The sequence below is a fragment of the Dromiciops gliroides genome, chromosome 1 (assembly GCF_019393635.1).
Source record: "Dromiciops gliroides isolate mDroGli1 chromosome 1, mDroGli1.pri, whole genome shotgun sequence".
Classification (NCBI taxonomy): Eukaryota; Metazoa; Chordata; class Mammalia; order Microbiotheria; family Microbiotheriidae; genus Dromiciops; species Dromiciops gliroides.
The window spans coordinates 485,045,447-485,189,625 of NC_057861.1; the positions used below are offsets into that span (position 1 = coordinate 485,045,447).

Below are 144,179 nucleotides of genomic sequence, written 5' to 3' on the forward strand. Positions count from 1 at the left end.
TTAAATAATGATATGCAGTTATTATTACATATATAGTTATTATTAATGTATGAAATCAGTTATTATTATAAGAAGCAAGATAGGCTGTTGTTTGGGCATTCAAGTGGCACAGTTGATAGAGTGTCAGGCCCAGAATCAGGAAGAGTTCAGATCTGGCCTCAGACACTTATTATCTGTGTGACCCTAGGCAAGGTCATTCAACCCTGTTAGCCCCAGTTTCCTCATCTGTAAAATGAGCTGGAGAAGGAAATGGCAAAGCACTCCAATTATCTCCCAAACAGGGTCACAAGGAGTCATCAAATCTCTATGCTGGGGCATCTAGATGGCGTAGTGGATAGAGCACTGGCCCTGGAGTCAGGAGTACCTGAGTTCAAATCTGGCCTCAGACACTTAACACTTACTAGCTGTGTGGCTCTGGGCAAGTCACTTAACCCCAATTGCATCACTACAAAAAAAAAAATCTCTATGCTACCATTTACTACCTTTCTAACCTTAGTCAATTCACATAATCTTCCTTTCCCCAATTTCTTTACCTATAAAATGAAGGGGTGGCCTCCCATTTCTAGAATTTTGATCAATTATTATGTAAATTAATGTCTTCCTTCGGAGGACTAGTCTCACTAAGTATGGAGAGGCTTGCCATCCCTGTAGATGGTATTTGGCGTGAATTCTTTGGCTGTGGCAACTCATGAAAGAAAGAAAAACACAAAATAGACCTCAGTCTTGTGCACCCCCTTCTGTTTCTGCAATGACAGTGGTAGAGTGATGGAAAAGAATGCGGATGTTGTTAGACATTCAGCTTTTAGACCATATATGAATATGAAATTAGCTGCTGGTTCTCTACATGTGATATCCAAGTCAACACATGATTAGGGAATAGAATCGCATCAGTACTGGCGTCCTCATGAAGCCAGGGGGAAAAGGAAGTTGTAGCTATACAGGATAGCTCACAGGTTTTCCTTGGAAAGGCAAAGAAAAGAGTTAGAGAAATTGGCTTTTGTCCTTGATCCAGAGGTGGGAAGGGAACAACTATTTGTTAAGCACCTGCTATGTGCTAGACATAGTGCTAAGCACTTTACAAATATTATCTCAGTTGAGCCTCATGACCTATCTGTGAGATAGTTGCTATTATTATCATCTCCATTTTTAAGATGAGAAAACTGAGGCAAACATGCTTGTCACTTGCCCAGAGTCACACAGTTAGTAAGTGGCTGAGGCCAGATTTGAACTCAAGAAGATAAGATGAATCTTCCTGACTTCAGCTTGGGTCCTCTATCCATTGCACCACCTAGCTAGATACCTGGCTTAGGATCTATTTCCACAACTCAACTTCTCACTTATTTTCTCCTATTTATATTTGGTCTATAGTATATTCTGATGCCAATATCACTTCCTTTTCTGCCTAGATTGACGTTTATTCAAATTACTGAGCTTTCCTACTCTGGTTCCTGGATTTTCTCACATAACTGTGGTGTTTTTTTTAAAATGTAGATGCTATTCACCTTCCCTGTTTTAACCTTTCCTGTTCTATTTGAATAAGTTTTATGTTTCCAGAGTTATATTCCAACAATTGGTCTCATCTCACCAAGTTTTCTTGATTTTTCTTCCTGTAGGATTTCTAATTCACTTTGCTGTTAATCACATTTTGTGCATTTATATAGCTTCCTGAAGTCATCTGCTTTGTTATTGGCTCCCTCATTAGACTTTATTTCAGTCTGAACTTCTGGGTATACTGCTATTTTTGCTGTTCTGTAGATATTCTCTTTGGGGTAGCTGGGTAGCATAGTGGAAAGAGTGCCTGGCCTGGAGTCAGGGAGACCTGAGTTCAAAGCCAGTTCACACTTCTAGCTGTGTCAGCCTGGGCAAGTCACTTAAGCCTGTTTACCTCAGTTTCCTCATCTGTAAAATGAGCTGGAGAAGGAAATGGTAAACCACTCCAGTATCTTTGCCAAGAAAACCCCAAACGGGGGCAGGAAGAGTCAGTCATGGTTGAAACCAAGGAAACAAAAACAAAATGGTATTTTCTACTTAGCTAGCTTAGTGAATTTATAAAAGTTGTTTTTCCCCCTTCCTCTTCCTTTTTAGTAACCATCATGAAATACACAAATGTAATAATCTCCTTTGGCCTTTAGACTTCACATTGACACTTTGCTTTACACTTTACACATCGATTAAAAAAAAAACCACTTTGTGTTCCAAATTCTTTTCCTCCCTCCCTCACCACCCCTCCTTAAGAACTCAAGCAATTCAGGGTTATACATGTGCAGTCATGCAAAACATTTCCACATTAGAACTAACAAAAAAAATTATGTTTCAATCTGTATTCAGATACCATTAGTTCTTTCTCTATAGATGGATTGCATTTTTCATGTCCTTCTGATAGCATCCTGCTCATCATTTCTTATGGCACAATAGTGTTCCATCCTAGTCTCATCCCACAATATGTTCAGCCATTCCCCAACTGATGGGCATGACCCAAATTTTGAATTCAACTTTTTAAAAAAAGGTCTTTTAGGGTACCAGCCTAATAGTGGTATTGCTAAGTTGAAGAGTATGCATGCTTTTATAGCCCTTTGGCCATGGTTTCAAATTGTTCTACATAATGTTTGAATCAGTTTACAACTTTACCAAGAGTGTATTAATGTCTCATTTTCCCCATATCCCCCACAACATTTGTCATTTTCCTCTGCTGTTCTATTATCCAATCCAATAGGTGTGAGGTAGAACCCAGAATTGTTTTGACCTGAATCCCTCCAATCAATAGTGAATTAGAGGATTTTTTCTATGGCTATAGGTGGCTTTGATTATTTCATCTGAAAACTTCAAGTCTTTTGATCATCTATCAATTGGGGAATGGCTCTCTTTGCTTTACGTTTTTCTAGAGTACTGATCATATAATATTTTGTATGATAGTTATTTTTGTTTGTCTTCTCTCTAGATTGGGTGCTCCATGACCACAGCCTCTCCTACTTCCTAGTCCAATTATTTTTCACAGTAGGCACTTAGTTGTTACTTCAACATTTTTTAAAAAGCTGTTTTGATCACATTATGGGAAGAATTCCTCAACTTCTCTTAAAACAACTGAAACAGAAGGGTTTGTCATGCCAGAAGGTTCCCGATGCTGGCATATTAGAATGTGACAGAAACCTTAAGGAGACAGCATGGTGTGGTGTAAGGAACACCAGCTCTGGAGTCAAACTGGTCCATTTCCAGCTCTTTGTCCTACTAGCTATGTGACTTGGATCAAGTCCCTGACCCCAATATCCACATTTGTAAAACGAGAGGGTTGGAACACTCGAAAGTTCCTTTCCACCCTAAAAAAAATTCTGTGACCCATATTTCACATTTGAGAGAATAGACAAATGTAAGACGTAGCACAGCCTGACACCGATCAATGTGATGCCCCCTTTCTGTGTTCTGACTTTGTTCCAGTCCCAATAGCTTTTGCTCTGGAGAGTTGGGGCTGGTCCCGGGCTGCCAGCTCCTTCCCCGCCCCCGGCCCAGGAATTGGGTGTGTCTCCAGCACCGCCGTCACCCAGCTGCTACTGTCTATTCCGAAGCAGTCAAAGCAGAGTGCCTCCTTCCAAGCCAGCCGCTCTTTCTTGCTCTTCCTTTACCCTCCGGGCCCCACCATGCCCCGTTTCGCTTTGCCCCCGCTCCTGCTGCTTTCGCTACTCCTGTGTCTCTGGTCCCACCGCTTGACAGGGGCAAGCGACAGCGGCAACACTAGTGAGTGCGGTCAGTGCGTCCCGGAGAGCTGCGAGCCCGTGCGATGCAAGGCTCCCGAGCTCTCCGTGCGGGACGACTGCGGATGCTGCGAGCAGTGCCTGGGCGCCGAGGGCGAGCTGTGCGGAGGCAGAGCTGGTGCGGGGCGGAGGCGCCAAGCCCGCTGCGGCCCGGGACTAGTCTGCGTGAGCCAGTCCCGGGAGGTGCTGGGGGCTGCCGCGTCCCAGGAACCGCTGCCCGAGGAGTTGGAGGGCACGGGGCTGTGTGTGTGCAAGGAGGACGGAGCCGTGTGCGGGTCGGACGGGCGTTCCTACCAGAGCGTGTGCGCCCTGCACCTGCACAGCTGGATCTCGGTGAGGGCCGGCCACGAGCGGGTCCACAAGGCGCACGATGGCGAGTGCAAGTTGGGTGAGTCCCGTATAGGAGCCAGCTGGGGGATCCTGGGCCAGAAGGGATGGAGCAAAGAGCCCGGCTGGGGAGAACCATACTCCGCGTGCCGCAACTCTTAACTGTATCCGTGACTTACAAAGGAAGGGGGTGGGAGCATGTCGGGGGTGAAGAGAAAAAAAGGCAGGTGGCGGGTTCTGTTGCAAAGTCCGGAGGCGGTCCCTTCGCCAGGTCTCCTGGACGCAACAGCCCTTTCAGATCAATAGTCCCGAAGACATAGGGATGGAGAAAAATGCAGGAACACGAAACTCATAGAAGGCTTTTCCCCAATGCGTTTAAGTCAGGGATCCCCATCATCTCCTTCCTCTCCTCCCCACGCTTGAGGGTCTTTTGACAAACTTACCAGTGGGATGGAAATGCCCAATTTTCACGGTTTCGATAAATTTCATTGACGTTTTTATTTTTATTTTTGAGATGATAAGAGCACTCACTACTCCTGTGTTTGGATTCTGTAGGGACTGAACCGGGCAATAATCCCGAATGACCTATTGGCTTCTTGCTAGGGAAGAATTTTTCATTCTCAGTTCTGGGTCCTTGCTATTCGCACCTCCCTCTCACCCCCCCCCCCCCATCCCTGGGTTGAACCATGCCAGCATTAAATTGATTCCTTTTCTTGGGAAGCAATGACTTCTGTAACGAACTGCTGTCCTTCAACACTGCCTACCCCTGTCTTGGGCTGAGAAAACCTAATACACTTGAAAGGGTCTGTTTGTTTTAAAAATTAAGATTTTCTCAGTAAATGAAACAAGTAGATGTACATGATATAAAAATAAGTTCAAAAATGTGCACATTTAGTCCCTTTTGATCCTGTGTATTACTCTGGTTAGATTGATGGATTAGGGAGATGTGTTGGATAAACAAAGAATGCTTGGGTAAATTGAAAAGGATTAAAGAAATCAAAAGAACCCGAGATGAGACAAAAGAGATACTTAGGGAACCTAAGAATGAAATCCTGTAGTTCTGTCGCTTTGTCTGTTAGGGGGATGCCTTCTTCCCACTCAGGGGCCGGCCCAGCTGTGAGCTCAGACCGACGGGGTTCGATCTTTGGAGAGGCTGACCCCAAAGAAAAGGGATCAGACTTTTCTCTCACTCTCCGGTTTATTATGCCCAGACCCCAGAATGAAACTACAGGGAAAATCTCTGAAGCAAAGTTTCGAAATGACCCCTGTTTAAGTTTCTCTCTAGAAAATTAACGGAGACTCTTAAAACAAAAAGGACTCAATATACAAAGTAGATCAGATATAGGACAGCTATTTCCTCCACTCTTACCCATTACAGCTAAAACGGGCAGGCTAAGTTTAGGTAGTCGTAGTAAATACTCAAGATGTTAAAGAAACAACTTTTTAAGTGATCTTTTTGTTTCATTTCTCTTGTGCATCTTATAAACAGCATTTCTCTTTTTGTTAAAAATTAATAAAGTATTTTATTATTTTTTCCATTACATGTAAAGATAGTTCTCATCTTTTGTTTATACAAGCTTTACAATTTCAGATTTTTCTCCCTCCCTCCCCTCCCTTCTCCCTCTCCTAGACAGCATGTAATCTGATGTAGGTTATATATATATATACACATAATAACATTAATCCTATTTCTGCATTAGTCATGTTATAAGAGAAAAAATCAGAGCACTTTTGAAAAACCTCAAAATAGTAAAAAACAACAGCACCAAAAACAAAAGAAATAGTATGGTTCATTCAGCATCTATACTCCGCAGTTCTTTTTTTTTTTTTCTTGTATTTGGAGATCCTCTTCCATCATGAGTTCCCTGGAACTCTTCTGTACCATTACATTGGTGAGAAGAATATAGTCCATCACAGTAGATCAACACTCAATGTTGATGATACTGTGTACAATGTTCTTCTGGTTCTGCTCATCTCACTCATCATCAGCTCATGCAAGACCCTCCAGGTTTCTCTGAACTCCTCCTGCTCATCATTTCTTACAGCACAATAGTATTCCATCGTATTCATATACCACAACTTGTCCAGCCATTCCCCAATTGATGGGCACCCCCTCAACTTCCAATTCCTTGCCACCGCATAAAGAGCAGCTATAAATATTTTTGTACATGTGGGTCCCTTTCCCCCTTCCATGATTTCTTTGGGGAAAAGACCCAAAAGTGGTATTGCTGGGTCAAAGGGTATGCACAGCTTTATCGCCCTTTGGGCATAATTCCAAATTGCTCTCCAGAATGGTTGGATCAGTTCACAGCTCCACCAACAATGCATTAGTGTTCCAATTTTCCTACAGCTTCTCCAACATTTATTATTTTCCTTTTTTGTCATTTTAGCCAATCTGATAGGTGTCAGGTGGTACCTCAGGGTTGTTTTAATTTGCATCTCTCTAATCATTAGAGATTTAGAGCATTTTTTCATATGGGAATAGATAGCTTTGGTTTCTTCATCAGAAAACTGCCTGTTCATATCCTTTGACCATTTCTCAATTGGGGAATGACTTGGATTCTTATAAATTTGATTTAGTTCCCTATATATTTTAGAGATAAGGCCTTTATCAGAAGTACTGGCCACAAAAATTGTTTCCCAGCTTTTTGCCTCCCTTCTAATTTTGGATGCATTGCTTCTTAAACAGCATTTCTCAACAAAATTAATCCAAAAGAACTTATTTCAATGAAGAAACAACTAATATTTTTCAGGATTCTGCTCATTAGATTAAAACAACAGCAAAAATGTTGACCTTTTCTTTAAGACCTAGAGTTGGAGCATACTAGTAACTTAAGACAAACAATTCCTTATCAAAGCAGCATGGTTTTAGTCTCAAAAGTGTAAATAATGAATAAACCTCATAATGAATGAAGTAGTGAGGTGTAATGGTTAGAGCGCTGGACTTGTAGTCAGGAACATCTGGGTAAAAATCATGTGTCAGGGGGCAGCTAGGTGGCGCAGTGGATAAAGTACTGGCCTTGGATTCAGGAGGACCTGAGTTCAAATCCAGCCTCAGACACTTGACATATACTAGCTGTGTGACCCTGGGCAAGTCACTTAACCCTCATTGCTCTGGAAAAAAAATATATGTATATATGTATATATCTATATCTATATCAATATCATGTCAGACAGTTATCTTTTGGTCATTGGGCCTCAGTTTCCTCATCTGCAAAATGAAGGGGTTGGACTTGTGACCCTTAGGGTTCTTTCTAAAGAAATTTATAATCTTATGATAAGAATAGTTTCAATCAAGTAGTTTGAGACTAATTGACCCTTCTCATGCTTAGCACTGAATTGAATTCCAAATCTGTTAGGAAAAGCTGGTATTCTCTGAAGAGGTAGTGTAATATATTGGAAGATTCAACAAAATACTCACCTTGGCAGCTAAACCCTTCATAGTTTGACTCCAGCCTACCTTTCCAGACTACTTTCACATTGAGTACTCACTCACCCCACAGACCTCCGTGGTATTAGATAGAGTGCCTACCCTGGAGTCATGAGGACCTGAGTTCAAATGTGAACTCAGAAACTAGCTAGCTATGTGACCCTGGGCAAATTGCTTAATCCTGTTTGCCTCAGTTTCTTCATCTGTAAAATGAGCAGGAGAAGGGAATAGCACACTACTCTAGTATCTTTGCCAAGAAAACTCCAGATGGGGTAACAGAGAGTCAGACGCAACTAAACACCAACAACAAAATTCCATCTTCCCTTTTATCCCTTTGCATAGATACCCCACCCACACCCCCAAGAGAATCCACTCTTTCCTCATCTCTGGAATTCTTAAGCTTTCTTCAAGCTCGAATACCCTCTGTTATTGGACACCTTTCTTCATCCTCCTAGTTTTTAGTATGTTCTTTTTTCTCAGATTTTGTATTTACACATACTCATAGGTTCTTTTTCCCATAGTAGGATATAAGCTTCTTTTAAATTTTTTTTAAATTAAAAAATTTTTAAAAATAAAAGAGATTTATTAGGAGAGGAATATATGGCCAGGGAACAGATCTCCTTGGTGACTGTCCCACTGGAGTAAGAGAAGACCTCCTCTTGGTTGAGCATATAAGCTTTTTGAGGGTGGGCATTATTCCTTTGATTCACAATTCTAGCACAAGGCCTGAAACAGAGCTGGCAAGCTTAATACATGTGAACTGATTTGTTGTAATAGAGTTAGGAAAGTAATAATTTCTAATCATACTCATTAGCTGAGTAAAGCAAATAATTATTCCGGGCTTCTTTTTTCCTAGTCTGACATAGTGACTAAAGTAATTGACTTGGAGTCAAGAAGATCTGACATTAAATTCTACCTTTGCTGCTTACTAGCTGTGTGAGCACAGACAAGTGACTGAACCTCTCTGAGCGTCAGTTTCCCTTTCCTGTGTAACAGGATTGACAATAGCATCTATGTGACAGATTGATTATATTGAGAATCAGATGAGATAATGTATGTAAAAGCTTTGTAAACCTTTTAGCTCTTATATAAATGTGAACTGTTATTAGTATCTGTAAGAGGTAGGTGATAATAACACTTCCTTTCCTCACAGGGCTGTTGTAAAGAAAGTGTTCTATAAAGCCATTAAATGCTCCCTAAATGTCAGTTATTATGGGAGTGCAATTCTACATATCATGAAACTGAGGATATCGAAGAGGCTATTTTTAAACATAATATTAGTAATATCAGGATCAAGTGTCACCCAGAGGTTTGATATTTTCCATTTAGAAAAATGCCTATTTCTCTCTAGAATTTGTCATAATTTCTCTTTTTCACTGAGGCATATTTTGTTGCACCCCTGTGACAGTTTTCTGATAGAAGCAAGATAAAAAATGCAGCCAGAGGGGTCATTTTATAGACCAGTAAGTACCTAATTCTATGCTGACCCAGAGCAACCATTTACTCAGCCATAAACAGCAGGAACCGTGTTTTAACAGCCCCCTTTGGGAGGAGGGTTGAGTGAAGACCTAAGCCTGAGGAGCAGCTGTTCTCCTTCCAATATCTTGAATAAAACTGTCCCTTCTCATTTGCATATTAAAAATTTTGAAATGAGGACAGCAGTTTTTCTATAGGGGAAAAGATTTAAGGAGACATTGATTTTGCTGCTGCTTTTCTGAGTAAGCACCATTACACAGGGCTATTTCGTTCATGATAGACTGACACATCAACAATCTAGTTACAGGCTTATGGAGTGATCGATATCCTTTCTGTATTTAAAAACTTCTTGAAATGTATAATAAAGCATCAAACACTGAATCACTGTCCTCTTTAGCTGATCTACATTTGAAATGAAACAGTTGGATTACTTTACAAAAGCCTAGGTTTCTGTGGAACACTTTTTGAAAAGAGCTATATAATCTTAACTGCTTATTTTACAATACTAGTGATGATAAACATTATTTCTATGGTACTTTAAGATTTACAAACTATTTTACATATATCATCTCTTTAGTTCCTCACCACAGTCCTAGAACATAGTAAAAAATGATGCTGATTTGGAGCCAGACCCAGAGTTGGCTCACCTCCTTACTATCTGTGTATCACTGGGCATCTTACTGGACTTTAGTTTGTTTGTTTTTTTGCGAGGGGCAGTGAAGGTTAAGTGACTTGTCCAGGGTCACACAACTAGTAAGTGTCAAATGTCTGAGGCTGGATTTGAATTTAGGTCCTACTGGATCCAGGGCTGGTGCTTTATCCACTGCACCTAGCTGCCCCCAGACTTGAGGGTTTTTTTATCTGTAAAATAAGGAAGCTGGACTATATGAAATATAAAATCCCTTTCTGTTCAACAACGTTTTACAGGAAGGTGCCACCAACTATAAGGTGAATTTGCTGCCCCTGCAAGAATTTGGAAAATCACCTATACTAGGAGATCCTTAAGGTTCCTTTTACTGCTAAAATTCTGTAATTCTAAGTGCATTAAAATCAGAGAAGGAAGAAGTTAAAGGCTGAAATAGTCAAAGAGGGCTTCATAGAAGAATAAAATTTGAGTTAGACCTTGAATGATGAATGAAAAAAGAGTGTTTCAGGCAATTTTTCGCCAAGAAACTATGATAATGATGATGATAATCCCTCTTATTTATATGTTGCTTTAAATGTCTTAAAACAGCCCTGTAAGTCAGATAGTACAAATAGAATCCTTATTTATTAGTAGAGAAACTGAGGCTCATAGAAATTAAGTGATTTGTCAATTTTCAAACATCTAACAAATGTCAGAACCAGTATTCAAATGAAGTCTCCCAATTCCAGTTTTAGTACTCTTCCTGCTGCACATTTTGCCTCCCTGAACTTAACCTCCTTCCCCAAGTAAGAGCAATGGGAAGGCATTGGTGTGTTAAATTTTCTTAATTATAAATATTAATATATTTAAGTGTTTTGGTATCAGGTCATTATCTGGAAAAGATCAAAGAACCCTAGATGTTCTTTGTGAATATAGGGAGATAGGTAGGGTTGGCTTTCGAGATAACTGGAGTTGATGAGGAGTGACAAATGAAGAAGCAAAGATGTCAGAGGTTCTCATGATTAAATAAGAATATGAAGAAAAAGAGTTAGTTACAGTTTTCCCTTCCACGTGGGGATTTTCCCCATCATGGTTTATATCTATATCTATATCTATATCTATATCTATATCTATATCTATATCTATATCTATATATCTCATGGGTCAGCATAAGAAATTACATGGGACCTATATCTGATTGCTTACCACCTCACAGAGCGGGGAAGGTAAGGAGGGAGGGAATAAGAGAGGGATAGAATTTGGAACTCAAAACTTTAAATAAATAAATAACCCCTCCCCAAAAAAGAAATTACATGGGAATTTTTGGGGAGCTTTGTGGAAACCTCAGACAACACAGAAAAGGTTTAGAAACTCAGAAATTCATAAAATATATTTATAGTAGTATATAATATCAACCCAAATTTTACAGTAAGTATCTTCTTGTAAACACCCCATAAAAGAAAAAGAAAAAAAAACAGATGTCTTCTCTGATAGAAAGGGAGGGTCAAAACATTTTATACAGATTTTCTAGATTGCAGGGGTGCTGTACCCCTAAGCCCCTGAAATGTGGAAAGGATAACTGTGTAGACTTTGGAGCTAGACCTGAGCTGAAAAAGCTGAGATGACTAGAAATCTAATTAGGCATTATAACTCAGAAGAAACAGAATTGAAGACTAGATGAATGGTGACAATTGTAAATATTCTATTTATCTAATCCCTTCACTGAAAGGAAAACAGGTATGAATGCTCAATAGATTCAGAATCCTAGATCCTGTAAACTAGTAGGTAGTAGGTCAGGCATAAAGAAGCATATCCTGAATAGGAAAGGAAATACCTATTGAAAAGTGTACAATAGATGTACAGTAGTGAGATAATATGCCCCAGTGGACTCTCTGGAAGGTGGTAGTAAAAGTGCACTAGTTCTCTGATATATATCTGGAAGAGACCTCAGGGGCCATCTAGTTGAACCCCTTCATTATGCTGTCAAAAGACAAGATAAAACGTTGAATGAAAGCTAGTAACAGTCAGAGCATTGTTGTGGTGAAACTAATTGAGGAAATTTACTCTGAATCTGATGAGGAAATGAGGTGCAGGAAAGTTCAGTGACTGTGTCAAGGTCATATAGGTAATAAGTGATCTGAACCCCAGTCCTTTAATTCTAAAGTTAGTGTTCTTTTCACTGAAGCATGCTCAATATTCAGATCTTTAAGAGCCAGAACAGATTTAAGGCAAAGCATAATTCTTGACTAGTTTCACTGCAGGAACACTTGAACTCTAACTAGCTTTCATTCAGTTTTTTTTATGTTGTCTTTTAATAATTAATGCAAATTAAAGAAGATAATGTTGATTTGAATCTCACCTTTTGTGGTAAATGTAATACTCATACACTTAATTAAACATTTATCTATGTTTTAATGGAGAGGTGTTTTTTTTAAATTTCAATCTCTAACAATCTAATTGTAATTTTAATGCTTGAAAAAATGAATAATTATTAAGTGTATTAAGGTATGCTATTTGGTTTCATTTGATTTTTTTTTTCTTACAGCCCACAAAGGAGTACTACGTGATTCAGCATTTAGAATAATGTTTTTTTATATTACTGGCAATGTCATTTTGAAGTAAATTTCTGCTACTTCCTAGTGTTAAATTTTATATCTTTTGCTTTGTATACTTGGAGGTAAAAGACATGGGCATGAGTCCTAAGACTGCTCCTTATATGCTCAGTAATATTGAACAAGTTACTTGAGAAAGGTCAAATTCACTCTCCTAAACCTGTGTCCAGTTCACCTAGTTATTCTTGCAGAGCAAATAGGACAAGAAGAGTTGGTTGAAGTTAGAGGCAGCCGGTGGCTTAGTGGATCAAGTTCTATGTCTGAAATCAAGAAAACCTGAATTTATATCTAGACTCAGACACTAGCTATGTGATGCTGGGCCAGTCACTTAAATTCTGTTTATCTCAGATTTTTCAATTGCAAGATGGTAATAATAATAATAACAATTGTTGGATTGTTGTGAGCATCAAATGAGGTAATGGTTGTAAAGGCACTTAGCACTGTGCCTGGTACACAGAAGGCACTATGTAAATGCTTTTCCTCTCCCTTCCCCCCCCATTGAGGTGAGAGGTCTTTTAGTGCACCTGAAAGAAGAGACACTTTGGTGTTTTGTATATGACCTGCTGGGGTAGGAATGCTGACTAGATATTGTGGTCTCTATGGTTACTAAAGAGTTTGAGGCTTTCTGTCCCTCAGATTTGCTTCTCTATGGGTAGCACTAAGTCATTTTAAAGAATGTGAGTTTTTGTAGTACTATCAACTATAACTTAGCTCTGAGCCCCCACCATGTTGTATTTCTTTTTTTTTTTTTTTGCAGGGCAATGAGGATTAAGTGACTTGCCCAGGGTCAAGTGTCTGAGGCCAGACTTGAACTCAGGTCCTCCAGAAGCCAAGGCCAGTACTTTATCCACTGTGCCACCTAGGTGCCCCACCATGTTGTATTTCAATAAATGCTAGGAATGTAACTTTGATATAATGGTAGTGTGATAGGTAAAACTAGATGTGTATAGTCACCTTACCTGTCCCTGATAATAAGATTTTCATAGTAGCAAGTTTCCATAGAAACAGACACATGCTGAAATAATGCATATAATGTTTTTACTCAGCAGAAAATCAATCAGAAAATAAACAAACCTAGTAAACAATAGACAATACATAATAGTCAATAGTAAAATAGTAAAAATAGTGAAAATAGTAAACATCTGCTATGTGGCTAGATCTTGTAATGACCTCCATAAACACAGTATAGCTTCAAACCTAGTCTTCTAGGACCTATACTGGTTGAGTAGTTCCTTAAACATACAAAGAAGTGTAACAACACAGTTCTTAAAGAAGACTTGATTCTCACTTCCCATAGTATGGATCATCAGGTACACAGAAGATCTGAAGTTAGAATCTTAGTTCACTTATGGTATGAAAGCTGGAATGTGGAGTAACAAAACAGTTGCATTTGAAAACATGCATAGCATTCTGTAGTCTTCCACATCTCTACTGAAAAGAGAATATTTTGTTTCACCATCTGTTCTCTGGGACCGATACTGGTCATTACAGTTATTCTGAGTTCATCAGAATCAACATGTTCAAAATTTTTTCCCCACCAAGATAATAACCGATAATTGCTTAAATGTTAAACAAGAAATTATCTGGAAAATTTAATCATGTGGAAAAACTCCAGTGACGCAAAATATATAAAATATTTGTGGTATATGAAAGCATTCGTGCATGTGTGCTTTCATATAGTTTGTATGAGGTTATATTCGTGAACAAAACAATAGCCTTAAAAGACATTTAAAGCTCATTTGCATTTACCTGCTGCAATATCTCCGTTTATAGTTTTTCTCACAATCTATACATCATAAATTGTGAGGTCCCTGGGGGAGTAGGAGGAGGGCACCTTTTAATGGAAGGAAAACAGAGGTCTTCCTATCATTCTTTTCCAAATCCCTCATTATAAAGAGGAAATTGGAATTTTCTTTTCAGGAATAACTAATGAATTCACCCTGAGGGGCCTCAGGTTCCAGATTCAGCTCAGAATGAATATCCTCAGACTACAATATTGCTAATTATACCTTTACTAAGACCATCAAAGGATACAGACATTATTGACTTAAGAGTGCAGGACAAAAAATTGGACTTAATAACAATTGAAATTGGATATGACTCCCCTTGCCTCTCTTTGTCCCTCATGGAGGCTTGTCCAATGTTTTGATATTATTGTTGTTTGTCCTTCATTCTCACAACTTGCAGTAAATTAAATTTAAGTGAAGCAGGGTTGTGCAAACTCACCAGCCTCATTCTCTGCTCTACAGCCATCTGGGTCCAGTGGCAAGATATAGATCTGGACTAATGGCCCAGGATGCAGCGGGAGACCTTGGTCTTTTTAAGCTAAGATCTTTCCCAAGTCTCAGTTTGTCTGAAGCAACTCCCATTCAGTGAATAAGATTAGGTAGGAAGTGAGGCAAAAAATGGTCTCTTTTACCTAGTCAAGAGGAAAAACAAACAAATAAGTAAATAAATGGTGGGGGGTAGAGCAGGGAGACTCCAGATTTCTGGGCAAAATAAAAAAATTGCTATTTACACACACTCTGGGCCATCGAGAGGCCAAACAACGGCCAAATGAAGCTTGGGCTGGGGCCTATTGTTGTCTAATCAATGAAAGCTAGAGTTATTAGGTCTTGTTAACAATAATAATAAATGATAAGGGTCTCTGCGGAGGTGGGCAACCACTCATCGAGAGCTGAGGATGAGTTAGAGCAGCTAGTGCTTTGCTGAGATAGTACATTTTTAATGTATGGGGATGAGTAAGCCAAGGTATTTTATCTTTTTAAGAAGTCCATTCCTTCTTTCAACTACCCCTGCCTCCTTAGCTTGGGTTTCTTTTGTGACCAGGACCCATGTGGATTCAAAGGATAAAGCTTGCTGCACTCTCGTTTTAATGTCTTCTAAAGCAGCACTTTGCTCAGGTCTTTAATCAAATTGGTTATATTTCTTTTCAATAAATGAGGGATAAGGGGCAGCTCCAACCCTATTGTTGCTGGGTTTCCTTCTTATTGCTGGGCAGAGATTGTTTTGTTTTTCTTTTGTTCTGGAAGAGAACAAATGACATCAGGAGGGTGATGTCTTGACTTGCAAGTGAATTGGATTTAAGTGAGACAGGGTTGTGCAAAGTCATCAGTCTCACTCTCCAGGGTCATCTGGGTCCAGTGGTAAGATATAGATCAGGACAACTGGAGATGGCCCCAGATGTAGTGGAAGAGTTTGGCTTTTTTAAGCTAAGGTTTTTCTCAGGTCTCAGTTTGTCTGAGGCAACACCCATTCAGTGATTAAGGCTAGGTAAGAAATGTGACAAAAAATGGTCCATTTTACCCAGTTAAAAAAAATGAATTTGAAAGGGGAAGACCCTCAGGGTTTCTGGACAAAACAGAAACAATTGCTATTTACAATCACTCTGAGCCATTAGGACCCAACAATGACCAAGTGAGGCTTGGACTGGAACCTATTGTTGACCAGTCTGTGAGAGCCAGAGTGATTTGGGTTTAAGGTCCTGGTCCTTAAATGAAATCTAGCCAATAAACCCTCAGCTATCTTGCTAGGTTGCAGCAATCAAAATTTATATTCCTTTGGGCAGAGTACCTGCAGGTAAGGGTATGATTCCCTGTGTGGACAGAGGGATAGGATTGACAGGAGAGAGGGAGAGAAGGAGGAGATAATGGAGGAAAGAAGGAGGGAAGGAGTGAAAGGAGGGAAAGAAGAAAGGAGAAAAGGAAGGAGGAAAGGAAGAAAGGGGGGAAATGAAGGAAATAATGGAGGAAGGAGCATTGCCCAACTGGAACCAGCCATTGGGGCAGGTTACTACTCATGGATTGTTGGTTTAGTGAAATCCTTAGACCTTCATCATTAGAAGGTTGGCTACTAGGTAATGACTTTTTTTGGCCAAGGAACTCATGAAATAGTCAACTAAGAAATGGATGATTTGTTAACCTACATTTGTAGACTGAGTAGCCATATTGATATAACCAAAGTTTTATAGTTTTTCGTCGGCTTTCTATAGGCAAAGACAGGTCATGTGGTCTAGTGGACAGAACCAGCCTTGGAGTCAAAAAGACTTGGCTTCAAGTTCTTATTCTGATCTATAATGGATATGCCACCTCAAGTAAATCACTTAACCTCTCTGTGTTCAGGGATCTCTTTAAGATTAGAGAATTGCAGACCTGCTTCCTTAGGGGAAGTTCTTCACCAGATGTTCCTAATGAAGTGGGTCCAGAACTTACACTTTATAGACAAGTGTGTGCTGCTGGTCCATTTGCAGAAAATTTTTTACAGACCCAGGGAAATATTTTGGGCTTTTCAAAATCAGCTGATTTGTCAGCATATGTTGAGGGGGCTATTAGCAATACTATTTGAAGAGTGTACTTTGGTGACTTTGAAAGGCTAAGAAAAGTAGTGTTACTTGTTCCTTATTGATTAGGAATTTGTTTATCTGTCTAACTCAAGTCAAAGCTAATAGTCCTTATTACTTTGACTCCTAATTATTTCTTTGATTTTTTTAGGACTGTTTGTAGATAGCTATGCTAATGGTCTTAGGCTAGAGGAATTTAAATGTAACTTTGCAGAGTAATATAATATATTATAAAAAGTAATTGGCTTTATATACCACCACCATCACCACCACTACTATCATTACCATTACCACTACCACTACTACTATCACCACCTTACTATTACTATTACTATTATCACTACCACTACTATTTACTACATTTATATAGCATCTACAATTTGCTAGGCACTGTGCTAAGTGCTTATTAATTATTATGTCATTTGACTTTCACAGCAACTCTGGGAGGTGGGTGTTATTGTTAGTTCCATTTTACAGATGAGGGGGGCAGCTAGGTGGTACAGTAGATAGAGCACCGGCCCTGGAGTCAGGGGAACCTGAGTTCAAATCTAGCCTCAGACACTTGACACTTACTAGCTGTGTGACCTTGGGCAAGTCACTTAACCCTCATTGCTCAACCAAAAAACAAACAACAACCATTTTACAGATGAGAAAACTGAAGTAAATAGAGGCTAAGTGACTTACCCACGGTCACACAGTATAAATCAAAGCAAATGCTCTCTTTCTTTTTTCTTCTGTTTTTGTTTTTTGAGGGGCAGTGGGGGTTAAGTGACTTGCTCAGGGTCACACAACTAGTGTCAGGTGTCTGAGGCTGGATTTGAACTCAGGTCCTTCTAAATTCAGGCCCGGTGCTCTATCCACTGAGCCACCTAGCTGCCCACAAATGTTCTCTTGAGAGAATTTAGGTCTCTCTTTTTCCAAAGGGGAAGACTGGAGAATGCAAAGGCCAGTGTTTGAGATTTGAATCCTTTCCTTTACCCAAAAGGGAGGGAAACCAGAGAAAGACAAATGCCTAAGAAATTAAAAGAAAAGTTTTATTAAGCAGGGAAGAAAAAAATTTAACATGATCATGGGTACTATCCAGCCTATTGCTGAATAGGACACCAGGTAACAGATTGCATGGGGTTTTTGTACAGTTTAAACAAAGGCAGGTAAGGAATTTGGAGGGAAAGGTGGGCTTAGAAAGGAATGACAGTGGGTCCCATTCCCAAGCAGAGGAAGAGTGAGGAATTCCAGGGGTAAAGGATGTGGCCTTTGATACACAAATCAGACAACATCCTTGGTGATAAGCAGTTCAGTTCAAGGCCTTATAAGATGTCTTGATAAGAAGATCTCTCAAAAAAAGGATTATTCCAAAGATAATGGAGTCACTGAAGATAAGGTTGTCTCCAAAAAGGCCATAAACAGGATATATCCATAGTTGAATATCCTGCAGTAAGATAAGTCTTTGGCTTCAGTCACTGATTCCTCCATGTCCAGCTAGGTTTACTCTTGGTTCTGAAAAGGATTGTTGGTGTATTAGCCAATGCAGCCAGTCCTCTTACAGTTGTTATGGTTACCTGGATAACTGGGAGATTCAAGCAAATCAAGGTATCCATTTTCACACACAGCAAGACATGTCTGAGGCCAGGATTTGAACTCAGGTCTTCCTGATTCCAGGCCCAGTGCTCTATCCAATGAATGAATGAATGAACCAAAAGTTATTCTTTTTAGCTTTATTGTGTTCTAATACTACTGCAAGGGGGAAGCAAGCAGCTCACAAGCCTAGTGCAGACTGACTGGTGCTTGTCTTGACTGTCAAGGACTCACAAAGAGACCAGTTTGGGATGAAAGCAACAAATTATGTCAGTTGGAGGTGGGGGTAGGAGGGCTTCATCCTTGACACATTCAGGTCCTCCTACATGTTCTGGGTCCAGTGTCTGGAAAATACAGCAATTCAAAAAGACAAGTTCAGGGGACCCCTTAACAACCCTTAACATACCCCAAATTTTCCATGTGGCAAAGCATGTGAAGGGTGGTGTGGCAGCTTAATTTAGTCATGGTAGTTTGCTTTTAACACAGCCGTGTTAAAGTGAAAATAGGGACTTTTTCAGAATTTTCATAAATTCTGTAGAAACCCGGGAAGAAAGGTAGCATTGAAACGACCTGCTTGATTTAAAGCTGAAATATAATATTATATTATTAGCTTCTCCCCCCAAAATACTGTCAAATGATACGGCTTTAAAAAAATGTAAGAACTGGTCATTGTGTATTATATTATGTTCTTACATTAACATTCACATATTTTATTATCATATGTAATTAGGTTAATATATTCTATTAACATTATATTGTTATAAATAGAATATTTCCCTCTCTATTTATAGGTTGATGTTTCCGGTTTGGACTAGATTCATAAAAACAGATGCCTGTTTCTTAGCCTTTGAGACCTTCCTGAAGAGGAAAGAGTCTGGAAAGGGGCCTGTAGAAATGATTTGTGGCATCCTGATACCTAACTTCCTGATCGTGACTGTTGGTATCAGATAGCCCCCTCTGTAGTCCAAAGATAACAAGTCATTTTGCATGTGAATAGTAGCAAAGTGAGTGACCTTTAAATATGTAGTGGTTTTTTTTTTAAGGCAATACAGCTTCTATAGAGATTTCTCCAACCCATTGAGATGATAATGGAAGTCAAAAAGGGAACACTAAAAGTACCTTTTTTTGATTGTTGAATATTTTTAGTAAAAATGTTCCTGCAAAGCAGGATTACATCCAATTCTCCTTTTAGTTGTTTCTTTATCCATATTTTCCTGCAATCTGACTTGGGTCCCCACAACTCTCCCAGAATTGTCTTTACAAAAGGTTGCCAATCTCAACTTCCTAATTGCTATTCCATTACCTTTTCCTTCCATCTTCATTTTTCTTGTACCCTCTCTTAGATACTTGGGACCATTTACCATTTTCTTTTTTGCTTTTGTTTTTTAAATGTTTTGTTGATTCATTTTGTTTCTAAAGAATAATAATTTTGGGGGGCAGCTAGGTGGTGCAGTGGATAAAGCACAGGCCCTGCATTCAGGAGGACCTGAGTTCAAATCCAAACTAGCTGTGTGACCCTGGGCAAGTCACTTAACCCTCATTGCCCTCCCCCAAGAATAATAATATCCAGACACCCTCTCACTATAAAAACATCATCATCATCATCATCATTACCATCACCACCACCATCATCATCATCATCAACAACAACAACAACAACAACAAAACAGGCAAAATCAGCCAGTACAGTGACTGAGTCTGCCAGTGAATATGGTATTTTGCACCCCTAGGCCCCTACCCTTCTACTTCGAGGTCCCTTCTTTTAGAATTGATCGCTGGGGCAGCTAGGTGGTGCAGTGGATAAAGTACTGGCCCTGGATTCAGGAGGACCTGAGTTCAAATCCAGCCTCAGACACTTGACACTAGCTGTGTGATCCTGGGCAAGTCACTTAACCCCATTTGCCTCACCAAAAAAAAAACCAAACTGATCGCTTCCCTTGATTTCTGAAATAATCCATATTCCTAACATTCCTCTGTCTTCTCCAACTATTCCATCTCAATTTTTATTAGTAACTTTTCATTTTCTCTTGCTATCAAACTGTGGATATTCCTTTTGTTCTCTTTGAGCTACATTCTTTTTCCCTCCAATGGCATTTCTGTTACCATGGCTTCAACTTTTGTCTTTATGCTTGTGAAAAACTTGTTTTATTGCTTTGTATTATTTTTTTTTCCATTTTTTTGGAAAATTATGTTTTGGGAAGTGGCACAGTCCTTGTAAAAGAAGAAAATCTATATTCAAAGCAGGCTAATCCCATGTTCACCATAAGACAATAGATATCTGGAAGTTGGATATGGGTGGGGGAGCAGTGAGGGAAGGAGGTAAGTGGGTCAGAGGACTAAGGGAGGTTCATTGTTTTGGAAGGAGAAAACTCCTTCCGAAGACAATGATGAGCATTTATTCTGTTCATGTCCAGACACAGGAGGTGACTTTGATGTTGGTCTGTTTAGGTTTTGGCTGTGTTACACAGAAGGGGAAAATAGAAGTCAGAAGGGAAGGGAGAAATTACTTTAGTAGAAATACGGGAGAAGCTGAGAAAGCAGTGGTTGTTAAGTCTCTGCCCAAGGCTATGAAGAACAGGGTCTTTCAACTCTCAGTGAAACTAGAGCTGAGCTGAGGACAAGCTTGACAGCTCCCAAATCCAGTAGGTGAGAGCAGAGGAACTGGAGGGAATGGTTAGATCATCTTTTTAATTAGACTAAATGGAAACAGCTGGCAGCCCATTAATTTTTGATGCCAAGCTACCTTGAACCTCAAAAGGAAACTGGTGGAGTTTTTTTTGCAGGAAGAACTTTTGACTGCAAATTAAAAGATTCGGAAGGAATTCTACTTAAACTTGGTGGGAAACCAAGTAGTGAGACTAAGAAATACTGAGAATAGTTAAAACAAACTCTTCGGGGCAGCTAGGTGGTGCAGTGGATAAAGCACGGGCCCTGGATTCAGGAGGAGCTGAGTTCAAATTTGACCTCAGACACTGGACACTTATGAGCTTTGTGATCCTGGGCAAGTCACTAAACCCCATTGCCCCACAAAACAAAAACCCCAAGATCTTGTCCTAGCCTCATTTTAATAAATATGACCAGTAAATATTTATATCTAATGATTTTAATGAATCTTAAGTCATCAATGCCAATAGTCTATTCAGCAAACTACAGTGAGAAAAGCACCATCTAGCCACATTTGAGTAGCTAAGTATGGTAGGAAAAAACATTAGACTAGAATCAAAAGCACCTGGGTCCTCCTGGTTCTGCCCTCAACTAGCTGTGAGATCTAGGGCAATTCAGTTGACTTCTTTGGGCTCCAATTATGTCATTTAGAAAATTATAAAACTTTAGATTAAAAAAAGTCTGAGGTCCCCTTCAGTCTGAATTTAGGTGACTTCTTGATGCTCTCTGAGCCTCCTACAGAACTTATAGTTTGTACCCCACAATCTAGCACAATTACTTGTCTTATAGTGATTGCTATTCATGTGCAATATACCTGTTGTCTATACTACTGATTTTGATGATTCACAAAATCATAGAATTTCATACTTGGAAAAGACCTCAGAGGCCATCAGTTGAAGCCTATAAAATATTCCCTATAGACAGCCATCCGGATTTTGCTTAAGGACCTCTAGTGAGGGATACTCTATTAGTGCTCAACATATTTTATTTTTAATTTGAAAAACATGAAATAAAATTAGGATTTACACATACATAGTAGAACAGAAAAAGAAGATTGTACATGAAACTCCCCCTCCCTCCCTCTTTCCCTTCCTTCCTTCCCTCCTTCCTTCTCTCCTCTCTCCCTCCTCCTCCCCCTCCCACTCACCTTTTCTCCTTCCTTCCCTCCATCCCTCTCTCCTTCCTTCTGTCCCTTACTCCATTTTTTGTTCCTTCCTTCTCCCTCTCTCGATCCTTCCTTCCTTCTTCCTTCCTTTCCTAGAGTAGTTAGGTGGCTCAGGGGATAGAAGGCTGGCCCTGAAGTTGGGAGGACCTGAGTCAAACTTCACCTCACACACTCACTAGCTGTGTGACCCTGGGCAAGTCACTTAACCCCAATTGCCTTTAACATCCAGGGCCATCTCCAGTCATCCTGATATATGTCTTGCCACTGGACCCAGATGGCTCTGGAGGAGAGAGTGAAGTTGGTGACCTTGCACAGCCCTCCCTCACTTAAATCATCACATCACCTCCCGATGTCATGGTCCCATTCAAGAATGAAGGACAAACAATACCCCTCTCCTCCCACCTCCCCTATTCCCCTTCAATTGAAAGAGAGAGAGAGAGAGAGAGCAAACAAAGCTCTCGTAACAATTATGACAATTATGTAACAATTATATAATAATTCTAACAATATCCTCATTGGCCTAGTCTGAAACCATATGTGCATATTTAGTCCATCCCGTGTTGGTGATGGGTAGCATTCTTCATCATAGGTTCTCTGGAATCATATTTGGTCATTGTACTAATCAGAGATCTTTTCCTTCCCTGGTTGTTGATTTTTTTTTTTTTTAATGAGGCAATTGGGGTTAAGTGACTTGCCCAGGGTCACACAGCTAGCAAGTATCAAATGTCTGAGGCCAGATTTGAACTCAGGTCCTCCTGAATCCAGGGCCGGTGCTCTATCCACTGTACCACCTAGCTGCCCCCCTGGTTGTTGATTCTTACAATGCTGTTATTATCATGTAAATTGTTCTGTTCACTTCATCAGCTCATAGAAGTCTTCCTAGGTCCTAAGACAAAAAATATCTAACATTTTAACTATTCTTTCCAGCTTTGTGTCATCTATAAATTTAATATGTGTTTCTTTAAACAACACAGGATCAAGTACAGACCTCTGAGGCACTTCACTACAATCCTCCCTTCAAGCTGATGTTAGGCTATACTCATTGGGTCCCTTCTGCTACTTCTCAATGCAACTATATTAGACTTTAGTGATTACTACTTCCATTTCTAGATTTTTACTTAACATTCCTTTTAATAGCCTGTTTTAGAAATTTTTCACCAGGAATCAAAATTCAGTGGGTCTTTTGTTTCAGACTGCATTTTGTTCCATTAAAAAAAAAAAGACAATACGTGCCCTTCTCCAGTTCTCCATTCTGTATAATCTTTCAAAGGTCACTCACATTGTACCCCTCAGTAATCTGATAGCTTTTTTTTTTTTTGGACAGGCAATGGGGGTTAAGTGACTTGCCCAGGGTCACACAGCTAGTAAGTGTTAAGTGTCTGAGGCTGGATTTGAACTCAGGTACTCCTGACTCCAGGGCCAGCGCTCTATCCACTGCGCCCCCAATCTGATAGCTTTTTCATCTGTGCCCAGTAACTTGAACTCATCAAAGGCAGCTTTCTATATTTTATATTTCTATATCAAAGTCCTCTTTCTATATTCTTTTTTATTTTTGGTGTCAACTTCTTACCAAACATTTTTGTTCTATTCATTCTGGTCTAAAAGTAATTTTCCTCACCAGGAAAAAAAGAAGGAAAAAAGCCTCCTCTCTGTCATCTATTTTCTTTATCTCATCCACCCCGAAAAGTGTTCCTTTCCTTTGCTGATTCTCTTCTTTCCTCCCAGTATTAAAAAATTCCTATTTATTGTTCCAGTGTGACAATAAGTTATCAGATAGATTGGAGAGAGGAAGAATGGAGACATAAAAGGGTATTCATTTATATATTATCTATCTTTGGTCTCATATCTCTGTTCCTAAAAGGTAGGTACCATATTAACTTAAACCCAGTGGTCATTTAATAAATATGTGGGAGATGATGATGATCAAGATGGTGGATGATTATATAGCTACAATTATCATACAGTTCATGTAACAAAGTAATAGCTTAAAGAGTTAATAAGCTGAGTAAATACAATATTTTGGAGGAACACACTGGTCACCCTTATAAGTCTGACCTCCCCTATAGGTCTGGTCTCCTGTGCGATTCCAGCTTTTCTGAAAAACAGACATAAGACCTTACTGATTTCTCTTAATTATGAAGAAGACCACTATGTCAGCACAAAGTTTAGATTATATAATGTTTTTAAAGAAACATAATCTTATGAACTCTAATTATTGACAGTAGCATTGACAGGGAATAGAAATGAGAATATTTCATTTTTCCAGGGCTTAATATGAGAATCATTAATAATGAATACTTTTTTCACTTTTATTTATTTTATTTTTAATTTATGGACTAAAACAAGTATTTCCTTAATGCAGTAAAATAAAAAGATGATTGAACATGAAACTGCAAATCTATTACTTACAACTTGCCATTCCTTTTGAATGTATAATAAAGTTATCATGTAAATTTCTTTTTCCCCTCCTTCCTCCCCCTCCCTAAAGATGACTACTGTCAGACACAAATATATATACAGATATTTGTGTGTATATGTGTACATATATCCATATGTGTATGTGTGTATATATGTATATATTTATACACACACACACACACACACACACACACACATATATATATATAGTCCTAGTCATACTTCTACTAATCAGTTTTTTCTCAGGATGCAGTTAGGATCTTTCTTCGTAAGTTCTTTATAATTAATTTGGGTATTTATTATAGTCAAAATGACTCAAAGACATTTTTAAAACAGTATTGCTGTTATGATATACAATGTTCGCTTGATTCTGCACATTTCACTCTTCATTATTTCGTGCAAGTCTGTCCATATTTTTCCAAGATCTTTGAGTTAATTTCTTATAGCACAGTAATATTCCATCACAATCAGATACCACAATTTGTTCATCCATCCCCCAGTTGATGGGCATCCCTACGATTTCTAATTCTTTGAATACTTTTATTGTTAGCTCTGGATTATTCCTCTATTAATTTCACAGTATAAAGGTAAATTTGAGACAAAGACTGATTTGGAATAATCACATTCTGAATTAGTAGACTCTAAATCAATGAAGTTTTATAACAGTTTGAAACCACACATAGGAAATCTGGGTTTATTCCTCTAATATCTCTTTGCTGAGATGTTTCAGAAGCAGTGGTCAGAGTCTGAGATGTAAAATTAACCCCAGTGGATATGGGGAAAATAGGAGTATTTAATTTTATAACATATTTGAGACAGCTAGGTCTTAATCCCTCTTGGCTTGATTATAAGAGGAGATATTAAAACTGCATGCCTTGTTCTTATTAACTGAATAGGAATAAGAGACTCTTCTAGTTAGAAGGGACCAGATGGCATATAGTCCAAGCTGTACCTGAGTAAGATTCTTTAATACATTATCTATGAGAAGTGGTCATCTAGCCTCTGCTTGAAGACTTCCATGAATGGAAATTATGATGTATTGAAAGAATTCTAGCTTTGAAGTCCAGAGAAACCCACATTCAAATCCCAACATTTACTGTTTGTATGACCCTGTACAAGTCTTTTAACTTCTGTGAACCTCAGTTTTCTCATCTGTAAAATGGGAGTGGCAATACAATGAGAGGAAGCAGGGTGCAGTGGATAGAAGAATGACCTTGAAGTAGGGAAGTCACATTACCACATTACCTTTCTAAACCTCTGTTTCCATATTTGCAAAATGAGGGAGTTGGATTCAGTTATCTTTAAGGTCACTTCCAGCTCCACTTCCATGATCCTATGACAGGAGTTCTGCTTAGATAATAATCAAATCAAGCATTTGTGCCCAAGAGCAAATCACTTAAATGCGGAGGCCAATCATTCTCTAAGATTAATTTATGCAACAGATCTCTGTTGGTGTAGATGAAATAACAGGTCCCCCTTCCTTCCCTATAAAAAATATCATTAAAAACTTGTGGTACCCACCTTGAGGAAGGGAGGTGGCATGTTGCAATATTGGCTTTAAAGTAAAAGGACCAGAGTTAAAATCCTGGCTTTGTGACTTAGTACCTATATGACCTGGGACAAATCACTTAACTTCTCTGGGCCTCGGTTATGTCATCTTTAAAACGGGAGAGTTGGACAAGACAATCTTAAAGGTATCTTGTAGCCAGCAATCTCTGATCTTATTTTTTCTTTTTCTTTTGAGGCAATTGGCATTAAGTGGTTTGCTCAGGGTCACTCAGCTAGTGTCTGAGGTCAGATTTAAACTAAGGTCCTCCTGACTCCAGGGCTGGTTGCTTTATCCACTGTGCCACCTAACTGCCATGTATGTATGTATGTATACATGCACATGCATATATGTACATGCACGTGCTTGTATATATGTATTGTGTAAATGAATATACATATATATTTTAATAATTATACTTTATTTTAGCATTCTTTAATATTTTTTGAACTCCAAATTTCCAAAGGTTGTTATGAGGAAAATATTTTGTAAACTTTAAATTGTCATATAGATTAGAGTTTTTATTAATCTTTGAGGCAATGATTCCATTTTGGGATAGCATGAATTGTTAGGAAGTTTTAGCTTCTGTTGAACCTCTGTCTCTTTACAACTGTAGTTCACTCATGGCTCCTATTTCTGCCCTCTGTTTCTAGTGGAACAAGCATGATCCTTTTAAATACTTGAAGCCAGATATTAAGTCACTTCCAAGACTTCTGTTCTCTAGGAGAAACCACCTCATTTTCTTACACTGATCCTCATATCCCATAATCCCTTGCCATATAGGTCACCTGCTCTGGGTATGCTCTACATTGTCATCATAGTGCACAGAACTCAGACTGTGCAGAGTACAATGCAACTTTCAGATCAGACCCTTTGTTTTTTTTTTTTCTGGAATCAAGACCTTTATCAATACATTCAGAGCTTGCGTTAGCTTTTTGGGGTCCCACATTAGCTTTTTGGCATCCCACGTTATACTTTTCACTCTCACTGAATGTAGGACACTAAATTGTACCTTTTTTCTCACATGTGCTTTTGTTGCTTTTGTGCAGCTAACCCCACCTCCCTATCTATTCTTATGCAGTTTATTATTATTATTATTATTATTTTTAACCTCAGACTTTAGGCTTATCCCCTTACATTTTCATTTTATTAGATTTGATACAACCTTCTAGCTTGTTAACAATTCTTTCTGGATCCTTTGTATTAGTCACCCCTCCTAACTTTGAGTCACAGGAAAAGTTGGTATGTATGCAGTTGACATCTTTCAACATGAAACACATAATGGATAAATCATTGTACAAAACAAGGCCAAGATCCCTGAGGATTCTACTACAAACCAGTTTTCTAATTGTTATAGTTCTATTTATTGCTTTTATTTGGACTTGTTAAATTCTGAATCTAGCTAACTGTATGAAATAGCCTACCATTTGACTTTGTCAGATATTTTGGTGAAATCAGAAAAAACTATGTTGATGGTTTTCCTCTGACCTATTTGTCCAATTACCTTGTCCAAAATGGAAGGCCTGGTGATTACTGGCTCTAAAGATTATCTCTCTTAAAATTCTTATAAGCCGACCTATACTATGATATTTTCTATAATTTTTTTTATTCACAGTTTATTATTTATTTATTTATTTTTAGTGAGGCAATTGGGGTTAAGTGACTTGCCCAGAGTCACACAGCTAGTAAGTGTTAAGTGTCTGATGTCGGATTTGAACTCAGGTCCTCCTGACTCCAGGGCCGGTGCTCTATCCACTGCGCCATCTAGCTGCCCCCACAGTTTATTTTTAAACAGGAATGAGACTATAGTGTACAAACTTTAGGTCAATGATCTTCATTTCAATTCTTGGCAAAATGTAGGATGCATTATTATTAAAGGGATGATTAGAGAACATCTACAAAGGAAGCAGTAATAACAAAGACCCAGCATGATTTCATCAAGAAGAGTTCTTGCTAGACTAATCTGATTTATTTCTTTTCTAGGTAGATGAGGAGTATAGAGATAAAATTTGCTTCCTGATTCCCCAATACACCCTCTACTATTTTATCACCTAGGAGCCTGAATAATATAGTCTTTGAGGGTTAAGTGACTTGCCCAGGGTCACACAGCTAGTAAGTGTCAAGTGTCTGAGGCTAGATTTGAACTCAGGTCCTCCTGAATCTAAGGCCAGTGCTTTATCCACTGTGCCACCTAGCTGCCCCCTCATGAACAATATAGTCTTATACTTGGATTCAACAAATAAACTTCACAAATAGAAGGAATTATGTGTCTAGACAATAGTTTGAAAAACATCTGGGGGGTATTTGGTAGACTACAAGGTCAAGATAAGGCAGTATTGTGATATGGTGTGATATGGTGGCCAAAAAAGCTAACACATTCTTAGGTTACATTAAGAGAGGCATAGTGTCTGGGACTAGCAAGGTGATAGCATTGCTGTACTCTATCCTGCTTGGACCATATCTGGAGTATCATGTTCTGTATGTGAAGCCACATTTTAGGAAGTACTTTAATAAACTGGAGAGTGTCCATTCAGTACCATGAAAGATTTGAGGTCATGACATACGAGGATGAATTGAAGTAATTGGGGATGGAGAAAAGAATAGTTAAGAGGAAGGTGATAGCTGTCTCCAACTTTTGAAGGGCTGTGTACAAACATTAGAAGGCAGAACGAGAGGCAATGGGTGGAAACTGAAGAGAAAAAAAATAACTTTTAACACCTAGAACTCTCCAAAAGTGGAATGGGTTGCTCCAGGAAACAATGGGGTCCTCCTCACTGGAAGTTTTCAACTAGAGGCTGCATGACTATTTGGATATATTATAAATGAGATTCTTGTTTGGATGTGGATTGAATGGGATGGCAGCTGATGTCCTTTTCAGTTTTGAGATTCAGGGGGATTGAGGATTAAGGGATGGGGATTAGTTTTGGTGAAGAATAGGAATGCTTTCCCTTATGTGATTGGGAAGGAAGTTTTAAGTATGGTGGCTAGTTACCAGAAAATGGAATCAAGCTCACCAGCATAAAGTTTGTACACTATACTCCCCTTTCCTTTCTTTTTTTTTTAAATTGGGGCATTTGTCTCTTCTAAAAATATTATAGATCAAGTATATGGCTCATGAGAATTTAGGATTGTAAGTGGTGATCAATAAGTGTGAGTGGTCACCAAGCCTTCCATTTAGGACACGTATGTACATTTTGCAGTTCCTTATAATTTTGTTTCCTATTTCAAGGAGAGTACTTTTAATGAAATTATTATTTTGGGACTTATTTTAAAGATACTATGTGTCATCAGTTAAGATACTATGTGTCATCAGTTAAAAAGCAACACGATACACACTATAACTTCCCCCTTTCATGCTTCATCTCCCTCCCCATTGATATGCCCAAGTCCACACAAAAACAAAGGGTTCTTATTTTTTGATGTGGAGATGGAGTGAACTGGAAAGAAAAACACAAAGGATTCATTATTTTTTCCCCATTTCCAATCTCTTCAGTGCATCTTCTGCAAGAGGTCTCATGCAATTTTTTTTAAAAAAGGCTCACTTGTTTAGTGTGCTGTGCTCCTGCATTAATTCTTGTCCGGTATCAGTGGGTAGGATCAGGAAAACAGTAAATTGAACTAATGTTTTGAATGCATGATGAATTAAGAACCTGAAGGCTGCCTTGCTGTAAATACTGAAGTTTTTGTATTTTCATACCAATGGAAACTCCAACTCTACTGACAAGTCAAGATTTGCTTTTGTAGCATGTTACTAAGTAACTGGGACAGCCTGTGAATGCCACTTTGTCAAAGGAACAAAGAAATAGGAGTCTCATGCATGAAACCTTTCATGCTGAGATTTCAAATTCCATGCTGTGGATGAAGCCATTTCATGTTCGGCCTCAGAAATGTAACTTCAGCAGTGATTAGCATAAATTAATGTTGTGCAGCTCATTGGTTATTCAGTTATTTGGTTACAGTGCTATAATATGGAAAGAAAGGGTATGCAGATGCCTTTTGACATTATTTCTTTGTTAATTTCTTTTCCAATAACCTCAAACCAGCCTTGGAGAAATTTGAGGATTAGTTTTCATTCCAGTTCTCAAAGTTCCAGTTTGGATGTCCACTAACACCACACATACATTTTCAATTTTTGTTAAAAGCCTTACTTACTCTTTGTGACTAACTTGGATGTGTGGCTTCATGCAAATTTACATGACTGGGCTTAAAACTAATCAGTTCCATGAATGGTATCAGATGTTTGCAAAAACAGAAAAGAAGAAAATCTCCAACATGATGCTTTTGAAAGGAAAGCCAACACTTTTTTGACTTTCCAAGCTCCTTAAATAGATATTGGTTTTTTTTATCCCCTCTCCCAAGACTTAGTTATCCTAAACAATTCCCATCTCCCCTTCCCCCAGTGACCCTAGGGATATAATTTCTCACTGGTGTGTTAGTTATCATAGTGTTCTGCTCCTATTCCTCTCCTCCTCTTCTTTTCTTCCCCTCCCCCAGTGTCTCCCACTGAGGATCTTTCCCCTCTTTTTCTGCAGAACAGGCCTTGCATGTTCCATTCTCTCAGGGCAGCAGCAATTCAATAAACTAATACCCACTCAAGAGTTAATGATCAGTGATGACTATTGACAACCATGGGTGATGATGATATCCAATTCCCTGACATTGATTAATTGTCTTACACTTATTCTAGGCTTTCTTAACCTTTTCTTTTCATGTCATGAACCCCTTTGGCAGTCTGGAAAAACCTATGAACCCCTTTTTAGAATACTGTTTTAAAAATATATAATATAAAATAATAGGGTTATGAAGGAAACCAATGAAATTGAACAACAGTTATCAAAATATATATTTTAAAAGCCCATAGACTCGCAGTTAAGAATCTCTGAACACATGCATGCCTCTCTGACAGCTTATCAATAACTCACTGTATCCTCCTTTTTGACCTCTGGTCCTTAAAATCACACTTTCAGTAACATCTGTGTATATACATAGAAATATGGATGAAGCTGGTGACTTTGCCCAGTCCTTTTTCACTTAAATCCAATTCATTGCAAATCATGACATCACCTCCCCAATGTCATGGTCCTCTTCAAGAATGAAGGACAAAAGGGGCAGCTAGGTGGCGCAGTGGGGAAAGCACTGGCCCTGGATTCAGGAGGACCGAGTTCAAAGCCGGCCTCAGACACTTGACACTTAATAACTGTATGGCCTCGGGCAAGTCACTTAACCCCAATTGCCTCACCAAAAAAAAAAAAAAAAAAGAATGAAGGACAAACAACAACAACAACTTTTTAATATACATATTTTTTAGAATTATGGAATCAATTTTTATATAGAACCCCTGGTTCTGCTTTGTAAATTTTTTCAACATTTCCTATAAATATTTCCATATTCCTGTGTATTACTTGTCTTTGGATTTTTATGGCCATTGCATTGACATACCATAGCCATTCCTCAACTGTTAGGTAATGAGCTTGTTTCCATTTCCCTGTTATTACATATAATGACATTAAACTATGTTTATGTAGGTCTTTTTTTTTTCTTTTAAATACTTCCATAGAATATACTTTCGTGGTCACTGATTTTGAAACTCTTATCATGTATCAATGCATATGTGAGTGTGTAAATATATACATACACACATACATATACACATACATACACACATACATATATATGTAGTAATTTAAGATTTGCAAAGTGCTTTTCTCAATAGCCTTGCAAGGTGGATATTATACAAGTATTATTATCCCCATTTTATTGATGAGGAAACTGAGGCTCAGAAAAGTGAGTTGACTTTCCCCAAATCGCACAGCTACTGTCAGAGTCACAAACCCTAATTTCCACTAATTTTGGTTCCAACGCTTTCTATTATACCATGCTTTGTACCAAGTTTGCGTTGTTACCAGCAATGTATAAGGGTAACTTTCTCCAAAGGAGAAACTTAATAGGAGTTTTTATCATTTTTTACTTATTTTGTGAGTTAGTACATATGGTATTTGCATTTTAATTGCAGAATTAGGGGCAGGTAGGTGGCACAGTGGGTAAAGCACCGGCCCTGGATTCAGGAGTACCTGGGTTCAAATCTGGCCTCAGACACCTGACCATCTGTGTGACCCTGGACAAGTCACTTAACCCCCATTGTCCCGCAAAATAAAAATATTGCAGAATTAGTAGAGGCAAGACTAACACAAAGGAATTAATCTATAATGGTATATTTCAGGTAGGGGCATGCTGGTGAATGTTTAACAACCAGCTCTTAGGGAGAGGGGGAATGGTTTGCCCCACTTTTAAGTTTAATCTGAATTATTAACATTTTTCTCTGTCACTTTCTTAAGTCTAGACAATCACCAAAACAATAATTCAAACCCTGATATGTGTCATTTGCTGATTTCTGAAGTGTAAAAGGCTCACAGTGAAAATTTAACAATTGGTTCTCTGGTGCACATGCCTGTCTTCAGGTATTACATGAAGAATCACTTGACTTTAGGAAAACTTCTTGTGTCTTTCAAAAGAAGGGGGTTGGTGGTGAGTTTCTCACACTTTCAGTATTGTCAAAAACTAGGAAAATTCTGTTACTTGACAAGGATAGCTGAAAACCAACCAAACAAATGGGCCTGTACTATTTATTCCTATTCTAGTTCTTATACCCAGGTTTTGCTTCCTTATCTACCCTCAATTGATAGAGGTTCAAGATGACTTCCTTGAGTATGTGGCTGAATGATGTGAACTCAGATAATAATATAACCAACAAGTGACCCTGATGAGCTATGAAGGCCAAACCACTAATTGCTCCTGAGCCTAGGGCCCTCCATAGTAGGTCTGGGGAATCAAATCCCCTCTTGCTTTCTGGAGGGAAGAACCATCAGTCTCCCCAAACAAGTGAGAACCAAAAGATACTGCATTTGAAAGCACCCTTCTTCTTTCTGGTGCTGAAGAACAGATGGGAACTTCTTTGGTCTCTGTGAGGAGTGCTACAATGAGCATGAATCCCATTTTATGGAAGAGTTAACAAAAAGCTGCCATTTAGGGGTAAGGAAGATGAGAAAAGAAGATATTTGATATCAAAATGTATTTCTAAAATAACAGAATTAAACCAATTTGAAATCCAGCAACAACAGAATGAAATCCCTCATTAATGGCAAGTGAGTGGCCTTTGAAAATGAGCAACCATCTTGGATATAATTAATCACAAAAAAATGAACTGCCTGGTGCCTAGCCATTTAATCAAAAGGGCTTAGTAGTGGAAGAGAGAGAGAGAGAGAGGATATTCCCTCCATTCTTAGACCATCCCTTCACTAAGAGCATGTTTTAGTTTTCCTCAGTTTATTGAATACAAAAAAATAGTATGTAGTGGTAGACTGAAGCAGCAATGTTAATTCTAGAACAAAGCTGGGAGAATGGCAAACTTTTCCATTGAGGTGCACTAACACTTCCACGGCTGATTAACTCTAAACAAAATTAATGGGCCAGCCTCTCTCCAGCAAGCTGTGTCTCATTTTGGTTTGGGTCATATTGCAAATTCAAAGAAGAACAGGAAGAGCAGGGTTGGTGAATGAGGCTTTCTCCAGACAGGATCACATTCTTTTGTTTTTTAAAGAAAAGTGTAAATAATTAAATAAGAGTCGCTGTATCTTACTGAGGTTCACATGTCAACTCACATCAATTTGTCTCCACTTTCTGTGGCTGCAGGTGCAGATAGCCAAGGAAATTGTTGGATTGAAATGAGAGGTGCAAGTAGTCAGGGAAGGGGTTAATCTAGTCATCTAGATTGTAAGCAACAATGGAGGACTTTATCCTATCCCTTAGGAACCAGATGTCTTTCTTTTCTTATAGTTTGATCGTCTTCAAATCTAGAATATTAAAACAATAACAACAACTTATATTTTTCTTCCAGAAAATTTGCTAAACCAATGAGCATTTATGCTCTTGTCCATTGCTGAAAAGCGAAAGAGATTTAGATTTATATTATTCTAAGAGATAGCTTTTGTAAATAGACATGTTTTAAATGGATGTGTATGCAAGTCCCTTTCATCAGCTCAATATTGGGGTCAAGTTAGAGTTTCTGAGAACTACTCACTAAGCCTTCATGAAAAAAATAACTTTTTTTTTTCTGAGAAACTGAAATGGCGACCTGAATTGTAACATCTTGTCCCAAAAGATACAGATTCTAATCTCTGTCATTTAACTACTTGTGTGACGATAGGCAAGTGACTAAACCACTTTGGGCCCTTGTTTCTGCTTCTGTAAAATAAGTGGTTAGCTAAGAAAAACTTTTAAGGTCCCTTCTTGCTCTAATATTTGTGCACATTGATCAAATCAAGACTCCCATTCTTGGAAAGAATATGCCAAGGAATTGTCTTATGATTCCACTCATAGTCCCTGTGATTTTTTTAAGTGAGGCAATTGGGGTTAAGTGACTTGCCCAGGGTCACACAGCTAGTAAGTGTTAAGTGTCTGAGGTCAGATTTGAGCTCAGGTCCTCCTGAATCCAGGGCTGGTGCTCTATCCACTGCGCCACCTAGCTGCCCCCACCCCCACCCCCCCCGCCGTGATTTTTTTAAACCAAAATACTCCTGCTTGGCTACCACTCCCCTATATATGTCTTCTTCTAATAGAATGTAAGCTCCTTGAAGGCAGGAACTTCATCTTTTTTGTATTTTTAATTCCATCACAATTTCTAAAACGTTGTGATTAATAAACAGAAGCAAAAGAAAGGTAAGTTATAATAATCAAGATTGTATATAGGTTATATATTTAGGATATCATTTCTGTGAAAAAAGAAATTGCTCTATGATGTATATAAGATTCTTATTATGAAATAAGAAAGACCTAAAGGGCTAACAAGCTCTAGCCCTTGAGAGATTCTAGCAGGAAAAAAAGTATAATTGGGTAAAATGTAATAAAATTCAGAATTGATTGGTAAACTTTCAAGGTAATCTGAGGCCAGAGAAATTTTCAAGATAACTGGACTGGATATAGAAGGAATTGTTAAATGTGCGTTTGCTAGATAAATCTTGAACCTGTGCTGGAATAACAAGGCTTTTGCTGAAGGAGAAGAAAAGTTATGAGGAGGACAAAGCAACGGAAAACTTCTTTAAAAAAAAGATGCAGTAAAAGTTATTATAAATAACAAGTTGGTGGGGAGGAAGGAAGGGATGATTTTGAACTACTCATTTAATTATGTGGTAAAAGTAAATGGTAAGAAAAGTGAGAGAAATGGGTAACCACATTTTACAAAAAGTATTGTTTGAGAGTGGGCAAATAGACCTATCTGAAAGTCTGTTAGCTGACCATAGACAATCTCAATTTATCACCTCTGCCTATATTTGGAGATTTGGTTTCCTTGTGCAGGTAACAAAGAGCCAAGGACTACTCATCCACTGTTGGATTGGTATTGGGGTTTTACTAACAGCTTAGGCAGCCTGATAAGAGGGTGTTTGAATTCTTATGGCTTACTCTGCTTCCTGAAGATTCCAGTTATTTGCAAAGAGTAAAGAACCTGTGCCAAAACCCAGTTCACTAGCAACCCTTCCAGAAAGTGCTCCAGGACACACAGCCTTCTTCCTGCTGGCTTTCTTCCTTTCTCTCCAGGTATTCCATGTCTGTCCTCAGGTGCCCTGGTAGATGAAGGCCAAGCCATGCTACTGGGATTATACTTAGTGGCTTCCTGTCAGGATTTCATACAAGCGATGAATTGTTGTTTGTCTGTTTGTTTTGTTGTTGTTGTTGTTTGTCCTTCATTCTCAAAGAGGCCCATGACATTAGGGCAATGTTACAACTTACAGTGAATTGGATTTAAGTGAGGGAGGGCTGTGCAAGGTCAGCAACCTCCCTCTCTCCTCTAGAGCCATCTGGGTCCAGTGGCAAGATAAATTATCAAGGTAACTGGAGATGGCTCTGGATGTTTAAGGCAAATGGGGTTAAATGACTTGCCCAGGGTCACACAGCTAGTGACTGTGTGAAGTGAGATTTGAACTCAAGTCCTCTTGACTTCAGGGCCAGTGGTTCATCCACCTTGCCACTCTAGCTGCCTTGATGAGAGTTATGATGTCTCCCAGGTATTCTTGATGCACAGCAGATGGAACCTCTTATCTTTTGCTTTTATTGTTATGGTAAATTGACTCCATCTTAGAGTATATATTTGCAGAATGGCATCTGCATAAGGTTTTCAAGTCAGCGGAATCGGGTTCATATCCTGCCTCTAGTGCTTTCAACCTCTGTGATCTTGGGAAAATCCCTTAACCTTTCTCCACATCAATTTCCTCATCTATAAATGAGGGGGCTGGACTAGATGACCTCTGAGGTCCTTTCTGCTTTGTGTCTATGAACCCAAGGATTCTTTGCTGTAGGGCGTGCTCGTGGTCTCTTAACACACATCATTTGCAGATGAAGCTTGAGGATTTTCCATTCTTCTGCTTAGATGATGGATCTGATTCAAACTGGAATTGATGACAAAGATTTAACTTTAATCATAACACATGGAGTCTTTCTCCAGTGAGAAAAAAAAGTCAGTGACAATAACAGGTTTTTCACTAATATGTTTCTCAATTACAGAGAGCCAGGGAGAAGGGAGAGAAATGCGAATACTCATTAACCTTACAAAGGGTTGTTGACCATCAACTCATGAAAAATTTTATAAAGTAAACATGTAGAAAACACATGGATTCTCCCCTCTGTCTCTCTCCCTCTTCCTCTCCGTCTCCCTCTCTCTCCCTGTGTCTCTCTGTCTCTGTGTCTCCCTCTCCCTCTGTCTCCCTCCCTCCCTCCTTCTCCCTCCCTCTCTCTCTGTCTCTGTCTGTCTCTGTCCATCTCTGTCTCTGTGTCTCTCTTTTACTTGAAATTCAGGGCCCTAAAATTTCTGTGTAAATTATGATCGTGGTTTTTCCCCCCAACTGAAGCATTTGATAAACAGTTTGGGATATTGCTTTGAACCCCAAACCTTGCCTGGTTTGTGCATTCCTAATGAGACTCGAGGAGCAAGGGTATGAATACATTATACAGTATAATTCATTATCAGCGTGAGACAGGGGTATGTAGCCAATTGAGTCTTGGCTTAGGCTGCAGTCTAGTTCTTTTGTTACATGGAAAACATGGGCTATAGAAGCCAGGGGATTGTTTGCATCAGAAAAATGTCACTTTAAAAATGGAGAGCGTTTGTATATGAATCCATTAAAATATACATTTAGCTAAACCATAGACCTACGCGCTGTGCTTATGAATTCTGGGTCTAATAAATTATGAAGCTTCTTCAAAGGGACCTCTTCATAGATAATTTATGCCAAGGATGTCTCTTTTCCTGAGTGTTTTGCTTGAGTACTATAGTACATTAAAGTGAGGCTGGCTTTGGAAGTGTATTATAGAGCCAGAGATGACTGTGCTCAGGGGAAGTGGAGCCCATCTCTGCTTTCATAAGATCTAAAATGTTTATTCCATCACCTGAGGCTTCTGAAGCAGGCATAAAATAACCCATGGACCTTTTCTTGGCACTTGAGTTTTTCATGCTTTGGGTAGACACAAATTGGTCTAACATGAATTCTCCAACCTCCCCTCCCCTCCTCCAGCTGGAGAATGCATAGAAATAAAGGCTACTCTCATGGGTCAGTAGCTTGTTATTGTCTATGGGATGTGGATTAGAGTGGGGGCAGCTTGAAAAAAAAAACACCATCAAATTTCTGTTTGAAAAAAATCTCATTTACCTTGCCATAGTACCTATAATTTCCACAGTATTCCTAATATCTCTCAAAGCATTTCAATCCATGGTTAAAACGGAAAGGTTATCAATCAATAAGCATCTATTAAGCACCTACTATGTGCTAAGTAAGACAAAATTGAAAGTCTCTGCACTCATGGAGTTTACATTGTGTCTGGGAGATGATGCATCTAGTCAACCTGAAGTGGCCACATAAGCCTTACCACGTAACAGAGAGGGGCAGAAAAAGGAATCTGGGAATTCCCTAGGGGTAGAGAGGTCTATGAAACTTCCAGGAAATAGAATCCAAAGGGGAAAGAAGCAAGTGGCAAGAAACAGGTGGGAGCCAGTGTTTGAAGCCTGGGGTCAAACTTCTAAAGCTCAGTGAGAAGAGTGACCACACCATAGAGTTAGCATGAGTGGGAATGGAGATTTATTTATTTTGAGGGGAATTTAAAGTACACTAGAGTTGGTAATTGATATCAAATCATCAGAAGAAGCCACAGGTGTCAGATAAGCTGAGGAAAAATCAAATCAACTCAGAAGAGGAAAGCATCACAGATTTGCTGTTTAGTATTTCATCTGAGCTAATTTAATTGGGTGTCAATAAACATTTAAATATTTACTGTTCTAAGAATTAGTGATACAAAGAAAGAGAAAACCATCCCTTGCCCTCAAAAACTTCAATCTAATGAGGGCAAACTGTGTAAAACAATAAATAAATAATATGCCATATATATGTATTTCATGTATATGTATATATTTCATATATGCATCTCTACAAAATATATATTTTCTTATCTATGATGTCATATATATGTGTATATGATATCATTTGTTGTTGTTATGCAGTAGTTTTTCAGTCATGTCCCACTCTTTGTGACCCCATTTGGGATTTTCTTGGCAAAAATACTAGAGTAGTTTGCCATTTCCTTCTCTAGCTCATTTGACTGCTTAGGAAACTGAGGCAAACAGGGAGAATGACTTGTCCAGGGTCACACAGCTAGTAAGTGTCTGAGGCTGGATTTGAACTCAAGAAAGAAGATTTTTATTGATTCCAAGCCCAGTACTCTATCCACTATGTCACCTAGCTTCCTGATTGTGTTGGTGGCAAGCCCCAAATTGCCTATGGTGAAGAGAGTGGCATGTGACCCATCTTCTTACACTCTTATTGATTGTTTGCATATGTCTTTTAGTCAGACCATGTTTTCCTTGGGATTTTTTGGAGATTTTTGTTCTAGGCTTTAGGCAGTCACATAGTCATTTACTTATAGTCTTTTTTTGTGTGTGTGTGTGTGTGTGTGGGGGGGGCAATGAGGGTTAAATGACTTGCCCAGGGTCACACAGCTAATGTCAAGTGTCTGAGGCTGGATTTGAACTCAGGTCCTCCTGAATGCAGGGCCAGTGCTTTATCCACTGCGCCACCTAGCTGCCCCTACTGATAGTCTTTTATAAGCTATCTTTAATACACCAAGATGCACATGTGTGAATATATATGGTACTTATTCTCAGCACATTTAGGCAAGTGATTTTGATACAGTGCAATGAGATTTGTTCTTAGAGACAAGATGATCAGTTCTAGTCCCATTTCTGAAGATGGCTGACTAATTTGGCCATATCACATCTTCTTGATGCTGGCCATCTGTAAAATGAGATCATTGAACATTCCAGCTCTAAAATTCTTTGATCTCCCAATGTTATACAATTCCTATAATTTTGCCCCTATGAAATTCTTTGATCTTTCAATGGTACATAATTATTATGATTTCAATCGGTTTTTTTTTCTTCTAAAGCCTCTTAATACTCTGAAGTCGGCTGTATGTTGCTCAAACCAATATTATTAACGTTTTAGGATTACCGTTTGTCAGTGTTCAACCCTTTAGGTTCCCTAATTATCAAAATGGCAGGTAAGCTGAAAGGACTTGGCAAAGATTAATCTTTCTAACCAGAGGGCTTAAATTTAGGATCCTCTGTAGCATACACTGACTCATTTAAGGACTCAGTTAAAAGAATTTGTCACAAATAGTAATGGTAAAACCATTGTCACAGTAGTGATTTTTGCCATTCAAAAAAATCTTGTAACAGATGGTATTTTCCTGGTCCTTGTTACCAAAGAATGATGTCACTTAGTATAGCTGCTGTCCCTCCCTCCCCCCAAAAAAGGAGTGTTTTTTTTCCTACTCCAGCTAAAAACATGCCCCTCCCCTTACTTGTTTGCAGGCTGTTTGGGATTCTGCCTGTATCTATGGCCTCTATACATTGGGTTTTCCTCCCACTTTCTCTAAAGAGCTGCTTAATATAGAAAGCAATGTTAAAAATGGAAACTTTCTTCCTGGAAAGTTTGTCTGCTGACATCATCACTGAGCAGTCACCTCCTGAAAATCTCTTTCTTTCTAAAAAGATGAAGACACAATAAAAATGAAAGAAAGGGAGGAGATCCAGGGGGAAGCTTGACAAAATGAAGTTTGAGAGATGCAGTGATAATCCATTCATTGCCCTAATTGAACATTGTTCATTTGTGCCAGGCAGCTAGGTCAGCAGCTGTTAATGACTGTCACCATAATTACAGACATAGTTGTTCAAGCCAAAGACTGCTCAGTGGAAGGCAATCAGGCACCATAATCATCAAGTTCTGGAGTTGTGTTTTGCAGTGTATCCTTTTGTTCTTCTCTTATTTTAAAGTTGATCATACCAATGCCATAGTATTCCTTGGAGTACCCACTTGTGTTGGTTCATTGTGGCTGTTGACTGCTCCCCATTAGAATATTAGCCCCTTGGGGGCAGGTAGGTGGCACAGTGGTTAAAGCACTGGCCCTGGATTCAGGAGTACCTGAGTTCAAATCTGACCTCAGACACTTGATACTTACTAGCTGTGTGACCCTGGGCAAGTCACTTAACCCTCATTGCCCCCAAACAAAACAAAATGAAACAAAAAACCCCAAGAATATTAGCCCCTTATGTGTAGGAGTTGTCTCATTCCTTGTACTTGTATCTCTGGCACCTAGTACAATGCCTAGCACACAGTAGGTGCTCAATTTGTTGATTGATTCATTTTTAACTTGGAGTGTCTAAATGACAAATTGACCATTTTGTTTTTTAATAAGAATGATGGTGTTTGACCTAGTGATAGAGTATGATAGTATCTGTGAAGTATCACCACCTTTTAAAAAACGTTTTTGTTAATGTATGCTTGTCAGCCCCTTCTGTTAAGCATTTCTTTTGGGTGGAGTTAATAAATTGCTGTCCTTTTGCTGATTTTTTTGTGCATTAAGTACTTTTCTTCTTTCCATTTTCGAAGAGACCTTAGAAGACAGTAGTCAAACTAAGACTTTCAGTATAAGGTGCCAGAGTTGGGCATGTGTGTGGAGATTTAGAATGTGTGAGAAAAGAACCTGATCCCTCTTTCTAACTGGGAGTAACTGGGAGTCAATGAACTTTTTAAAAACAAAACATTTCTATCACTATATTTCAGTATAATTGGTTTCTGTTGCTATCCTATGTATTTTATTTTATGCATTTAAAAGGCACTTAATAAATGACTGAAAGGGGAACATCCATGGACTTCATCAGACTATCAAAGTGCTCCATAATACAAAGAACAATTATGAAGGCATCTTCCCCAGGATTAAACTGTGACAAAGATATGAGAGACATAGTTTCAGGGTGATTTAATCATTTTGTTAATAAGGCCAGTGGGTTATTAATAAAAGGAGGTCTATTGGCCACTTCTCTTAGACTAAAGACCTCATGGTGGTGAGGTACAGAGTTTATATACCCTTGAAACAGTAGGTGGTCAAAGGGACTAAGAATTGACTCCTGTACAGAGAAATTTTCTCCAGCCTTGAGCTATCCATTAAGAGAATGTCCTCCTCTTCAGTCGGGGGCCCTGATCGACCACCTCTCCCCCCCAACATGGAGAAGCCTTCAGCTGTCTAGATAAACAGATCTATCTCAACCCAAGATTCCTTGTGACCTTGGGTTGGGCCTGAGGCAAGATGAAGAGAGTTGATGGAACATGACTAATGTGGAAATATGTTTAACATGATTATACATATATAACCTATATGAGATTGGTTACTGTCTTGTGGAAAGTGTAGGGAAGGGAGAGAGGGAGACAAATTTGGAGCTCAAAATCTTATAAAAATGAATGTTGAAAACTATCTTTACATGTAACTGGAAAAAATAAAATACTATTAAGAGTGAAAAAAAGAGTCGATAGAATCTCTCAAGGAGAGCTTGCCTTTGAGTGGGGAAGAGGGAGGAAGAAGGGACTAAGAAAGAAGGGGAGATCACTGGGTCCCCCAAATATATTGATTATTAATAGTTATTTCTCACAAAATCTTATATGGAGAATGTGAGTCCAGAGCTGAGAGGGTCCCTTTATTTGAGAAGATGATGAAGACCACTTTAGTCACCCTGAGTTCAACATTTGCTGTCCTTGTTAAACTGGGAATGGAAAGATTGTCAAGTGGGTAATGCTCATGCTAGATGCATTGATAGGAACTCTGCTATGATTCTGCCATTCTGATGAAAACCTTTATAGAGTATGTCTTCTAAGTTCCATTAAATTGAAACATAGCAAGTAAGAGATGAATAGGGGAAGTCAATGGGATGGAGTCCTGCACCATGAGATTTATTTGGATGAAGCAGACACAATCCCTAGATTGATTTAAGAACATGTGGAGCCAAGGCATGAGTGTGGGAGCCTGTAGGATGATACTCTAGGGTGCCCCCTGGTGTTAAATGGTGGCCATCAGGTAAGCATAAATACAAGTTCTACTTGATTTGTAACTTTACTAGGCTTCCACCAGTCGTGTATGGCCATGGATCAGTGCCTTGAAGAGCCACAGGCCACAGTGTGACTGTGCAGTCCGATAGGGGAGCCACAGCTCCTGCCTCAACGAGGACATCGGAAAACTGCACTCTCTGTTGCCCATGGGTTCCTGTGTCTCATTCGTTTTTCTTCCTCCTGAGTTTGAAGGCCCATCTCAGCTGTGCACAAGCAGCTCCTGAGTACTGAACTCCATCGGGCACGGTCCTTGGCCATCTCCTCCCAGCTGCCGATGTCTATTCCCAGAGTCCTCAAGTCTCGCTTGCATACATCTCTGTAGCAAAGCTGGGGCATCCAGCAGGTCTTTGGCTGAGGCTAACTTGCCATAGAGTTACTCTATGGCGATTTGTAACTATTTGCATTTAAGTAACTAAATTCAGTGCATTTAATATAACAACTTTTAAGTCTCTTGCTTTATCTATCAGGATTCTTTGTCCATTCATTCCCATTTACTTTTCTTTTATGGTTGCAGTTACTACAGGATCTATTTGTCTGATTCTGCTTTTTTATTTCATGAAGATCATTTTAGAATTCTTCATAGACATCATATTTGTTTGTATCAATGGTATTGTAGCATTCTTCTACGTGAACATACTGAAATATATCTATTTTCCTAATTTTAATTTTTTTCAATTAAGTAATACTTATATGAAAATCTATAAAGATAGCTCCCTTTTTTGGTTGCTGTTTTGTTGTTATTTTAGATTTCAGAGTGTATACAAACAGCAGAATTATTGGGGCAAAAATGCAAAATTATTTCTATAATTTTCACTGCAGACTGTCAGATTACTCTAAAAAAAGTCCTACAAGTTTGCAGTTCCACCAACAATGAATGCAGCAGGTGATGTAGTATATAGATAGATACTTAGTTCAAATATGACTTGAGACATTTAGTAGCTGTGGGCACCAGGGCAGGTCACCTAACCTCTCTCTGTCTCAGTTTTCTCAGCTGTAAAGTAGAACTAGTGATAGCACCTGTTCTCTCACCCCTATTTTTTGGGGGGAAGATCATGAGATAATATTTATATAGCACTTAACACAGAGCCTGACACACTTAATGAATGCTTTCCCCTTCCTCCTCTCTATTACTATGCCTGCATTTTCTTTTGTATTAATTCATCTTGCCAGTTTGATAGGTGTGCAGAGGTATGTCAGAATTGTTTTAATTTGCATCTCTTTGATTATTTATGAAGTTAGTGTTTTTTAAGGTATTACTACTAATTTTGTACTTCTTTTGGAAATTGTCTCTTAATTTATCCATGAAGGACTAATAACTACATTGTAAATTTTTAGAAAGCCCTTATATATTTTAGGTGTCAAATTTTTATATTTTTTGTAAATGTTTACCCCATCTGTCATTTTTCTTTTTCTTTTAATCATATTCTTGTATTAATTTTTTATTTTGATGTAATTTATAACATCTGTCTTGTCCCTAATAATTCCTTTTGTTTAATAAGTCCTCTTCCACAGTTTATAAGCAAATCAGTGAATTTTTTCTTTTTTATGATTCTTTTTTATGCAAAAGGCTTTTATTTATCTATAAATTGCTGAGATGTGTTCAGTGAGATGTCCATCTAAATCTAGATTATAGAATTTTAAATCTAGATCTTGAAAAGATCTTATATTCAAGCACTCTCATTTTGCAAATGTGGAAACTGAGGCCCAGGGAGTTTAAATGACTTGTCCAAGGTCACTTAGGTAGCAGTAAGTGTTGGAAGTGGGAATTTAAAGCCAGATGCTCTACATCCAAAGCTATTGTTCTTTCCTCATTACTTTGCTCTTTATTGCCAAATTGCTAAATAATGTTCCCTAAAGATTTTCTTAAATAATGAATTCTTTACTCAGTGTTTCTTTTATTTTTATTAATTTTTTTTTGGTGAGGCAATGGGGGTTAAGTGACTTGCCCAGGGTCACACAGCTAGTAAGTGTCAAGTGCCTGAGGTCAGATTTGAACTCAGGTTCTCCTGACTCCAGGACCAGTGCTCTATCCACTGGGCCACCTAGCTGCCCCACAGTGTTTATTTTTTATAAACTAATCAAATACTAATTCTGCGTTTCTGTTGGTTGGAATTTTGGTTTCTCTGTTCCATTATTCCATTTTTCTGTTTTGGGGGAGATTTTTTTTTTTTGTGCTGAAGTACCAGGTAGTTTTGATCTTAACAATATAGATAATATGTTTTAAAATCTGGGAATGCAAGACCAGCTTCATTTAAAAAATATTTTTCACTGTACCTCTTCATATTTTTGCCTACTTAATTTTTCCATATATTTTAATCATGATTACGTAGCCATATGAAGGAATTCCTTGGTGTTTTCATTGATAGTATATTAAAATTAGCTAATTTGAGGAATTTTATAATTTTATCATGTTAATCCAACCCATCCATTGGGGGGGTAATTCCTAGATAACATCTTATTTAGTCCTTAGAGATTTGTTTATTTAAAATATTAATTTACTCTTGTTGGTCTGGGTAGTATTTATAAATCCAGTAGTTGTGCATGGTGGAAGTGAATAGAGTAGAAATAAAGTGTTTCCAGCAGTGTGTGGAGTTGAAGGTAAAAGGTTGAGGAACAGGATTAGTTACTTCCTTTTGGCTGCCCACCCCATTATCTTCCTGTGAGTGATGCCAGGCATCCCCAGAGCTGCCCTTCAGGCGCTGCCTTTGCCTTTCTTGGAGTCAGTGCCCTTAGTGATATTGGGATGGGGGCGGGGGAATGGTGTGGGAGTGGATGGAATGAACTTCCTTTCAAATTTGCCTAAAGAAAGAACAATGGGAAACAACACCCAAGTGACCATCTCCAGTGTCCGCTCCAGTTCATCTAACAGCACACGCACAAATCTGCTAGGCTCATAGGGGTCTAGGGATTGGTCCAGATGTACTTGTTTTTCTCTCACCTCTTCACCTCAGGATCTCAGCTGGGAAGGTCCCAGCAATTAGACTTTTTCTTTCCCAGTACACCACAGTATGAAATCTCCCACATCTCTCTCCTGAATGTTTTTACCATCTCATCGTACCTTCTTGGATGCATTTAGTTTTCCAGAGGTGTACAAAAATCAGTTTTCAGTGAATGGCTACATTATCCTAGAGAAACTATTTTCTTCTAAAACTGGTGATGACATATAAAGCAAAATGAATTCTTAATCTCTCCCTTGAGATTTTTTTTTTTTTTTTTTGCGGGGAGGGTGCCTAAAGGAAGCAGAAGATGAGAGAGCAGACATCACTAGGTTCCGTCCTAACAAAACAATGGGGGCATTATTCTGCATTTGCTTTGTAGAGCATCTGCTCAATCTTGGTTGCACATTTTCTGTAATGGTGTCACAGTATTTCCTTACACCCCCACATTAGTACATCTCTCATGTTCTGGTGCTCATGTCAGGGGTTACAGCTTTGTCTCTTACTACCCCAACAGCAGTCCACCTCAAACTCTTGGGTCTCCAGTGGTGCTGCTGGCAGGCCCTGCATTAGTCTCAGTTTCCCTCTGGAATCCCATGTACTGACACCTTTCTGTCTCCCTTGCTCTTTTCTATTGCCTCCTTTAGGGAACACGAGAGGTTAAGTCCTCTAGGGCTCAACAGAAAGATATTAGAGAATTTTTCCTACCAGTGGATGTAGTTTTTCACTAACATCTGGTTATGGAGATAACCATCTATTTCCTTCAGGTTTTCTGATTTATTGGAATATAGCTATATTTTCTAATATTATTCTTAATATTTTGTTTGTTGTGATCTCCCTTTTCCATTTCTAACTTTGCTGATTTTCATTTATATTTTGTATTATCAGATCACTATGTAACAAAATTAGAATGAACAATAATATGAAAAGAAGTTATAAAACTCCATAGAAACAGAAAAAGAATCTATTAAATAATGGTTGAATTTAAAAGGAAATTAGAATAGTGATAATGGAATGCTTAAAAATCTGACAGAAATACCACATGTTAAAGTCTATGGAATGTATCCAAAGCTCTTCTTTGAGAATAATTAATTATCTCTGAGTCTCCATATTAATAAGAAAAAAATAAAATAAATGAGTTAAACTTACACCTAAAAAAAGGGAAAAAAAATAATAGTCCAAATGAAAGTTTATAAAAGAAATTATAGGGTAACTAGGTGGCACAGTGGATAAAGCACTGGCCCTGGATTCAGGAGTACCTGAGTTCAAATCCGGTCTCAGACACTTGACACTTACTAGCTGTGTGACCCTGGGCAAGTCACTTAACCCCCATTGCCCCCCCCAAAAAAAACCCAAACAAACAAAAAAAGAAATTATAGCATCTGGAGAAGAAATAAACATAATAGAAAATGAAAGATCAATCAATAAGCATTTATTAAGTGCCTCTTATGTTCCAGGCATTGGAATAGGAATTAGTAATAGAGAGAGAAAAATGAAAGATTCCCTGACCTCCGGAAGCCTATATTTTATTGGGGAGACAACATGTAGAAAAATAAAGGTACATAATGGCTTTTAAATTAAATTTCCTTTTCAAATAAACATCTTTCTCTCCCTCCCCTCTCTCTTCCCATCATCTCCACCCCCAGCCCCACTGAGAAAGCAAGGAAAATAAAACACCTGTTACAAGCACATATAGTTAAGCAAAATAAATTCCCAAATTAGTCTCATCCAAAATAAATGTTTCTATCTTTACTCTGAATTATAAGTATATACAATTAAAATGAGAAAATCAGAAGTTATTTTTTGTAGAGACCAATAAAATAGACAAACCATTATCAGATTTAAGAGAGAGAGAGAGAGAGAGAGAGAGAGCACTCAATTCAGCAAAATCTCAGACCCTGGATTCTCTTGGATTCCCTACTCAGCTGCCTACACTTTCCAGCTTGGAATCTTGTGCTTCAAGGTTCCCGAGGTTCAGTCTCTCAAGGCAAGACTTTCTTTCTTGAATCTAGAAATGAAAAAGACATATATAAAAAAAGATCAAGACATCAAGCCCTTTTCTGGGAGCCAAGGGGCCTAACTGGAAGGGGGAGGCAGCCCTTTTCCACATAGATTACTGTAGGTACCCTTGCTGTTGGTGAATGATATCTGAATGATGCAGAAGAGAGAAAGATTGTGTCTCTTTTAGCTAAGTTTAAAGATGCCAGGTGCAAGTTCCTGGCATCTCTTCTGTGGTTTCCTACATCTTAGGTTGTCTGGGCATGTGCCAAAGCTCTATTTCGCCCAAAAGAAATGAAGAATACCAGTAGAGAAATGACACAATTCTAACACATTGTAAAATATAAAAGAAAGAGATGATCAATCAATTTGCAAGTATTTGAAATACCTACTATGTGTCAAGCATTGTGCTAGGCACGGAACTCATAAGTACAAAGATTGGGACAATCCCTATGTTGTTGTTCAGTTGTACAATCATGTCTGAGTCTTTGTGACTGCATGGACCATGAATTTTTCTTGGCAAAGATACTGGAATGGTTTTGCTATTTCACTTCTTTCTTCAATGGATTAAGGCAAACAGAGGTTAAGTGATTTTCCCAGGGTCACACAGCTAGTAAGTGTCTGAGGCCAAATTTGAACTCAGGTCCTCCTGAGTCCAGTCCAGGGCTCTATCCACTGAGCCAATCTAGCTGCCTCATGTATAATCATCTTCATGAACAATGATATGAATTACCAAAATTGACACAAGAAATTAAGAAATAAGACAAGTATTAAAAATTATTCTCTTCCTTTTCACCTGTCAAACAAAAGAAGCAAAAAAAATCCTGTCCCAGAGGGAGTCACAACTGAATTTTATTTAAACCTTCCTTTGCCTCCCAGCCCCAAGAAAAGAGAATTCTATCCTATCCCCTTCTTGCCTGATTATCAGCATGTGCCCTGTCTCCATTGTAGCTTAACTCTCTTTGTATCTTATCTCTGAAGACGGAATTTGCAGCTGAAGTGCATGTTATTCAATTTAGTTTACTTCAACCAACATCACTGAGCATTTACTGTGTCTAAGGCAATGGGCTGGGGGACCTAGGAAATTGATCGATATAGTTTTACGTTGGTTTGGGCGGAATGCTGTGCATTCATCTGCCACATGGGGGCTCCAAAGACTGCAGAGAGTGTACAGAATCTCTGACAACAAAAAACCAACAAGACAATCTAGAAGTATTTGAAACCGGAATATGCACAGATTCCTGGTTTAGGGAACACCTAGACTTGCCCCAAACAGAACCTTGAAGTTCTAGACTCTTTCACTAGTCAGGTGGAGCATCCCAGGCTTCTTGGCTCAGTTCAAATTGTTGATGAATAATTTGATGAACTTCCAGGGAGTTCCCAAATACTAAGTTAAAGGAGTTTTCATCATGGTGTCTTATCTAATATCTCAGGCAATGTGCTGGGACACCCCTTACTTTATGGATCAGAGGGCCCACAATGTATTATGAGGCTAAGTTTTTCTAGGTAGTTAAGGAGATGGTCCCCCCTTTCCCCACCCCCACCCCCACATTCCTTCAACCCTAAAATTATAACCAAGTTGCCTAACCATGAGATGTTTTAGCTCCAATGAAGGACACACTATTGATAGAATATAACACTTTTGGTCCCTAAATCATGATGTGATGGGGAATACTTCTGTATTGCCTGATCAGTGTAAGGGTTTTGTATATGCATCTTGACTGGAGTTGGGTAGATATAGTCACTCACCTGTCTACACTTATTCAGTTATGCACATACATTGAATAATGCCTCTAGTCACGGCCAAAATTTTACCAGCCACATCCCCTACCCAAACTTGGAGCCAGGTGCCTGGCAGGAGAGAGCTGACACATCTATAAAACATTTTGGGGCAGCTAGGTGATGCAGTAGATAGAGTGTTAGTCCAGGAGTTAGGAAGGCTCATCTTCCTGAGTTCAAATCTGGCCTCAGACACTTACCAGCTGTGTAACTTTGGACAAGTCACTTAACCCTTCTTGCTTTAGTTTCCTCATGAGCTGGAGAAGGAAATGGCAAACCATTTTAGTACCTTTACCAAGAAAACTCCAAATGAGGTCACAAAGAGTCATGTTGACTAATTGGCAAAACAAAAGTGTACAGCTTATTTCCCAAAATTGAGGAAATATATACTTATTAATACTGTTGCTATAGTAATCATTTTTGTTAGCAAGGTATTTTATATTTTGTAGAGAGGTTAGGTATTCATTAACTACTGTTCTTTGTGGGTCAACTTTGAAAAGAGTTATGTCAAACTTTAATCTTCAATATTAGAAGCAAATAGAAGCAGTATTACAAGTAACAGAGGCAGAATAATATAATAAATAGGGTTCTAGTCTTATAATAAGAAAGATCTGTGTTCAAATATTGCCTCAAACATAGTAGTTGTGTGAGCTTAGAGCTATATTACTTAAATACTTTCAATCTCAGTTTCCTCACTGGTAAAATGAGGGGGTTGGAATTTGTAGCTGTTGTTGTCCTTTCCATCCCTAAAATCTCTGAACCTATGGTTGGATCAAATGGTAATACTTGCTTTTTTAGAAACAGGTAGAAGTATTGTTAGACGCCAATGCTCTATCTACTGAGCCACCTAGCTGCCTTTTCTAGCATGAGTCCTTTGGAAGTATCTTGGATCATTGTATTACTGAGAATAGTTAAGTCATTCAGTAATTGATCATGTTCTTTTCCTGCTCATTTCATTTTGCATAAGTTCACGTAAGCCTTTTCAGGTTTTTCTGAGAGTATCCTGCTTGTCATTTCTTGTAGTATAATAATATTCCATCACAATCACATACCACAAATTGTCCAGCCATTGGCCCCTACATTTCCAATCCTCCCCCAGAGTTTGATACCTTTAGGAGTTTGAGGGGTGTTTAGTTTCTGCCATTGCCTCAAAATCCCTATGGATGACGTTCCCCCAATTTTAGGGGTCCAAGCATCCCAGTTCCATCTAACAGTCATATTATCATTTTTTTTGTGGGGCAATGGGGGTTAAGTGACTTGCCCAGGGTCACACAGCTAGTGTCAAGTGTCTGAGGTCAGATTTGAACTCAGGTCCTCCTGAATCCAGGGCCAGTGCTTTATCCACTGTGCCACCTAGCTGCTCCCATATTATCTTTTTTAAATAGAATTTTATTTTCCAAAATATGTGTAAAAACAAAATTTTAACATCAATTTTTAAAAAACTTTGTGTTCCAATTTCTCTTCCCCTCTCCATTCACATCCCCCATCCACAAAAACTCAAACAATTCAAAATAAGTTATACATAAAGGGAACATTTATTTCAAAGGTATAGCCAAGAACAAACATACAAATATTTCAACCTAATATCTGGGTACATAAATCCCTCTCTGGGGAGGGAGGGTCATTAGGTTTACATCTCGCCTCTATTTCTACATAGCATTAGTCTCAACTAGTTCCACCCCCAAAGTCCCTCTGGCCTTATGTTCTGGGACTCTGGTTTCTCAGCACTTCCTTGCAGGGCTGGTTACAACATCCAGCCTGGAGCCCTGGATCCAAGGTCTGCATGGCTTGCACTCCTGAATGTGAGGACTCCATTCCCTGCACCTTAAACTGAAGAGGACAAACAAAATGAAACTAAAGCCAATTTCCTGAGGCCCTGAGGCCACAGGGCTTAAGGGGAGAGTAATATAGCCCTTCCATGCCCAGCTTCCTGCTGTGAGGGGAATGAGGATTTACTTGGGTGCCAGCGGCAAGAGGAAGGATTTGGTTTTTCAGAGGTTGGGAGAGAGAGAGAGAGAGAGAGAGAGAGAGAGAGAGAGAGAGAGAGAGAGAGAGAGAGAGAGAGAGAGAGTGAGAGAGAGAGTGAGAGAGGGAGAGAGGGAGAGAGAGAGAGAGGAGAGGGGAGAGGGGAGAGGGGAGAGGGGAGAGATCCATTCTGGTAGTTTTAAAGAAAAAACTACTACACAGCCAATGGAAAAAGGCAGGTACCACGCACTGTGTAAGTGAAAAGAATGTCTTCTCCCAGAATCAGGTCCCTGTTGTCTCCTGCCATGGTATGTGCATTTTAGGTAATCTGAGAATTTGCCAAAGTCCTTTTTCAGAGATAATGTATGAAAGATGCTTTGTGGTACTATAGACACTTTGGCTGGCATTATTATTTTTTTCTGAGTTCTTCAAATTCTAAGGCAATTAGTACCTATTTTCAGAAGTCCATTCTTTTGGTTTTTATGAGCAGTAGAATCAAAGACTCGTGTGTGTGTGTGTGTGTGTGTGTGTGTGTGTGTGTGTGTGTGTGTGTGTGTGTGAAGGAGCGGGGCTGGAAATAAAATGCACGAATATTTGAAAATCCAAGAGATTCAGAAGATATTAACTACCATAATAGGCATGAAAATGCCATCGTTTTGGGGGAGATTTTCAAGCATCGTTTTGATAAAGGTTTAACACAAATTTATTTCCAGGCTACCAAATGCCCTTGCATACTGAATCTCTTCATGTCATCTCCATTTGTTACACTGAAATCAGAAGTTCACAAACACAGTCTTCTATCACAAAGAACCAACCTCAGCAGTATTTATCCTTTGTGACACCTAACAGTGGCTCTCCAGGACTAAGAGGGGGAGGGGAAGAAAGGGTAAATGTTCCTCTCAGAATCCCCACTGGCAGGAGCTCATAATGAAAGATGAGAACAAAGAGAGCTTGGGAGGCAGATGCAACTGGAGAGGAAGGCACAATGGAGGGTGTTTGTTGGGAGGAGAAAAACAGAAATTACCCTTGTGGCCAAGATGGCTGCAGGAAAGGTTTCAACCAAGCCCTGCTCTCCCCCAAAACTACCTTAAAGTAGTCATGTCAAACTCATGGCCTGAACCAAATTAAAATGTAATTAGGTGTCGAAATATTTTGATTTGCTGGTCTAATTTGGGGGGCCTAATCTGACTGGGGTACTTAATCTGGGACTGTTGACTGTTTGGTTATCTGACTGCTATTAATTTAATATGGGCCGTTTATGAAGTTCCACCACACTGCTCCACTCCCAAAATTGATAAGCAAAAGATTAAGAAGCCTCTTCCATTTTAACAGCAGAGGGTTTATTTATGAGATACAATTTAAAATTAAGAATACAGGGAAATAGAGGGTGGCTAGGTGGCGCAGTGGATAAAGCACTGGCCCTGGATTCAGGAGTACCTGAGTTCAAATCCAGCCTCAGACACTTGACACTTACTAGCTGTGTGACCCTGGGCAAGTCACTTAACCCCCATTGCCCCGCAAAAAAAAAACAAAAAACAAACAAAAAAAAGAATACAGGGAAATAAAATGTACAACCTGACTGCGTTCTGGTGCGTCTCTTTCCATCAGCTATGCCTGGAACTTTTTTAGCCTCCTCCTGCATACCAACGGACCTTCTTCTAGTGTTCCCCTCACTGAAGAGCCCCCCTGCTCCGAATTGGCCTCCGTCCCTTCTTGCTCTTAGCTTTTTCTCCTTCCCCCGTCTCTTAGTGCTCCAGCCTTTCTGTTCTCTTAATCTTCGCTTTCTCCAACCTGTACCTTGTGCTGACCTCTTCTGTGCTCTCCACTGCCTCTCAGTTTCTCTAACCTCCTGTACCGTCTCCTGTTCTGTCTGTCTGTTCCGTCAGTCCGCCCCCCTCAGTGTCTAACTCTCCGGTATATATATATATATATATATATATATATATATATATATATATATATATATATATATATATATATATATATATATATATATATATATATCTTCCTTCTCTCCACTCAAACCTCGGGGCTCCCTGTGCCCCCACATACACCAAGCTAATCCGCCAGCCGTACTAGGACTGCCGCTGGGGGGACGCTTGAGCGGCCCATGCCCCCTGCTGTGTGCTCAGGGACCTCTGCACCGGCTACGCCAGAGGCCAGCCTGGATGAGCCTAGGATCTCTCGGATAGATCCGCTCAGGGTGGAGGGAGCTGGGGCTTTTTCCCTCAGCTGTCTGACCTGGCTCTTGTATAGCCCATGGGGCTTTTTTTGGCTCAAAGCAGAGGGGGAGGGGCACCAGCCCCTCCCACACAGAGAAGAAAAACCTGAGGGCCTAAGGCTTTCTTATCTCAGCCCAAAGATAGGGTCTCCAAATCAAAATAAATTTCCCCATAGGGAATGTTTAACAAAATAAATAAAAAAATAATAAAACATATATAATGTTCACTTGTGGTTTTCTAAGACCATAAGCAGGTCTCCCAGGGATCTGTTTTTAGTTGAATTTGTCACCACTGACCTTAACACCATGAAAATTAGTCCCTCTGCATTGAAACAAATAACTGTGAAGATAACTTAAGATCTACTACCTCCCATCCCCCCCCCCCCCAAAGTCCACCACCATTTCTACAAACTATATATATGAGTCACTACCAAGGGAGCTCTGCTTCCGTCACCCTACCCCCACAATTTCATTCAGAACTGCAGGGAGTATAGCATCCTTATTTCAGGGCTATGGCCCAAGAAAACTTAATCCCTGGCTCTTCTAACCTGTCTGGAACTGCAGCAGGGAGGAAGGCTTAGACTTGGCCCAGTTACCCAGTTAAGGATGATGGCAAGTACAGGGTTTGGTCCTGGCTCGAGGTCCTGGACCTGGACTGTGGCCTAGAATTGGCTTAGCTTTCCAGTTAGAGATTGTAGCAGGGCAGGGTTGGGCCTGGCTTCTAGTGCCAGTCCAGGACTGTGAAAGATGGCAGAGGCTATCTCTTTGTTGGGGAGAAGAGGGAAGAAAAACATGGCAGTGCATGTCTAGGGAGGGGGAGAAGTGTTTGACCCTGGTACAATCAAACTTCATTATCAGCACTGGGAGAGAGGCTTGAACCTACTCACCTACTTACCCCATCAGTATAGTCTCAGTCCAGAATTATGGTATCATAGACAAGAATGGGATTCTAGATTGATTATCCCATCTAGGGTAGCAAGAAGGGACAGGACCCACAGGGAGAATGGGATCCCAGGCTCAACCAACCTAGCTAGGACTGGTATTTCCTTCCTTCCTTTTCTTTCTTTCTTTCTTCCCTCCTATCCTTCCTTCCTTCCTTCCTTCCTTCCTTCCTTTCTTCTTCTTCTTCTTCTTCTTCTTCTTCTTCTTCTTCTTCTTCTTCTTCTTCTTCTTCTTCTCCTTCTTCTTCTTTTTCTTTTTCTTCTTCTTCATCTTCTTCTTCTTCTCCTTCTTCTTCTTCTTCTTCTTTTTCTTCTTCTTCTTCTTCTTCTTCTTCTTCTTCTTCTTCTTCTTCTTCTTCTTCTTCTTCTCTTTCTCCCTCCCTCCCTTCTTTCTTGCTCACTTTCTTACTTTCTTACTTTTTTCCCTCCTTTCCTTCCTTCTTTTTCTTTCTTTCTTCCCTCCTTTCTTTCCCTCCTTTCCTTCCTTCCTTCTTCCTTCACTCTCTCCCTCCTCCTTCCTTCCTTCCTTCCTTCCTTCCTTCCTTCCTTCCTTCCTTTCTTTCTTTTTCTTTCTTGCTTTCTTTCTTCCCTCCTTTTCTTCCTTCCTTCCTCTCTCTCTTTCTTTCTCTTTCTGTCAGATATATATTTTTCCCCAATTACATGTTAAAACAATTTTTAACCATTTAAGAAAAGTTTTGACTTCCAAGTTCTCTCCCTCCTTCTTTCTCTCTCCTCTCCACTCCCTGAGATCTCATATAGGTTATACATATGCAATCATATAAAACATTTCTATGTTAGTCATTTTGTACAAGAAGACTCAAATTAAAACAAAAAAGAAAGAGAAAAATAGCATGCTTTCTCTAGAGGCAGATAGCATGCTTCGTCATCAGTAGGACCAGTATTTCTACTTTATTGTCTTAGGCCAAGACTCCTGAAGAGGAACAAGCCATTCCTTTTTTTTTTTTTTTAAACTGGTGGTCCAACTTGCAGAAAATGCTCTCCCTCCTCATTTTCACCTTCTGGTCTCTGTTGTTTCTGCCATGTGTCAAATACTACCTCAGGTGAGAAGTTTTTCTCAGTCCCTCTCAATGCTAGTAATTTTCTTCTGAAACTACCTCCCATTTACTCTGTCTGTATCTTATACTTACATAATTGATGGCATCTTGCCTCCCCCTCAATATAACATGAGCTCCTTGAGGGCTAGACTATTTTTGTCATGCTTTGTACCCATAGTGCTTAGAACAATGCAAGCACCTAGTAAGCACTTAACAAATACTTGTTGACTTGACAGGTAGAAATAAACAATTATATTTGGGGACTTCAATGTGCTCCTTTCAGATGCAGACAAATATAAGAGAAAACTTAATAAGAAAAATGCCAAAGACCTGATTAGAATTTAAGAAAAATTCAATATGGCAGAATTCTGGTAGTCTGCAAAAATGGGAATGAGAATGAAACAGAATGGAGAAATTTCTCATTTTTTCATGCCTCCTTCACAAAAATTGTCTATGTTCTAAGGCATAAAAAAACTGTAAACAAAAGCAGAAAAGCAGAAATTGTAAATGTATCTTTTACTGACCTCAACCCAATAGAAAATCCCACTTCAGACACTTACTGACTGTGTAACCCTGGACAAATCATTTAATGTCTTTCAGCCTCTGTTTCCTTCTCTGTAAAATGAAGGTAATAATAGTACCTACAATGCAGGGCTGTGAGAATCAAATGAAATAGCATAAATACAATAATAAAATCCTAAAGAACTGAGTGGGTCAAAGAACAAATCATAAAACAATAAATTATTTTATCAAAGAAAATGTTAATGAGATCCTCTTTCCATCCATATGCCTTCCCTCTTTGTTCTCCTACAGCCTTATCAAGCTCTTGCTGAGCACTAGATTCTTCAAGTCAGTAGTAATCTTGCATGCTGAGCAGTGGTAGCCCCTGCCTCCTGAGTCCTTACTTAGCTAACAGCAGGTACGCCAACTGTGGGTTGCAAAGCCTAGAAATAAAATTTGAACTTAATCTATTCTGACATTAGGAGAATAGTTCTGAGTTACTCTATTTGCATCACTACATTATGTAAACACAAACCTGGTAGTTCTGACTTGGAAGGGCATTTTTTTTCAGGTGAAAAATGATTAGACTCTGTTCTCCTTCTCCACTTTTATTTACAAATTTGGGCTGGGACTACCATTATTGTTTTTTAAACACCTAGAGACACCTTCCTTCCATCCCATATTTGGCTATTCCATACATGGTGCTTGTGTCCACTCAAACCCACATATATTTTATTTGTTGTTTTTTTTACACTACTGTCCAATTCCCAGCAGCCCTCTTCCCTGTTTCCCATAGAACAAAGAAAAACAGACACAGTGATTGCATTTGACAGCATTATGTTATAATCTGTACCCAAAGTCCATCTCTTCTCTGCCAAGAGGAGGACATGTTTCATCATCAGCTCTCTGGAACCAAGGATTAGACATAGTAGATAAATATGAATTCTGGATGTTCAGTTAGTTCCTGATTAGTGAGGATAAAGAATCTTATGAGGGGGTGGGGCATTATTCAAATTCTCTCCTTATTTCAACTCGAAACTACTTATTTCCTTGGGGTGGAACCAATGACCATATTTTACAGAAATATAATTTCTAGTAGTTATATTTATATAGTAATTCAAATATATGTGACCACGTCATAGGATTAATTATTCACACTAATCAGGACCTAGGTGTATATTACTGTAGTTACTGTGTATTTTGTTCTCTTGTTTAACAATTAACTGTCTGATAAACATCGACATGATTTTAACATCTTTAGTTCTAAATACTACTTGCAAAACACTCCTTTAATACAATTGTTTTAGTTGCCTAATTATCTGTTTTACACACAGATTAAAAAATTTTTGTTTTTAGTGGTTATGTTCATGAGGTGCACATTTAATAGAGTACTTGAATTCAAACCTGGCCTCAAACACTTACTAACAGTATGACCCTGGCAAGCCACTTAACCTTTGTTTGCCTCAGTTTTCCTTAACTGTAAAAAGAGATTTATACTAGCCTCCTTTAGAGACTACCCTACCTTAGTGAGTTGTGAGGATCAAATAAAATAAATTTTTAAAGTTCTTAGAGGGCATCTAGGTGGTGCAGTGGATAAAGCACTGGCCTTGGATTCAGGAGTACCTAAGTTCAAATCTGGCCTCAGACACTTGACACTTAACTAGCTGTGTGACCCTGGGCAAGTCACTTAACCCTCATTGCCCGCAAAAAAAAAAAAAAAAAAGAAAAGAAAAGTGCTTAGTATAGTGCTTGGCATGTTCTTAATAATTTTTTTTTTACTCTTTCCCAAGGAAGCTGTTCCTTGTCTCTCCATATAGTTAATTACCATGGGGGGGGGGGGAGAGGTGTTGTCTACACATGTCCTACATTTTGTTTCTAATGAGGAATGCTTTAAGATAGCAAACAAAAAAAAAATGAAAATTAAATCTACCCAGGTTTGGGAATGTGCTTAAATTTTGTTCTAGTCTGATTCAGAGATGTAAAAGTCCTTTGAAAACCTTAATTGCTTTATAAATTTGAGCTCTTACTATTAGTATTTTTATTCTTATTGTATCCAACCCTGGAAAAAATAGAGAGAGATTCTGAGCAAGCTGAGATTGGGGGAGAGAAGGAAGGATATATTTGGTACTTTACAAAGAAATCATCATATTGATAGTTTTATTTGCTTTTTTTTCTGTCCAGCTCCTGTGATTGTTATGCCACCTAAAAAGATTCACAATGTAACTGGGGCCCAAGTCTACCTGTCCTGTGAAGTGAAGGCTGTTCCAACACCGGTCATCACCTGGAGGAAGGTATGTCAGAGAACACTGGCAAGACCAGTGTTCAAAGGGTATTCACAATGTGTGTACTTGGTGGGTGTCACAGGTGTTATTTGGGGTGTTACAGTAGCAATCATAACCTACACTGGTTTATATGCCATCCCTTTGAACAAAAATAAAAATGAAAGAAGAAAATAAGGCACATAGAGGCTGCTAGGTGGCTCAATGGATAGGGCATTAGGCCTGGAGTCAGAAGACCCAAGTTCAAATCAGTTCTTAGACACTCACTAATTGTATGACTTTCCTCAACTGTAAACTGGGGGTGGTAATAACATCTGCCTCCCAGGGTTATTATAAGGATAAAATGAGATAAAATTTGTAAAGCAGTTAGCACAGTGCCTGATACATTGTAGGCACTTAAAATACTTTGGTTCCTTTCTTCTATTCTTCTCTCTTGCCTTCCCTCCTTTCCTGTTTCTTCCCGCCTTTCCTCCTTCCTTCCTTCCTTCTTTCCTTCCTTCCTTCCTTCCTTCCTTCCTTCCTTCCTTCCTTCCTTCCTTCCTTCCTTCCTTCCTTCCTTCCTTCCTTCCTTCCTTCCTTCCTTCCTTCCTTCCTTCCTTCCTTCTTCTCTTTCTTTCATCCTTCCTTTCCTCCTTCCTTCCTTCCTTCCTTAATTTAGAAAAATATTTTGCTATACAGGGCATCCCAAAGGTCTCACAGCAGCTTTAAGCTATTAAAGCTTAACTTTTTTTGGGGGGGGGGAGAGAAAACTGGGGCTAAAATGACTTAGCCAGGGTCACACAGTTAGTAAAATCTGAAGCCAGATTTGAGCTCAGGTCCAACTGACTCCAGGGCCGCTGCTCTATCTACTGTGCTACTTACCTACCCCATAAAGCTTAATTTTTAAAATAAGCTATTATTAAAGCTTAAAATTGCAATAACACCTTTTGGGGCTTTCTGTATATACTATCTTGAAAATGCTTGTAATCAGCGCCCTTGACTCAGATGGAGATGTTTTGTCCCTCTGATTGACCAGTCTACCCTCTGAGCAATTTCTGGTACTTAATCAATTGTGTTGATTTTGACGGACTTTAATTTAAAATTAGAGTGGGACTCAGTTTTTTCCACATAACTTGTCCATAACTTTCTTGTCCCCATGTGACCCTGAGCATGTCACTGACCTCTATTATCTCTCTTTTCCATCTATAAAATGATTGATAGGCTGGCATCTAATGCCCCTTCTGGATCTAAATCCATCATCCTACTTATGTATTAGGAACTCTCCTTTTGTCTTAGAAATATGAAACACTTTATGAGAATGGTACACATTAAAGAATACCCCTTAAATTCTCAGGTTTTGTTGCAAACTTGTAAAATAATGGCATTTAACACTTTTTTTTTCTTTTTTTCAACTAGGGTAACAATTCTGATGAAGAATCTGGCTTGCATTTGTAGAATACAGACTGATCAAAACAAAGTTTTGAGCAAGAATTTTCATAGGAAAAAAAAACTATGGGGGCACCTAGGTGGTGCAGTAGATAAAGCACTGGCCCTGGATTCAGGAGGAACTGAGTTCAAATCCGGCCCCAGACACTTGACACTTAACCAGCTGTATGACCCTGGGCAAGTCACTTAACCCTCATTGCCCCGCAAAAAAAACCCACAACCCCCCCATAACTCACATAAACACTATAGTATTAAAGCCCTGATGCATGCTGAAACCACTATGAAATCCATGAAGTATTTTTGCTCACCCACAGAGTGTTCAGTAATGAAGTAGAGTTTGGACAGGCTTGATGAAGACATTGGTTGGCATGTTGGCTATCCAAACCTCTTATGTAAATCTTGACTGATCATTATTCCTTTACAGATCACAGAGTCTCCCAAGGGAGTCAAGTTGCTGGAGGAGCTGCCGAGGGACCGAGTTAATATGGCTGTCCAGGTCCGTGGTGGCCCATCTAAACATGAAAGTACAGGTTGGGTTTTGGTGAGTATCACATTGATTTGCACCTTCTCTTGGCCTCAGCTCTCCTCTCTCACTTTTGCATTTGTATTCCCAACACTTAGCACAGTACTTGGCATAGAGTAAACATTTAACGGATGTTTTTATTCATTCATTAGCTTGTTCATTTATTCATTCATGTTATTAGACTTCAGGTACAAAGTACAATATGGCGATGAAGGGACAGGGAATAAAGTTTGGATTATGTTAAGACCCTGCTGAAGAGAAAAGAGTAGGCAGGTGGGGACTTCCCTGGGCAGCCGAATTCTCATTCACAGTAGAAAGATTGTGAATAGGCCTGCAAAGATGCCTTTCCACAACTTTTATATAATTTATGCTACAGTTATCCTTCCACATTGCAACTTGCCCACTGTGGTTTTGATATATTATGGGTCATCATAAGAAATTAAATGGGAATTTGGGGGAGTTTTGCAGAGGCCATAGATGATAGGCAAAGGCCAGCAGATGACACAGAAAAAGTTTAGAAACTCAGAAATGTATAAAAAATAGATAGCAATGTATAATGTCAACGTATCTCATCTTTAATGACATAATAATTTAGACTTTTCTGATACAAAGGGTGGACAAAAAATTTTTATGTGGATTTTCTAGATTTTCTGGGGCGCTGTGCTCCTAACCCCAGCAATGCAGAAGGGATAACTGTAATACCCTAGAAGGTTTCATGCAAACAATTCAATTCAGCAATTATTTATGAAGTCCTTACTGTGTACAATATGTGAGATTTGGCAGCCTCTCTGTGTTCCAGATGAGAGGGACAAAATGCAGTTAATGTGTCTTAAAAAAAAAAAGACAAAGCTTTGCTTTTTCAGGAGAATAGCAGTAGGAGAAAAGATGTTGGTAATTTTGTCTTTTAAATCCTGACCAAGCGTAAAGAGTCTGAGATTTCATTTTCATAGAGCATTTCAACAGATTTTCATTTCCTCTGAGAAGTCTGTTAGAGTCCTTGGGATTGCTCAATTGAATTACATGAAAATATTTAAGTAAATATTTATTAAAAGCAATTTATCAATTTGTTAAATTACCCAATAAAATATGTTAATATTAATTCATTAAATATATAATAACATTTGTTCATATTCATTTATTGATGATTTAGAAATATTTTATTAAGTGTTAACGAATGTGATTACCATTATGCACTTACCTTTTTTCTAGATAAACCCCCTGACAAAGGAGGATGAAGGGGTGTATCAGTGCCATGCCACTAACATGGTGGGGGAGACACAATCCTATGGTACAATAAAGGTTACAGATCTGAATAAATACAAAAAAATGAACTTCATAGCACCAGATGATATGTAATCAGGTAATCTGAATATTATCATGACTTAAATACTTAGATAGATCCATAATTTCATTGGTGTCAATATCTCCTATTTAAATTGCTGCTCTGAAAAGGAATGTGGGGGTATCTTTTTCATTAACTTGGAATCTATAAATAATGAAATATAGGAAATTTGAGTAACTAAGCACCATTAAAGAAATAGACACGAGTGCTCATAGAGACAGATCTATGTGTGGACAAGGAAGTCCATTCAGGGAAATTTCTACTTCAGTACAAACATGGAAATCCATATAAAATGACTTCAAGAAAATGAGAATATAATTCTCAACAGTAACCTTTGGGACATAAGATACTTAAGCATTCTTGCAGATAGGCTGGGGATAGATTTTTTTGGCCCACTTGGGATTTTGTGGATATAACTATGCAGGTTTTGACCTAGCAATATGAGTGAGAGAGAGACAGACACAGAGAGAGACACACAGACAGAGAGACAGAGACAGAGACAGACAGACACACACACAGAGAAAGAGAGATGAGATGAGATGAGATGAGATGAGATGAGATGAGATGAGATGAGATGAGATGAGATGAGATGAGATGAGATGAGATGAGATGAGATGAGATGAGATGAGATGTTCCTTATTCTTTCACCTGTCAGGAAGAAAAAATGAGAGAGGGTGAATACCTAGAAAACCTATGGATTCTAGGAGGCATTGTGGAGCATCAAGATTAAGTCAGAGGACCAGGTTCAAATCCTGCCTCTTCCAATACTACCCATATGACCTTAGAGAAATGATATGGTCTCTTTAGACCTCAGTTTAAAAACACTATAAGGTCTCTGAGCTCTACTCTGTGATCCTCAGAATCCTATGGTCTAGCCTTATCACAGACACCACTAATTATCAACAAGTCAAGTCAACAAGCATTTATTAGGCACTTACTGTGTACCATGAAATGTGTTATGTGCTGTGATACAAAGAAAGGCAAAACAGTCCCTTCTAAAGGAGCTCCCAAGTTTAAATGATTTTCCATCTTGCTAGAGTCTCGACAACTAGTACCTCTGAGCTCTGCAGGCAACATCCTAACTTCCAAGTCTAAGCTGTTTTTTAGGTCAGATAACCAATGGAAGTGTCATCCCCTTTATGAAGAACAGGCCAGTTCTGAATCCAGGAAGTCTAGGAAACTGCCTCCTTCATCCAGTTATATCAACTCATTGCTGCCCACTTTCAGAAGGACTAATTATTCGCCGTGAAACTAGGTAGGGGGGAGGGTCAATTATTATGTCCTCTGTTACCCAATATCTAATGAAGTAGTAAAGTTTCCATATGTAGAGATAGCTAGCTAGACAGACATGAATGATAATATCAAGGATGGGGGGCAGCTAGGTGGCACAGTGGGTGCACACCGGCCCTGGATTCAGGAGGACCTGAGTTCAAAATCCAGTCTCAGACAATTGACACTTACTAGCTGTGTAACCCTGGCAAGTCACTTAACTCTCATTAGCCCCACTCCAAAATATAGATAAAAATAAAATATAAATATTTCATAAATTATATACATACATACATATATGTATATATATACATACATATATGTATATGTGTTGTGGTGTATATATATATGAATATGACTGTTAAGCAGGCAAGCTTCCACAACATTCGTGGGTATAGATTACAAACCAAACACTCCACATTCAGTGTGATTCTTGTCTATAGCTTTAATAATAATAATTATTATAAATTATATAGTGTTTACTATGTGTTAGTGCTGTGCTAAATGCCTTACAATTATTATCTCACTTGATCCTCACAACAGCCCTGGGAGGTAGGTACTATTATTATCCCCATTCTACAGATGATGATGAAACTGAAGCAAATAGAGGTCAAATGACTTGTCTATGACCATGCAGCTAGTAAGCAACTGAAGCCAGATTTGAACTGAGATCTTTCTGACTCCTGGACCAGCACTCTCTCTATCTGTTGTGCCACTCAGCTGCCTGATGTATCCTCCCTCATATCTTCCATAGAGTATCATCTATCACATAAGAGACTGTTTCTTTTAGTATTGGGGGAGGGGTACCACTGCAGCAGTCAGGCAATCCATTCTTCCACACTTTGATCACTTTGAGGAACAGGCCCGGTAGTAGCATTGCTGGGTCAAAGGGTATGCACAATGTAGTGACTCCTAGGGCATGGTTCCTAACTGCTTTCCAGAGTGACTTGACCAATTTACATCTCCCCCAATAGTTTGTCCATGGTGCCTGTTTAATTCTAACATTTGCCATTTTCTTTCTCTCTTTTTTTTGGGGGTCAACTTTGCCAATAAGATCAGTATGATGTTGAACCTCAGAATTTCTTTAAATTTATATTTCTCTAATTAATTAATGATTTGGAGCATTTTTAAAATGGTGGCCACATAGACCACTTGGAATTCTCCTTTGACCATTTACCTCCATTTGTTGGGAAGATTTTCCTTGCATACTTCCTAAATTTGCTTCTTTGAAACTTTCACTCATTTCCTGCAGGTCAGCTTTTAGTGTCTAAGCATAAGTCTGCAATGATCTCTCCTTTACCAGTCCCTCTTCCACTCACGTGTCAAAGTGGTCTCCCTAACGTAGTTAGGTCTGACCCATTCTACCGTCCCACTCATTAAACTTCAGTGCTCCCTATTTTCTTCAGAATCAAATTATAAAATCCTCTATCTTTTAAAGCCCTTCATACACTTACCTCTTGCCCACCTTTCCAGCCTTCTTCCACCTTACTCTCTATCACGTACTCTTTTATCCAGCCTGTTCCTCAAACAAGAAACTCTATCTCCTGACCTCAAGCATTTTCACTAGCTATTTCTTATGCCTGGAACTCTCCTCCCTTCTCCTTGCCAGCCTCTGCCTTCTTCAGATCTTGGCTGACATTCTATCTTCTGTAAGAAGCCTTATCCCAACCCACCCTAATGAGGGCACCTTCCCCCCTGTTGATTATCCTTACTTTATCTTGGATATTACTTGTTTGGCTGTCTCCTGTGCCTGGAATGTACAACCTCTTTATTTCTCCTCATAGCTTCCCTGGCTTCCTTTGACCGTCAAGGAAAGATCCCATTTTTTAAAATAGGAATGCTTAATACATTTTAATTGACTAAGAATGTCTTTTTGTCCATTGACTTTATTATTATTATTTTAATTTGGTGAGGGCAGTTGGGGTTAGGTGACTTGCCCAGGGTCACACAGCTAGTAAGTGTCAAGTGTCTGAGGCTGGAATTTGAATTCAGGTCCTCCTGACTCCAGGGCCAGTGCCTCTATCCACTGTGCCACCTAGCTGCCCCACCCATTGACTTTAAAACAGTTATGTTAAGGTCTTATCTAAGTCTTAAAAACTGATTTTTTTTTCTGACATAAATGAAGTTCGCATTTGCCACACTGATCTAGATTCCTTTTCTCTAAACAATTTTTTTCTTTTTTTTCCTTCTAGGGTGCCAGGGAAGCTGATTACAAAATGGAGAAGAGTCAATTAGTGGATTGTTTTGTTTTGTCGTGCAGCATGAACTAGAAAACACTGCCCCATTTTTTATGTACTTTTCCATTTTAGATGAAAAACTAGAACAAAAAAAGATACAGATGTAATTTTTAGCTGGGAAATAATGAATAAGGAAAACAAATAAAAATAAAATCACAGGCAGTTTTTGAGAAATGACTTTCTGTATATAACTTGTGTTATTTTTCTTAAGCTGATGTCTCCCAGGGGAAATCTCTCCCTAGTGTACACGTACACTTAGAGGTGGAAGTATTCACACTCCCACTTCTTAATTTATTCCAACTGCATAATGATTGTTTAGATGATGTGTCCTTACCTCTCAGGTGACCTTGTAAGAGGGAAAAGATGGAAAAAACAGTATGGAAATTTCTTTTTAAAAATTGTATGACTTCAGGGCACGATATAAACTGTTGAATAATAAAAGGCCCTTGTATTTTCTTACATTCTACTTTGAAGCATTTAACGTTCTATCAACTGATAGCTAATGAAACCTACAGGCTTCCTGCCACAGGCTCACGTTAGGCAATCAAGATGCTAATTTTTTAACACAGGTTTTTCTCTGAGGAGCACACCTATATATTGTTTGGTGAACATTGTGTTAGAATTACAATATCAGGTGCTAACTGCATCTAGTGGGATATGAAAATAGAAATGTTGTAACAGTATAGATTTTACTTTTAGATGCTTTTTACCCTGTCAATGAATACAAAGGGATACTTTAAAAAAATCATTGCAGATATGAGCTACATATATATAACACGATTCTGGATGTTTTAAAACTCCTATTGTCTCTTTAGTCATGTCCAGCTCTTCATGACTCCGTCAAGTTGTCCATAGGGTTTTCTTGGCAAAGACACTGGTGTGATCTGCCATTTCCTACTCCAGTGTTTCCTCATTTTACAATGGAGCAACTAAGGCAAATACAGGTCACACAGCTAGTAAGTGTCTGAGGCTGGATTTGAAATTATCTTCCTGATTCCAAGCCCAGTGCTCTATCAACTTTGCTACCTAGATGCCCATCCAAATTTCTAGACTCAGAATAATAGCTCACAACACTTTTTCACATCAGGCCTGTGATCTAGGCAATACAAATATTTATATACTCATTTTACAGATGAGAAGCCAGAGGCTGAGCAGGAGAAAGTGAATTGCATCTAGTTTGTGTCAGAGCTAAGGTTTAAACCTGGTCTCTAGACTCCCTAATACAGCACTCCTTTCCATTACACCACACTGATAGAAGAGAATCCACTCCTCTGGTTAAAAATAAGTGAATGAAATCTCAAATTCTGGAAATTCTTTTTAAGCCTAATTGGATATTTTAAAGCCAAAATTCTATGTCCTCCTGGGACAAATCATAGTTGACAAAGGCCATGGACATTACTTTTCTTTGCAATTAATTTTATGAGTATAAATACCGTGGACATTTTGATTAAGGGCTTTCTGCAGAAAGTGTTACCAGAGCTTTGTAGGTGACTCCTGTGCTTGGGGAACCGTAGTAGTTTGAGAAAGTTGGTGGCCTATTGAACACAGCTGAAATGCATGACTGTTAAGCGTTAATACTTCAAAGGGCAAATGCATGTTTGCTACCATTAAGGTAGAGTTTAATTGCACATCCTGGTTTCGTGAGTGAAGTAGTATCCATGGCCACAGAACGATTAAGTAATGCTCTGAATGCTTAGATGAGAAGGCATTACTGTGCAATTCCACATCCACTAATAACTAAATACACTAAAAACCAATATGACTGACCCAATATGTGATTAAATAGGGAAGATCTGAATCAAATCGCATTCTAGAGGAGATTATGAGATCTCCTTTTTGAAGATTTTAAAGAATAGGGAAGCTCTACCTTTAAAAATGTTTTACTAATGCTTTTTAAAAAAATTCATCACTCTCACTTCTAATAATCTTCACTCACAGAACCCTTCCTTGTAACAAATAAAAACAACTAAGCAAAACAAAGTATCACCACAGCAGCATCTGACCACCTTGACCCTAGGGGCTAGACTACTTCCTTATCTCTTTTCTGGAGCCAGGATTAGTGGTCACCTAACTCCATCTTCAGTAGTGTGAGGCCTTGATTGAAGACACAGAGTAGACCACAGGAACTTCCAATGCTCAGTTTGGTGGGGTTTGGGAAGGATCAAGAGCAGGATCTTTATTGTATGCAAAAATCCATTTAATGGTAAAAAGTCTTCAGGATCAAAACTATTTCTTAGTTATTCTGATGCTACTGGAAGCTCTAACTGCTTTTCATCTTTCTGGAGGATATCTGTAGCTGTTTCTGGCATTTTCACACCCCAAAAAGTTTAACAATTTTTTAGATACCCTAGTCCTTCTTCCTTGGTGTTTACACTGTGACATCCTAAAGATTTTCTAAATTAGGGAAGACTAGAGGCCAGGAGATTTTGTGATGTGGTTACTGTTGGGGTAAAAAAGCTGTTTTCTAATCCTAAATTTTTGCTAGTTTATTTTCATAAGATACTGTGATGTCACATAGTTCTGTACATTGAAAATAAACTATTTTGAAGTTGTCTATTCAGTCTCATTATTTGGAATCAGGGGAATGAATGTGTATTTATTCTGTTGTAATGGCCCCTTCATTATCCTTTCAAATCTCCCATTCTCATTCACACCACCAGGCTCTGTTCCTTGTTTACTGAACTCCAGGTATGTTAAATACATTAATTATTACTTTACATTATTACATTGATAATTAATTAATACACCACCCACATGGTGTCTGTTTACTTCCCAATGCTCCCTTTCCATTTTATTCTTGACACGTGAAGGTTGATTAATTTTCCTAATAAATTTCTTTACTTCTTGTGAACATAATTATTACTTGTCTATGTTATGTGTAGTTTCTTTATTTTACTATATATTTCTTTCTTCTGTAGTCTTTTCCCCCAGTACTCATCAATTCTCAAAGTATTTATTCTCCATTGTACTATTTCATGAAGGTAAGAAGTAGCTTTTTAAGACTATTTGTAAAGGTAGTCCCATGTCTTTAAAAATATTGATTCTGAAAAGAAATGGTTTTGAAGTTTTAAAAAAAGTATGTTTTTGTGTTGTATCTGACTCTTTGGGACCCCATTTGAGGTTTTCTTGGCAAAGACACTGGAGAGGTTTGCCATTTCCTTTTCCATCTCATTTTACAGACGAGGAAACTGGGGCAAACAGGGTGAAGTGACTTGCCCAGAGTCACACAGCTAGTAAATGTCTGAGGCCAGATTTGAACTCAGGAAGATGAATCTTCCTGATTTTAGGCCTGGCATTCTATACACTGTGCTGCCTACTTGCTTGATGTAATATAAATCACGTAAAAATAAACAAGCAAACAAATAAATAAAACAACCTGAATAAATAAATGTGTATGTACACACACACATACATGTGTGTAAATCATTTTGCAATGTATAGTTGAAATGTATTGGATATTAAAAATCACTGAATGTTAAGAAATAGAATTAACTTTGGAGATCATACTTAACTTCATTTTATTCATAGGCAAACAGGAGCCCAAAGTGCTAAAGTTATTGGTCTTAAGTCACATTTCTAAGAAATGTCAGAAATGGGACTTAAACCCTTGCCTTCTGACTCTTAAAATAGAGGCCTTTCCTCTATTTTGATATTTGATATATTGATATATTGATACCTCAAAGACTTCACAACTGTTTTGCCTCCTGCATAGAGGTCTTCTAGATGGACTTGATATAATCTAGCTGCCTTTTTGGTCATTGTTCTTTTAAGGACCATTTCTTCTGCTCCTATAAGGACAGCTAGGACTGTGACACTGCAGTTTAAGTGTGGTAGTTTGACTGTCCTTGATAGAGCAGTTTGTTTTTGGTGAGGCAATTAGGGTTAAGTGACTTGCCAAGGGTCACACGGCTAGTAAGTATCAAGTGTCTGAGGCTGGATTTGAACTCAGGTCCTCCTGACTCCATGGCCGGTGCTCTATCCACAGCGCCACCTAGCTGCCCCCAATATAAATTGTCTCTGATGTGATGATACAAAAAAAATTAAGGGGTTAAAAAGGGAGTCTATGGGGAGGAGAGGAAAGGGGAGGTGGAATGGGATGAATTATATCATATGAAGAGGTGAAAAAAAACCCCATATTACAATAGAGGGAAAGAAAGGAGGGGTGAATATTGTTTCAACCCTACTCTCATTAGATTTTATTCAAAGAGGGAATAACATATACGTTCATTGGGATAAAGAAACTTAGCTCATTCTTTAGGGAAGCAAAACGGGAAGGGAAAGGGGGGACTGATGGAAGGGAGGACAAAAGCAAGGGAGAAAAGGGTAAAGAAAAGAGAGGGGGGTGATAAAAAGGGAGGGCAGATTGGGGGAGGCAGGGGTAAGAAGTAAAACGTCGGTGAGGAGGAATAGGGTAAAAAAAGGGGGGAAAGTACAAAGGGGATAAATAGAATGGAGGGGAATAGACAGTCAGTAATAATAACTGTGAATGTGAATGGGATGAACTCTGCTATAAACGGAAGCGAATTGCAGAGTGGATTAAAAACCAGAATCCTACAATATGCTGTTTATAAGAAACACATTCGAAGCAGAGAGATACAAACAGAGTAAAGGTAAAAAGCTGGAGCAGAATATATTATGCTTCAGCTAAAGTAAATAAAGCAGGGGTAGCAATCCTTATCTCAGACAAAGTGCAGGCAAAAATAGATCTCATTAAAAGAGATAAGGAAGGAAATTACATCTTACTTAAAGGTACTATAGATAATGAAGTAATATCAATATTAAATATGTATGCGCCAAGTGGTATAGCATCCAAGTTCTTAGAGGAGAAGTTAAATGAGTTACAAGAGGAATTAGACAGTAATACTATACTAGTGGGGGACCTGAATCTCCCCCTCTCAGAATTAGATAAATCTAGCCAAAAAATAAATAAGAAAGAAGTGAAAGAGGTGAATAGATTACTAGAAAAGTTAGACATGATAGATGTCTGGAGAAAATTGAATGGGGATAGAAAGGAATATACCTTTTTCTCAGCAGTAGATGGCACATTTTCAAAAATTGACCATGTATTAGGGCACAAAAACATCCTAGTCAAATGTAGAAAGGCAGAAATAGTAAATGTATCCTTCTCAGATTATGATGCAATAAAAATTACATGTAAGAAAGAGCCAAGGAAAAGTAGAATGAAAATCAATTGGAAACTAAATAATATCATTCTAAAGAATGAATGGGCCAAACAACAAATCATAGAAACAATCAATAACTATATCCAAGAGAATGACAATAATGGGACAACATATCAAAATCTATGGGATGGAGCCAAAACAGTGCTTAGGGGAAAATTTATAGCTCTAAATGCTTACATGAATAAAAAAGAGAAAGAGGAGATTAATGAATTGAGCATGCAGCTTAAAAAGCTAGAAAAAGAACAAATTAGAAATCCCCAATTAGATACTAAGCTAGAGATCCTGAAAATTAAAGGAGAAATTAATAAGACTGAAAGCAAAAAAACTATAGAATTAATCAATAAAATTAAGAGCTGGTTTTATGAAAAAAAAACAATAAAATAGATAAAATATTGGTTAATTTGATTAAAAAAAAGAAAGAAGAAAAGCAAATTACCAGTATCAAAAATGAAAAGGGTGATGTTACCACCAATGAAGTGGAAATTAAATCAATAATTAGGAATTATTTTGCCCTACTGTATGCCAATAAATTTGACAATCTAAATGAAATGGATGAATATTTACAAAAATACAAACTGCCCAGGTTAACTGAAGAGGAAATAAAAACCTTAAATAACCCATATTAGAAAAAGAAATTGAACAAGCCATTAATGAACTCCCTAATTTTACCAAACATTTAAAGAACAATTAATTCCAATATTATACAAATTATTTGGAAAAATAGGTGAAGAAGGAGTTCTACCAAATTCGTTTTATGACACAAATATGGTGGTGATACCAAAACCAGGCAAAGCAAAAACAGAGAAAGAAAACTATAGACCAATTTCCCTAATGAATATTGATGCTAAAATCTTAAATAAGATAGCAAGGAGATTACAGCAAGTGATCACTAGGATAAATACACTATGACCAGGTGGGATTTATACCAGGAATGCAGGGCTGGTTCAACATTAGGAAAACTATTAACATAATCAACCATATCAATAAGAAAACCAACCAAAATCATATGATTATCTCAATAGATGCAGAGAAATCTTTTGACAAAATACAACACCCATTCCTAATAAAAAACAGAGAGTTTAGGAATAGGTGGAGCTTTCCTTAAAATTATAAACAGTATCTACCTAAAGCCATCAGCAAGTATTATATGCAATGGAGATAAATTAGAGTCCTTCCCAATAAGATCAGGGGTGAAACAGGGATGTCCATTATCACCCGTGTTATTTAATATTGTACTGGGAATGTTAGCTTTAGCAATCAGAGAAGAGAAAGGAATTAAAGGAATTAGAATAGGCAAGGAGGAAACAAAACTATCACTCTTTGCAGATGATATGATGGTATACTTAAAGAATCCTAGAGAATCTACTCAAAAATTACTTGAAACAATGAACAACTTTAGCAAAGTAGCAGGATATAAAATAAATCCACATAAATCATCAGCATTTCTATACATGACCAACAAAGTCCAGCAGCAAGAAATAGAAAGAGAAATTCCATTTAAAGTAACGGTAGATAATATAAAATACTTGGCAGTCTACTTGCCAAGACAAACCCAGGAACTCTATGAACACAACTGCCAAACACTCTTCACACAAATCAAATCAGATCTAAATAATTGGAAAGATATCAATTGCTAATGGGTAGGCAGAGCTAATATAGTAAAAATGACAATACTGCCTAAATTAATTTACTTATTCAGTGCCATACCAATCAGACTACCTAAAAATTATTTTATAGAACTAGAAAAAAATAATAACAAAACTCATCTGGAAAAACAAAAAATCAAGAATATCCAGGGAAATAATGAAAAAAAAATTCACAGGAAGGTGGGTTAGTGGTACCAAACCTGGAGCTTTACTATAAAGCGGCAGTCATCAAAACTATCTGGTACTGGCTAAAAAATAGAGTGGTAGATCAATTGAATAGCCTAGGCACAGGAAATGCAGTAGTAAATGACACTAGTAATATAGCATCTGATAAACCCAAAGACTCCAGCTTCTGGGATAGGAACTCAGTATTTGACAAAAACTGCTGGGAAAACTGGAAGATAGTATGGCAGAAATTAGGCATAGACCAACATCTTACACCTTATACTAAAATAAGGTCAAAATGGATACATGATTTAGACATAAGAGGTGATACCATAGGTACATTAGGAGAGAAAGGAATAGTCTACCTATTAGATCTTCGGAAAGGAAAACAGTTTATGACCAAACAAGAGATAGGGTATATTATAAAATGCAAAATGGATGATTTTGATTACATTAAATTAAAAAATTTTTGTACAAACAGAAGCAATGCATCCAAAATTGGAAGGGAGGCAGAAAGCTGGGAAACAATTTTTGTGGCCAGTACTTCTGATAAGGGCCTCATCTCTAAAATATATAGGGAACTAAATCAAATTTATAAGAATCCAAGTGATTCCCCAATTGAGAAATGGTCAAAGGATATAAACAGGCAGTTTTCTGATGAAGAAACCAAAGCTATCTATTCCCATATGAAAAAATGCTCTAAATCACTATTGATTAGAGAAATGCAAATTAAAACAACCCTGAGGTACCACCTGACACCTATCAGATTGGCTAAAATGACAAAAAAAGGAAAATAATAAATGTTGGAGAAGCTGTGGGAAAATTGGAACACTAATGCATTGTTGGTGGAGCTGTGAGCTGATCCAACCATTCTGGAGAGCAATTTGGAATTATGCCCAAAGGGCGATAAAGCTGTGCATACCCTTTGACCCAGCAATACCACTTTTGAGTCTTTTTCCCAAAGAAATCATGGAAAGGGGAAAGGGACCCACATGTACAAAAATATTTATAGCTGCTCTTTATGTGGTGGCAAGGAATTGGAAGTTGAGGGGATGCCCATCAACTGGGGAATGGCTGGGCAAGTTGTGTTATATGAATACAATAGAATACTATTGTGCTGTAAGAAACGATGAGCAGGAGGAGTTCAGAGAAACCTGGAGGGTCTTGCATGGGCTGATGGTGAGTGAGATGAGCAGAACCAGAAGAACACTGTACACAGTATCATCAACATCGAATGTTGATCTACTGTGATGTACTATATTCTTCTCACCAATGCAATGGTATAGAAGAGTTCCAGGGAACTCATGATGGAAGAGGATCTCCAAATCCAAGGGAAAAAAAAAACTGTGGAGTATAGATGCTGAATGAACCATACTATTTCTTTTGTTTTTGGTGCTGATGTTTTTTTCTATTTTGAGGATTTTCATCATTGCTCTGATTCTTCTCTTATAACATGACTAATGCAGAAATAGGATTAATTATGTGTATATATATATATATATATACATATATATAACCTATATCAGATTACCTGCTGTCTAGGGAAGGGGGGAAGGAGGGGAGGGAGGGAGAAACATCTGAAATTGGAAAGCCTGTATAAACAAAAGTTGAGAACTATATTTATATGTAACAGGAAAAAAATAAAATACTTTATTAATTAAAAAAATACAATACTACACTGTTTGCTTTGTAGCCTCATATCAAACATAGTATTTAACTTGGGATAATTTTCAAGTAAAATTTATTTTAATTTAAAAAAGAAAAAAAAAGAAATAAAGAGGCCATTTTTCTCATCCAAGTTCATGGATCCTTGGAAATCAGGGGGTGTATGAACCCCAAGTCAAGAAGCCTAGATCTAGTCCAACCTCTCATTTTATGCATGAAGAAACTGAGTCATGGCAAAGTAAAATGACTTGTGCAAGGCCACATAGATAATATGTGGCAGAATTTGAACCTGGATCCTCTGACTCTTAATCCTGAACTCTAGAATCCTTATATTCATTGTGTATTTGTTTAATTATATCACATCGAGATGTCAATTTGAAATATTTAGAGACAAGAATCATTTTATAATATTTATTTATAGAAAACTAGAATTTATTAATTGTATTTTTAAAGGGGTAAAATTAAGTACAAATCAATAGCAAAGGGGGAAAAGATTTAGTTTGTAAGTCAGGACAATAACAACAAACAAGATAAAGATTTAAAGCAAAGAACCCAATAAATCAAAGTGAAGAAGAATCAAAATGAAAAGAATCTGCCAATTTTAAAACTTTTGGAATCCTTGAAGTGTGCCAATGTCCATCTTTGAGTCAAAATCATTGCCCATTTGAAAGTAATCACAGTGAACAAAAGAGGAATCTGTAAAACCCAGGTTGTTAGAGGATCCACTGGAGTCTCACCAAAGAAGATTGTGGCATTTGCTCTTTATGAATTTTTCTGAGGGATTTTGATTGTCACGGTCTTTACTTCCACATATTCTTTGAGACCATCTTCCCCTAGCTCTCTTCCATTCCCAGATTCCTTGAAGCCTCCAAAAGGAGTGTGGCATGTTACAATGTTGTAGGTATTGACCCACACTGTTCCAGCTTGCAGAGCCTGGGTCAAATACATAGCCTTGTCCAGGTCGCTGGTAAAGACTGCTGCTGCTAACCCATACTTGGTATTGTTGGCCCTCTCAATAACCTCACTGATCTTTTTGAACTTGAACACGGGCTGCACGGGCCCGAAGATCTCCTCCTTGGCAATTCTCATGCTGTCTTGTACGTTGCCAAAGACAGTGGGCTTGATGAAGAACCCCTTTTCCCCAAAGCGTTCTCCCCCACACATCAACTTAGCGCCTTCCTTCTGACCTACTTGGATGTAACCCAGGATTTTTTCAAATTGTTCCTTGTCTACCTGGGGCCCTTGCTGTGTGTCTAGCTCAAAGGGATTGCCAACCTTCCTCTGCTTGGCTTTTTCTACAGTCCTTTCAAGAAATTCATCATAAATTGAGTCTTCCACAAAGGTCCGAGAACCCGCGCAACAGCACTGTCCCATGTTGAAGAAGAGCGCTTCATGGCATTGCTCCACAGCGTGATCCATGTCTGCGTCTGCCAGAACGATGCTGGGGCTTTTCCCACCCAGCTCCAGGGTGACCCTCTTCAGGTTAGAGTCTCCTGCTGCCTTCTGGATCAGATGCCCAACCTCTGTAGAGCCAGTAAAGGCTACTTTATCGATGTCCATATGATGGGCCACAGCGGCCCCTGCGGTAGGCCCATAGCCTGTGATGATGTTTACAACACCAGGAGGAAATCCAGCTTCTTTGATCAAGGAGGCGAGGTACAGAGCAGAGAGTGGGGTCTGCTCAGCCACCTTCATGACGACGGTATTACCAGCGGCAAGGGCGGGGGCGAGTTTCCAGCCTTGCATGACCAAGGGGAAGTTCCATGGAATAATCTGGCCACACACCCCAATGGGCTCGTGCCTTGTGTAGCAGAAGAGCACTCCATCCATAGGGATAGTCTTCCCATGGCATTTGTCTGCCCAGCCTGCAAAGTATCGATACACCTTAATGACTTCATCGAGGTCCAAGACATATGATTCTTGGAAAGGCTTGCCATTGTCCAGGGTCTCTAGGGAGGCCAGGTAGGTGCGGTCTCTCTCTACCAGGTCAGCTAGGCGGTAAAGCAAACGGCCCCTCTCAGAAGCATCCATCTGTCGCCATGGTGACCCCAGCCGAAAGGCCTCCCGGGCAGCCTTCACAGCCAAGTCTACATCTGCCTTATCACCTTCAGCCACATGAGCGATGACCTCTCCTGTCGAGGGATTGACTGTTGGGAATGTCTTTTTGCTGACTGCATCCCTCCACTCATTATTGATGAAGAGTTTATCATATCGGACTTCTGGCTGTAGCACAGGGTTCGGAAGAGATGCAGAAGAGTAGGGAGCAACCCTTCTACCAAAACTGGATAACCTGGGGGCCAAGAGACGCAGCATGGTCCTTCTAGAAGAGGAACAACAAAAGATGCTGTGAGTCATTATGTTTAAATCACCCCTCGACAAAAGATCTATATTTGTAATCTTATTATTTAGAATTCTGAGAGTGTTTTAGATTATAATGAACTCTACAGTAGCTTGCCTTTAAAAAAGTACTCTAGGGGCAGCTAGGTAGCGCAGTGGATAAAGCACTGGCCCTGGATTCAGGAGGACCTGAGTTCAAATCTGGCCTCAGACACTTGACACTTACTAGCTGTGTGACCCTGGGCAAGTCACTTAATCCCCCATTGTCCTGCAAAAATAAAAAATAAATAAAAAATTAAAAAGTACTCTATTTTGTAAAAGGGAATCCCTGTCTCCCGATATGGAAGCACCAAATACGTGCTTTGATTCACTCTTTAATGCAATACTGATTTTGGAAGGATGTATCTTTTGCCTGATCACTCATGACTAAGATCTTACATTTGTTGCATGATGGCTAGCCAGGCAATGGGAGGGGAGCACTCTTGCTTCAACCAAGTCAATTGGACCCCATGGATCATATCCAGAGAAGGGAGACCAGGATGGTGAAGGGACTAGAGAGCATGATAGGATTTTTTTTAAGGATCTTAGCCTGGAGAGATGATTTAAGGAGTATCTGACAGCTGTCAAGAGTTGGAAGGCCCATCATGGGGGAAAGGGAGTCAACTACTTTTGTTTGAATCCATAGGGCAGAATTAGACAAATTAATGGAAGTTGTGGAGTCAGATTTAAGTTCAATATAAGAAAACACTTCGTGATAATAGGAGCTACTCAAAAGTGGAATGGTTGGTCTGGTGACATACTGTATTTCTCTTTCTTTCTTTTCTTTTTTGGTAAGGCAATTGGGGTTAAGTGACTTGCCCAGGGTCACACAGCTAGTAAGTGTCAAGTGTCTGAGGCCTGATTCAAATGCAGGTCCTCCTGAATCCAGGGCTCTATCCACTGCACCAACTAGCTGCCCCCCCACATACTGTGTTTCTCTTCACTGGGGGTTTTCAAGTAGAGGCTGGGTGGCCACTTAATGGGGATATTATGAAGGATTCATGCTGGACTGGGTACCTTCTGTGGTCCTTTTCAATTTGGAATCAAATCAAGTCAACAAACATTTCTTAAGTGCCTACTATTTTCCAGGCACTGTGCTAAACCTCAAAGATTCAGAGACAGGCAAAAAAAAAATTGTCCCTAATCTCAAGGAGCTCACTGTCTAATAGGGAACACAACATGCAACCAACTCTGCACAAACAACATTTATACAGGAGAAATGAGAGATGATGAACAAAGGGAAGACAGCAGCGTTAAGGTAGGATGGAGAGGCTTCTAATGGAGAAGTCAGGATTTTAGATTCTCTGTGATTCTGAATCAAGCTCAGTATCGTGACTTGCGAATAAAAGAATTTGAAAGCTGGAGGGTACTTTACAGATTGTTAAATCCTGGCTCTGCTTGACCAGGTAAATTCAATTATAATCTCAGTGTAGATGACTCCCAATTCCAGCCTTCAGTGCCAATTGCCTGTGTCTCTGCCTGGATGTCCCATAGGTTTCTAAAACTCAACATGTCCCAAACAGAATAATGGTTTTAATATTACATACACACACACACATACACACACACACACACATGCGCGCGCACACACATATATACATATATACACACACATATATGTATGTATATATATGGCTACCAATGATCTGAATAACCATAGATGAAAAAGTCATCAAATTTGGGGATGATACAAAGTTGAGAGGGATAGCTAACATATTAGTGGCTGAGCTGGGATCCCAAACAATGCTGATAGCTAAGGCATTGGGCTTCATCTGATTGAAAGATAATTGCAAAGTGTTATACTTGGATTGTAGAAAACAAAACAAAACAAAACTTCAAAAGTATAAGATGGGGGGCATGGTTAGACAGTGATTTGTTAAAAAAAAGATCTGGGAGCTTTGGGGACTACAAACTTAATGTGAGTCAACAGTGAGATGGGGCAGTAAAAAAAAAGATATGTACAGGATAAATGGAAGGTAATCAGAGGGAAGACCCTAGCAGTAAGGGGGATCAGAAAACATTTCTTGTAGAAGGTGGGATTTTAGCTGGGACTTGAAGGAAGCCAAAAGGAAGAGATGATGAGGGAGAGAATCCTGGGCACTGGGGCACAACCTCTGCAAATGCACAGCTTTGGGAGATCAGTTTTCTTATTTGAATATCAAAAGGCCAGTGTCACTGGATCACAGAGTATATGGGGGTAAGAAGGACATAAATTAATAAGAAAAATAGGTGGGGGCAGATTAGGAAGGACTTTTTTGGGGGGGGCAGGGCAGTGGGGGTTAAGTGACTTCCCCAGGGTCACACAGCTAGTAAGGGTCAAGCGTCTGAGGCTGAATTTGAACTCAGGTCCTTCTGAATCCAGGTCCTGTGCTCTATACACTGTGTCACCTAGCTGCCCCCCTTAGGAAGGACTTTGAACACCAAATGGAGGATTTTTTATTTGATCCTAGGGGTAATAGGGAGCTACTGGAGTTTACCAAATAGGATTGGGATGGTGGTGACATGGTCAGACTTGTAACTTAGGAATATCAATTTGATAGCTGAGTGGTAGATGGACTGGAGTAGGGGAGATGTTTGAGAAAGGGAGACTAATCAAAAGACTACTGGAATAGTTTAGGCATGAGGTGATGAAGGCTTGCAACAGGGTGGCTACAATGTCAGATGAGTAGAAAGTTAAGAAACTATTAGAGAAAAGGAAGTGAAGGCAACAATTGCAAACTCCTTTTCAAGGAGTTGAGCCACAAATAGGGATAATGACTAGTGGGAATGGATGAATCAGATGAAAAGGGTTTTTTTTGTTTTGTTTTGTTTTGTTTTTGCAGGGCAATGAGAGTTAAGTGACTTGCCCAGGGTCACACAGCTAGTAAGTGTCAAGTGTCTGAGGCCAGCTTTGAACTCTGGTCCTCCTGAATCCAGGGCTGGTGCTTTATCCACTGAGTTACCTAGCTGCCCCAGATGAGAAGTTTTTGAGTAGGGGGCACACAGAGGTATGTTTGTAGGAAGTAGAGACGTAGTAGGCAGGCAGGAAGTGATTGAAAATGAACAAGAGGATAGAGCACCGGCCCTGGATTCAGGAGGACCTGAGTTCAAATTCGGCCTCAGATACTTAACAATTACTAGCTGTGTGACCCTAGGCAAGTCACTTAACCCCAATTGCCTCACAAAAAAGAAAGAAAGAAAGAAAATGAACAAGAGTGGATTTGCTCAAGGGAGTGATCTGCTGGAGAAGATGGGATGGAATGGTATCACTTGTACATAGAGATGGTTTGCCTTAGTAACATGGGCCACCTCTGCATGTGAGACAGGGATGAAGGAAGAGATAGCAGGGAAAGGCATCTGAGTGATATGAGATGGAAAGATAGGGAGACGAACCTTTGGCAAATGACCTCAATTATTATCAGTGAAATATGAGGCAAGGTTTTCAGCTGAAGGGATCGGGGGAACTTTAGGAAATGTGAGGGGATAAAAAATTTTGGAAAAGCTACCGTGCTAAGTGGGATAGTAAGTCAATTGTTGTTGTTCAGTCATTTCAGTTGTACTTTTTACGACCCCATTTGGGGTTTTCTTGGCAAAGACACTGGAGTGGTTTTCCATTTCCTTCTCCAGGTCATTTTACAGATGAGGAAACTGAGGCAAACAGGGTGAAGTGACTTGCCCAAGGTCACACAAGCTAGTTAGTATTTGAGGCCAGATTTGAACTCAGGAAGATGAGTTATCCTGACTCTATCCACACTCTATTAAGTCTTCCACCTAGTTGCCCTCAGTGAGCCAATTAGGGAGGTGTAAAAGGATTACTTTGGGGTCCATGAGAGCCCAGTTGAAATTATGTAATATATATTTGTAGTGGACCCAGTCAGAACATTTCATTATTTTCTATAGCCTTCTTTGGTAGCAGGTGAATGGGAATAAAGGCAGCAGATGCTGGGAGTAATCTAAGCCTGAACCCTGGCAGTGCCATGTTGGCGATAGAATCTAGGGGAAAGGAGTTCAAGAATAGAATTGAACTGATTCACCAAGGGGTTAAGATGGAGGAGGAGAGTGTAAAAGAGTACAAAAGCCTAAAAAAGATTATATTGCCTAAGGTCACACAGCTAATTAGTGCAGAGCCACCCCTAGAAGCCACATCTTCTGTCAGCTTGGACCACAAGAGCTATATTGGCTCTATTCTTTAGTCTTTTTGACTTGAGATTTCTTTGAAAAAGTCAGGTTTGCCACATTGGATTTTGGACTATTCGTCCTGAGTTCTACAATCTATATTGTTATTGAATTTGCTATCTCTATCAATTGAACATCCTTGGAGGTCCCCATGATGGGCTAAGGGTATTTAGCTTCCTAATAAATAATAGGCTTTTTCCACTTTGTAGCATGTGGCTCTGGGTGCCTGCAAATTTTTCTCTACCAAGTGAATTCCCCTGGACTAGAAATGTGATAGAACCATCTCAAACCTGCTCCTGAGACCTGACTATTAAATTTTCAATGTAAGTATTTACACCTTACAAATGGGTAAATACACAAAGCGCGACTTAATTTATTGTTTTGTTAATTGTCTGGACTTAAGAAAGTGATGGATAAGTGTTAAGAATATAGATGAAACTTAAAAGTGTGTTATGTGCACAATTTTTTTGCAAGCCGGTTGTTAAATATTTACCATCACACCCCTACAGTGGACCCTTTATCTTCCCCTAGAGAACTTGGTGGAGGTATTTGCAGGGCAGAAAGGTTTTGACCTATGATTTTATTAGTGTGGGAAACTTCTGGGGTATGTAGATACAAATTTGCAACTAATCTATAATTATTAGTTTAGAGTTGTCTATGACTGAGGGAGTGATTTGTAGGGTAGCTATATAGAGTATTGGCCCTGAAGTTGGGAGGACTTGAGTTCAAATCTCATCTCAGAAACTTACTAGCTGTGTGACCCTGGGCCAGTCACTTAACCCCAATTGCCTTAAACATTGGGGGCCATCTCCAGTCATCCTGATGTATATCTTGCCACTGGACCCAGATGGCTCTGGAGGAGAGAGTGAAGTTGGTGACTTTGCACAGCTTTCCTTCACTTAAATTTAATTCACTGCAAGTCATGACATCACCCTGAGGTCGTGGTCCTCTTTGAGACTGAAGGACCAACAAACAACAAAGCGATTTGCCCATCTGAAGTAGGATATTGATGTAGGAGAAAAAAAGGGTTAATAGAAAAATATAAGACCCAAGCTCTAGTACAGATATTAGCTCTAAAAGGGAGTCAGAGCCTAGTTAATGAATAACTTATGTTAGGTTCTCATACCCATAGTGATCAACATCCATAATGGACCAGAATGGGTCAGGTCAAAATAACAATAAAGGAAAAAGACAACCATTAGAAATTCTAATGAAAAATGATTATATTTTGAAACTAGCCATGGGAATCAGAAAGAGACATGCGCAGAAAAGGCCAAATTTGTCCCCAGATTCACCTTACAACATGTAAACCCCCAAAACACACCTCCACTGAAAAAGGTACCCACCTTGGGGGTTGGCCTAGGACCCCAGGAACTCCAAATTAGGATAGGCCTTCCCCTGTACCTCCCCAAGGTGGAGATTATTATAATGAGACTGATAATCAATTTATCCATAGTATAAATATAACTGTCTTTCCTTTCCTTATTTGAGAGATACCTTTTCAATATTTTGGTTCTCTCCCTGTGATCACTCACAGTATTGCAATAAAACTTGGGAAACTGAGTCACTGAGTCTTGTAATTTTTTTGGGATGACTCACAATCAATTTGACCCCAAATTCTAGCCCACATCAATATGAACCCAGGTATTCCTGACTCCAAGGGTAGCTTGGTGGCACAGTGGATAGAGTGTTGGGTCTGGAATCAGGAAGACTCCTCCTCCTGAGTTCAAATCTGGCCTCAGACACTCACTAGCTATGTGAACCTGGGGAAGTCATTTAACTTTGTGTACCTCAGTTTCCTCATCTATGAAATGAGCTGGAGAAAGAAATGGCAAACCACTCCAATATCTTTGCCAAGAAAACTCCAATTGGGGTCACAAAGACTTGGACACAACTGAAAAATGACTGAACAACAATTCCTGATTCCAAAGGCTATTCTCTACCTGCTAAACCACTCTTTCTCCCAGTAGATATGCAAGTATTCTATAATTTAATTTAGTGGACACTATAAAAATTCTTTCTTCTGTGATTATTCAGGTTTAAGTTGATACTTAATTAAGTTATTATGGAAAGTAAAGAGAGTGATTGCTTAATAATGAGAATGCCCTAGTGTCTAAGAGTTCTACATTTGAGTTTCATTAGGTTTTCTCTCAAGGAGTTTTCACTGTGGGGCAATTGAGTGTAAAGCACTATTTCTATTTTTTTTAAAGTGAGGCAATTGGGGTTAAGTGACTTGCCCAGGGTCACACAGCTAGTAAGTGTTAAGTGTCTGAGGCCGGATTTGAACTCAGGTACTCCTGACTCCAGGGCTGATGCTCTATCCACTGTACCACCTAGCTGCCCCTAAGTACTATTTCTTAAACTGTGAGTAGCAAAGAAATTTCAGGAGCACAGGGCTCTGGAACTTTAAATATGTACACTGAACTGAGAGTGAAAAGATGAGTATTCTAGTTCCAGCTCCCCTTTGCATAAATCTAAAACATTACAACACCAAGAACCATAGTATCTTCATGTTGAAAAGGGACTAGTTTATCTGGAACATGAGTCTCCAAATAAAGATCATCCAGTTTCTACTTGAATACCTCCAATGAAAGTGTGCTCACTATCTCCCGAGGCAATCCCTTCATTTTAGGATGGGCTCTAATTATCAAACAAATAGGTGGGCAGTGGGTAGAGTGTAGGACTTAGTCAGAAAGACCTGAATTTGCATCCTATTTTAGGTACTCCCCAGCTGCATGACCTTGGGGAAATCTATTTAGCCTCAGTTTCCTCTTTTAAATGAGAATAATAATAGCACCTATCTCAGAGGGTTGTCCTGGGGATCAAATAAGTTAATATATATTAAAACACATTGAAAATCTTAAAGCTTTATATAAGTCTTAGTTGTTTATATTATTAGTTTTTCCTTGTTCTGAGTCAAAGTCAGCTTCCTTGTAATTTCCACTCATTGGTCCTAGTTCTGCTTTCTGGATCAAGACAAAACAAATCTAATCCTTCTACCATGTGCCAGTCCTACAAAAACATGAAGACCATTGTCATTTCCTACCTAAGTCTTCTCCTTTCCAGTAGAAACACCCCTAGTTGCTCTATATACCATCGTTTTTTTTTCAACTTTAATAGATTATTTTGTATTTATACTGAATCATACTCCAAGGAGCTCAAATGTTTTACAAACATTATATCTAATTAATCCCCACAACAACCCTGTGAGGTAGGTAAACAGGGGTAGGTATTGCTCCTATTTTACAGATAGGGAGAGTGAAGTACAGAAAGGTTAAGTGACTTGCCCAAGGTCACACAATTAATATACTGAAGAGCATGATGATTCAGAATCCATACACCATCATTTTGTCACCATCCTAGCTAACCTCTCTTTGATATGCCTGAACTTATTGATATCCTTGCAAAGATACATTTCCCACACCTGAACACAATATTCTAGATGTGGTCTGAATCATTCCTTTCAATCTGGACACTATGATTCTTACTAACAAAAGCAGCCTAGGACAACAACCCTTTTTACTGGTCTTAGTCTTTATTTCAATTTATTTGTACTAGTAGCTTGCCAAATTTTTCAAATGGGCAACTAAGCTCAAAGTTATAGCCACAACGGGGGGTGAGGGAGTGGGGGGGGGGAAGAGGGACTCTGGTTTTCCTTTCAGTATTTCTGCACTTATAGGATGGGGATGGAGAGGAAGGAACTAGCTACCTCCATTCATTGGAGGAAAGCTGAGGCCCAGACAGTTCCATTTTTTCAATACCCTGGTTAACCAGTAACTGACAAAGTAACTTTCCTAAGTGCTGAGTCAGTTTCATAACTGGTCACAAGAACAAGAATCCTAAGATTCCTTATATGTCATCTAGTCCATATTCTTCCCACTCCCAGTGGGAAAACTAGAACTTTTTTTTCTAGTTTTACAGATGAGAAAATTGACACCCACAAGGGTAGAATTACTTACCCAAGGTAACATGGGTAATTAAGTAGCAGAGTTAGAATTTTAATATAGGTATCCTGACTCCAAATCCTGGGGTGCACTGAAATGCATACGGAAATTGGACTAGATCAGGGGTTCTTAACCTGAGGTCCACACACTTTAAAAAATCATTCACTATTTAAATAAAGTTCGTTTCCTTTATAATATTTTATTTTATGCATTTAAAAACATTTTGCTGAAAAGAGGTCCATGGGCTTTACTAGATTGCCAACGCGGGTCAGGACACACAAAAAGGTTAAGAATCTAAGGTTCCTTCCAGCTTTTAAAAATCTATAACTAAGCCGTTTCCTCGTAGGGGCTTTCAGTAGCTTAGGTAGCACCAGCTGTCCCCTCTAGGGACCTGTGTTCCTCCAGGACTAGGTTCAGAGAGCATCTGCCGCCGCCAGTAATCACAGCCAAACATCCCGCCTTCCAGGAGACAGAGCCTCAGTCCAGCGTCTAGGGAGACTAGTGTCCGGATTGCTAGGGACCGTTGGAGCTGGGTCCCACTGAAGGGCTTAGAAGATGCTCAGCCCCCATCCCTGAGTCTTGGTGCCAAACAGAAACAACTGCCTGCAGCGCACTGAGCTCAGGCAGATCTTTTCCTAAGAGCAAGGAGCAAACCAAAGAAATTGTCAACTGGCCCCTCGGCTACTTGGGCAATAGCCTAGACATCGTGTTATTACGGACAGACTGGGGGACGCTGAGCTGTGTGTACGTTTTACCTTGTGGTTCGGGTTGGGTCGTTCCCTTCTAGTCCAGTTCTCCAGCAGCATCCAGAGTGCGGAGCCTCGGCCCCTCCCTGTGCACAGCCCATTTATAGAGGCACCCGAGGAGGTAGCTTTAGTGTCTCCACCCTCTGTCCCCGGTATTAGCGCGAGAGCCGGACCTGGTACACCCCCACATCCTGCTTTACTGGGAGGCAGGACCTACTCACCTTTCCCCAGCCACTCGTTGCTTTGTTACTTTTCTAACTGCAGCTGGGAACCTAAAATAAAGCGTAAACATCCATTGCTCTTTGCTCCCTTCGTTGGCATTGTGCTCCTGATAAGAGCTGTTGAAGTTGGACTTTCACTTACACCTTTTAAATTTTTTTGCTTTTTATCCCAGTTTCGGTGGATAAACGCAATTCTTGCATTTGTGTCCTCGGTCATTTGGAAAGAAGCTCACAGTTTACAGATTACTCCTTTAGAAAATACCTAGAGTAACCTGTTCATAAATTGTATTTATTTATTTGCAAAATTAATTTCTCTTAACTTCATTTTGTTGAATGTTTTCTCAATAATCCCCTTTTCCCAGCATCTTAACACTTTTCTACTACTGACTTCCTCTAAGATAAAACAAAAATTCCTTAAGCAAGCAATCGATTTAATGGGCTACTATCACATACCAAGTAAGAAGTAGAATAGCTTAGTGGATAGAGGGCCTGGCTTGTGTGTGTGGAGGGGGGAGAAGCCATTCAGGCTGGAAAACCTGGGTTCAAGTTTTACCTCTGATACAGTGTAACTGAATGACCTTGGACAAGTCATTTAACTTCTACGGGCCTCAGTTTCTTCACTGATGAAGCATTTTAATGTTTGCAAAGCACATATGTTAACTCATTTGATCCTCAAAACTCTGTGAGGTAGGTGTTATTGTCCTCATTTTACAGATGACAAAACTGAGGCAGTTTATATAGATGCAAACAGCTAGTTAATGTGTGACATGGGTTTTGAACCCAGGTCTTCCTGACTCCTGATTCAGAACTCTATCCCATGTATCACCTAGTGGCCTCTAGATATTGATGCTTATAGTCCTTGAGTGACCTGGGGCAAATTTCTTAACCACACCATGCCTAAGTTTCTGATACTTACCTGTTTCCTGCCTCAGTTTCTTTATCTGTAAAACGAAATGATGATTGCACTAGATGGTTTCCAATAACATTCTACCTTTAGCATTCCATAATTTATCACTTTCACCCGATTTCTCAGTCCTCATATTTCATCTTTCTCTACCTGATCTGTGAACGAAAACTTTTTTCTCTCTGAACTTTGATAGCCCCTCTGGATTTTTCTCTGATGTTTTCTTTCAAATGTTAATTTGAAGAAACTAGAAGAAAGGTCATTTTAAGTGAATGAAAAGTCTGATGGAACATTTGGAAAAAATAAAAAACCAACAACATATCTGAAGGCAGCAGGTGTCCTAAGAGCAAAGGGCTAAGATGCCCTGGGGAAGGAAGAAAGTCCTTTTGTGTAGCCAAGACTCTCTTTTATCTCCTGACTCCTTCTAGGGGAGCGGCTTTCTTTCTAATTAAGATTGCCAAGAATGGCATCTCTTAAGTGAAAAACTCACAGATTATTTGCATTAGCTTGTGATTTATTTTGAGAAGTTTCTGAATTCCATTTTCATATGCTAGGATTATATGATCTACTAACCAACAGCTCCTAGCTCTATCAGCTGTTGTTAAACTATTTTCCAGTTGTCCACTCTCCATTTGGAGTTTTCTTGGCAGAGATACTAGAGGGATTTGCCATTTCCTTTTTCAGATCATTTTACAGATTTGGAACTGAGGCAAACAGGGTTAAATGACTTGCCTAGGGTCACACAGCTAGTAAGTGACTGAGGCCAGATTTGAACTCAGAATGATGAGTCTTCCTGACTCCAGGTCCAACATTCCATCCACTGAGGCACCTAGCTGCCCCTTCTGTCACCTACTGCTGACCAAATCTTTCAGCTCCTTAGAATAAGGAATGTGCTTTCTCTTTTCTCTCTATTTTTAAGCTTTAAATAAAATATAAGCACAGCTTTTATATTTCTGTAGGTCAAAAGGGCTTATTTTAAGTAAAAGAAGTCTAATTTGAAATCAGTAGATATAGAAACTTCCACACCTACTTCACAGAAAGAGGAAAAGGTACCTGGTTCTGCCCATCGCTTTGGGTTGACTCACACCACCCTAGGACCACAGATCCCTGGTGCTACAATTCTCTTTCTCTGTAGTATTACAGTACATTATCAGTCTACATCTTATTATGTTCTACCATAATTTATCTCTCAGCAGCTGCTCTTTACCATCTTGGCTCTCAGATTTCAGCCTCCTGTTTACTCAACTCTCTAATCTCTTCTTTCTGCCTGGAAGTTAAGGCCACACCCTCTCTCTAAGTTTCTCCACACTAAGAAGGGCACATTTCTCTCCAGGGACAGAAAATTTATCAGTCCCTTGTGAAATCAGCCTGGTAGACATTTGCAAATATACAGTACAAGCAGCAAAATAAGTATCTACACATAAAAGAATAACAACGATTATCCTAGTATCCTAAGTAATCATCTCAGGGTGCCATCCTCAGAAAAGATACATCAAAGATATGTGCAATAAGACATAGCACAGTACAAAGCATCACTTGACAGATTGTTTCAGTGACTGCATATCTAAAATATATGTTGTACATGCTACATGTATATATCGTACCATTATATAGATATTTATAAACCACCAGCAAAGAAGCAAAACAGCAAAATGGTGCAGACCAGCAATGTGATATCAACGGGCAGATGAAATAAAGAACTACATTAAGCATTAGCATTGATTATTATTTGGTAAAATTCCCTTATTTGTCCAGGACAACTGTATGAAAACCATGATTATTATTTGGTAAAATTCCTTAATTTTTTCCAGAGGAACTGTATGAAAATCTAGCCTAATGACAAAAAGGTAACAGAGACTGAACCTGGCTGATATGCAAATAATGAGATATTCTTGAGAACAAAAGGACAAACCAAGTAGATTTCTCTTAAATCTTTTGGGGGTATCATTGCTTGCTTTCTCCGTTCCCCAACATCTCTGGGCCAATTGGGGGCACATGTAACTTCTTATTTGCAAAAATCCCCAGAGCCTTCCTGTTCCACGTCCACATTGTTTGCTTTCAAGGAGTGAGCCATCAGACTGATTTGTATTGTACCTGACATATGGAAGAGGAGAGTATTTAAGCAGTTGGAAGGGTAGGTTGTGCAATCCCTGGAACAGCCAGGTTAGGACTGATTAAGTCCCTGCTTCCTGGGTTTACAAAAGTTTTCTGTTCAACAGCATAAATGCAAATAATGCATTTATATATAATGCAAAATAAGCAATATAATGCAAAATAGCCAAATGTAGCTACAGTGCTTGCATGACCCTGTTATGTAAACACATGCACAAAAACAGCAAATACCAGCACAATTCAGGGCATGCAATAGTTAACTGACACATTACTAGCCATGTGCAATTACATACAAAGTGCACATTGCACGAGTAAGCCTTGTCATGATCTCCTAGCTACATAGGTCTATGCCATAAGAGCCTCTAAGCCTGAAGTCCTTGGCAGGAAAGCTACTGCTTTGCGGGTCATCATTCTACTCAGAAATAATAAAAATAGCTAATGTTTACATAGCACTTACTATGTACGAATCCCTTTGTTAAGTGCTTTACAATTATTATCTCATTTGATTCTCACAATAACCCTGGGAGATAGGTACTATTATTATTAACACCTCCCCCCCCATTTTACATATGAGGAAACTGAGGTTGACTATCCTGGGATCACACAGCTAGCAGGTAGCTGGATTTGATCTCAGTTCTTCCTGATTCCAGTCCCAGTGCTCTGTGCCACCTAACTGCCCTATATTGGAATTAGACCCAGAAAAGGCTTTTGTGTTATGGTACTCAGTGTCTTCTTTACTGAAGATGTCACTTTCTGAAACAGTCTCTTGTTCAGATAGACTTTAACTAATGGGCAATCTCTTTTATTTAGAGTTCAGTGAGGTGAATGTCTGTTATTTGTCACTATCTGTTCATTTAAAATGTTCTTTACAGGACTCTCACTGAGGCGCTTGTCTCTATAACTAGTAAATTTCCGATGAGATGCTAATTTGTATATTCCTGGAAAATCAAGGATTCTCTGCAGAACTGTATCCTTGTTGAAGTCCTTGAAAGCAAACTTCAGTATATCATCATTTCCCTGTCCAGATATGCTCTTCTTACTCTTTGGACTTCAATATCATGCCTCAATGGCAAATGCACCCTGGAAATTTCCTCAGGTGCCTTGAGCATTTGGTGCCTCCTGGAATACCTATTCATCCTGGTGATCCTCTCAACCCACAGGTTTTCTGGAAGAAATTAGACTTAGAAGTTTTTTGAAGAAAATTAGATTTAGACCAACATCTCATACCAAATACCCACAAAAGTGTCAAATAGGAATATTGCCAAGTATAAAAGGTCATATCAAAAACAAATTAGAAGAGACCTTTCACAACTATGGACAGGAGAAAAGCTAGTGAGCAAACATAGGATAAGCAGGAACAAAGAAGATAAAATGGAAATGTTTTATTACATAAAATTAAGAGAAAAATTGTACATAAAAGCAAGGCAATTAAAATAAGAAAGGAAATAGTTAATGGGGAAAAATCTTTATAACCCATTTCTCTGATATAGGAAAGGTAAACAAGATATATGGGGGACTGACATAAACATATGAGAACAAGAGCCTTTTTTCAATAGTTCAATAGTCAAAGCTTATGCTAGGCAGTTCTTAAGGGAAGAAATTCAATCTATTTACAATCTTGTAAAAAAAATTTACAAATAACTAATTATAAGAGAAACACAAATTAAAAGAACCCTGAGATTTTTCCTCATACACATCAGATATCCAAAGAAGACAAAGAAAAGGATGAAAGTTGGAGGGGACTGTGGGGGTACATGCACACTAAATGAACTGTTGATGGAGCTGTGGTAATTAACTTGTCAATTCTGGAATAAAATTAGAACTATACCCTAAAAGACACTAAACTGTGCATACCCTTTGGTCCAGTGATACCATTACTAGGCATATACCCTCCTCCCTAAATGAAACAAGACAGAAAGGACACCTATGCATAAACATATGTGTATTATCATTTTTTTGTTGTAGTGAAGAACTGAAAATAAAGTGGGTGCCCATCAATGGGAGAATGACTGAACAAATTATGTTATCTAAATGTCATAGAATATTATTTAGCCATAGGAAATGATGAATAGGATGGATTCAAGGGAAATATGGAAAGATTTGTATGAATCGATGCAGGATGGAGCTAGCAGAATAAGAAACTTGTCCATATCAATGTCTACAACATCGTAAAACAAAATAATTTGGAAATTCTTCAAAACTCTGATCAATGCAATGACCAATTGGAACTAATACTTGCCTCTCACTTCTTGAGGAGATGGTATGTAAGTGCAGAATAAAACATACATTTCCAGACTTAACCATTCCAATACCAATTTGCTTTGCTTGATTGTACTTTTGGTACAAACAAGGATTTGGGGGATGGGGCAGGGAAGAGAATAGGAGAAAAACTAATAGTAATCCAGAAAAAGAAGATGAAAAGAAAGAATGTCAGACAGATTAAAAAAAAATTTCTGGAGAAGACTGGAGTGAAACACAGAAAAGAAGGACCATGTTGCATTTTTATATATTAAATGTTATTATAGTAATCTATAATTTTAATAATTATATATTATAATTACAATATATAATTATAAATAATACATTAATATATTATTAATATAATATATACTAATAAATAATATATAAATAATATATTAAATGTTAAGTATAATTAAAATAATAATAAATGAAATAAAAGGGACTAGTTGTGCATACCAGACTTAAAGTTTTATATCCAAAATTTCCATTTTCTGGCCTTTTTTGTATATGTATGTGTTTGTGTTAATGCTTTTCTACAGTGTTAGAAAGACTGTAAGTAAAGTCCTATAACAAGAGGCTGGCTAATTTGTGATAACTTCTTTGGCTATGGCAACTTATGTAACAAAGAAAAATTGAAAATATCCTTCAGTCCCATGCATCCTCTTTTATGTCTTCAGTGACAATGGCAAAGTGCCCACAAAATACTGGACCATCCATAAATTTTGTCCTGAGTGTTGGTACTTGAAATATTAGATCCTTGTCCAATGACTCCGTAGAAAACATCCTATTGGAAGAGCTGAATGATATCAAATTTGAGTTTCACACTATAAACAAAAGCAGAAGAAAGAGGTCACACTTAAATAGAAGGATGGTTCACAGGTTCTCCTTAGAGAGGCAAATAAAGGAATTGGTATTGTGCTTCCAAAGGCAAGAAGAAGCATATTATGAGACATTTCATCATCTTATATTGCAGTGCTAATAATAAGTATTTATAAGAGGCCACAAAGAAAAGAATAAATTTTTATACCAGCATTTGTTCCAAATGATGAAGAGGCAGGGAAATAATCATTTGATAAAATACTTAAAATTAAATCAATCTATACTAATCAGCAGTTCCCATTTAAAGGTTCAAATAGGTGAGCTCTGGAAGAAATATATTTGAAAACATGGGTCAAAAATAAGGAATAAGAGAAGCCAAAGATGTGCAGACAAATCAGAAGGTTCACAATTACCTATCATAAATACTGTCTTTGTGCTGGACATGGTGAGCATGAAATAACTTCAAAAAATGAAAATGATTCAAGGAATCCATGGAATGGGTTTATTACTTATGTGAGGGTCACTTTTGAATTAGCTGTCTGTTTCCAGTCAGACTATTGACTTGTTAGAGTAAAGAGCAAAATTAGCACAAAGCTAGAAGAAAGAATAAAATTGAGAAGAAGATATTTCAGTGTAATGGAATCAACTCCTGACCTATTCAAATAAACTAGTGAGAATGAAAAATGGTTAATGGATGGAAGAAATGACACAGACTATAATAACCCAAAGAAACTTAACCAATGTAAATCAATTGCCATAACAAGGAGACTAATTGAGTCTAAACAGTTGCCTTAGTTAGCAAAAATTCTTTTGATTCCAACCCTTTTCCAGAAACAAAAGCATATATCTAAGTATATATGCAAATGTGTACATGTGTAAATGTATGTGTATACATATATGTACACATATATGTACACATATACACATATATATGATTTCGTTTCTGGAAAAAGATTGGAGTCAAATATTTTTTCATACACACACACATTATGCCAATAGTCAACTAGTATTATTTGGATTAGAGAAATGGAACACATGGAAGAATTAGAGATAAGGACATTATAGAGCACAATGGAAAGGTATGTGGTGAGTACGGGCAAACTTCAAAATTTAACATACAAGGAACACTAAACATTCAGTTATTTTTTAGTCTTTTGTGATCCCATTTGGGATTTTCTTGGCAAAGATACTGGAGTAGTTTGCCATTTCCTTCTCCAGCTCATTTGACAGATGAAGAAATGTAGTCAAACACGGTTAAGTGACTTGCCCAGGGTCACATAGTGAATAGGAATCTGAGGTCTCATTTGAACTCATGAAGATGAGTCTTTCTGATTCCAAGACCAGTGCTCTATCCACTGTGCCTTCTAACTGCCCCCTAAAGATGTCATTAGGGAAAGCGTGACTAAGAAAGAAAATGAACTGATCCTGCAAGGAAGGTAAAGAATAGCAGGCAGACAGCTCCACTCATCTCACTAGATCAGCAGGAAGCAGAGAACATACCCTGCACAATGGATAGAACCCATGTATCAAACTTTGGACTATTCGATCAAGAAACACCTATCATTGGCAGGGCAGCTAGATGGTGCAGTGGATAGAGCACTGTCCTTAGAGTCAGGAGGACCTGAGTTCAAATCTGGCTTTAGACATTAGACACTTACTAGCTGTGTGACCCTGGGCAAGTCACTTAAATCTGATTTCTTCAAACAACCAAGGCCATCTCCAGTCGTCCTGACATATATTTAGCCATTTGATTCAGATGGCTCTGGAGGAGAGAGTGAGGCTGATGACTTTACATAGCCCTCCCTCACTTCAATTCAATTCACTGCAAGTCATGACATCACCTGCCAATGTCACGGTCCCCTTCAATAAGGAAGGACAAACAACAACAAACTTATCATTGGCAGGTGTGAACAGGTTGCAATCTGAATTACTGACTGCAATATTCAAATCACAGATTCTTTTGAGTACTTAAATATGGTATCATATATTTCAATGGTGTCAACAACAGATTTTTCTTATTCAACTAAGTTTTTTGAGGGCTAGACTGTTTTCTCTCCAGTCTCCAGCATCTATTATAGTGCTTTTTAATGCTTGATAAATATTAACCAGTAGAAAAGGAAGCTTCATCATTTGTTCCAAATTTCTGCTAATTGCTCTGCTAATTGTGGCTAGGATTATTGGAACAGGACCTCTCACAATAAGAAAGATGCTCTGTAAACATCTGATTGAGAGGGAGATTAGTCCCCGTGATGGCAAAAGTGAGAGGACAAGCCTGAACCAGTCACTTCTCTGGTTCTTTCTTATCATAACATCTCTTCATTATTCAGCAATGGTATAGGGAACTCTCAAGTGAGGAAAGTCCCTCTACTTATCCAGATTGTTCCCTTCTCTGCAAATTATAGTCTTAGACTGATGCAGAAATGCATTTAATATGATATATAACCTATATAAGATTGCTTGCTGTCTTGGGGAGGGCAGAGAGAGGGGAGAGAGGGAGGGAGAAAAATTTGAAACTAGAAATCTTATAAAAACAAATGTTGAAAACTCTCTCCATGTAACTGGAAAATAATAAAATACTTTTATGTCAAAAAAATTATAGTCTTAGAGAGTTCCCTCTCTAAGGGCCACTATGTCTAAGAGTTTGGAGGGGACCCAGGTCTGTCTGGCTCTATTCACTATGCCATGCTGCCTTTCATGGAGAATAACCAAATATGAAGTTGTAAAATGGGGGACTGAATCTTTACTAATTTAGGTCTATTTTTTAGAATGTATTCTACTGAGAACTGGAGTGTGACCTTTTGGTACAAGTTTTTTTATTTTATTTTATTTTTTTATGACTACTGTATTCTCTAATGACCCTAATCATTTCCCTTGAAGTGGTCCCTCATCTAAAGCCATTGTTAATTATTTTAAGGCAACTTGAGAATGGCTGCCAAGTAAATAGGGACAAAACTCACAGCATGCAAGGTTATCAAAGATCATGGTGCAATGGTTTAGACTTGACCCCTTGGTGCCTGCTCTTTTCAAACAAAATCAGTTGACTTTCCCAGACTGTTATCAGCCAAAGGCTGATTGCTTCATAACAGTCATTGTTGAACAGGAGGATTATTTATCTTAACACATCTATCAAATTATTAACACATCTATCAAAATAAATCAAAACCGTTGCACCATTAAAAAAAGGTAACCTGCAAAGATTTGCTAAAAAAAATATATAAGCCAATGTTAGTTGTTAAGTAGTGTTGGATTAAATATTAGAATAATGATGTGGAAATATGGAAGCAAAATTCTCCTGAGAGCCATGAAGACCTAGGCTAACATCTTGCCTTATGCCTCTGGGACCATAGTCAACTCGCTCAATCCCTCATACTCTGGGTCATTCTTTTTATTTATTTATTTATTTATTTATTTATTTATTTTTTGGTGAGGCAATTGGGGTTAAGTGACTTGTCCAGGGTCACATAGCTAGTAAGTGTTAAGTGTCTGAGGCCAGATTTGAACTCAGATCCTCCTGACTCCAGGGCCAGTGCTCTATCCACTGCACCACCTAGCTGCCCCTGGGTCATTTTTTAAGACAGTTTCATAGAAGGTTCCATTCTGCATTGGTAGAAGAGGTTTCCTTGTCTGAGAGTTCTCGATGCCAATGAGATCACAGAATTTAGAACTGTCTATTCTAAAAGGGGCTTTGGTTGTTTAGACTATGTTTCACTTTTGCTTGTTTTTCTTTCCACCTTGACTATCATATTTCATCCTTAGTTTTTCAAGGTCAGACATTTAATTTTTCCCTTCACACAGAAAGGTCTGAAACAAGGTATTTTTATTTCTTTTTTGGTATCAACTTGTGATTTCATCAGTTTAGAGAACTCAATTTTACTTAGCCCATAGAACCAATCAATTGCCAAATCTTGTCTTTTCCTTTCTACCTCCATATTTCTTTTATATGTCCTCTTCATTCACACAGTTACCACCCTAGTTCAGCACCTCATCATTACTTTAGGAGCAAAATGTTCCTAGATGACTTCCCACTCCAGTTCATATTCCACACAGTTGCCAAAATGATTTCCCTAAAGTACAGATCTGACCCTCTCAATCAATAAACTTTAGTGGCTCTAGGGTGAAATATAAACCATTTGGCACTGAAAGCTCTTTACAACCTTGTCCCAACCAACCTTTCTAAGCTTTTAACACATTATTCCCCTTTACACACACCACAGGTTGTTATATTGACCTTCTTATTTTTCTTCATACGTGGAATGCTCTCTCTCATCTCTGTGCCATTACCCTGGCTATCTCCTCATGATGAGAATGAATTCACCTCCTTACCTCCACCTCTTAAAACCTCTACTTTCTTTCAAGTCTCATCCCACACATCACTTTCTTTGTTTTGTTTTGTTTTGCAGGACAACGAGGGTTAAGTGACCTGCCCAGGGTCACACAGCTAGTAAATGTCAAGTGTCTGAGGCCAAATTTGAACTCAGGTCCTCCTGAATCCAGGGTCAGTGCTTTATCTACTGTGCCACCTAGTTTCCCTTCATACATCACTTTCTGTATGAAGCCCTTCCTGATGTCCCCAGAGGGTAGTATCTTTCTTCAAAATTGTCACATACACATACATAATGGGGCTTTGTTGAACACGCCCAAAGCACCCAGTTCTGTGGGAAATGTCAGGAGTCTGCTTCTTCTGGGAGAAAATATACTGTGTCCCTTTCCTACATCTGTGGAAGAAGACTCTTTTTTAGTTTGTTTAGCTGGACTACATTGCTTCTTTAACACTCAGGAATGCTCTCTCTCTGTCTTTCTGAGTCTCTGTTTCTGTCTCTCTGTCATACACACACACACACACACACACACACACACACACACGATACACTCGCACACCTCTCTGTCTTGTTCATCCATAGCAGATAAAACTAATCTGAGTGGGGAAAGGGCTACCTTCCCCCCACCCCCCTTGAAGAGCAGTGGCCTATGAGAAAAAGGCATGAGGTTTTGTTCTGCTTTGTAGGTCTTTTGCAGCTGTAGGCACAGGTTGTGGAGTCCCTGGACCCTGGTCATGGAAAACTTGATGCCAGATTCCAGGTGGGTTGTTGTTGCCAGCCTAGTAGGGAATGCAGGCCTAGGAGAACTTTGGACTTGGAACTTGGTGAGACTTTTCCTATACAGAAACTGAGTTAAGCTGGGAATCTAATTTTCTTCCCTTTTCTAGAGATGAGGTGGTACAAGTGGGCATTATGTTTCCTCAGGTATTGGGGAGGGGGCATATTTGTATGTTTGTTCTCATAAACCTTTAAAATAAATATTCCTTTGTTAAAGCTAATCTGTTAAGTCAGTGGTTAAGTGGAACTGGGGTGCAGGGGATCTGTAAAATTGGGGAACACAATCGGTGAGGGTTTGAGCCAAGGATGACTTTCTGGGAGGGAGGGAGGGAAACATTAGGAAACTTAGGCAATAGAAAAAATAAAAAAAATTTACTGATATTAGAAAAAGAAATTGACACATTGAATGACAGTGAAGGAAGCTAATGTTAGAATATTGAATAACAACACATCCAGTTTCTCTACCAGAAAAGGTATAATTTCTAACTTGTTCTTCTGATAGTAATTCATTGGAATGTCACAGAAATGATAACACTTTATGATTAACAAAGTATTTTATGTAATATTAACCATGGGTATTTCTATAGCCCTTCAAGGTTTGCAGAATGCTTTATATGATAATGGCTAATACACATGTGAGGCTTTTTGGTTTGCAGTGTTTTTCATATATTCTTTTATAACACACCAATGAAGTAAATGGTGCAATGCCCATTTTACAAGGGACAAAACTTGGGTTTAGTGAAAGAAAATACTTTGCTTAGGGTCACTTAGCTAAGGAAGTGATTTGCTACTAACTGCCTATATGACTACAGACAAGTCACTAAACATCTTTGGACCTGAATACTTCATCTTCAATATGAAGCAGCTACAATATGAAGCACTAAGATGATCCCTTGAAGTCCCTTCTAATTCTCATCTATTTCATTTTATCTTAAAGGTGATAGGGATCCACTGAAGGCTCTTGAACTGAAAAGTGACACAGTGGGGCATACTTTTTAGGAAGAGTATTTTGGAAACTCTTTGTTAGTTGGATTAAAGCGGGTAGAGATTGGAATTGGGAAGATCAATTACGACATTTTTGCAGTAGTCCAAGCAAAAAGTGATGTGGATATGAGGAATGTTTTGAAAATGATATTAATTATGACTTGTCAAATAATTGGATATGGGGTGGGTATCAAGGAGAACATGTAGTTGAGAATGACTGCGAGGTATCCAAGGTACCTGGGCAAATGGATGGTACTGCCCTCAACAGGGGGACTTTCAAAAGGAAAGGCAGGGATTGGGAGAAAGATGTAGTTTCCTGTTTTAGGCATATAGAACTTGGGATATCTATGGGAAATCCATATGGAGATGCCCAGCAGGCACTCAGTATTGAAGGGCTGGATTTGTGAGTAATTTGCATAGAAGTGACAATTGATACTTGATGAAGATGATGAAATCACCAAGAAAGAGGATACAGAGAGAGAAGGAATCCTTGTAATTCAGAACAGCATCAGTTAGATAATCTAAAATTAGATAAAACTCCATTAAAAAAAAAGAATAGTGAGGGGGCAGCTAGGTGGCACAGTGGATAAAGCACTGGCCCTGGATTCAGGAGGACCTGAGTTCAAATCCAGGCTCCGACACTTGATACTTACTAGCCGTGTGACCCTGGGCAAGTCACTTAACCCTCATTGTCCTGAAAAAAAAAAGAATAGTTTGACTTATTTGAGATTCTCAGAAGCAATCATGTCTGTAGGGGCAGTGGGGTGGCACAGTGGATAAAGCACTGGCAAGTCACTTAACCCTCATTGCCTCTCAAAAAAAAAATCATGTCTCTAGATTTTTAGCCTTTCCTTGAGGATAAGGCTTTCAAGAACAACCTGAGAAATTATCTCATCTAACCTTCAACCAGTTAGCAGGACTTCCATTTTTTTTCTTAAATCATTCCAGGGGTGTAGATGCAATTATTTCCCTTAGTAACCCATTCTAATATATCTTCCAATAGTGACATTTTTCCTTATGCACAAATGAAATAAAACCTTTCTTTTTTTTTTTTTTTTTTTTTTTTTTTTAGTGAGGCAATTGGGGTTAAGTGACTTGCCCAGGGTCACACAGCTAGTAAGTGTTAAGTGTCTGAGGTCAGATTTTAACTCAGGTCCTCCTGACTCCAGAGCCAGTGCTCTATCCACTGCGCCACCTAGCTGCCCCGAAATGAAACCTTTCAAGCTTGTCCCTTCTCACAATGCATTATGTTTGGTCCCTTTCTCAAATTTACTCACTCAATGTGCCTGCTGAGATCTTTGAATATCAAACATAATGTTTAGGACACATTCTGTGTTAAAGGAAGATTCTGGTTTTCTGTTGAATCCTGTTATGTTTCTTATTCATATGCATGAACAATCCAGTCAATTTTATTTCATGATGCTCGACTAACTCCAGAAGCAGTGTGGTAGAGAAGGAAGACTGGCTAACTAGGAGCTAGAACACATCAGTCCAAATTTTGGCACAGTCTCTTATTACTATATCTTAGCAAGTCATCTAACCTTCATTTCCTTAACTGGAAAAATGAGGATACTACTACCACTACCATGAATTTACTTGGCACTCTAAGGTTTGCAAAACATTTTAGAACTATTATTTCAGTTTTTCCTTATGATTTTGGAAGATGGATGCTTTTATTACCTTCATTTTACAGATGAGGGAACTGAGGCAGAAACTGGATAAGTGACTCACCCAGGGTCATACATCTAGTACATATCTGAAACAGGATTTGAACTGAGGTCTTCTCGACTCAAAGTCCTGTGCTCTCTTCATGGAGCTATTTAGCTTCTCAACATCTGCTGTTTGTTGCAGGTTTAAATCTGCTGTTGTGAGGTTTAAATAAGAAAATTAATATGAAGGTGAGCAGTTAGGTGGCACAGTGCTGGGCCCGGGGCAAGGGAGGCTCATCTTCATGAGTTCAAATTTGGTCTCAAACACAATAGCTGTGTGACAGTGGGCAAATGACCTAACCCCTGTTTGCCTCAGTTTCCTCATCTGTAAAATGAGCAGAAGAAGGAAATGGCAAACCACTCTAGTATGTTTGCCAAGAAAACCCCAGAGCAGATCACAAAGAGTCAGACATGACTCAACAACAACCAAAATTATTTATGTTATCTCATTTGAGCACTATAGGAAACCTTGAGGTATATACTACCATGCCAAATATACAGATGAGGAAACTGAGGCTCGGAAATGTTGGGTGACTTGCCCATGGTCACATAGCTAATATGTGTTTAAGATAGGATTTTAACCTAGGTGTTTGTGATGGCAAGTTCCAGCTTTTTATTTACTCGGCCACAGTATTCCCTTGAAAGCCAAGCATATACAGTGCATAAGATAGGGTAGACCTGAATTCAAGTGAAATATGTTGTTTGTCTTTCATTCTCGAAGAGGACTATGACAATGGGGTGATGTCATCACTTTCAGTGAATTGGATTTAAGTGAGGAAGGGCTGGGCAAGGTCACCAACCACACTCTCTCCTCCAGAGCCACCTAGGTCCAGTGGCAAGATATATACCAGAATGACTGGAGATGGGCCCAGATGTTTAACGCAATTGGGGTTAAGTAACTTATCCAGGGTCACACAGCTAGTAAACATGTGAGGTGAGATTTGAACTCAGGTCCTCCTGACTCCAGGGCCAGCTCTCTATCCACTGTGCCACCTAGCTTCCCCTAATTCAAATGGAAGGAACAAGACTGCTATGCAGTCTTATGTGGCTTGTGATTCAATGAGGGGGAAACTAAATGTGCCTCATAGAAATAAATAGCATGATTATTGCTGCCTTTGGAACAGACTTTTATATTCATATTCATGTCTTTCTTTGGAAGGGGCATTCTATATGCTTTTAAACTTACAAATTACTCCCATCTCCTTCCCAAGTCATGATCTAATTATGTTTTCAAGCTATCTGCATGTCATGTGAGATTGAGCTAATCTCAGATTAATTTTTAACAAGAGTTTAACATTATGATGAGCAAAAGGATCTTTTTGATAAATGTAATCCCATGCAATAGACTCTTTGAAGAAAGAGTTCTTTTATGACCAAATCATCATAATGCACAAACATTTACTGATTAATATTTACTGGATTTACAGTCAGTCCTATTGTAACAAGAGTAGATTCTCTATCCATAAATCTCTCTCCTTTTAGTTTGTGACTCCTGTGCCTTCATTTCCTATCATTCAAGTCATGATTTGGGGTGGAAATAATCTAACAGATAAACTTTTAATAATAATTTGATTATTCAAGCCAATGATATCTTTTTGATGAATGAATTTGTTCCTGGAACTGGAAGGATTTTTGAATGGTAGACTCAGCATCTAGGATTAGAGGTTTTTAACTGAGCAGTTGTTTTGTATGTGTTTTTTTTTTGTGGCAATGAGGGTTAAGTGACTTGCTCAAGGTCACACAGCTAGTAAGTGTCAAGTGTCTGAGGTTGGATTTGAACTCAGGTCCTCATGAATCCAGGGCTAGTGCTATAGCCACTGTGCCACCTAGCTGCTCCTGAGCAGTTGTTTTGGCAACCATCTTTCTATATGGTTGGTTTCCTTTGTAATGCTATATACTTTTTTAATGCATTTAAATCATTATTCTGAGAAGAGGACCATAGATTTACTATATTGACAAAGGGGTCTCTGACACAAAAAGACCTAAGAATTCCTGATGTACAAAGAAGGGAAAACTGATTTTTAAAAAATTTTCTCTTAAGCAAACCCTAGTTAAGGAAGTTAAATTGTCAGTATGGTGGCATATGGAATGGGGCCAAAATTCTTTATGTGTCTGGAACAGGGGTTCTTATCATAAAATCTCTGAACTGAAAAAAAATTGGTAACTATTTCAATACCATTTGTTTCTTTTGTAATCCTGTGTGTTTTATTTTATGCATATAAATTATTCTGAGAAGGGTCCTATAGGTTTTACCATTCTGCCCAAGGGGTCCATGTCACAAAATGGATGAAGAATCCCCTTTCTAGAACCTAGATTTGTGAATTGGACGACTCATGGGCAACTTTATAGTCATGGGGACTAATAATAAAGTTCATTATCTCAGAAAAATGAAACCCTTGTCCCTCCATAAGAGGCCAATGAGCGCACATTCCCATTGAGCCAGAGTGTATGTCCCATGGGATCAACCCTGCTTCATCCATAATGTCCAAACTACACGAATGGGCTGCTAGGTGGTACAGTGGATACAGCACCCCACCTGCAGCCAGGAATACCTAAGTTCAAATTCAGCATTAGACACTTACTAGCTGTGTGACCCCATTTACCTCAGTTTCCTAATAGCAAACCACTCCAGTATCTTTGTCAAGAAAGCCCCAAATGGGGTCACAAAGAATTGGACACCATTAAAATGACTGAACAATAACAACAAACATGAAATCAAAAGCTTTCAAAATATAGAAACTTAGTGGCAGAAAGTTAAAATCACATTTGGGAATAAGATGAAATCTACTTTATCCACTGGCACAGTAGTCTGTTCGATATTCTTAAAAGTAAACATAACACTTACTAGCTGTGTGACCCTGGGCAAGTCACTTAACCCCAATTGCCTCACTAAAAAAAAAAAATCTAATGTTAAAAGAGGATAATAGAAAGAAGTGACTTGTCCTGGGATGATTTTATCTGAATATCAAAAAAGGGGAGATCAAGATAATAATAATGATACCTGACATTTATACATGTGCAGCCACTTTGCAATTTGAAAAGTGTTTCATTTACATCATTTCATTGGATCTTCACACCACATGGTGAGGTTTAGGTACTAGGGATATAAAGTCTCATTTCATAGATAAGGAAGCTAAGGCACAAAAAGTATTAATCACCTACTCATAGAACTCGGTTAGAAAATGGTAGAGGTCTAATTTGAATCTCAGTCTCTTCTTCTGACTCCCATTTTAGTTCCTGTTACACTTCAACAGTCTCCCTCTAGGTATCATGGACAGAATTTTTGTACAAGAGCTACGTTTTCATGAAAATCACATTGACAAATCTTAATCATATTTATTATTAACTAAAATTAATTATCTAAGAATTGACTATAACTTAGCACTTCCCCTTAGTGTTACCTTGTTTCCTTCTCCATGTCTCACCCCTTCTTCTTTCTGGGATTGTAGAGATAATAAGAAAAATTACTCAGCTTTTAGGAACATGCCATATCAGAGATTTTGTGAGCAAGAGTTGGCATCCTTTGTTTTAAGTTCTGATAATATTCCAATTGTTGGCTGCCTCCTGTTCTGTTGTCTCTTGCCACATGCTGACCTGCTTTTACCAGCCTTAGGCCACTCATCACATCTGATTGAGACTGAGAAACAGGAAGTGGAAAGTTTGATGTTAAACAAAGCAACCAAGCCAGTCCAACCAAACTGTCAAACCAAGCTGCTCTTGTGCATGGAATTCTATGAAAATCTCACTCAGTGGTTCAAAAATTCACTTTTGATCCTATCCAGGTATTTTAAGAATGCTTTCCTCAGGCATGACAATCATTAGCTGTGATTGATTTTCTTTAACTTGCATTGGAAACAATATTCTTAGGGAGTCCTTGATGTCTACTGTCCTATAGACACAAGGAATAAATAAATAAATATTTATTAAGTGCCTACTATGTGTCAGGCACTGTGTTAAGTGCTGGGGATACAAAGAATGGCAAAACAGTCCTTGCCCTCAAGGGGCTCTAATCAGCATGCAATCATGTACAAACAAGATCTATACAGGATAAATTAAAGGTAATCTGAGAGGGAAAAGGGAAGGGAAGAGAATAAACATTTATATAGTACCTACTATGTGCTAGGCATTGTGCTGAGTGCTTTATAAGTATTATGTCCTTTTATACTCACAACAGCCCTGTAAAGTAGGTACTGTTATCTCTATTTTATACTAAAATTAAGGAATTTCAAAAATTAAATATAGTTTTTATCTGCCTGTCTCCTGCAAACAATTAATAACAAGATCAGAGAAATTAACTTTATAATATCTCCTATAGAAAAACAGATCAGAGAACATGTTTCCTACAGGACAAAATCAGATCAAATCAGAGAAATTATTTTTCATAATTTCTCCTACAGAAAAAAACTAGATCAGAGACAGGCAGAAAAAACATTATACCAATTTGTGTCCTAAGAAGAAAGAAATATGATCATGTTGGAGACCCTTCCAAAGACTGGAGCTCAGAGACTCCCTCTTTCTGAGGGTATATAAGGTTTTTTGGTCTTCTGGTTACAGAGTGTTATCAGTTTCAATAGTATGACTCAAATTCAACCCAGAAGCAAAAGCAGTTTAATAATTTCAGTTATAACAAGTATGGAGGAAACACAGAAGCATCATGATGAGACTACAGGATTCCAGAAAAGGGTTTGGCAAGGATGAAGATGCCTGGATGTCCCCATAAGATAGGGACTTACTATCCTGAGGAAAGAAGTCAACAGGTAGGGACTTTTATCTGCTAGCTACCTAGGTTCAGTTTGGAGTTCAGCTGAAGGACGTGTTGCTTCTATTAACTCAGGGTTTCATAAAAATACTTTTGGATAATAAGGCAGCTCCACCAAATCCAGGTGATCCATACATTCTTATTAATAGGAGTAAGGGCTGTTTGTAAGGATTAAATGAGAAAATCTATGTCAATGATACATAAATGGCAGCCATTACATTTGACTTTGCCATTGGTAGCAAAAATTGGAATGAAGAACTGGGAAGTCAGAAAGGCAAATTAATCTTTCTTTTGAAAGTCAGTGGCAGATAGAAATTGTATCTTGTTAAGGGTTTTACAGCTTCTCTCTATAGAGGAAAAGGTTGAAGAGAATTTGATACTAGATGAGACTACAGAAGCACCTGAGTTATGCATATCCTACAAAAGATTTCACTTCAAATTCAATTTAAATGACACTTATTTATTAAGTGGCAATTATGTGCAAGGCATCTTGCTAAGTGCTGTGCATACAAAGGCAAAAATTTAACCGTCCCTGCCTTTAAGAAACTCATATTCTACATTCCATAAAAAGATAAAGGGGCAAACCATAGAAGACCTTGAAAAGCCAAGGTCTGAGAATAAGATTAACAGCTGAAATAAATTGATAACATTTAAGGCTTAATGAAAAAGGTAGTTAGCTATTAGTTACCTAGACGTTCATTTTATTTGAAAGCATATTATTAAGTATCCTATTTTAAACCTAAAGCTTGGTAATACCGTTTGATGTTGAGGTTTATCTGCTTTAATAGCGAATTCTGCTTTTGCAAAACATTAGTTTGTTTTTACTGCTGTTTCAAGTAAATCTCAGGCTGTCTATTGTTCCAAGGAAGACACCATCTCCACCTGGTGGCATTTTACTCTCATTACAATTTCAATTCTTTGGAATTGCAAACATGTCTTGAAAATTATATATGCATACCTAAGCATTTAAAAGGACAGTATCATTTTATTTTTCTTCCCAAGATGCTAGTAAGACTTTCTACCTTCATTTTATCTTTGTCAGTGAGGAGGTCCCTACATAGAAGGAGGGCCACTGGGGGTCAATTGTGATGGATAGCCAAGAGAGCTGTGGGCATTTGGTTCTTGATATAAGGTATATGCCACCTATTAAGTATCTCAGAGATTGGCATGCAGAAAAGGAGTCTCAGAGTCAGATCATAGGGAAAAAATCCTTGTCCCAGCCTCAGAATTTTAATGGGAGAGGATGAGAATAGAAATAGCCACTCTCTGGATCTAGGTTCCTCATTTGTAAAATTGGGAAAATATTACTTGTGCCACCTAGGTCAGTAGTCTCCAAAGTGGAGAGGGATTGGGAAAGGGTGAAAGAAGATCCATTATGGTATAGGGAAAAGGATTAGAACTTCAATTTCTATTTATTTTAAAAAGTAAGAGTAAAATTAGGCTTCATATATAAACTGACAGTTAAATCCCTACTCAATCCATATGTCAAATTTTTGTTCTATTAATAAAAAGTTTATTTGATCTTTATTGCCTCATTTTAATTTGATTTTTCTATAATTTATCACAGACATGATACATTATTAATTCAGTAGTGCATTACATAATTTATAAATAAATATACACATTTTAAGTGCATCCTCAAGCTTTTTTTTACTGATAAGGATGTGTGACCAAAGTTTGGCAATCACTGACTTCATATGATATAAATTTCCCCCTAAATCCTTAGTTCTTCCTAACTCCACTATTTCTGTCTTGGGATTCATAACCTATAAGAAATCCTTAACTCCTCTTATTTACTTCATATAACCAAGCTATTGTCATGCCTTTGAAACATCTCTTGTATACCGTACCTTCTTTTCACCTTATATAGACACCACCCTGGTACAGTCCCTAATGCCTGTACCCCAGTTGCTGATTGGTTGTTTTCCTTGCATGAAGTTTCTCTCATTCCGATTTATCTTCCACTCAGATGCTAAAGTGATATTCCTAAAGCTTAGATCTGACCACTCCTACTCAATGAATTCTAGTATTTGCGGAATCAAATATTAAAAAAATTGTTTGTCTTTTAAAACCCTTCATAACCTGACCCCTTCCTACTTTTTCTGTCTCTATAACAGAGGTATCATACAAGCAGCAGGAACACTCCTGAGTGGGGTCAGAATCAGATTAAAATGTAATTAGGAAATATTTAGCAAAATGAATAAAAATGCAACATAACATAGATAATGTTAATCTGTGGTTTTCTAAGTCAATCAGCCCACAGTGATCCTTATGTAAGATTCAATGGTCCCTATTTCTATTTGAGTTTGATATCACTGCTCTATGTTCAGTAACACTTGCCTTTTCATCATTTTTTGTACATGACACTCTTTCTCTTATTCTCCAGCTTTTTTGTTTTGTTTTGTTGGTTTTTGTGGGGCAATGAGGGTTAAGTGACTCGCCCAAGGTCACACAGCTAGTAAGTGTCAAGTGTCTGAGGCTGGATTTGAACTCAGGACCTCCTGAATCCAGGCCCGGTGCTTCATCTACTGCACCACCTAGCTGCCCCATTCTCTTAAATTTTTACCCTATCTTTTCCTATGCCTAGAATACTTTTTCTTCTCAACTCTGACTATTGACTTCCCTGGCTTACTTTAGGAACGCAAATCCCACTTTCTGCAAGAGAGCTTGCTTGTTCCCATCCCCACTGCTAGAGCCTTCCCTCAGATTGCCTCCAGTTTTTGTTGTTCATTCTTTTTCAGCTGTATCTGACTCTTCCTGACCCCATTTGGGGTTTTCTTGGCAAAGATACTGGAGTATCTTGCCATTTCTTTCTCCATAAAGTGAGTGAGATTTTCCCCGTCCCTTAGTTATAGGAGATTTACTATAGTTTTAAGTGATTTAATTAAAATAATAATCAACATATTAACAAAAAATAATTGTGATTCATATAGATTGCATAAGGTTAGTAGGTCAAGTCCTTTTTCCATGTTTCTCAATTTTCCTATGACATAGTGTAGTGGATCTTGTGATATCCGCCTTAGGAAATGTCACAGGGCCTGTAGGTGGTCAGTAACACTGTTCACGCCGCTTTCCACTGGCCTACCAATGATCCACCCTATTGATATCATAACGCTGATCCCCTGTTATTACTCAAGACTATGTTCTAATTTTAGAAAATGTCCCCAAGGGTATATAAACCTATGCAGTTTGTACTTCTGGGTCTTTCAGGCCCAAAGCCTGGATGACCGGTTTTGTTGAGGGACGGGCCCTCTCTCAATAAACCTATTTGCTTCAGCCTGGAAACTTTGTTATTCTTCCGTCGGACTTAAAATTTTTTCGCGACGATATCATTTTACAGATGAGGAAACTGAGGCAAACAGGGTTAAGTGACTTGTCCAGGGTCACATCATTAGTAAGTATCTGAGGCCAGATTTTAATTCTGGGTCCAGCATTCTAACCACAGCACCACCTAGCCACACACCTCCCATTTACCCTGAATATATTCTGGATTCTGGATATACATGGTTGTTTACATGTCATTTCCCCCATTAGAATGTGAGGTCCTTGAAGTAAGGGACCATGTTTTTGCCTTTGCAGTCCAGCATTTAGGACAATGCATAGCACTTGTCAATTACTGCTTTGCTGAGGTTTCCCAGCTTCTATTCAAGAGGATCAGTTCAATTTTTTGTTGCTTCCTTCAGTTCTTTTGTTATGCCTTCTAACAACTCTATTGGCTTTTGTTATTGCAAAATTATTCTGGGAGTTTCTTATCTCATAGTATTTCTTCATTGTAGTACAAGGTCTTCTTTGCTTGGTCATTTTCCTCAGTCTCTCTGCTAGGGAATTTACTCTGAATCTTCTACCAGTTGAGGGCAGATGAATTGATATTGAGGGGGGACTCCCAAATCACTGATTTAGGGTGTTGTTAATTCCCTAAACTTCAGTTAATTTCAAACTTCTTTGACTCAGTTTCTCCTTAGTGAAGTCCAAAATTTTAATGCCTGTTTCTAGGTGTTGTGAGTGAAATTTAACAAAGGTAGACTGAGGCACATTTTCTCTGAGCAAGATAATAATTTATTAACAGGGGTGCTACCTGTAAATAAAGCAGGTCAATGTCTCTTAATTAGTCTAAGACCACTAGATCAAAATATGACTTCTTTTTATAGGATTAGAACAAAGAATAGAACAGTGTCAGTGAGGAAGTAATATAATTTTTTGTAGGGTTGAGGCCACCATGATTGGTTACATAGATAAGGCATGGGTAACAATATGACTGGTTGAAAGTTGGGAACGAGAGGCTAGTAACAACCCCCTCCTTCCCTCCTGTGACTAAGAAATGTTCATTGTTTGAGTACAACTGAAAGGTCAGAGATAGCAGACCAGACATCCTTGAAGAATAGCTTGGTGGTTTACAGATACTGGACCGTCAGACTCCTTAGTGTCCACCTACTTTCTTCAAGGATAGCAGGTTTCCTGAAGGCAAGAATAGAACAGTTGTTGGTAGGAGAACTGGATTTCTAAACTTAATTCATTAGAGACCAGGTAAAATTTTGAATTCAGTTCAGAGACAGAATCATGTCTAAGGCAGTTACAGGATAAAATCAATTATAGAGTTAAATCACATAAAAATAATCAATGTTCACTTTTCTCATTGGTATGGACTGGAGAGCCAAAAATTGTGATAGACTCTGGGATGGGCAATGAGGCTGTCAGTGGTTGTCTGTTCCAGCTTTAAGGAATTAAAATTTTTCTTTGATTTAGCATCATTATGAATCTGAAATGAGGAGCCAGGGTGGAGGGTGGGCAGACAATGATGCTGATGGTACAACCCCAAAAAAATTCTAAGAGGGCTGGCCTTGTGAGAATTTATTTGATTTCTACCTATTTGATGACTGTTATTTTACTTCATTTGACAGTTTTTTAGGTGGAAGTATAGAGAGTTAGATTTAGTTAGAAACTTTCACTCCACTATGTTGCTATCACCCACCATGTTGTAGTAGTTTTATAAACCTTAAAGTTCAATATAAATGTGCATTGTACTAGTAGTTGTGGTTATGAATAGGGTCTGGGCCTGTGCTTTTATTGGCAAAGGAAATACCCAAATAAGGAAATTCCCTCTATCAATGTAGATTTGTAAATTCTTTGCAATTTATGCTCTCAGAGAGTTGCCATGGGCCAGGCACACAGTAGGTGCTTAATAAATGCAGTCAGTTAACAAGGTAGTACTAGCATTGCCCTGCTTCTCCATGTTCCCCCTCTGAAAGCTTCCTTCTTGTCTTTCTGTGTATTTTAAAAGTGTTTCATGGGGGGGTGGAGCCAAGATGGCGGAGAGGAAGCAGCAAGCTGCCTGAGCTCTCCTTCTGTTCCCTCAAAACGAACATTAAATCAAGCCTCTGGACGGATTCTGAAACTGCAGAACCTGCGAAGAGACAGAGAGACACAGTCCTCCAACCAGAGATAATTTAGAAGACTTCAGGAAAAGGTCGGTCTGACTCGGGCAAAAGGGAGGCCCAGCGCAGGGCAGCAACCCAGCGCCGAGGGGGTCGGGGCAAGTCAGCAGGAGCTGCGGGCCACAGCCGAACAACTGAGGCTCCCGGAACCTGGTTCAAAAATCTGGTGGCCAAGAAGGACAGTGGAAAAACTTACCTGCACCGGCCGAGAGGGCCACGAACGGCGGGATCAGACGCTGGGGTCTGGCGCCTGGCTGGCCGAGCACAATCATACAGGAAGTGCAGGGCGGGGCATCTCCACACACCATAAAGGCCTCAGAGTAAAAGCCCGGTCACACAGCACCTATACACCTGCACAAGAAGCCCAAAACAGGGACCCTGGTGCCCCCAGAGCAGACCTCAACTTAAAGAATAAATAAATAAGCTGCAATAATGAGTAAGAAGCAAAAAAGAGCCCTCTCCATTGAGAGCTTCTGTATCAATAGGGAAGAAGCCAACACAAACTCAGATGAGGACAATAGCCTCAAATTGTCTACATCTGAAGCCTCACAAGGGAAGGTGAATTGGTCGCAAGAACAAAAAGCCTTCCTGGAAGAGCTCAAAAAGGATTTTAAAAATCAATTGCAAGAGGTAGAAGAAAAAATGGGGAGAGAAATGAAAGCAAAACAAAAAAACTATGAAAAAAGAATCAGCAGCTTAGAAAAGGAAGCTGAAGAAAACAAAGCCTTAAAAAATTCATTTGGCCAAATGGAAAAAAAGCTGCATAATCTCACTGAAGAAAACAATACCTTAAAAAATTCACTTAGCCAAATGGAAAAAAAGGTGCATAATCTCACTGAAGAAAACAGTACCTTAAAAAATTCACTTAGCCAAATGGAAAAAAAGGTGCATAATCTCACTGAAGAAAACAATGCCTTAAAAATTAAAGTGGGACAGTTGGAAGATAAGGAATCCATGAGACACCAAGAATCAGTCAAGCAGAATAAAAAAAATGAAAAAATAGAAGAAAATGTGAAATACCTCATTGGAAAGACAACTGATCTGGAAAACAGATCGAGGAGAGACAATTTGAGAATCATTGGACTGCCTGAAAGCCATGACCAGAAAAAGAATCTAGATACCATATTCCAGGAAATTATTAAGGAGAACTGCCCTGATATCATAGAATCAGAGGATAAAATCATCATTGAAAGAATCCATCGATCACCTCCTGAAAGAGACCCCAAAAGGAACACTTCAAGGAATATTGTAGCCAAATTCCAGAATTATCAGGTGAAGGAGAAAATACTCCAAGCAGCCAGAAAGAAGCAATTTAAATATCATGGAGCCACAGTCAGGATTGCTCAGGACCTGGCAGCTTCAACATTAAAGGACCGCAAGGCTTGGAATATGATATTCCGGAAGGCAAAGGAGATTGGATTGCAGCCGAGAATCTATTACCCAGCAAAAATGTGCATTTTCTTTCAGGGGAAAAGATGGACATTTAATGACATTGGCGACTTTCAATCTTTCCTGGTGAAAAGACCAGAACTGAATAGAAAATTTGATCTCAACATACAAGACTCAAGAGAAGTTTAAAAAGGTAAACAGAGGGGGAAAAAAAAAGTTACCCTATTAGGTTAAACTGTTTATATCCCTACACAGGAAGATAATACTCATAACTCTTAAGAACTGTAAATGTATTTGGGCAGAGAGAAGGACTTTATATAGAGGGTATAAATATAAATTGTCTTTGATGTGATGATACAAAAGAATTAAGGGGATAAAAAGGGAGTCTATGGGGAGGAGAGGAAAGGGGAGGTGGAATGGGATGAATTATATCATATGAAGAGGTGGAAAAAAACCTATTATAATAGAGGGAAAGAAAGGAGGGGGGAACATGGTTTCAACCCTATTCTCATTAGATTTGACTCAAAGAGGGAATAACATATACGTTTATTGGGATAAAGAAACTTAACTCATTCTTTAGGGAAACAAAAGGGGAAGGGAAAGGGGGGGACTGATAGAAGGGAAGACAAAAGCAAGGGAGAAAAGGGTAAAGAAAAGAGAGGGGGGTGATAAAAAGGGAGGGCAGATTGGGGGAGGCAGGGGTAAGAAGTAAAACGTCGGTGAGGAGGAATAGGGTGAAAAAAGGGGGAAAAGTACAAAGGGGGTAAATAGAATGGAGGGGAATAGACAGTCAGTAATAATAACTGTGAATGTGAATGGGATGAACTCTGCTATAAAACGGAAGCGAATTGCAGAGTGGATTAAAAACCAGAACCCTACAATATGCTGTTTACAAGAAACACATTTGAAGCAGAGAGATACACACAGAGTAAAGGTAAAAGGCTGGAGCAGAATATATTATGCCTCAGCTAAAGTAAAAAAGGCAGGGGTAGCAATCCTTATCTCAGACAAAGTGCAGGCAAAAATAGATCTCATTAAAAGAGATAAGGAAGGAAATTACATCTTACTTAAAGGTACTATAGATAATGAAGTAATATCAATACTGAATATGTATGCGCCAAGTGGTATAGCATCCAAGTTCTTAGAGAAGTTAAATGAGTTACAAGAGGAATTAGATAGTAATACTATACTAGTGGGGGATCTGAATCTCCCCCTCTCAGAATTAGATAAATCTAGCCAAAAAATAAATAAGAAAGAAGTGAAAGAGGTGAATAGATTACTAGAAAAGTTAGACATGATAGATGTCTGGAGAAAATTGAATGGGGATAGAAAGGAATATACCTTTTTCTCAGCAGTACATGGCACATTTTCAAAAATTGACCATGTATTAGGGCACAAAAACATCATAGTCAAATGTAGAAAGGCAGAAATAGTAAATGCATCCTTCTCAGATCATGATGCAATAAAAATTACATGTAAGAAAGAGCCAGGGAAAAGTAGAATGAAAATCAATTGGAAACTAAATAATTTCATTCTAAAGAATGAATGGGCCAAACAAGAAATCATAGAAACAATCAATAACTTTATCCAAGACAATGACAATAATGAGACAACATACCAAAATCTATGGGATGCAGCCAAAGCAGTGCTTAGGGGAAAATTTATAGCTCTAAATGCTTACATGAATAAGAAAGAGAAAGAGGAGATTAATGAATTGGGCATGCAACTTAAAAAGCTAGAAAAAGAACAAATTAGAAATCCCCAATTAGACACTAAATTAGAGATCCTGAAAATTAAAGGAGAAATCAATAAGATTGAAAGCAAAAAACTATAGAATTAATCAATAAAACTAAGAGCTGGTTTTATGAAAAAACCAATAAAATAGATAAAATATTGGTTAATTTGATTAAAAAAAAGAAAGAAGAAAACCAAATTACCAGTATCAAAAATGAAAAGGGTGATGTTACCACCAATGAAGTGGAAATTAAAGCAATAATTAGGAAATATTTTGCCCAACTGTATGCCAATAAATTTGACAATCTAAATGAAATGGATGAATATTTACAAAAATACAAACTGCCCAGGTTAACTGAAGAGGAAATAAAATCCTTAAATAAACCCATATTAGAAAAAGAAATTGAACAAGCTATTAATGAACTCCCTAAGAAAAAATCCCCAGGGCCAGATGGGTTTACGGGTGAATTTTACCAAACATTTAAAGAACAATTAATTCCAATATTATACAAATTATTTGGAAAAATAGGTGAAGAAGGAGTTCTACCAAATTCGTTTTATGACACAAATATGGTGGTGATACCAAAACCAGGCAAAGCAAAAACAGAGAAAGAAAATTATAGACCAATTTCCCTAATGAATATTGATGCTAAAATCTTAAATAAGATATTAGCAAGGAGATTACAGCAAGTGATCACCAGGATAATACACTATGACCAGGTGGGATTTATACCAGGAATGCAGGGCTGGTTCAACATTAGGAAAACTATTAACATAATCAACCACATCAATAAGAATACCAACCAAAATCATATGATTATCTCAATAGATGCAGAGAAAGCTTTTGACAAAGTACAGCACCCATTCCTAATAAAAACACTAGAGAGTTTAGGAATAGGTGGAGCTTTCCTTAGAATAATAAACAGTATCTACCTAAAGCCATCAGCAAGTATTATATGCAATGGAGATAAATTAGAGGCCTTCCCAATAAGATCAGGGGTGAAACAGGGATGTCCATTATCACCCCTATTATTTAATATTGTTCTAGAAATGTTAGCTTTAGCAATCAGAGAAGAGAAAGGAATTAAAGGAATTAGAATAGGCAAGGAGGAAACAAAACTATCACTCTTTGCAGATGATATGATGGTATACTTAAGGAATCCTCGAGAATCAAGTCAAAAATTACTTGAAACAATTAACAACTTTAGCAAAGTAGCAGGATATAAAATAAATCCACATAAATCATCAGCATTTCTATACATGACCAACAAAGTCCAGCAGCAAGAGATAGAAAGAGAAATTCCATTTAAAGTAACGGTAGGTAATATAAAATACTTGGGAGTCTACTTGCCAAGACAAACCCAGGAACTCTATGAACACAACTACCAAACACTCTTCACACAAATCAAATCAGATCTAAATAATTGGAAAGATATCAATTGCTCATGGATAGGCAGAGCTAATATAGTAAAAATGACAATACTGCCTAAATTAATTTACTTATTCAGTGCCATACCAATCAGGCTACCTAAAAATTATTTTATACAGCTAGAAAAAATAATAACAAAATTCATCTGGAAAAACAAAAAATCAAGAATATCCAGGGAAATAATGAAAAAAAATTCACAGGAAGGTGGGTTAGCGGTACCAAACCTGGAGCTTTACTATAAAGCGGCAGTCATCAAAACTATCTGGTACTGGCTAAAAAATAGAGTGGTAGATCAATGGAATAGACTAGGCTCAGGAAATGCAGTAGTAAATGACACCAGTAATGTAGTGTTTGATAAACCCAAAGACTCCAGCTTCTGGGATAGGAACTCAGTATTTGACAAAAACTGCTGGGAAAACTGGAAGATAGTATGGCAGAAATTAGGCATAGACCAACATCTTACACCTTATACTAAAATAAGGTCAAAATGGATACATGATTTAGACATAAGAGGTGATACCATAGGTAAATTAGGAGAGAAAGGAATAGTGTACCTATCAGATCTTTGGAAAGGAGAACAGTTTTTGACCAAACATGAGATACAGTATATTATAAAATGCAAAGTGGACGATTTTGATTATATTAAATTAAAAAATTTTTGTACAAACAGAAGCAATGCATCCAAAATTGGAAGGGAGGCAGAAAGCTGGGAAACAATTTTTGAGGCCAGTGCTTCTGATAAAGGCCTCATCTCTAAAATATATAGGGAATTAAATCAAATTTATAAGAATCCAAGTCATTCCCCAATTGAGAAATGGTCAAAGGATATGTATGAACAGGCAGTTTTCTGATGAAGAAACCAAAGCTATCTATTCCCATATGAAAAAATGCTCTAAATTTCTAATGATTAGAGAGATGCAAATTAAAACTACTCTGAGGTACCACATGACACCTATCAGATTGGCTAAAATGACAAAAAAGGAAGATAATAAATGTTGGAGAGGCTGTGGGAAAATTGGAACACTAATGCATTGTTGGTGGAGCTGTGAGCTGATCCAACCATTCTGGAGAGCAATTTGGAATTATGCTCAAAGGGCGATAAAGCTGTGCATACCCTTTGACTCAGCAATCCCACTTTTAGGTCTTTTGCCCAAAGAAATCATGGAAGGGGGAAAGGGACCCACATGTACAAAAATATTTATAGCTGCTCTTTACGTGGTAGCAAGGAATTGGAAGTTGAGGGGGTGCCCATCAATTGGGGAACGGCTGGACAAGTTGTGGTATATGAATACAATGGAATACTATTGTGCTGTAAGAAATGATGAGCAGGAAGAGTTCAGAGAAACCTGGAGGGTCTTACGTGAGCTGATGATGAGTGAGATGAGCAGAACCAGAAGAACATTGTACACAGTATCATCAACATTGAGTGTTGACCTACTGTGATGGACTATATTCTTCTCACCAATGCAACGGTACAGAAGAGTTCCAGGGAACTCATGATAGAAGAGGATCTCCAAATCCAAGAAAAAAAAAAAAAGAAAGAAAGAACTGTGGAGTATAGATGCTGATTGAACCATATTATTTCTTTTGTTTTGGGTGCTGTTGTGTTTTTTTTTCTATTTTGAGGTTTTGCATCACTGCTCTGATTCTTTCTCTTGTAACAGGATTAATGCAGAAATAGGATTAATGTTATTATGTGTATATATATGTGTGTGTATATATATATCTATATGTATATGTATAGAGATATATAGATATAACCTATATCAGATTACCTGCTGTCTAGGGGAGGGGGGAGGGAGGGGAGGGAGGGAGAAAAATCTGAAATTGTAAAGCATGTATAAACAAAAGTTGAGAACTATCTTTACATGTAACAGAAAAAATAAAATATCTCATAAAAAAAAGTGTTTCATGAATGTTCTTTTTTCTTCTCTTCTCTTTTTTCCCATCACTGTCACTATGCCTGCCACTCTCTCTCCATTGACTCTGTCTCCCTGCCAAAAAACTCCTTCTTTAAAACAAAATTAAAGTCAAGTAAAATTATTTTTTTTGTAATGGTTATACTCTCATTCTGAACCTCCAGTCTAATGACTTCCTCTCCATCACAAGGTGGAAGTCATGCTTCATCACTAGTCTTTTGGAGTTATAATTGATCATTGCATTGTTCAGAGTTCTTAAATCTTTCAAAGTTTTTCCTCTTTATAATATTGCGGTTGCATACATTATTCTCCTGGTTTTACTCACCTCACTATCAATTCATACAAGTCTTCTCAAGTTTCTCTGGATATATCTTTTTCATCACTTCTTATAACACAATGATATTCTGTCACACTCACAGATCATAATTAGTACAGTCTTTTCCCATAGTATCTATCTACTTTGTTTTCAGTGCTTTGCTGCAAGAAAAAGTGCTGCCAGGAATATTCTTGTTCATAGGAATCCTTTCCTTCTTTCATTGATCTCCTTGGTCTCTAGTAGTGCTATCACTGAATCAAAATATATTGTTGTAGGGATTAGTTGACAGAGTATGCAGCAATTCCAGACTCCCTTCCAGAATGGTTAGACTAATTCACAGCTCTATGAACAGTAGATTGATGTACCTGTAATAATTGCTATTTCCTTATTTGTTTTTTTTTTTTTTTTGCTAAGCCAGTGGAAACAGGTAGAATCTCAGGGTTGTATTAATTTTCACTTCTCTTATTTTTAATGATTCAGAGCATTTTTATATGATTTTTGATAGTTTAGATTTTTTTCCTTGCCTATTTATAACTTTTGACCATTTATCTATTGGGGATATCACTATTATTCTTATGTATTTATCAATTATTTAAATAGCCTGGATATCAGAACTTTATCAGACAAGTTTACAGCAAAGACTTTTTTTTTCTAGGTGATCCTTAAGAGATACAATTATTCCAGCTAGAGTCCATGCTCAAAGCCAGTAGAGAAGAAGAAATTAACTCCTGAGAGAGAAGTTCTCTTGGAGTTGTAATGGCTTTCTCTCTCCTTATCCCCTTTACTTTCAATCCACTAGGGCATTTAACAGTAGAACTACTCAATTAGGAAGAGATGGTATATCCAGCAGTTAAAGAGTCAGCTGATGAGAATTTGTGGCACTGTTGAGAGAGCAGAGACAAGTATAATTCAGATAGACTCGGATACAAAAAAGGTGGTCACTTAAGGACATAAGCAAAGCAAAGAAGATAACTGCCTAAGGATTTGAGAGAAAGCTCTCCCTCACAATCAAAAGTAGACGTGCAGAGAAAAGCAGACCTTGCTTTCTATCAGAGATGCAAGACCCAGAGGGAAGCTTTGTGAATAAAATACACAGGAATGAAAATACTTTAAGACCCACTCATAATGGAAGAGTAAGTAGTCTTGTCCACATTTGTCCCCTACATACATGCCTCTCTGCCATTGTACTTTGTTTATTCCCACTCTTCTTATAGACACTACGTGTATGTATTTGTGGGAGAATGTACAAGTTTATAGTGGGAATGATTAGTTGCTTCTGGTCTTACTATCCCATTTTAGGAAATTTCTTTTTTATGTGTTTATTGTGAATGTTAACTGACTATTAATGTCAATTACACTGGTGATCTACAGATTATATCTGAGAATAATCAACCCCTTAGGAATACCATCTGAAAACCCAAGAGTGCTGAGTTGAGGGAGCAGACCAGAGATGGTCCTACAGAATGAAGAAGCTAGAAGCCAATAAGAAGTCTATTATAATTATAATAACAAGAGATGTTGAAGACTTGAACAAGCATGTGAGAAATCTGAATGAAAGAAAAGACTGAAGCAAAAGATATTGTTAAGGTAGATTCAACAAGATATGGCAACTGATTGGATTTGGTGAGTAAAGAAGGGGAAAAAGTCAAGGATGACTCTTACATTATGAATCTAGGTGGCCTAGGGATGACAGTGTCCTCAATAGAAATAGAGGGGTTTTCAGGAGAGACACATTCAAGGGAAAGGTAATCATTTTGCTTTAGATATATGATGAAGACATTCAGCAGGCAGTTGAGGATGATAAACTGGAGTTAAGGAAAGAGATGAAAACTTCATGACATGGGAGTCATTACCATAGAAATGAAAATTGCACCCATAGTCAGTGAAGTCACTGAGGGAGAGTATAGAGAGATATGTCCAGAGCAGATATTTGGGGAAACACCTCACTAAGAGGGAAGAATATGGAAGATGATCTGACACTGGAGACTGAGCTGTCAGAGAGGTCAGAAGAGAAATAGGGGATTGCAGTACCACAGAACCCAAAGGAGAACATCTAAGAAGAGAAGGTGGTTTATCATATCAGGAACTTGAAATATTGAGAATAATAGTAACTGAGAAATAACCAGAAGTGGCCAATGAGGGACACCTTTGTCAGAGCTGGTAGTTAGATTATTGGTAAACTTAGAGTTTCATTGGAATGGTGGCACCATAAATTAGATTTCAAAGGGTTTAAAAGTAAATGGAAAGGGGGCAGCTAGGTGGGGGGGGGGCAGCTAGGTGGTGGAGTGGATAAAGCACTGGCCCTGGATTCAGAGGACCTGAGTTCAAATCCTGTCTCAGACACTTGACACTTACTAGCTGTGTGACCCTGGGCAAGTCACTTAACCCTCATTGCCCTGTGGTGTTTTTTTTTTTTCAGGGCAATGGGGATTAAATGACTTGCCCAGGGTCACACAGCTAGTAAGTGTCAAGTGTCTGAGACAGGATTTGAACTCAGGTCTTCCTGAATCCAAGGCCAGTGCTTTATCCACTCCACCACCTAGCTGCCCCCTCATTACCCTGTGTTTTTTTAAGTAAGTGGAAGGAAAAAGTGAGTAGCCTATTCTTTCTATGACTTTAGCTGTGAAAGGAAAGATAGATAGGAAATGATGGTTCCTAAATCTGTGCTACATTTTCATTTTACTTCATTTATCCATCCTTGAGATAAACTGAAGTATTTGGTCCAGATAGCCATCCAGAGCAGTGCCTTAGTGGGAATAATTAGCCTCTCCAAGCAAAGACAAGCTGATACATGGTGGCAAATGACACACTTCACCCTGAATAGATTGTTTATTGAAATATCTAGACATTTGGTTAACATGATCTCCATCTCTGGGCATTTGAATACATCTATACTTATCAAAATTATTGATTTTCATCTAGATGATTAGTGTGATGTACATATAAGAGAGGGAGACCAATAGAAGTTGAGTATCTAGGAGAGCTAAAGACAGAGACATTCAAATGTAAATCTGATTGCTAAAGGGAAACACACTGGAGGGGATTTATAAGCCAGTTTTAGAAGTATAGATACCTACAAAATCCTAAAAATAGTAGTATCTGGGGACTCAATTGGCAAGTTGTATAGTGAGTACCAAGGCAGGAAATGATGTAAATATGTCAAATTATATAAATTATATAAACATACACATATATAAAACAAATACATCTACAAATATTTCATTCTCATATTCTATCAATGACTAAATCACATACACTTGACTCATACCCTGATTATATTATTAAAGAACCAATTAATTTTATTTGTCATGTATAAAGTGCTTTAAAAAACATTTTATCGATGAAATAATAGAGAACTAGGGGGCAAATTGGAGCTGTTTCCTGAAGTCAAGATGATCTTTGGAGGCAAGGTGAGTTCTACAGTATTGTGTTTCCCTTTTGCTGTGTAAGGCATAGTCTTAGAAAATTAATGTTCTCCTTGGTGAATATCATTACTTTTCCAAAGACAGTCGAATGAAATGATTAATCTAGAAGAGGCAATTTCAGAATAGCTAGTGTAGAAGATGAATGAAATGATGATATCAATGACATATTGAATTTCTCTTGAAATAAGAATGTCATTAATATTAGAAAATAATTCATCAGCTGTGAGCTACTCTTGAGACAGTAAAACTGTCAGTTTGAGTAGGCTTTGGGGTAATAGCTTAAAGTAGAGTCATGCAATAGCAAATCAGTAGATTTATTGGTTTATCTAAACTGAGCTATTATCATGGGTTAGTTAGACATTTTTCTTGTCTCCCATCTTCCTTCTGACTCTCTTACTTCCCCTTCTATGCCAATGTATCTCATTCTCTGACATATCTTGGAAAGCTCATGCATTCTGATGTTTCCAGTTGTCACCCTTATGTTTATTATTCCCAAATCAGTATCTCCAGTTGTTGCTTCTCATTGGAATTTGACTTTTACATCTTCAGCTGCCAACTGACCAAAATTTCCACTTTGTTTTCCCATTGTCAGTAGAAACTCAACAATTCCAAGTAAACCTCATCAATTTCCCACAAAATTATCTCTTCTGTTAATTCTTCTTGTCTTTGTCAACAGCACCATCATTTCTCCAATCATTCAAGCTTATAAAATATGATGTCATCTTTGCATCTCCTTTCTTCATTCCACCAAGGACTGTCAGTTCTTCCTTGAATATCATTATCATGTATCTATTCTCTTCATTCCTGCCTCTATTATATTAATCCAGGCCCTTTTAGACCTATAATGACATCACAATTTTTATACACATAACCAAGTAATTTCCCCTTATATTTTGCTATGTGGGGGAAGTAAATATGGAATCAATATCAGACACTTTAGCTTTTGGCAATGGGTTCCACTATATTGGCACAGGGATGTAATTATTGTAACAGATTTGGAAAAAAGAAACCTAGCAGGACAGGTCAAGATGGCACAGTAAGAGGAAGCAATATTCCCTAGCCTCTCTGACAACTAATCCTACAAAGATCTCAGAAAAGGACCAGATTAAGTAGAGATCTGAAATCTAAGAAGTAATTATAGTGGGTCATCTTTCTTGCACAAGATCACAATTTTGATGCATGGGCAAATGACTAGAGCAGGAGTGACAGAACACAGGTTGCCTGGGATCAGGGAGCCAAATCTCAGAAGTAGATCTGACCCCAGAGAGGGAATTTGGACTTAACCCCTGGGTGCAGGGCGCATAGCTCTGTCACTCTAACCCAGAAAAGTGAATCTCAAAACCAAATCCTGGGAGTAGAAGCAGGGTACAATACTATCTCACTAACCCATGGGAGGAAATTTCAGAACCAGGCTCTAGGAACAGAACAGAGCCGTAGCATTGTGATTCCAGACCAGGAAAGGCAATCTTTGAGCCAGACTCTGGGAACAAAATAAGCCATAATGTTGTTCCTTTGACTCAGGAAAAAAAAAAAAAACACAGGTAAGGGAAGGGAATAAGCATTTGTTAAGTGTTTACTATGTACCAGGTACTGTGATGAGTACTTTATAAATATTATTTCATTTTATCTTCCTGGTGAAGTACCATTATTAGCCCTGTTTTACAGTTGAGGAAACTGAGGCAGATAGAGGCTTTCTTGACAAGGAGACTGGATTTGAACTCAGGTCTTCCTGACTCTACATTGATTGGCCAAAAGGCATAGGATCTAAATACTTGAAAGAAAAGCTAACTGAATTCCAGGGAGAAATAAATAGTAAACTATAACAGTGGGGGACCTTAATGCATCCTGTTCAGAGTTAAATAAATCTAACCAAAACTAAAGAAAAAAGAAGTTAAGGACCTAAATAGAATTTTAGAACATTTTAGATAGTCCTCTGGCAATTATTGAATGAGAATTAAAAGGAATACACACACTCACACATATATACATATATACTATACACCATACTTTAAAAAGTTGGCTATATTTTGCCATAAATCCTATAAACAAATTCATAAAAGCAAACATTTAAACATATCCTTTACTGACCACAATGAAACAAAATTATATATTTTATTTTTTCAATCTTAATAGTATTTTGTTTTTCCAATTATGTGTAAAGATAGTTTTCAACATTTGTTTTTTATAAGATTTTGAGTTCTAAATTTTTCTCCCTCCTTTCCTTCCTTCTCTTCCCCTCCCCAAAACAGAAAGCAATATGATATAGGTTATACATGTACAATTACATTAAACATATTTTTGCATTAGTCATGTGAAAAAAGAATCAGAACAAAAGGGAAAAACCTCAATAACCACCCCCACAAAGTAGAAATGGTATGGGTCAATCTGCATTCAGATTCCACAGTTCTTTTTTCTGGATGTGGAGAGCATTTTCCTTCATAAGTCCTTTGGAATTGTCTTGGATCAATGTATTGCTGAGAAGAGCTAAGTCTATCACAGTTGATCATCACACAATGTTGCTGTTCCTATGTACAATGTTCTCTTGGTTCTGCTCACTTCACTCAGCATCAGTTCACTTACGTCTTTTCAGGTTTTTCTGAAATCTGCCTGCTCATCATTTCTTATAGCACAATAGTATTCCATTCCATTCATATATACTACAAGTTGTTGAGTCATTCCCCAATTGATGGACATCCCTTTGATTTCCAATTCTTTGCCCCCACAAAGAGAGCTGCTATAAATATTTTTGTACATGTGGGTCCTTATCTCTTTTTTATGATCTCTTTGGGATACAGATCTAGTAGTGGTATTACTGGGTCAAAGAGTATACACAATCCCATAGCCCTTTGGGCATAGTTGCAAATTGCTCTCCAGAATGGCTGGATCAGGGGCAGCTAGGTGGTGCAGTGGATAAAACACCAACCCTGGAATCAGGAGGACCTGAGTTCAAATCTGGTCTCAGACACTTCACACTTACTAGCTGTGTGACCTTGGGCAAGTCACTTAACCCTCATTGTCCTGCCCCCCCCAAAAAAAACAACAAACAGAATGGCTGGATCAGTTCACAATTCCACCAACAATGCATTAGTGTTCCAATTTTTCCAAATCTTCTCCAACTTTATTATTTTCCTTTTTCGTCATATTAGCCAATCAATAGGTGTGAGGTGACAAAATTATATTTTTAAAAAAGAGTTGATGAAGAAAGGATCAAAAATCAAGTGGAAACTAAATAATACAATCTTAAGGAATTGGTGAGTTAAAGAACAAACAATAGAAATTATGGATAATTCCATTGAAGATAATTATAAAAATGAGAAAACACATAAAATATTTGAGGATGCAACAACCAAAACAGTCCTTAGGAGAAAATTTTTTCTTTACTTTCAACAATAAAAGAGAGAAGGAACAGATTAATGAATTGAATATGTAATTTTAAAACCCTAGAAAACCAATAAATTAAAACCCTCCTCAATTAAGCATCAAACTAGAAATTCTAAAAATCATAAGAGATTCAAAAAATTGAAGACAGATAAAGAAAACTACGGACCAATATCCCTAATGAACATACATGCAAAATTTTTTAAAGTAGCAAAGAAGCTATAGCAACATATCATAAAGATTATAGACTATGTATAATCAGGTTGGGGTTATGCCAAAAATTCAGAGTTGTTTAAGTATTAGGAAAGCTATAAAAGTAATTTACCATGTTAATAAAGAACAACAAAAGCTATATGGTTATATCATAGATACAACAAAAGTTTTTCATGAAACACTGCATACATTTATGTTAAAAAAAATTAGAAAACATAGAAATAATTGGACTTTTCCTTAATACATTAAATCGTATCTACATAAAACAAAGAGTCAGAATGTTATGGAGAGGGACTAAACTAGAGTCCTTTCTAATAAGTTCAGAAATAAAGCAAGGTTGTCCATTTTTACCATATACTATTTGATATAATGCTAGAAATGCTAGCTATAGCAATTAGATAAGAAAAAGAAATGGAAGCAATAAGCATAGGCCAAGAAGAAATAAAATAATTTATTTTTGCAGATGATATAATTGTGTACTTAGAGAATCCTATGGAGTCAACTAAAAATTAATTGAAACAATTTAACTTTAGCAAAGTTGCAGGGTGTAAAATAAATCCACGTAAGTCATCATCATTTCTATATATCATCAATAAAACACAGCAGGAAGAGAAAGAAAGAGAAATTTCATTTAAAATACCTATAATTACAAAATGTTTGAGAATCTACTTACTAAGATGCACACTAAAATCCCTTTTTACACAAAAACAGATCTAAATAATTGTAGAAGCAGTAAACATTCATGGGTAGACTGAGATGATATAATGAAAAAGGAAAATACTACTCAAATTAATCTATTCAGGACCACACCAATAAAATTACCAAAGGATTACGTTTTTTTAAAGATAAAAAATCAAATTCACCAGGATGAACAAAATTTCATTAAGAACATCAAATGAATGTAATGAAATGAAAATGAATGAAAAAAGTGGGAAGGGAGTCAAGCAGTGCCAGCTCTCAGACTGTATTACAAAGCAATAATGAGCAAAAGGATTTGGTATTGTTTAAAAAATGGAGAGGTCTAACATCCAAAAGCAAATGATCCCAGTAATTTGGAATTTGATAAACCCAAAGACTTCATTTATCAGGGGTAAGGATTAACTAACTGAAAAGAAAATGCTGGGAAATTGAACTGCAGTCTGGCAGAAATGAAATTTAGACCAACCATTCACATCACATGCCAAGATAAACTCCAATGGGTATATGATAATAAACATAAAAGTTCAAATCACAAAAATAATTAGAAGAAAAAGGAAGAAATTAATTTTCAGGTCTATGGATAGGGAAAGAGTCAAGACCAAATAAGGGATAGGGAGAATCACAGAAGATAAAATTAACATTTTGAATATATAAGATTAAAATATGTTTGTACAAATAAATCCAATGCAGCTAATATTAGGAAAAAGCCCCAATTAATTGGAAAAAATCTTGGCAGCAAGTTTCTCTGAAAGCCTTATTTTCAAGATACATAAAAAATTGATTCAAATTTATAAAAATGAGTCATTTATCAACTGATAAATCATTAAGGGAAATAAATAATTGTTAGGTTAAGAAATCCAAGCTTTCTATAGTCATATGAAAAAAATTCCCCAAATAATAATTAAGGAATGCAAATTAAACTCATACCAATTAGATAGGAAAAGTTGATAATCAAGAAAAAATGCAAATATTGGAGGGTCTTGGGAAAACAGGCTCATCGATACACTATTGGTAGAAGGATGAATGGTCCAGCCATTCTGGAAAACAATATGCCTAAAAATGACAACAACAAAAAAAGTGAACCATGGGGTCACAGAATAATTTTACCAATCCATTTGTGTGCATAACTCTTTACTTTATTCATGGTTGGTGCGTTGAGTTTGGGGTTGGTTCATTCTTAAAGGGGTCTAGCTTCCTTTGTCCTCGAGTATAAAATTTGTTGTTCAGTTATTTTTCAATTATGTCTAACTCTTCGAGACCCCATTTTTTTGGGGTTTTGTTTTATTTTTGGGGCAGAGATCCTGGAGTGGTTTGCCATTTCCTCTCCAGCTCATTTTACAGATGAGAAAACTGAGGCAAACAGGGTTAAGTGACTTGCCCAGGGTCACACAGCTAACAGGTGTCTGAGGCCAGATTTGAATTCAAGAAGATGAGCCTTCCTGACTCCAGGCCCTGGTACACTATCCACTGTGCCACCTAGCTGCCAAATATTAAACTAGGTAAATCCCAACATTCAGGAATCACCCAGGTCAGTCTGGAGTACTGGCAGAACTGTACAGCTCCTCGATGGACCTCAACTGTGCTGCAGCAATTCTTCAATGAAGACAAAAGGAACCCTGGCTGGTGATATGACAGACTGGCACCTGTCTTTGCTGCATTTAAAAAATTTTAGCATCTACAAATCGTGACTGAAAGCTATGCTTCTTTTTTTCAAACTCAAATGGGCTATTGTGCAATTCTTGTCTAGAAATCTCTATTTTAAAACAATTTTTAAAAATTCATTCATTCATTCAACCATTCATTTGTTCATTAGCTTGTCTATTTATTTATTTATTCATTCACCCACCCATCCATCCATCCATATATCCATCTATCAGCTATCTATCCAGCCATTCATTCACGCATTTATTTATTTATTTATTTATTTATTTATTTATTTTGAAAGCTCTTGACATACATTTCAGGTTCATATGTGAAGGTGACGTGAATGATTCCCATTCTCTCAAGATGTTTTCCCCATTTCTTCAACAAATTTTACGTGACTGGTAACATTAATTATGCCTTATGGCTTTTTAAAAAGGGTAACAGACACCAAGAATAATACAACTTCCTTTATCCTTGTTTCCTGGATGGTCTAAACTCAAGTTGTGAGCACCAAATATTTCTTCCCATGAGTCGAAAGCATGGGCAAAAGATGTCCCTAGGATCATCTCTAGAATGTTAGGTAGGGTAGGGTAGATTGGGGAACAGGGTTAGTCCAGGGCCAGAGGGACAATGGCCGTGAAATACATTGAAGTACTGAACTGGTTCCTGTTGTATGGCACTGGACAAGTGGAGATGGGGTTAAAGATGGTGAATTGGGTAAATCTAAATTGGGCAGCACTCACCAAATTGAAACATATACACATACATACATACATACATACATACATACATACATACATACACACATACATACATATACACAAATATAAAGTTCTAACAAAAGAATCCATTATATATGTATATATGTATGCATGTGTATATACATATGTATATATGAGCATGTACATGTATATATATATATATTTTTTTTTTCTAACAAAAGAAACCATTCATGAAAGACAATCTTTTGTTAGAAAGAGAAGCAAAATGTGAGAGAAGCAATCTCCACCAGATGGCTCCCATTTCTCAATTTTTATTTTTTTGCTCCTGATGCACTAAAGCTCAGTTTCTGAAAAGAAGGCAGATGTTCATTAGTGTAGCAATTCCGCACTTATCGTCTAGCATCCCTGAACATGCATGGAATAATAGTGAGGGACAATACAAACATGACAAACACTTTCTATCCTTACCACCTGAATCAATCAGTGCCTTTTCTTCCATTCCCCACCCTCCCCCCATTCGCCCCCTCAAATCCTGGCAGACTTCCAGACAAGCACTGCATTTTAGAAATCTAAAATACTCACATTAAGTGTTTAAAGCGAGGTCTTGAAATAAGTTAGGCAAAGGGGAGAATTCTTTTATCATGAAAATGAAGAGCATCCCATTATGTGACAGAGACCGATGATTGTGATATCATTTGTCCACATACCCTGTCATTTTCCCTAAAAGCCTACCATTCTCCCTCGACTTCTCAGGATGATTTTCTGGCCTATCAAGCTAATCTTCTCCTTAATTGGGTGCTTTATCATTAAATGCACATAGTGGACATTTCTATTTCATTTTCCCCTATAAGCAGGATTCAGTGTTTTCTGAATATGAATTTTCTTAAAGCTAGGGACCTTACCTTACCCCATTTTTTCCCTCAGAGTAATTCTGAGAGGGAGAACCATCGAGCAGCAGTAGCCAGCTCATATCCGTTCCCTGAATTTACCTGAGAAACTTGAAGAGTTATATTGAATGACTACAGGGACATGATGTTTAGCATACTGAATACTAGGATATACACATAAATACCAAGCTCCTCCCACACAATCCAAACGAGAGGCAGCATTATTAATCTGGGATAGTGCCAGGAGTGGGATCCCCATTCCTTAACCTAATGTAATATTTTAAATAACTTCAAAACATTTTAGCCCAGTATATGAACTATGGATGGGAAAATCAGGAAGTTCAGTTTTTAAATACACACACACACACACACGTGTATATGTATATGTATGTATGTATATATATATGTAACTTTTGTTTTTGCATCACCTGTATTTATAAATATTCATTGATAATAAATCTTTTCCATCCCTTATAACAAAGAATAAAAAAGAAGGGAAAAATGGGGCAAAATTAACCAACATATTGGAAAAAACTGACATGTGCAATGTTCAACATTTATAGTCCCTTGACTATTGAAAAGAAGCAGGTGGAAATACTTTCTACTGTCTCTTCCTTTAGGCTGTCCTTGGACATGATTTTGCAGGACTCAATTTTGATTGTCCAATTAGATTGTTTTCCTGGTTCTTCTCACTTTATATAAATTCATATGCCTTCTTGCATTCATCATATTCATTGTCTCTTACAGCACAGTAATATTCTATTACTTTTATGGACCTCAGTTTGTTTTCCTATTCCTCAGTTGATGGGAATCTACTTTGTTTTTATTTTTTTGCTACTATAAAAAGTGCTGCTGAAATATTCTTTTACATATATACATATATACATATACATATATAAATGTTTTTCTTTTCTGTCATACTAGCCAATCTGATGGGTGTAAGGTAGTACCTCAGTTGTTTTGGTTTGTATTTCTCTACTCAATCATAATTGAGAACATTTTTTCATATGACTATGGATAGCTTTAATTTCTTCATCTGAAAACTGCCTGTTCATATTCTTTGACCATTTATCAATTTGCTAATGACTTGTATTCTTATAAATTTGACTCAGTTCTCTATATAATTGAGAAATGAGACCTTTATCAGAAACACTGGCTGTAAAAATTGTTGCCCAGCTTTTTCCTTTTAATCTTGGTTGCATTAGTTTTGTTTGTGCAATTACTTCTTTTTTAAAAAATAAAAGTATTTTATTATTTTCCAGTTACATTTAAGGATAGTTTTCAACATTTGTTTTCATAGGATTTTTGGTTGCAAATTTTTCTCCCATCCTCCCTTCCCTCCCTCCTCCCCAAGATGGAAAGCAGTCTGATATAGGTTATATATGTACAATCACATTAAACATATTTCTGCATTGGTCATCTTGTGCAATTACTTCTTAATTTAATGTAATCAAAATAATCCATTTTTCATTTCATAATATTCTTTATCTCTTCTTTGGTCACAAATTCATCTCTTAACCAGAGATCTGACAGGTAAACTGTTGCTTCCTCTCCTAATTTGCCTATGGTATCACCCTTTATGTCTAAATCATGTACCCATTTTGAACTTATTTTGGTATACAGTGTAAGGTGTTGGTCTATGCCTACTTTCTGCTATGCTATTTTCCAGCTTTGCCAGCAGTTTTTGTGAGTTTTTGTGAGTTCTTATCCCAGAAGCTGGAGTCTTGGGGTTTATCAAACAGTAGATTACTATAGTCATTCACTACTGTGTCTTATGTACCTAGCCTGTTCCACTGATCCACCACTCTATTTCTTAGCCAGTAACAAATAGTTTTGATAATTGTTGCTTTATAATATAGTTTTAGATCTGTTATGGCTAGGCCAGCTTCCTTTGTACTTTTCCCCCATTAATTCCCTTGACATTCTTGACCTTTTGTTCTTCCAGTAGAATTTTGCTATTATTTTTTCTAGCTCTATAAAATATTTTTGGTAGTTTTGATTGGTATAGCACTGAATAAGTAAATTAATTTAAGTAGAATTGTCATTTTTATTATATTAGCTCTGCCTACTCATGAGTAAATGAAATGTTTCCATTTGTTTAGATCTGACTTTATTTGCATGAAAAGTGTTTTGTAATTGTATTCTTGGGTTTGTCTTGGCAGGTAGACTCCCAAATATTTTATATTGTCTACAGTTATTTTAAATTGAATTTCTCTTTATATCTCTTGCTTCTGGGCTTTGTTGGAAATATATAGAAAGGCTGATGATTTATATATGGGTTTATTTTATATCCAGCAACTTTGCTAAAAGTTGTTAATTATTTCAAATAGGTTTATATACATATATGAGAATATCATATATATATATGTATATGAAGATCAAGGATAAAACAAAAGACCACATATATGGCTACTTCATATACATGTACATATACACATTCATATACATGTACATGTATACATATATCCTTTCATTTTTTATCATTGATCTTTTTGGGGAGTCTATGTCTAGCACTGAGATCTCTAGATCAAAGGGTATAGACATTTTAGTTACTTTCTTTGCATAATTCCAAATCACTTTCCAGAGTGGTTAGACCAATTCACAGTTCCACCAAAAGTACATTAATACTCTCGTCTTTCCACAACCCTTTCAACATAATTATTCCCAACTTTTTTTATCTTTGCCAATCTCCTGGGTATGAAGTAAAATGTCAAAGTTGTTTTGATTTTCATTACTCTTAAGTTATTTGGAACATTCATATGGTTGTTAATAATTTCCAAATCTCATTTTTGAGTACTGATGCTTCATATCCTTAGATCACTTTGTACTAGGGCATGTCTTTAGGTCATACATTTCTGTTGGTTCACTAAACAAATTGTAATTCATAACCTATCAGAGATAATACAAAGATTCCTCTCCCTGCCCACCCCAGTTGTTTTCCTTCTTATCTTAACTGTCTTATCTTTTTGTGTAAAAGTTTTTTAATTTTGTAGAATCAAAACAATTTATTATTTCTTTTGTAATCAAAACAGTTCTTTTAGAATTAAAAAATATGAGATAAAGTATAGCAAAGTGAGTAGGAGGTCAGCCATGATATAAAGAAAGTATGTTGGGGGCAGCTAGTTGGCACAATGGATAAAGCACTGGCCCTGGATTTAGGAGGGCCTGAGTTCAAATCTGGCCTTAGACATTTGACATTTACTAGCTGTGTGATCCTGGGCAAGTCACTTAACCCTCATTGCCCTGAAAAAAAAGAGTATGTTTAACTCTTGTCTCAGATATAAACAGTAGTGTGCCTGTTTCTCTATAGTCCCACCAACATTGACAGTAATCTTTTTTGAATATTTTTGTGAATTTTATGGGTGTAAGATAGTTGTTCAGAATTGCTTTAATTTACATTAATATAATTATTAGGAATTTTGAGTATTTTTGTGGTAATCAAAGATTTGTGTTTATTCTTTCAAGAAAACAATTATATATAAATGTGTAGCACTTTTAACTTAACAAGATTTTTGTTATTGTTTAGTCATTTTTAGTCACATCTGACTCTTTGTGACCCCATTTGGGTTTTCTTCACAAAGACACTGGAGTGGTTTCCCACTTCCTTTTCTAGCTCATTTTATTGATAAAGAAACTGAGGCAAACAGGGTTAAATGGCTTAGGCCGAACTTGAACTCTGAGAGAGGAGTCTTCCTGATTCCAGGCACAACATTCTATCTACTTTGTCACCTAGCAGCTTTACAAGGCACTTAAACAAAACTATTTTTCTTGAGCCTCACAACAGCCCTGCTAGGTACCAGGGCTTATTAACATTATTATACATGTGAAGGAAAAGAGGCTCTGAGTCATTAAGTTACATGCCCAACACTGCCCAGCTAGTAGGTGTCAGAGACAGGATTTGAGCATTATTACAAGTCCACACTCACTACCTGTTCATGCCCTTTGAAGAATGGATCTTAGTCTTATGAGTTTATTCCAATTCTTTATAACTTTTGGATTTCAGATTTTTATTAGGTATATTATGTCAAAGATTGTTTCCTAATGATTAATTTTTAGATTTTTTTTTTGCTGTGCAAAATTATTTATTTTTATGTCAATCAACAAGAATTCATCAAGTGCTGACTCTCTGCAAGGGGACAGGAATACAAATGCAGAAAATAAAATAATTCCTACTTCTAAGGAGGGTAGCTAGATGGTGCAGTGGATGAGGTAGGAGACAAAGTATAAGTGAGGAACAACCATAGAGTTCAGGAAGAGGAGTAGTATATAACGAGACTGGAAAGACAGGATGGAGCCATGTGATGAAGGGATTTGACAGTCAAAGAACAGAATTTATATTTTATCCATGATCCAATAGGGAGCCATTGGAGTTTATTGAATAGAGAAGTAACATGGTCAGATCTGTGCTAAAAATTACTTTGGTAGCTGGGTACAACATGGACTGAAGAAAGGATAAATGAACTTGTCAGAGGGACCAACCAGAAATCCATTGGAATAGTTTAGGTAGGAGGTAGTGAAAGTCTAAGCTAAGGTCTTCTGTAATTTCTTTTATTCACTTAATGAAAAATATTTTTCTTCCTCTCTACAACTGCAATAACTATATTATTCAGCTGCTATATAAATTTTTGTGATGTATTTTAGAAAAAATGATCATTGATCCACTTGGAATTTATTGAACTATATGTTATATGATGTTTATCTAATCTTATATCTTGGCAGACATCTAATTTTAAGCAATATATAGAACAATAATTGCCTTTCCAGCATTTTATATATTTTAATTTATTTTATGCCTTTGGTTCTAATTCCGGATGATCTATTCTGTTCCATTGAGCTATTTTTTCTTTATTTTAAACACCATATGATAAATCAAACAAAAAGATAAACAAGGAAGAAGTTACAGACTTGAGTGGAATGCTGTAGAAATTGGATGTGTTAAACATATGGAGAAAAATGAATGAAAAAAATACATACATGCATTCAAAGAAGTTGATCACATATTTTGGCATGAAGAAGTTAGTGATAAATTGAAAAAAACATATTTAAAGCACAAACATTAATAGATCAAAATTCAATAAACAGTAACAAGGAAAATGTGGTGAAAAAATGCAAGCCTATAGACAGTCTAAAAAATATATTGTTGAATAATGTTTGAGTAAAAAACCCCAAATTATAGAAACAATAACAGATTCTGTTGAAGATCACACAGCAATAGAAATGTGACATCAAGATTTGTGGGATGGAGCCAAAGAAGTAAGTACACAGAAGTAAATTTATATCCCTGAATGTTGATGCTAACAAAAGCGAAAGAGAGAAACTAGTGGTTTAGTTTGCAATTAAAATGATGAAAAAAATCAACAAATTAATACACCAAAAGCAAGAACCAATGAGGAAATGTCAAAACAAAAGGACAAATTCCTAAGATAATGAATGAAACAACAACTGAGTTGAGAAACAAATGACCAAAAATTTTAAAAATAGAGAAACTAACACATTTAATTTAGAAAAGTAGAGAGAATGAATAAATTACTGAAATGAGAAGTCAGAAACAAATATGAAAGTAGCGTACTCTTGGAGGCTGCTATATACAGTTGCATGTCAAAACTGAGATTATAAATGTATGAAAATTAACAAAAATTCTAAAAATCCAATTGACAAAATAAAAAAAGATAACAAGTAAATTAATTTCATAATTAAAAATTAAACTGCCCATTAATAAAATGCTAAGAACAGCTAGAAAAATCTCATCAGGACCAGATGAGTCCTTATGTGAAGAACAAATGATGCCTTTTGCAAAATGATAGAAAAATAGTTTTCAAAAATGGAAAAAGACAGCATAAAAGCAAATAGGTTTTGTAGCTTAAATCTGGCAAAGATAAGGCAGAATAATAAAACTTTAGACCTATGTCATTAAATGTCACTAATAAGTATTGCTGCCAAAATATTAGATAAAATAAAAGCTAACAAAATGTAATAATTTGAGGGGAGGGAAGTGAGGTAGATAGATGGTACAGGTAGTGCATCAAGCAGTGAACTTCAGGAGTCAAGAATATTGGAGTTCAAATCTAGTCCCAGTTACTTTCTAGCTGTGTGACCCTGAGTAAGTCACTTAGCCTTTGTCAGCCTCAGTTTCCTCATCTGGAAAATGGTGATAATAATGACACCTCCCTCCCAGGCTTGTTGTAAGGATAAAGTCAGATGTTTGTGAAATGCTTTACAAACCTTAAAGCACTATATTAGCTATATTACTAGCTATTATTATTGTTGTCATTGTCATTGTTATTATCATTCCCATGATTTCATTTGTGGAAATACCTTTACCGATACAGAGTCTTACCTGCAATTTGCAGTCTAAGAAAGTTTCTTTGAAACTGAAAATAAAATAAAATAGGATTAATAAAAAAAAGAAAGTTGCTTTGAGGCACTGAAATGTTAAATGATTTTCTTAATGTATTAAAAGCATTACTCAAATCTGGTTACTTAGATACCAGTTCTCTTTCCACTATATCAGAAGTGTCAAACACTGTTGTGGCACTATGGCCAAAACACTCTGGAGTGCAGCCTGAACCAGATGAAAACGTAATTGGGAAATACTTAGCAAAATACATAAATGCAGTAGATCACAGATAATGTTAATATGTAGCTTTCTAAGTCAACATGTGGCCTGTAAGGATTCTTACGTCTACTGACCCCCATTTCTATTAGAATTTGATACCACTACACTCACATCATATTGCTTTGTGTGCTGCATGTGTTATAAAAAAATTATTCATTATTATCAAATAGTCTTTATTCCTTATACATCTTTATTCATAAATTTCTTCTTTTTCTTCTTTAAGAATCTAGCACTATTCTAAACATTGTTACTAGATACATTTTTTTGTTTTGATAACTAATAAATAAACCACTCATAGACAATTGAGATTATTGTTGCTGTTCAGTCATTTAACTGTGCCCCACTCTTTGTGATGCCCATGGACTTGCCCATGGGGTTTTCTTGGCAAAGATATTGGAGTGGTTTGCCATCTTCTTTTCCAGCAGTGTCCCCATTTTACTGATGAAGAACTGAGACAAATAACGCTTAAGTAACTTGCCCAGGGTTACACAGCTAATAAGTGTCTGAGGTTATATTTGAACTCAGGTCTTCCTGACTTCAGGCTTAATGCTCTATCCACTACATCACTTAGCTGGTCCATGAGATTATTACCCATGTGTTAAACAACAATAACTCACATTTGTGTAATGCTTTAAGGTAAGGGAGTCAATCATAAAGATTAATGAACAGAAATTCGAGTAAGTGGCTTATCTAGTCCTGTTTTGTTTTGTGGGTTAAAAATTTCTCTGGGCACCCATTAGGACCATTACTAGATATGTGAAAGATTGAACAAATAATACTCCTTACAATCTCCTACAATTTACCCAATTAATCTTTAATATTTCAGAGGAACTGTGGCAGTTAAGTGGCACAGCTGATAGACTGCTAGGCCTGGAGTCAGGAAGACCTGAATTCAAATCCAGAATAAGACACTGGCTGTGTTACCCAGGGCAAATCACTTAACCCTGTTTGCCTCAGTTTCCTCATCTGTAAAATGAGCTGGAGAAGAAAATTGCAAACCATTCCAGTGTCTTTGCCAAAAAAACAAAACCAAACCCAAATAGGGTCATGAAGAGTTGAACGTGAGTGAAACAACTGAACAGTGAAAATGACCTCATCGACATGGGTGCCTTCCATTAGATCAGATTGCAGTCTATTGAACTAATGTGCAGTTCTTATCCAGGGCCTCTAATAAATACTTAATATATTGGTTCTCACCAATATCCTTAGGCTTTCTAGATAATTTTACATGTTGGGAGTACCAGTGCATTTCTGAGTTTCTAAACTTTTTTTCTGTGTCATCTATTAGCCTTCCTGTGTCATCTGTGACTTCCACGAAATCACTCCCCCCCCAAATTCCCATTTAATTTCTTATGCTGACCCACGACATAGCAAAACTATATTGGGGAAAGTCATAATATGGAAGGGATAGCTGTAGGAGTGACAAGACCAACTATTGTAATAATAGTTCAGGCATGAAATGACAAGTTTCTGCGCCAGGGTGGTGGCAATATCAGAGGAAGAAAGGGGTATGGACATAAAATCAACAGGACTTTGTAACAGATTGGATATAGTGGGGGGGGGGAAGGTGGTGAGAGACAATGAAGAGTCATGGATGACACCTAGGGTGTGAGCCTGGGTGATGGGAGGATCATGGTGCCCTCAATAAGTAACGGGGAAGGTTTCAAGGGCTGGAAAGATATAGTGCTTTGCAAACCTTCATTGCTAAATAAATGCTGGCTAGTATTATTTTTTAAAAAATTTATTATTACTAAAATCTCATGAAAGTCAATATTAGGTGGCACTTCAAAGGGGGAAGGTATGTCAAAAAGGACAGGAAATGGGACAAAATGGTGATGTGTTACCCAGAGAGCTGTGGGAAGGGGGAGGTCTAGCAGCTAGCCTCCAGTGCCTAATGGGCTGAAACTCCATCCTGAGGTGTTTTTTTAAAGCATGAAATAGAGGAGTAACTCTCAAAGGTTATGCCAGAGTTCTACCTACCTATGTCAGGGGAATTATTCAGAACCTAGCCTTAACAATCATAGGCACAGGCATAAATATCCTCTCATAGGATGCAACTTAAACTTTTAATATGCATGCCTTGCCTGGCCAATCATAACTTTGGAATGTGATGAGGAAGAGTAGAAAGAGCACTGTACTTCAAACAGATCTAGAGAAGTCTGTTGGGATTGCTTATAACAAAGAATAAACTTCGAGAAAAACTAATTTGAAAAGGTATCAGGACTCGAATTCAGTTCTTCTTGTGCCAAGATTGATGCCATTTCCATTACATCATGCTTACTGTTTTTATGATCTTTTAAGACATAATTATAATTATAAAACTTCACTGTTTTAAAATCATTTTCACATGTGTCATTTCATTTGAACCTTGTATCATCCCTGTGTCATAGGCAAGGCAGATATCTGCATTTTTTTTTGCAGGGCAATGAGGGTTAAGTGACTTGCCCAGGGTCACACAGCTAGTAAGTGTCAATTGTCTGAGACAGGATTTGAACTCAGGTCCTCCTGACTCCAGGGCCAGTGCTTTATTCACTGCGCCACCTAGCTGCCCCCTAGACTTTTTTTTTAAAGTTTTATTGATGTATTTTATTTTGAAATTTCAAACATTTACTGATCAGTTCCTTGTTGCAAGAGGTCTCTTGTTAACTATGTAAAACAATTAAGTGAAATCAATAATACAGTGACCTCATCTGAAAGTGCATAGATTTCACATCTATAGTCCTTCCTTCTCTATTTTTTTAATTAACAAAAATCTATTTTCTCTCTCACTCATCCCCACTGTATTATAAAACAAAAAGAAAAATAAATTCCTTGTAACAAATTTACATAGTCAAGCAAAACAAATTCTACACAAATGTCTAGATTTCATTGATGTACAAATTGGAGTGCATAGTAGTTAAATGACTTGCCCAAGGTTACATAGTCAGGAAGTGAGAAAGACAAGCTTTAAACCCTGGGCCCCTGACTCTTTCCAATGTACTTCAAACAATGGGTACCATGTAGGGTTCTATCATCTTTTACTTCAGAGTCCATTCCTGTGAAGACCATCTCTCCAAAGAGTTCCACAGAAAGATTATCTTCCCCCACCGAGGCTTCTTGCATCTTTGGCATTTGACTTTAAGATTTTATGAATGTTTTTCAGACTTGGAAGCCATCATGAACCCTAATGGAAAGTAAACCATTTAGAAATGACTTGCACTGAACCATGGGGAACCACAGAAGCTTTTTAGGGATTGGCTGGCCAGGTTACCAGCATTTACCAGTAGCACCTTCTTCTTCTTTTTTTTTTTTTTTTGGTGAGGCAATTGAGGTTAAGTGACTTGCCCAGGGTCACACAGCTAGAAACTGTTAAGTGTCTGAGGCCGGATTTGAACTCAGGTACTCCTGACTCCAGGGCTGGTGCTCTATCCACTGCACCACCTAGCTGCCCCCAGTAGCACCTTCTTGATAGAGCAGTTGCTGACTCTTGGATTTAGGCTGGAATGGTTACAGAATGTGGGCACACCTCCACTTATGACTGTCATGTTATGCCTCAAATCCTCCTGCTAGAAGCTGAATATAATGACTTGTTCTTTGGCTACAGATGATTTTCCCCAGGGCGCACATCCCCACACCCGCAGTCACACTCACTCACTCACTCACTCACTCACTCACTCACTCACTCACTCACTCACTCACTCACTCACTCACACAGGGCATCTGCCTGGCTGGCTGCTTCCCAGATCTCTTGTGTATCTATCTCCAGATCTCATTTTCTTCCCCAGACAGGACTCAAATAGAGAAAAACAATACAATTCCTGCACAGCACATCGTTATCGTGTGATCATGCACAGGAATTACCAAGCTCCCTGCCAAAGGGAAGCTTTTTTTTTTTTTTTTGGTTAATCATGGGGCACAATGTGTGATTAGTGTGGCTCATTCTGAGGGCTGCTTTCCTTTGTTCACTTTCATAACTAAGCCACCGAGGCATGAGTGGGAGGGTGAGTTTCAAACTCTTGTCTCATTAGGTTTAGATTTTCATTTTGCTCCCAGAGTTGCCAGAAATACCTCCAACTCCAAATGTAGTGACCTCTTCTCAGTGCTGTGGCTTCTTCATAGCCCTGCCTTGTCTTACCTTTTCAGTTTTCCAACACTTTATTCCCATCCATACCATATTCGGCTATACTGGCCCATTAGTGGCAACTGGGATATAATGCTCAATTTCCCCTCTCTGTGCCTTTGTCCTGGCTATCTTCCAGCCGTGATGCTCCCTTCCTCCCGTTCACTGGCTTCCTCCACCTTCTGCAGGAGGCCTTTCCCCATCCTCCCCAGGTACTAAGGCCATTCTCCCTCAGATTGCCTTCCATTTACTCCATATATATCTTGTATATGCAGTACCTAGTTATTGACTTGTCTTCCCATGTGAACCCCTTGAGAGTAGGTACTGGGGTTTCCTCCACCCCCCTCTTTTCTTTATATCCCCAGATCTTAGCACAGTTCCTGGCACATAGTCAGTACAAGGAGAACGCTGATTGACTGGCTTAGAGCATTAGAAGACTGAATTTGAAGATGCGACTCTGCCCCATACATAGCTGGGTGACCTTGGACATATAGCTTAACCTCTCTGAGGCTCTGCCCCTTCATCCTCTTAGTGTCAAATAAATTAATATGGATAAGATGCTTTGTTTTCTAGCTGTGAAATCTCATCCATACGTGGAATCTTATCCCTGGCCTTCATGCCTTTGTACAAGTTGGAACACCCTCTCTCCTCACCTCCATCCCTTACCATTCTCTATGGAGCACAGCTAAGGAGATGCTTTCTACACAAGGACTTTCCTGATTCTCCCGGTCATTAATGCGTTCTCCTTCATTCAGGAAATTACTTTGTATATATTTATTGTGATTATTCATATGTATGCATGTCACACTGCCCCCTCCCAATAGAATTTAAGCTACTTGAGGGGTGGGGCACTGTATCTTTTCCCCCTCTTTGTATCTCTAAAGCCTAGTATAATAGCTAGCATTTATATAATGTTTTACACCTTTGCAAAGTGCTATGTTTATATATACATATACACACATGCATACGTATATGTGTACACACATCTACACATATATGTTGTTGTTCAGTTGTTTCAGTTGTGTCTGACTCTTCCTGACCCCATTTGGGGGTTTCTTGGCAAAGACAATGAAGTGGTTTGCCATTTCCTTCTACAGCTCATTTTATAGATGAGGAAACTGAAGCAAACAGGGTTAGTTGACCTGCCCAAGGTCACATAGTTAGTGTCTGAGGCTTGATTAAACTCAGGTTTCCCTGACTTCAGGCCCAGCACTCTATCAACTGTGCCAGCTAGGTGTCCATATACATATATATACATACATATATACATATATATATGTGTGTGTGTACATATATGTAATACAAGAGATCTCATCTGGTACTCACAAGAACCCTGTGAGTTATTTATTATATTATTATTAATATCTATTTTTATAGATGAGGAAACTGAAGCTGAGCAAGATTTAGTGACTTACCAGACACAGCTAGTATCTGGATTTGAATTCAGATCATCATTACTCCAAATTCTATGCTTTTACCCACTGTGCCACTTAACAATTGCTCACTGAATTGAATATTAATATGAGCTTTTATTGTGTTTATTTTTAAGCCTTGCCATACCAAGGCTCATTTCATGGAACTTATGGGCTCAGAGTAATGTCATTCATGTGCCATCACATTGACAGCACTTACCCTTTATCTCTGCATCTGTGCATCCTCACTTTTCTTTGTCCTGTTAAATCTGTAGCCTGATTATCTCCTAGATGGATATAATCATCCAGTTACCCACAGAATGACTCGGATTCATACTGGGGGGGAGGGGGATAGAAATGTCAGGCAGTATCTATCTCCATCAACCCAAGTACCTAATAGAATATCATTCTGGTTAACAACAAACCTGGGGCATTTCTCTTATATGTGGGTATCCCAGATTTCACATACCTTAACCAGGCCCCCAAGAAGCATAATATACCTGGGGAACCAGACTGAGGCAGATGGTATTCTGTACTATTGTACCTCAGAGAGCAGCTCAGAGATTCTCTCACAGCAATCTGACTGTCTGGCTGCCCCCACCCTCTACCCCCAAAGCTGTCATGTATTGGAGCTGAAAAGCAAATGAGACATGCCACTCACTTCCCTCTGGAGTGGCTCTCTAGATTCCTGCTAGGCTGCAGTACACCCAATTTCCCATGCCACATGCATGACAGAGAGAACTAGTACCATAAAGCCCCAGGGCGCAGGGTAGTATCTTTGCCACATTGCCCTTGGACGCCCTTTATAAATGTAGTCTCGATATTACATCTGTCATAACATGGCAATGTAATATCCAATCTAGGTCTTTATTAGATGCTTGGTCCTCCAGGGATAGTCATAAATCTATAGACTGACACTCCTAGAAATCCTCCCCAGTGGCAAATAGAGCAAATGGGCTTTTATTGGACCCCAGTAATTTCCACAGTATTTTCCTAGCAATGACTTGTTTTGTTCTTGTGGTAACCACTAGAGGGTACTATGTATGTGCAGATGAAAAATGAACCACATAAAGATGTGTATGTCTGGAGATGCACACACAGAGACACAGATATGTATTTGTTGGGCAGAAACATCTACCTCTTTAGAGAAGAAATTAGTGAGACTATATACAAAGAAACCAGCAACATGCACCTTTCTACAGACCCAGAAAATTGTACTGGCAGAGGCTTTTTGTGATTGATATTATTTTCTCAGTTTAACAAAGCAATGTTCCAGCCCATCAAATATATACCCATCATGTAATAGCTTGGAAATAGATAAAAAAATTCATCAGGCAGCCAGTTTCAATTATCATGTCACATTGAATGAATGTATTTTAAAATTTTCCCTGACAAGAAAAATGTTCTAAATAGGTTCCTTCAAATTAGCTGTGAAATTCAGAAAATTCAGTATTGTATTAGACATTTGGAAAATTATTTCTCCCCTGGTCCCTGTGAATTCCCTGGGTTTAGTTAGTATAGTAACCAGAAATTGTACCTTACTCCTGGGGGCATTTCTGTTTGTGTGCACTTGTATAATCTCCCCTGGAGAATGGCAGAGAGCCTGCCACAAAATAGAAACCCGTTTCCTAGGGTTGAAGTGAAGGGCTATTTGGGCCCTCCATCCTTTATGCACTGAGCTATTCCTACTATTCCACACAATTTTGGAGTCTTAGGGATAGAAAGTACTGCAGAGATCATTTGGTCTAACAGAGGAGGAAAATGATGCCCAGAAATGCTGTCATTTCCTCTAGTCACATAGCTAGTTAATACGTATGTAACCCTTTTGTTAGAGACTCCCTCCTAACATAAAGGGCCAACTGTATCTTGGGTGAATTCTAGCTTCCCTGACTGTGGGGCTTCGGGACAGGAACAATATAACTCCTAACTTCCCTATAGGCTTCCCAATTGGTAACTGAAACTAAGACCAAAACACCACCAGCTTTGCATCCATTAACAGCAACACGACAGGTTAGGCATTTGAGGGCTATGTCAACATGAGTCATTGACCCTAAACATTCTAATACCCCATCTTCATCGTGCAACTTCACTGTTATTAAACTTGGATTCACCATGGCTAGCACATCCCCACTCCCTTCTATTCTCCCCATCCCTGGGATACTGTCCTCTCTCAACTCCTATTGAACAAAAACCCCTCTCCAACCTCCCATGTTTCCTCAATCCAACTGTTCCAACGACCTACTTCAGATCTGCCCACCACTTCCTTAATAAACAAACTTTCTTTCATTTCAAACCTTTTCCTTTCTCCCTCCTTCCATCTTTTGGTACTTATTGACACCTGCCTCCCTCCTCATGACACCACATCCATCCTTGATCACTCTTTCCAGTAACTTGGACTTTCCCCTCATACCTTGGTCATGGTGATGGAGTTGTAATACTCTTCAATCATCATTGCCACTTTCACATTCTCCCTATACTGTTATCACTCAGTGGCCTCTCCTCCTTTGAGTTTCATTCAATCTAACTTAATCACCCAAACTAGATTCTGGTAATTGTTATTTACTAACCACCATCCCCCAGGACATTTTCTCTCCTTTCTTAAAGAGTTCAGTGCCTGGCTCACAGTCTTCCTCTCCACCTCAACTCCCCTCATTTTTGGAGACTTCAGTGTGCATGTTCCTTCAAAGACTCTGACTTCCTAGGTCCAAATTCTTTTACTCAGCTGCCATGACCTACTCCTCCATTCCACCTTAACTACTCAAAAGGATGGCCAAATCTTTGATCTTGCCATCACCCACAGGTGGTTTACTTCAGGAACTCTTAAGAATATCCTTCATTTGATCATGATATTTTATCTTTGCATTTCACCCTATGCCTTGCCCCTAAAACTATTCTTTGTTCTCATTGTGACTTCTAATTCCTCCATATCTCAATACTATCCAAGGGCCTCATACCTGCCCTGTCTGCACCCTTCTCATGCTTGATCATTTGGTGAACCAATTCTACTTTAGACTATCCTCTACTCTTGAATTCCCTGCTCCTTTGTCCTACTGCCAATAATGCTTTGCCAAATACCAACCCTGGATAGCTCTCATCATTCCCCTCCTTCACTACTTCTCATGTGCTACTGAATGGAACTGGAGGAATTTACAGACTGAGCTCATTATGCTGGCTAATTTCATCTCACTATAGCAAGATAAACATATTCCTCCTCTCCAACTGATACCTGATCACTCTCATTGTTCCAAACCTTTTCTTCTCTCCTCAGGTCTACTGCATAAGAACTTTGCTTCACATTTTCCTGAAAATACTGGGGCCATTTGCACCAAAAAACAAAAAACAAAAACCCAAACTTGTACATTTCTTCTTTCATGTCCCTCTGCCACTGTCACCTCCTTCATTCCAATCTTTAATGTTGAAATGGTTCTTTTGCTTGTAAATGCCAACTTTTCTTATACATACACTTGATCTCATCCCTTCCTGTCTTCTTTAGCATATTACCCCCAGTATTGTCCCCACTCTGTCTCTAATCTTTGATCTCTCCCTATCTACTCTCTGCATCCCTGCTGGCTATAAACTTGTCCAGTCCCTCCAATCCTAAAAAAAAACCCCAAAACAAAAAAAAACCCCAAAAAAACCACAAACAAAACAAAAACAACAAACCCTAACTAGATTCTACCACATTTGCCAGTGATCATCCTATATCTCACCTCTCCTTCTTAGGTGCTTTGAAAAACAGCACTAGAATTGGTGCCCATATTTCTTTTTCTCTCGTTCTCTTCTAAACCATCTGCAATTGGGTTTTTCACATCATTTGGAGGTGTTCAAGGAGGACTAGCACCTTTGGTGTGAGGGCTTACTAAGCCCTTTTCAGGTCTATCCATCCACTTTTGATGTTTATCTGTAACTCAAGTTTTATCTGTGGCTCTAAAAAGCTGTAGCAGACACAGTCGTCACACCCTAGCTAACCATCTTGGCAGATGGGCTAAACCAGGTTGAGGATAACTGAACACCCTCAAACCTGTCAGTGAATCAGGGAGATGTCTACCCCAAGCATGTGAGGACTTCCCCCAGCAGAACAGGCAGAGGAGAACAATTTGTCCCAACAGCCATGAAGGCAGGTCAGACACAAAAGACGTCAAGGTCATCCCCTGCATCCCAGTTATCTTGACTTTTGTCTTGACTTCGATGACTGAAAAAGAGAGTGAGGTTGACAACTTGGTGCAACTCTGCTTTACTTAAATCCAATTCATGATTGAGTCAAGACATTACTGCATGATGTCATTGGTCCTCTTTGAAAACAAATGTCAAACAACACTGACATCATCACTCCCGTGAAGCGATTCTCTTCAAATTTAAGAATCACCTATTAATGGCAAAATCTAATTGCCTCATCTTGATCCTCATCCTTCTTTCCCTCTCTGCAACATTTTACTTTGCTGATTACCTTCTCTATCTGGATATCTCCCCTCTCTGCATTTTTATTTATTATTCTACTCTTTTTTGGTCCTCTTTCCAACTTTCTGATTTCTACATCTCAGTTTCTTTCACTGGATATTTATCCATGTCAAGTCCATTCACTGTAAATGTATCCCAAGGTTAGAGGTATGCTGGGAAATATTTAACAACCAGATCTCTGGAAAAATAAAAAAAATACATAATTCTCCATCACTTTCTTAAATCTAAATAATCACCAAAACAATAAATCAAACCCTGATTTATAGTGTTTGACAAGTATGAGCTGCCTCCAGCACAACACTGCCTAAGGATCTGCCCTTAATCTGTCCTTTCTATACCTTATCACTTGATGATCTCATTAGCTCTCATGTGTTTAATTATCATCTTCATGCAGACTTCCAAGATTTACACATTCAATCCTATTTTATCTCCTGAGCTCTAGTCCTATATAACTAACACTTGTGTGTTGGAATCTAACTCAATTTGTCCATAACCAACAAATTATCTTCTTCCTCATGTTGTCCTCTCTTCTTAACCTCCCTATTATTGTAGAGGGTACTACTACCACTTCTCATAATTTAGGTTTCACTCTCAACTCCTCTCTCTCACTTGATCTATACAGCTAATCAATTGTCAAGTCTTGTAATTCTTTCACTACTATATATATATATATATATATATATATATATATATATTTCCTTCTCTCCACTCACAATTACCATCCTAGTTTAGGTTCTCATCCCCCACTCAATAAACTTCAGCGACTTGTTCTTCCTTCCAGGATCACATACAACGTCCTTTGACAATTGA

The 144,179-nt window shown here is 38.1% G+C and overlaps 2 protein-coding genes across 2 annotated transcripts; one reads left to right on the forward strand and one right to left on the reverse strand.

Moving 5' to 3' along the window:
- Nucleotides 1-3,428: 3,428 nt before the first annotated feature.
- IGFBPL1 (insulin like growth factor binding protein like 1) lies at nt 3,429-65,050 on the forward strand. Its single transcript, XM_043974874.1, has 5 exons — nt 3,429-4,134; nt 57,979-58,088; nt 59,926-60,042; nt 61,234-61,384; nt 64,828-65,050. Exons 1-4 carry the CDS (start codon nt 3,633-3,635, stop codon nt 61,378-61,380), a joined length of 876 nt encoding a protein of 291 aa, XP_043830809.1. The 5' UTR covers nt 3,429-3,632; the 3' UTR covers nt 61,381-61,384; nt 64,828-65,050.
- Nucleotides 65,051-73,945: 8,895 nt separating this feature from the next.
- On the reverse strand, nt 73,946-84,908 carry ALDH1B1 (aldehyde dehydrogenase 1 family member B1). The gene is made up of 2 exons (XM_043995761.1): nt 84,762-84,908; nt 73,946-75,851 (listed from the first exon to the last, which is right to left on the reverse strand). Exons 1-2 carry the CDS (start codon nt 84,851-84,853, stop codon nt 74,294-74,296), a joined length of 1,650 nt encoding a protein of 549 aa, XP_043851696.1. The 5' UTR covers nt 84,854-84,908; the 3' UTR covers nt 73,946-74,293.
- Nucleotides 84,909-144,179: the final 59,271 nt, after the last annotated feature.

Bases quoted from the DNA above. Each gene is read 5' to 3' on its own strand.
- IGFBPL1 (XM_043974874.1), top strand. From the start codon at position 3,633: ATGCCCCGTTTCGCTTTGCCCCCGCTCCTGCTGCTTTCGCTACTCCTG. The intron at 4,135-57,978 runs GTGAGTCCCGTA...TTTTCTGTCCAG, and splicing joins CGATGGCGAGTGCAAGTTGG to CTCCTGTGATTGTTATGCCA. The intron at 58,089-59,925 runs GTATGTCAGAGA...ATTCCTTTACAG, and splicing joins CGGTCATCACCTGGAGGAAG to ATCACAGAGTCTCCCAAGGG.
- ALDH1B1 (XM_043995761.1), bottom strand. From the start codon at position 84,853: ATGGGCTGTGCACAGGGAGGGGCCGAGGCTCCGCACTCTGGATGCTGC. The intron at 75,852-84,761 runs GTAAAACGTACA...TTCCTCTTCTAG, and splicing joins GACCCAACCCGAACCACAAG to AAGGACCATGCTGCGTCTCT.